The 133,377-nt window shown below is 50.6% G+C and overlaps 1 protein-coding gene across 1 annotated transcript; it reads left to right on the top strand.

Moving 5' to 3' along the window:
- The first annotated feature begins 13,794 nt into the window (after positions 1 to 13,794).
- Shb (SH2 domain containing adaptor protein B) lies at positions 13,795 to 123,210 on the top strand. Its single transcript, XM_021200330.2, has 6 exons — positions 13,795 to 14,813; positions 54,966 to 55,086; positions 87,836 to 88,051; positions 98,717 to 98,888; positions 101,757 to 101,876; positions 122,428 to 123,210. Exons 1-6 carry the CDS (start codon positions 14,118 to 14,120, stop codon positions 122,609 to 122,611), a joined length of 1,509 nt encoding a protein of 502 aa, XP_021055989.1. The 5' UTR covers positions 13,795 to 14,117; the 3' UTR covers positions 122,612 to 123,210.
- The last annotated feature ends 10,167 nt before the right edge of the window (positions 123,211 to 133,377 follow it).

Here is a 133,377-nt window from a genome sequence, read left to right as displayed (position 1 = left end):
GACCCAGCACAAGGGAAGGCCTGGGCCAAGTAGTGGGAGTGGGTGGGGTATAGGGAACTTTTGGGATAGCATTTGAAATGTAAATAAAGAAAATTAAAAAAAAAAAAAAGAGCACTGGCTGTTCTTCCTGGGGACCAGAGTTTAGTTCTCAGCAACCACATGGCCCTTCATAACTACCTGTCACTCTAGTTCCAAGTCTGACACCTTCTTCTGGAGTCCCTGGGTACTGCGCACACATGGTGCACAGACATATATGCAGACAAAATATATATAATAAAAATGAATCTTTAAAAACGTCATACATACATACATACATATATACTAAAGCCTAATGATTTCAGTGTGATTCTTGGAGCCCTTGTGAAGGTGAAAGGACACAGGTGACCCCACACAGTTGTACTTTAACCTCCTCTTGTACAGCATGGCAGGGACCCAGCACACCAGCAATCTGTCCTTCCTGCATGTGGGTCCTGGGGATTGAACACAGCACTGGTGGCAAACCCCTTCATTTCTGAGTCATCTGTTCTAGTTAGGTTTAGGGAGAGGGTGATAAAACACTAACCAAAAACAACTTGGGGAGGAAGAGGGTTCATTTCATTTTACGAGTCTTAGGTCACAGTTCATCAATTGAGAAGAGTCAGGACAGGAACTCTGGGCAGAGACAGAGAGGCAGGAACTGAAACAGAGGCCATGAAGGAGTGTGTGCTGCTCACTGGCTTGCTCTTCTCTTTTCCTACACAAACCAGATTCAGCTTCCCTGGGCTGGGGCCCTTGCACATCAACCATTAATCAAGAAAACACATCACAGACCTGACTAAAGCCAATCTGATGGAGGTATCTTCTCAAATCAAGAATCCTTTTCACCAAACGATTCTAGTTTGGGTCAAGTTGATAAAAAAATAATCTGCATGCCGTCTCTCGAGGCCTTCATGTTTAGTTTTTGAGGCTGTCTTTCACTGATCTGAAGTTCATTGATACAGATATAGCACGTAGTCAGTGAGCCCCACAGACCTGTCTCTCCTCCAGCATTGGGTTATAGGAACACACAGACTCCTCCCCAGGTTTTGTTTGTTTTATTTTTTTTAAAGATTTATTTATTTTATGTATATGAGTATACTGTAGCTGTCTTTAGACACACCAGAAGAGGGCATCGGATCCCATTACAGATGGTTGTGAGTCACCATGTGGTTGCTGGGACTTGAACTCAGGACCTCTGGAAGAGCAGTCAGCGCTCTTACCCGCTGAGCTGTCTCTGCAGCCCCCAGATGTGCAGTATCTTTGTGTCTCTCTCTGCTCGTTTATGCTTTACCCCTCACCTTCTCTTTCTTTCTCTCTTTCAGAGCTTACGCTGCCTAGGTTTTGCCCAGCTGGCTATGTAGCTCAGGCTAGCTGGCTATGTAGCTCAGGCTAGCTTTGAACTTTTTGATCCCTCTATCTCTATCTCTCATGTGCCAAGATTATAGGTGTGTGCTATCGTGCCTGGGGTCCTTATTCATCTGTTCTGACAGTGTACATGAGGAACCTTGGGTGGGAAGTGGTGAGGGTCTAATATTTGGGCTACTCAGGCAGGAGGATGTGGCAGGGAGGGGAGGGGGAGAAAGTCTGCAGGGCTCTACAAGGATAAAAATACTCTTCCACATGCAGACCATCTGGATTCTTAGTGGTGTGTTTTATTGAGGTCCAAGGTGAGAGCTCCTATTTAGAAGCTGCAAAGTGATGGTTCTCAATGGGATTTAGTCCCACACACCATTGCTTAGGGCCTAGCATCTGCAGGCCCTGAGAGAATCCCTGGGGTGGGTAGAAATGAATCATATGAAGCCCCCACTGTCTATCCTCCAGACGCTCTAGAGGACAGAAGGCACATAGTCTGGGCACCTGGTCTCCCCGACTAATCCATCTGTGGCTGAGACCCCATACAAGAAAACCTGATGGTGCCACTCTCTAGAGTTGTGGATATCTGTCTCAGCTGCAGAAGAAAGCTGTTCCGTTCCTGATTGCCACTTACTTCGTAAAACACATGTAGCGAGCACAGTCCTCATACCCTTCGTCTCTCGCTCTGACGACTGGTTGCTGCCAGCCTCCACTGGGCTTACTCTGAAACAGGACAGAAGCAATGTCTGCCCCTGCCTCCTCAGCCCTGGGACTTCCTGGGATGATATTCTCTCTACCTCTATCAGGTCTGGTTCTTTTCTGGACATGATTACTTCTTGGTCCATGGGCTCCACGGCTCCTTGTGCCAGGCCTCTAAGTTGTCTGACCCACATCCATGAACCCATCCTTGCTGGCCTACTCCTGCTTCTTCCTGGCCTAACTAAACTTATTGCTTATCATTTTTCTCTCCTTTCTTCCTTCCTTCCTTCTTTCCTTCCTTCCTTCCCTCCCTCCCTCCCTCCATCCCGTCCTCCTTCCTTCCTTCTCCCATCCTTCTTTCCTTTCTACCTTCTTTTCTTTCTCTTTCTTTCTTTCTTTCTTTCTTTCTTTCTTTCTTTCTTTCTTTCTTTCTTTTTCTTCTTCTTCTTCTTCTTCTTCTTCTTCTTCTTCTTCTTCTTCTTCTTCTTCTTCTTCTTCTTNTTCTTCTTCTTCTTCTTCTTCTTCTTCTTCTTCTTCTTCTTCTTCTTCTTCTTCTTCTTCTTCTTCTTCTTCTTCTTCTTCTTTTTGGTGTGTTTTGGGTTTTGGTTTTTCAAGACAGGGTTTCTCTGTGTGGTCCTGTCTGTCCTAGAGCTCATTCCATAGACTAGGCTGGCCTAGAACTCAGAGATCTACCTGCCTCTGCCTTCTAAATGCTGGTATTACAGGCCTGTGCCACCACTGTCTGTCTCAATAAGTCTCGGATGCCCATGGTAGCCTTCAAGATTACCATCAGACTGACGTTGATGACTGAAAACCCGAAGTTGTACCGTCCTGACTGGTCTGGAACTCACTACACAGATTGGGCTGGCCTCGAACTCACAGATATATTCTGCCTACCTCTGTCTCCCAAGTGCTGGGATTACAAGTATGTGCCTTGCCAGGCCAACTGGCAATCTCACAGATCCTGCTATCGTCATCAGTTGCAAGCAGTTTGCTCATAAAGATGCCTCCCGCCCCTACCAGTCTCTGCCAGTCATTTGCTTCTCCAGCTCTTCTGGGATCTAGCCTTAAGTAAAGAATCCCATTTTGTACAAGGGACCTCCAAGATATTTTGGCCCCACTGACTCTTTGGCATACATCAGAATGACCTACAGGACCATAAGACTCCAGATTCTACTTCAGAGGATCTGAAGGGCTTCCACTGCAAGAGTTTGCTTTTCTAATCTGTCTCAGGTTGGGGAAGGTGCTGGTCCAAGGTCCTCAGTTGGAAGTCACCATGCATTCTGATCTGTTTGTTTCAAACTTGACTGTATACTATATACACTTAGGAAGTACAAAACAAAGACAGACATACACACACACACACACACACACACACACACACACACACACAGAGGGAGGGAGGAGGGAGGGAAAGAGGGAGGAAGGGGGAACCCCCACACACTCAAAGACAGGCAGGCATGGTGATGCCGGCTTGTAATTGCAATGCTCAAGAGATAGAACATAAAAAAGTGTAAGGTCAGCTGGGTGTGGTGTCGCAAGCCTTTAATCCCATCACTTGGGAGGCAAAGGCAGGTGGATTTCTGAGTTCAAGGCCAGCCTGGTCTACAAGGTGAGTTCCAGGACAGCCAGGGCTACACAGAGAAACCCTGTCTCAAAAAACCAAAAACCAAACCAAAACAAAAAAAGTGTAAGGTCATCCTTGACTATGTAGTAATTTTGAGGGTAGTCTTGACTACATGAGACCTTATCTGACACAAGCAAACCACACCTAAAGCAGCCCATATAAATTCTGACCCAATGGTCTGGATTAAAACTAATTCTTGATGCTTCACAAGTTCTCTGGGTGATTGTAAGCCAGCACTGAACATCTCTGCTTTTGTCTGCATCCTCAGTAGAGTCTGGCAAGGGGGACTGAGTCTTCTCAAAGCGGACTTGGAGTTAGGTCAGAAGAAAAAAAATAAAAAAAAAACACCCAGTAAAACATGATGTTTAGACAAACCACAAATGCTTGACACCCCTAAGCGTGCCCCAGCTAGCTGATGGCAGTCCTTCATTGTTTGCTTTTCTAGATTATCTTCCCCTTACTCTGTGACTTCTCTGAACTACTGCATAAAAAAACCTGGACTGGAGAGATGGCACAGCTCTTAAAGGTGCATACTGCTCTTGCAGGGGACCCATGTTTGGTTCCTAGCACCCATGTTGGGTGGCTCACAACTGCCTGTAACTCCGGCTCCAGGGGATCTGCTGCCCGCTTTGGGGCTGTGAACACCTGCACAAGCACATACACATAAATAAAAGTAAGTCGAAAATGGCCTGTCAGTTTCCATTTTATAGATGGGAAAACTAAGGTCCAGTAGTCCCATAGGGAATCAGACTATGGATCAAGGTAAGGGATAGGGAGTCTTAGGCCCAGCCTGGAGTGCTTTCCTTCATTACACTTAGCAGCGCTGGGCTGCATAGTCTTCTTCAATGGAGGGTTGCTGTCATTTAGCTGCCAGGAGGTGACTTCAAAGGGGTCAGTGTGATTTAGGTCTTTTCTGCTGCACCCCAGTCTTCACTTCTACTACCCCCTTTTATGCTGTTTTGAGGCATGATCCTATGGAGGGCTGTATCATTAATGGTCATCTCAGGGAGGGAGTTGGCTGGAAGTGGCACTGGCCAGAGACAGCTACAAGCCAGAGCCCATAATTAGGTAACACAAGGACAAGTGGGATTTGGCACAAGCAAGCAACAGGCAAAGCATGTTGGGAGAGGCCCACTTAATTCACAGAGACACTTGGAATTAGTTGTAAATTCTCTGGGAAGAGATCAAGGCAGCGGCATAAACAGCTCAATTAAGCTGTCGGTTCAATGCTCGATGCACAGTAATGGTCAAAACACAGCCTTTAATCTAGATATAGAGGATTATCTTCGGACTCATAATGAGATTCCTAAGATTAGCTGTACCTGATGTGGAAGAAGTGGCTGGCTCAGTAATATCACAAGGGACAGGCTTGCAAATCAGCAGGACTGGGACTTCTGGGGAAGGGGCTACTTGGAAGCCACAACCTTCCTAGAGCCCCCTCCTGATGCTGGGGAGGTAGGAATGAGTCACAGTCAGCTTCCTCTGAGAGACAGGGTCTGGGAACAGGACCCCAGATGCATCTGCTTCAAAAACACAGCAAGTGAAAACAGTGTGGTACTGGCAGAAAAACAGACATATCCGACCAGGGAACAGGATGGAGAGCCCAGAAATAAACCCAAGCGTCTACAGTGGCTTTCAACAAGGACAGCAAGAATACAGAACGGAGAAAGGACGATGTCTTCTATAAATGGTGTTAGGAAAATTGGATATCTATGTGCAAAAGAATGGAATTAGACTCTTGTCTTATACCAGACACACACACACACACACACACACACACACACACACACACCACACACACACCAAACTCAAAATAGATTAAAGGCCTAAATGTAAGAAACTATAAAAGCTTAATAGAGAAGGTCATTGGTATTGACCTTGGTAATGAGGTTTTTGGATGCCGCTCTAAAACAGCATTTCTCAACCTATGGGTCATGACCCCTCTGGCAACCCTCAATCTCCCAAAACGTTTGCATTATGACTCACAACAGTAGCAGAATTACAGTAATGAAGTAATGAAGTAGCAACAAAAATAATTTTATGGTTGGGGGTCACCACAGCATGAGGAACTGTATTAAAGGGTCGAAGCACTAGGAAGGCTGAGAGGCGCTGCTCTAAAAGCTCCAACCATAAAAGCAAACATAAACCAAAGAGATGACATCAGACTGAAAATTCAGCTGCTGCGCAGTGAAGGAAAGACTATGAAAAGGCAGTGCGGGAGAGATGGCTCCACCAGCAGTTCTCACTTCCAGAGCAGGAGGACCTGAGTTCAAATCCCCAGAGTAGAAGCCAGGTGCCTGTTTAGATTGCATCTGTAATTCCTGGGCTAGAGAGGCGGGGCAGGGAAAAGACAGGTGGATCTCCACAGCTCACAGGCCAGCCACCTAACTAGTCAGTGAGCTCCAGGCTTAATGAGAGACCTTGAGGCTGGACATGGTGGCAAAGGCCCTTAACCTGGTAGGTCTCCGAGGTTAGCTTTATCTACTCGGTGAGAGTCTGTTTAAAAAAAAAAAAAAAAGAAAAAGAAAAAGGTGGGGAATTGCTGAGGAAATGGCTCAGCTGTAGGAGCCCTGTTGCCCTTGTAGAGAACCTGGGTTTGGTTCCCAGCACGTAGGTAGCCGCTCATAACAGTTTCAACTCCAGGTTCAGAGATCTGATGACCGCTCTGGTTTCCAAGTGTACCAGGCATGCATGTGGTGTTCAGAGTTAACAGGCAGGGCAATACTCAGACACATAAAAATTAAAAAAAAAAATCACTTAATCATAAATAAATAGATAAATAAATAAACAGAGGCCATTTGTGAAAGATACCCACTGTCAACCTCTGCTTCTACATATACATGTACCTGAACACACACCAAATACACGCACGTACACATACATACACACACACAGTCAAAATGTTTGCAAACCATATGCCTGAAAAGGGATTAGTATCCCAAACAGACACAACTTGGTAGCAAAAACAAGTAACCCAATTAAAAAGGAGCGAAAGGCTCAAATTGCTTTGTTTTCAAAGACAGGGGTGGGGTGGGGTGAGGTGGGGTAGGGGAGGCCATTGTAAGTAGAAAAAGGTGTTTAAAATCAGTAATCAACAAGAAAATGAAAATTAAAACCAAAGTGAGCTGTCACTTCATACCGGTTTGGATGGCCATGATCAGAAAGGTCAGAAGTCGTAAGTATAGGAGAAGCTGTAAAGAAAAGGGATTCTGCAGACAGGATTGAAATTGGTACAATCATCATGGAAAAACACACAGGGGTTCTTCCAAATTTATTAAAATTAGTGCCATTACATAGTCAAGCAATTCCTCTGCCGGTATAGATACAAATAAAACGAAACTGCCTCCCTGTAAAGATGTCTGCACTCCAGTGCCCATTTGCAGTATTGCTCACAAGAAGCGGTGGTACGGACGTAGCCCGGGTAAGATGGTAATGAGCTGGGACACAGGGTGAGATGCTCTGCCCAGGAGCTCTCAGGGGTTCAAGGCCAACCTTGGCTCCAGAGCAAGGTTTGAGGCTGAGCTGGGATACATGAGATGCTGTCTCCAAAACAAAACAAAAGTTAGATGTGATAACATGTGCCTATAACCTAAGCACCCAACAGACAGAGGCAGGAGGATTGTCTGGGAGTTGGAAGCCTGCCTGCTCTACATAGTAAGAGCCAGACCAGCCACTGGTTCATACGGTACATATGAGACCCTGTCTCAGAGAGGTGTGGGGACAGGAAGCTCAGTCGGTGACATGCTTAGGATGGAGACCCTGAGGACTTGAGCCGTGGGTTCTCACAATCCACATCATTAGCCAGGCATTAGCAGTACATCCCTGAAACCTCAGTATAAGGAGGCAGATGATCTCTGGGACTTGCTGGCCAGACACTGGAGTTGGATTGGCTCCAGGCTCAATGAGATACCCTGTCTCAAAAAAATAAAATGGAGAGTGATTGAACAAGATGCTCTATATGGACTTCCTGCCTTCAAATGCACCACACACATATCCCACATACATGTGCACACACAGGAACACAAATGCAGAGAAATACATGCAGAGATCGTGCCAGCTGTTAACACAACACAGATGAATCTGGAAAACATAGAAATGCAAATATTACAAGATCTCACGTTTATGTGAAATCTTTTTTTTTTTTTTTTTTTTTTTTTAAAGTAAAATCCATGGAAACAGGAATCAGAATGAAGGCAGGGGCAGGAGAATGTTGTAAGTCCAGGAGATCTAATGTCCAGGACAAGCATTAAAGCTAATATTGGAAGGTCACTAATAATCTAGGCTGTAAATGCTGTATGGTGCAGACCCATAACCCCAGTTACTTGGGAGGTTGTTGTGTGAAAAGACGTTCCCCAGGGAAGTGTAACACACGTGTCTACTCATTCCAGATAAGGGAACTCAAGACAGACCAAAGTCTAGATAACTCCAAAGCCCAATTTGGTGAACCAGTGAGTTTTATTGGCATTATTTACAGGGCCATGGCTGAGATAGGAGCAGAAAAGACTCAAAGACAGCGGCATCACCAAAGCCCACCCCAGCATGGGTGACAGTCCACAAAGACTGGATGGTGGAGCCTGAAGACTGCACAACAGGCTGGAGAGTGCCCTTTCCAAGTGGCCTTGGTCTAAACCTCTGTCAAGCAGCTTAGCTGGTTTCTCCTTCTCCCAGACGCTGATCTGGTCTCAGGGTCTTCTTTGCAGCTCCGCTTGCTCCCTTCAATGTCTCAGTTGGTCTAAGCCTCCACCAGGCAGCTTGGCTAGTCTCTGGATCTTCGAAACTGTTTTTGCTAAGAGTCTTCTTCCCAGCTCAGTTTCACTTCCTCTGTGGGAGACTCCCAGCTTTTATTGCTTACTCTGGCAGGGAGGGGCTAGTGAATCTGGTCAGTTTCAGGGACTTCCTGAAGCTAGTTTGAGCTGCTTACTTTCCTGCTTAAGGAACTTCCTTGAAGGAGGAAATGTTTCACAAGAGGCAGGAGGATTACAAGTCCAACCCCTGCCTTGTCTTAAAATATAAAGTAAAAATAGGAGTAGGCAGATAGCTCAGTAGTAGAGGGAAAATAGAGATGGCATGTCATGTATCTGAAATATATCTCTGTATCACCCTGAGTTTGACATGTTCCCACCTCCAGACCAAGAACAGCCACTAGAAGACAGATGCAGACAGGAATACCAAACTATAGCTCTTCTGCACAATTCGCCCATTCATCCAAAAGACAGGAATTTTTTGTGTACCTACGGTGCCAGACACTATTCTGGATACTGGAAAGGCAGTGAACAGAAGGGCAAAGATCCTCTAACCATAGCGGGGCAAGATAAAAAGTAAATAAGAAAACTAAGTAAATATGCAGTGGGTAAGATGGAGTGGATGAGTGGGTGAGATGGATTTATTTACTCAAATAAATCGAGGAAGGGGCGACATCCAGTTCTGTGACTGCACTTGTAGACAATGCTCTCAAGGGAGGCCTCACTGAGCATATGACATTTAAATAAAAACCTGAAGGACACCAGGGGTGAGCATGGTGTGGGTATGGGGGTGGTGCTGGGAACACAGTATAAGCAGAGGAAGGGTCCAGGCAGCAGAGTAGCATCCTGGTACTGTAGAGAGGAGAGGCTATGATAAGGGCAGGAACTCGGGCATGTGAGAGCTCATGGGCCACTGTAAAGATTTTTGGCATTTACTATTAGGGGGTGGGATTCAGTCTCCAGGATTTGAGCAGAGGAGGGACATAAGCAAACTTAGGTTAATGTTATAGGCTGGCAGCTTCTGTGTTGAGACAGAAGTAGAAAAACTATGCAGTAATCCAGGCCAGAGACTCCTAACTGATGGGATGTCTAAGTAGGAAGGAAAGGGTCAAGGAGGCTGGACAGTTGCCACAGATCCGTGCAGCTAACCAGACTCCAGCCCTAAACGTGTGTCTGTTATGCAGGTTGTGTATACGAGCCTCTGTAGTCTTAGGCATTTGAACACTTAGCCTCCAGTTGGTAGTGCTTGCTGGGGAGGTGGAGGTGAGGAGCCCTTGCTGGAGGAAGTAATTCACGGGTGGTAGGCTTGAGGGTAAAAGGCCTCCTGTCACTTTGCTCTCTGCTTCGTGCTTGTGGCTCAAGATGTGAGCTCTCAGCTGCCCATTCTGGCTGCCATGCCTGCTTCTTGCTGCCGGGCCTCCTCGCCTCCTCAGGGACTCATCCCTCTGGGATCATAAGACAAAATAATCCACTCCTCTGTAAGTAGCCTTGGTCATGGTGCTTTAGCCCAGCAATAGAAGAAAAACGAGTTCATTTGTGCCTTAGCCACGTATTTCCTTTAAACAACTCCTCTGTTTCTCCTACAACATTTCTATCACCAGGCAAGGACTGCTCAGTTTAACAAGTGGCCCAAGCCAGCGGTCTGGGAGTCCTGTAGAGTCTATTACCTAGCATTCTTCCATTACTGCAGTGTTCGTTATTCATTCAACCAGAGCGAGGGAGCACTTTCTGTGTACTAGATGTCAGCCTGGTGACATTTTTTTTTTTAATATTTAAAAGCATGCATAGGCAAATGCAATAATGGGGTAAGAAAAGCTAAGTGACTGCTCTGCCTACCTTATGGCTTATCCCACCAGTGCATCCTGCATGGGGCTCCCCCAAATGATGTTCATAAAATGCAGGAAAAAAATAGGGAATTTCCTTATTTTAGCAAAGATCACAAATGATCCCTCCCCCCCCCACTATGTAAAGATGAAATTCCATTTTTTCTAGTCTGGAAGCAGAGCTCTTTCTAACGGACAGTCCATCTTTGCCCTGTTACGCACCATTTCCCATCCCTCACAAATCCTTAGATGCTCACACTACACTGCCCACTAGTTGTTCCAGGGGCTTCCCCCGTGTCCTGTCCTGAATCTCTGCTTTGGCTAATGCTGAGACCTCTGCCTAAATCCCCCTGCCTCTTCCTGGTTTGGGGTGTTGTTTTGTTTTGTTTGAGATGAAGTTCCAATAGGCCTTAAAGTCACTCTGCAGCCCGGTATGCCTTTGAGCTTTCAATCTTCCTGCCTTCACCATCCAAGAGCCATTGCAAAAGGCCTAAGCGAGCTAAACAGGGGGAAAGACCATAGGCTCCACATTAAACAAGTGAAGGGTGAGGTCCTTGAGGCCCATTCATAGAAACAATGGTCACCTATAGCGGCACCCTTGTAATATTAGTACTTGAGAAATGGAGGCAGGGAGAACAATTCAATGTCGGCCTCAAGATAGCGAGTTTGAGGCCAGCCTGAACTACATGAGGCCCTGTCTTTAAGAAAAAAAAATCGAAATGCTACTCATTCTTCAATGTAATCCCAGGTATCTTGTCAAAGGAGGTGTCAATGTCAAACCAAGGGTTAGCAGTAGAACTCGGCAGTAGAGCAGATCTCTGACAGGGTGGGGGAGACTTTATTTACAGCATGACATAGGGTGGGGTTTGTGACACCCAGAAAAGGGTTAGCAATCGTAGCTGTTCCTCTTGACTCTGTTTCTCTGTCACCAGTCCCAGTTTCTCCTCTGTGAACCCCAGAAGCTGTGGCTGGAGAGAGAGAGAGCCCATCTTCTGGCTACTCTGATGATTTACAAGCATTGGCTCCCTGAAACACTGGGAGGGCAGGATGTTAGGACAGGCGTCTCCACTATCTTCCTGAAGATTTTCTGTTTCTCCTCAGAATTACTATTTCTGACTCCATCTCTGAAGGTGTGTCTCTATATGTTCGCAAAGGAAGACACCCACAGACATCTTGCTTGTATCGAGTAAACACCACTTTAGGCCAGCCAGCCCATCGGGAACCCAGGAATAAGATCAGATTTCAGGGGTACTGACTGGGGTTAATTATATACAGTGTTTAGGGGCCAGGCAGTTACACAGGGACTCTGGAAGTTCTTGGCATAATACTATAGCATTACAATAATTCTGGCTTGCAAATTATAGCCCAGAAGAAGCCTTACAGGAGAGATGACTCTGACTCCATGGCCAGCTGAAAGCAGAATGTGAAAAATACGTTGTGAAATACAACTTCTCTTCCTAAACCTTCAGAAAAGCAAGATCCTGTTTCCATGTGCAGCACACATGCAGGGAGCAGGGAGCAGGCCTCCAGACCCTGGGGAGGACTTTCTTGGCCCAGGTGGCCTGGCCTGCTGCCAGGATCTGGCCTCCTTTCCTTCCTGAGTCTAGAAGCCTAAGGGAGGGGGGGCGGGATGGGGGTGGGGCTGAAAACGAGGATGTCCTGGCCAGTCAGGTTTTTTTCCCCTTAATTGGGGCCTCCCTCCATGCAGGATGATTAAGTGCTTATGCAGCAGAGCAAGGATTTAAAGGGTAATTTGAGACATTTAAGTCTAGGGATACCCAAAATAAACATCTTAGCATCAACTTCTGGGGCCTCTCCCTATGCTCCAGACAGCCTTGTCCTGTGTGCACAGTTGAAGACTATTTCCTAAGGATGCTAAATGAATAGGTCTCAGGTAAGAAACAAGTGGAATGTTATCTGAGATTGTTGGGGTTCAGGTAGCAGTGGGGTTTGGAAAACTCAAGTGGCCTTAGGGAACGAGAGAGGCAAGTAGTCTGACTACGTGTGGCTGAGCAGAGAGAGCAGAACCTTCAGAGTCCTGGGTCTGCCTTTCTCTAGCGTGGTGTCTCTGGGGCCTGAGTCCGGTAGGTCACTGGGAGAACTTGGAAGAGGTAACACTGTGGCTCACCAGGACCCGAAGTCTCAGGATGAGAGTCTGACCTCCAGCTCTAGCAGTTCCTGGACTTGCTGTCTACTTCAATAGGTTACTGCTCCTACAGAACACAGGAAAAACAGTGCGCCCAACTCAACTAATGTACAGGTGATAGGTGAAATTATGGACACAGGGTCACAGTGTGCTATTTTGGCAAATCAGCACTCTGAAGGAAGGTTTCAGCTCCGAGGTACTCAGGGGGGTTGGAGTGGGGGTGGGGTGTGCCCAAATCGAACTTTCAAACAGAACTAAGGTCTAGAAGGCAGATACCTCATTCCCAGGCAGTATTTTGGTCTTGACAAGGCTCCTGCTACCCCCTCTGAGAGCAGACTCGTATGGCCTGGGTTTCCTCAAGTTTGGATAATAACTACATTGTCTTAAGTTACATCATCACAGTGCCACCAGATCTTAGGACTGGTATCCAAGTCCATCCATGTAATCTACCTCGGGGCCTCAGTTTCTCCATCTGGAAAACTGTCTCTAGATTAAATAGAGCCTCGCCAGCTCCGGCAACCTTAAGCGTTAAATGTTTACATAGCTGGTTCCACTAGGTTGGCAGTGAACAGGGTTAAAGCCCCACTTCCTAGAAGGTGAAAATGTAAGCAAACAGTCCGACCTCCCCTTAGCCTTGCTCGGGGATTGGTGCCCCGCCTGGTTCCAGCCGCCTATCCCGTCCGGATCCGTCATCTGGATTGCTAATATACTCATTAGCATAAAGAGTTTTTCGAAGACCCGGCGCAGGAAAAGCTGAACCGGAGTCTCTATCCCTTTAAAGAGAAGAGGGGCAGCCACTCTCATTTAGGGCATCTCCTCTGCACGGTCCTCTCGGTCAACTAGAGGTCGTGCGTTAGTCCTGCCCGCCTACCACCTCGATGGTGGGCATCCATTCCTAGAGTGCACGGCGCGCTGTGCTGACTGCTTTGGCCTCAAAGAGCCGCAGCTCCTGCTGGAGGGAGGCAGGGCCTGCCAAGCCGCAGGACGCGGGCGCCCTAGGGCAGGACCCGGGGGCTGGCGCCTAGGCGGCCGCAGGAGGTGACTCGTGGAGGTTCCTGGCTGCACGCGGGGGCGTGGCCTATGAGGAGGCGGGGCATTGGTGGGGGTGGGGCCCGCGGGAAAGGGCGGGGCCGCGGCGCAGGGCGGGTTCTGGCGGCGGAGTGTCACACACGCGGCGGCTCGGGAGGCGGCAGCAGAGGCAGCGGCAGAGCCAGGCGCCGCCGGGACGGGCAGGGGCGCGCGGGCTCCGCCAGGCGCCGGCCGCCTCCCTCATTCGTTCGCTTGTTTTCCGACCCGCGGCGGGACCGGGCTCGCCCGGGTGCCCTCGAGAAGCCCGCAGCTGACCGCGGCTCGCACGGGGCAGGGGCGCGCTCCGCGAGGGTGGGGGCGCTGGGTGCGGGCGTGCGCGGCGGGGGGCGCCTGGCCTTCCGCTCTAGGCGGCCCGGGGCCCTATGAGACACGTCTGTGCGGGGCGCGAGATCCGAAGCTCGGTCGGCGCGCGGCAGGGGCGGAGGGCTGTGCAGCAGCGGCCGAAGCCAAGCGGCGGCCGGCAGGAGGCGGCGGCTGCGAGAACTTGAACTTGGCGACGGGTGCCCCGCACGCCCCCCACAGGGGCAGGGGCGTTGCGGGACTGGGCGACAGCGTTGTCCTGCGAATGGCCGCGGCGGCGGACCGGGCTCGCGCGCCGCGGCCCTAGGCGGCCCTTCGCCATGGCCAAGTGGCTGAACAAGTACTTCAGCTTGGGCAACAGCAAGACTAAGAGTCCGCCGCAGCCGCCGAGGCCCGACTACAGGGAGCAGCGGCGCCGGGGCGAGCGGCGCGAGCAGCCCCCGCAGGCCGTGCCGCAGGCCTGCTCGGCGTCCTCGGCGTCCTGTGGGTCGGCCGCCGCCTGCTTCTCGGCCTCGTCGGGCTCTCTGCCCGACGACAGCGGCAGCACGAGTGACCTCATCCGCGCCTACCGCGCGCAGAAGGAGCGCGACTTCGAGGACCCGTACAACGGGCCGGGTTCGTCGTTGCGCAAACTGCGAGCTATGTGCCGCCTGGACTACTGCGGTGGCGGCGGCGGGGACCCTGGCGGGGGCCAGCGCACCTTCACGGCGGCAGCGGGTGCTGCGGGCTGCTGTTGCGCGGCGGCGGGAGCGGGCGCCGCCGCGTCGTCGTCCTCATCCTCCGGCTCCCCGCACCTCTACCGCAGCAGCAGCGAGCGGCGGCCGGCCACGCCGGCGGAGGTGCGCTACATCTCCCCTAAGCATAGACTCATCAAAGTGGAGAGCGCGGGTGCTGCGGGGGACCCTCCGGGAGGCGTGTGCTCTGGCGGCCGCACCTGGAGCCCGACGACCTGCGGAGGCAAAAAACTGCTCAACAAGTGCGCCGCCGAGGAGACCGGAGCTGGTCAGAAAGATAAGGTAAGCTCCAAAGCTATTGGTGCGCTTGGGGAACTGAGGCACTGCCACGTTTCCCATCCCTGCGTCAACTTTGCTCTGGCATCCTGGGGTCTAGGCTACAGCGCACATTCTGCCAGATGGTTGATCAGACTCCGAACTCTTTGGTTTCTGCTCCCCAACGCACCCTTACCGATCCCAGAGCCAGAGCTAGAGCACCCCGCCTAACTACCCAGAGGACAGACCCAGCCAGCCCCCCAGTAAAGTTAGCAGCGGCTGGCCTAAAATAGCATTTACTCTCGTTTACCTCGGGGTCCCTGTAGTGGTCCCCCTCCCAGATGCAGACGGGAATTGAGGTCTAGAGTGGGAAAGGGGATCTCCGGGTCGTAGTTTTGCTTATTGGCTGTCCCTGAATATGTGTGTAAATGCTTCTAAACGTCCCACTCTGCGTGCCAGGTTTCCGAAGCCAAGCGGCCTTTTGTACTGGAGCGATACTGGGAACCCCCACGCAGGCTTTTCCGGTGTAAAGGTTCGTCCTCCCAGAGAATTTACCCATCTGGCCGTTCACACCCGCTCTCCCCAGCTCCGCAGGCAGTCTGCTAAATAGAGACCCTTCTCTGCCTACTTCATCCTCTTTCCTGATTCCATCCCTGTAGTACTGTCTCGGGAAAGAGACGCCTTTGTGGCAATCCCCTGCTCAATCTATCAGGCCATCTTGTTCCCTGCTTCATAACAAGGGAGTTAATTACAGGCAGGCCCCTCTACCCTTCCTTTCCCTCACACTCCTGAGTTAACCTCCCTTCCCCCCATAAAATACTTGTTCTGCCTACTTCTCTCTGAGGCAGTGTTTTGATTAAATCTGAGGCCCAGTGAGAGATCTTCACGGCAGGGTTGCCTGGCTGTCCAGCCCCTGCTCTGCCTGCATTCTCCCCCACACTCTCCTTGCGAGCTCAGACTTTTGCCTGGACTGATAGAGATTGGCTATGCTAGCAGGGAGACATTTTCTACTTGTCAGCCGGTGCTTGGCAAGGCTTCTTTTTGTTTTATGGGAGAGATGAGGAAGGATATGCCCTCCTGAAAAAGTTGCCTGTCTGGTCTTCTCCCTGGGGTCATCCTGCATTGTCTGCCCAGGATGGATGGTATTCGCAGCCTGAAGGAGCCTATGTCCCCTGGGAGCCTATGTCCCCTGGAACTGTGTGGGCACACACCTTGGAAGCTCATACTCTGCGAGCTTCCCAAGTACCCAAGATGCCACACTGAGGACAGTGAGCTGGAAGCCCTGGTGACTCATACAGTCCCCAAGGGGGCGAGAGGAGAGATGTCCCTGAGAAGAGCTGAGCTGTTGGGCTTGTGGTTGATGGTGTCTGGAAGTCAAGCATCCTGCAGCTTCATCTGTGGCTCAGACTCAGTTTGGTGGTCTCACTGGGAGAGCCTGGAGCTTTTACATATGAAAGTGAGGAGAGCGCTTTCCAGAGATTTTGCAGTCCACCTCACCTGACTCAGCATCCCCTACTTGCCCAAGACCACTGCCCCCCAGGGGGCAGACTTTCTTTGTTTACTACTATGGTTCAGCCTGCTCTCTGAAGTCTTTGTGTGGCTTTCAAATTTGTTGTAAACATTTTTTTCCCCCAGTTAGAGTTAAGACTTACAGATGCTTAGTAATCATACCTTGTAGCTGGAATGTCAAGTGTGCCTAAGACTTGGCTACATTGTCACAATATTTCCCATGGGTCTTTGCTCTCCTCTACCAGGTGCTAGAAGGGGGATCCTGAGCAGGGTATGTCTGTGTTAAGTGCTGTGACAGAGGCCACCCTGTGATGGGGCCTGGTGTTAAATGGGGTCTCCATTGTTGACCTGGAGCCAGTAGTGATCAGGGGATGGCTGGAGAAGTGTCTGGTGCTTTAGAGAGCTATAGGTATGAAGTCTTATGTGATTGGACAGGACCGGAGAGGGGCTGCAGGGCCTAGGCCAAGGAAGGTAAACTGAGTTGAACTGTGGTAGGGGATACAGTTTTAAAGAAACACTCTCTCTGGGCTGGTTTTCCTTTCTCATGTTGAAGCTTTGATCTTTTAAAAGTTGTCTCTCCTGGGAGACAAGGGAATAGGTTACCACATGTTCCTTCTGTCATGAGAAAGGGAGGCAGCAAGGGGGAGTGGTTGCAAGACAGCAGACTAGCTAGTAGAGGGACACGGAGTGTCCTGGAAGTCTGGCTGGCTTGGACACTACTTTATTTACTTTCTGAGATAAGACTGAAACAATGCTGACCTTGAAGTCACTAGGTAGCCAAGGATGGGCTTCAGTCCCCTTTCCCTTCCTCCCTCTTTCTTCCTTCCTTTCTGTTTTTAGAGACAGGGTTTGTGTGTGTGTGTGTGTGTGTGTGTGTGTGTGTGTGTGTGTGTGTGTGTGTGTGTGTGTGTGTGTGTGTGTGTGTGTGTGTGTGTGTGTGTGTGTGTGTAGCCCTGGCTGTCCTGGAACTCATTTTGTAGACCAGGTTGGCCTCTGCCTCCCAAGAGCTGGGATGAAAGGCATGTGTCACCACCTCTCAGTGGGGATTACAGGTATGAACCACATCTAGTTTTGTGCAGTTCTTGAGATTGAACCCAGTGCTTTGTACCTGCTAAGCAAGCAGTTCTACCAAGGGACCTCCATCCCCACCCCTCCTCTGCAACTTCTTAAAACAAAACAAAACAAAACAAAACAAACGCCTGCACACATTTGTTTTTATAGACTTTTTGACAGCTTTCTAAATAGATGCAAATGTATCTTGATCATGCCCACTCTTTGCTCCCCACTCCCTTTCTACCCCACCCCCACACACTTGCTGTTCCTACCTTAATCTCCCTTTTAAAAAAAGAAAAATCACCTACTAAGTCAAATTAGTGCTGCCTGTGTGGGCATGGGCAAAGTACCAGCTGTACCCCCCACTCTACCCCCTACTCCCCCAACTCCCCTAAAAGCTGCCAGTAGCTCCCCAGTGACCTCTGACCCATGCTGGAATGATTATCGACTTGCTTTATCTTGTATGGGTCTTGTGTGGTGACCATAGTTGCCTTGAGTTTGTGAGTGTGATGGCAGTCCATGGTTGGAAGACAGTGCGTCACGGCACCTCTCCCATTCTTACTGTTCCAACTCTAATGCATTCATTCCCCAAAATTCAGTTCTGGTGGGAGCCTTGAGAATTAGCCTTTTGGTAAGTGTCTGGGTGATTGCTCCTTCTGGTCTTGGGTCCCACCTTGGTAACCCTGTTGCCACGATAGCTCTTCTACAACTAATTCCCCAGTCTTCTGGCCAGGACCATTTTGGATACAGGCTGCAGGTGCCGATCGCCAGCTCGGTATGTGGCCAGTACCTCCCCATCTGGCAGTCAGATGGCAGTCTGGTTTTCACATTATTTCTAGCAGACAGCATTTGGGAGGCCAGACCTACTGTGATCCAGCACTGAATATCCCAACCTGTCTTCAGTCTCTACCAATAGTCTCAGGAAAATCCCACTTAGCCTGGGGCAGCCTAGCCTCTTGTTGTTGCCCTTTGAGAATTGGCCAGCACCAGTGTCAGCTTTAACCCCAGACCCAAGTTGAGAGTTCTTATGGCATGCAGTGTTGCTACTGGCTAGTGCACCCATCTTCTAGTGCTGTTAAAACATGATTCAGCTTTGGGGTCCCATTCCTGACATGCACACTTGAACCCTTTTCTCTTTTGCATGAGTAAGTTGTCCATCTCTTCTCCCAGGTGAGTGAGACCTGGGGCACATCACCTGGCCACATCCTACTCCTCCACCGCAACATCTTCAATGGGGGGTGTTTTTGTTTTTTTCCCCTTTACAGTCAGTCATTCTTGGAAAAGAGTCTTTTCACTGTTCCGAATTACCCCTAACATAGTAACATCTCTTGCTCAGATATGAGACGTGAGCAAATGGAGTGGGGAAGGGGTGGAGGTTAAGGGTGCAGTTATCTTTGGTCTGAGCTTCTGCAGGAAGTGGATGGGAGTTTTCATTCCCCACAGTGATTTTTGTCCTGGGAACTTGAGGAGGTCTTTTTCTAGGAAGTAGGCGTTTAAGGTGAACCTAGAGGCGGTGGAAGTGGGACTTAAGTGGGATGGGTGCTTGCCTGCAGGCTGTGAGGGAGCTTGTGTGTGTACATATGCTCATGCTGGTAAAACCTCATTGTAGGATGTCTTCTTGGAAGCCAGAGCTCATATGCGGTGGGTCTTGCTTGGGAAATAAGAGGTGGCAGTATAGGAGAGGTGGGGTAGGGGCTTCAGCCGGTCTCATCCAGTTTTGTTTTCTGCAGGTCTTGTTTCTTATATCATAATTAAGTGGTGTTTCCAGTACACCTGAGAAAGTCAAGAATGCATCATGATGTCAGTTTTCCCAGGTTTTAAATACATGCTAATGTGCACCAACACTTGGTATAGTATTGGCATCTACAGAGTTGTGTTAAATAACATGTTTTCCACATCAAACAAATAAATAATAATTTTTAACAAAAAACACAAAACAAAACAAAAATGGTACCACAATAAAGCACCTAGCAGTTTCTGAGCTCTTAGCTAGGCACCGGGAATTCAGAGGAAAGTAGGTGTGGCCATAGAGGTTTGCATCAGGGTACAGCAGGGTATGTGCCCTGTTTCTGCCCCTGTCTGTGGCCTTAGCCATAACTACCTGCCACTCAAATGGGGACAGAGAAAGCCAGCTCTGTGTTCCTAGCTACTCTGGAAGTTGAGTCAGAAGAGTTATAAATTGAAAGCCTACCTGAGCTACAGAGTGTTGTTCAAGGCCAGTTTGGGCAACTTAGACCTTGTCTCAAAGTCAAATATAAAAGACTGGGTCTGGAGGAATGGCTCAGTGATTTAAAATATTCCCTGCTCTTCAGAGGACCTGGGTTCAATTCTCTACACCCATGTGGAGCTCATGAGTACAGCTCACAAACACCTGCAACTCCAGTTTCAAGAGGTCCAAAGTTTTTTGGCCTCTATGGGGACCAGGCACATACATACACAGTTAGCATGCAGACAAAACACAAAAAATAAAAAGTAAAAAAAAGAAAAAAAAAAAAAGAGAGCGTTGAGGTGTTGCTTAGTGGTAGAGTATTCGTCCAGTATATGTATGCAAAATTGTGAGAGAAAACTTTTCCTGGGTATAATATAAGCAACACTTAAGTCTTTGCAGCTAGCTTCCTTCTGAGGTGGGGCTCTTAGCTTACTCTGGCAGGGAGGGAACCTAATGAATTTGGTCAGTTTCAGGGACTTCCTGAAGCTATTTCTAATTGTTTACCTTTCTGCTGAAGGAACATTCCTGAAGTATGGAATGCTTCAATCTTAGAGGAAGATTTTACACACACAGCAGCCAGGCCTTGGATTCAATTCCTAGTACTTTGCCCCCAAATTGAAACAAAATTATTGGCCCATACATAGACTTATATTTTCTTGTTATTTCCTAACCCAGAAACAATTGTGTAACTATGTAGTATTACTTTTTATCAGGTCTTATAAGTCAGCTAGACGGGACTTAAGGTATGTGAAAGGCAAACAACCTTGTGTCTTTTCCCTTTTTATTTAGTTTGAGTCAGGCACTCACTGTATAGACCAGCCTGGCCTTGAACTCATAGAGATCCTTCTGTCTTTGTCTTCTAAGGTCTGGGTTAAAGATGTGTGCCACCATGCCCAGTCTACTATGTTATTTATATAGGAGACATAAACATCCTTGGTTTGTGGTATTCAAGGAAATTTCTGGAAACTACATCCTTTGGGTATCAATAAGTGAACAAGCCCACTAGGTTCTGAAGCCTGAGACAGTATCAGAACCTAAGGAAAGGCTGAAGTGCATTCAGAAGGCTGGAGCAGCCCGAATGCTGGCAGGTGAAGGAGGCCTGCCAAAGGAGTCACTTGAGCTGCCTGTTGAGGAACAGTGGGACTGCCTGAGCAGGGACTGGGGAGCAAGGCTCCCTGCTGAGCGCTGGGCCCAACAGACAGGTGCAGGGAAAGAGCCATTGACAGAATGGGTTCAGGGGAGCTGACCTGTCATTTGATCTTTTTCACATAAAATCACTAGTCCAAATCAATGGAAGCCAGGATCAAAATGTCAGCCATTTCTATTCGATTAATAGCCATCTTCTCCAGCCCTTAAAAATGTCCTTTTAGCACAAATTTGATGGCCAAGGACAGGTTCCCCATTCATGTCCCAACCCTTGATAGGAGAGTGAGAGAAATTTTGTCAAAGTTGTTCTCAGTGTTAATTCCCCAGAAGGCTTCATTGTAACACTTCCTTGGTCACAAAGTTCTCACAGCCAGTCTAGGTTCTAGGTCCAGATACTGTATCAGCTATTGCTCCATCCCATGTCACTCCAGCCTCAGAAGTCAGCCAACTTTTTTTTTTTTAAAGGGCCAGAGCCAGGCAGTAAATGTCTTCAGGTTTGAGCTGGTCTCTATCACAGCGGGTTAGCTCTGTCATTGCATCTAAAGACAACCTTAGAGAATATATTAGTAGGGATACGTGTGTTCTGATAAACCTTTATTTCCAAAGCCAGGCGGCTGGCCTGTGGGCTGTAGTTTCTATGCAGGCGCTGGGCACCGAGCGTCATTTTCAGTCTTGATAGGGCTCACTCTGGTTAGGGTGCTCTCAAGCTGTGCCATGCACCTGTGGCAGGCAGGACAGGGTTCCAAGAAAGAAGCCCTTGAGGTTTCTTGAGGTTTGAATCTGACACTGTTCTTTTGAGTGCTGTTGACCAAAGCAAGTCACAACACAGGCCAAGATTCAGGAAGAGAGGTGTGGGGCAAGGGGCAGGGATGGAGGCAAGACATTCTAGGCTTTCAGGGCTGTTCATCTGCTGTGGGTACTGTCAGCCTGTCCTGAGGTTTAGAGACATCAGTGATGGACCTAATGTCGTAGCTTTTAAGGATGACAATAAGATGCACACTGTGCATTCTGAGTCCACTACCCATGTGCTTTCTACTAAACTGTTTCATGCTTTCCCAGCCTAACCGGCCATGAGAAAGAGGGCCCTGCTGTTGACTGATGGCTGTCATGTTTCCCCTCCCTTCTACCAAATATTCCCCTTAGCCCTTTCCTTGTTTTGACCCACAGCTGGACTCTCTCAAATCTGCTGCTGAGTTCCATAAAGAACATGTTAATGCTGCACTTGAGTTATTTTATAGAGAAATTCTGCACGCAGAGTAGGCGCATCCCAGAGGACAGCTGCACAAAAATGTGTGTCTTGTAACTGTCATGTCTTCTCATTCTAACACCAGACCTTCCCTCCCCCTAGGATCGGCTAAGCTGTGTGTGCTCTGCTTTAAGATGAAAGCTGGTGGTACCTCTACCCATATCTAGAAAGAATATAAGTTTCCTAAAAGGAGGTCAGGTGACTGCCTCCTCTAATTAGACACTCTGGGGAACAAGCTGTAGCCTTGGCCTTAGGGCTTCACCCCAGGACTTGATGATCCCCATCCTCTCTCTGCTCCTAAAGCATTGCTGGACTGTACCTTGGCTTTAAAAGGCAACTCTGAAGCAGGTGTGGTTTCCTCTGGCCTCACAGCCAAACCCTCCCCTGCTGAGTTTAACTTGTGTTGCAGAACCATTGAAGCAAAGGTCAGCTTTGGTCAAAAACCAACCAACCAAACCAAGCCAACCAAACCAAAACAATGTAACCCTGGACTTGGGGACCAGGAGATGGCTCAGCAACCTGATTTTGATCCCTGGAAAAAAAAAACAGCTTTTTTCAGGTTGTTCTGTGACTTCCACATGGATGTACACACATGTGTGTGCGCACACACACAAAAGACTGAGACTTAATGGCTTTATAGCTGAAAACTGGGCTGCTGTCTGGTTGATGGCACCCACTGGTTGGGGTTGCTTTGATGAAAACAGGTTGCAGAGGTCTGTAGCTTCTCAACTCCAGTTGGGCCTGTATTATCTGAGGAACCTGAGGAACCTTTATATGCAGACCATTGTCCAAAGCTCGGGGATACAAGAATGGCGCAAGAACTGACCGGTGCCTGCACATAAGGAACTTCTGGTTGGGGACACAGGAACCAAGGTTGGAACACAGCTAGCTCTTCTCTACATGACAGAATAGATATGTAAACGGGTTTTGGGTGAGCTGAGCTCATGAGACTGGTCTGGGCAGCACCTTGGTTCCTGGAGCAGAGAGGGGGGAATGCCCTTCAGCTGAGGGAAGCCAGGAAGGCTCCTGTGAGGAGGAGCTGCTTGGGCACACAGGGCAGTTAACTGTAGCTAAGGGGATTTGCACTCCATGCTAGCTGCTTATAGTATTGCGGGCGTATATTCTGAGCCAGACGCTGTGCAGTGTGCTTGGGTTCTTCCTCCCCACTGCCTCCTTGATGTGTACAGTACTTTCGTTCCCACCTTACTACTTACTTATTTTGCTAGTGCAAGGCAGAGATGAGATTTGAAACTGGCACTGACCTCATGTTGCATCACAGCGAATTTTTTCCGCGTTTCAGTTTGTTCTGCTCTTCACCATCTCCCCATACCCCACATGAGTGGTCTACATCCTTGTAGTTATTCCACAGTCAGATCTGCTTTGGTGAAGGTGCTGGAGTCCCTGTCAGCACTGGAAGGAGCTGGGCCTACCCTGCCTCGCTGAGTCCAGTGCCCTCTGAGCCAGGGTGGGGAAGCAGCTTGGCCAGAATCTGAGCTGTTGGGAAGCGCGACGAGCCTGATTGAGTCCGTTTCTTCTATGTTTTGATTCTGAAACACTTCGCCGAGACTATTGAGGTGCATGGACAGAGGGCCTTACTTCCACAATGGAATTTTCCTTTGCTTCCTGTTTGGTATTTTCCAGTAATATTTCTATTAATGTTTCACTTTCAGAGTCAGAGGTGCTGACTTCCTGAGAAGCGCAAACTTTCTCAATGCCGAGCCAGGAAGGACTGACTTTTCCTCCTGGTCATTCAGTTCCTTTCTCTTCTCTCCAAGGGGAGCTCTGGACTTCCCATCCTGCTGGAAAGGAAAAGCTTAGGGAGTGGGTTTCGGAGATGATGGGTTATTCCGGACCCTGGGGAGGTGCTTACAATAACTAATGGTCAGATATTGGCTTCCCCTGGCCCAGAAGGAAGTAGCTTGATGGGTGTGTGTGGTGGAGAGGTCCTCTGGGCCGCATTTGCTGCCTGAACCCAAAGTCTCCAACTGGAATGAGGATGGCCTCATTTATGTAGTCTCTCTTATTTATTCAGCATCTCTTGCTTAGAGGTGCTACATGCTGGGCACTGCTCTGTGTAGGTGATAAAAACAGAGCTGCACACCAAACATGAAACCCTCACTCCCCCTTGGGGGGGGGTATGTAGGGTAGGGAGCCTAAGGTGGCTGTGTTTGGGTTGGATGCCCTTTTAAAGAGGTTCGTCGAAGGGACTTGACTATAGGGCCAGATGGTGTGAGCTGTATCTCTTCCAAAGAAAACTGCATACAAGAGAAGGGCCAAGCAAGAAGGGAGAGGCAGGAGCTGGCAGGGTTGCTCCAAGGACAGTGCAGAGGGCCACATGTTTGGGCAGGGCAGGTGGAGACTGAGGGATGTGGCACAGGCAGAGAAGTTAAGCCTTGTGGGTATAGGAAAGATCTTTTACTAGAACTCGAAGTGATGTGGGAAGCCAGCAGAAAGTTCTGAACGGAGCTGGTGCATGGACGGATGCAGGTTTTAGAGAAGATTGCTTCGGGGTTGGCGTGTAGCCTAGTGGTGGAGCACTTGGTCTACTGAGAGGTCTGTTAGAATTTTGCTGTAAGCTCACCTTCCAACCCCATGGCAGGGCATGGATCACTCAGTCTGGGGCCATCTTACCCTGTTTTTGTACCTATCCCTCATCTGGCAGTCTTGTTCCAGTATTCTCAGTGTTTTGAGCAGTTCCAGACAGAGGTCATCCCTGTCTCCTGTGTCCTTAGGAACCCTAACAGAGCTTCCCTATAGAAGCCAGTGACCACTCAGGTCAAAACCTACCAGACATGTTGGCCTCTTTTCTTGCCATGGGTCTTACTCCAGAACATGCCAGACTGGATGTCTTCTCATCAGCTGCCTATGGGCACCCAATTTCCAATGACTTCCGGTCCGTTCCCTCCACTCTGTTCTCTTGAGTTAGTCAAAGCAATCTTTTGGAAGTACTGAGGATCAAACCCAAACATAAAAATGATCAGAAAGTTCCCAAGGGTGCTCAGTGGCCATGGGCTCTCAGAAAGCCCCACAGCCCCATAACCTTCTGGTACATTCTAAGCCACAGCATGGGATTTAGGGAATGCATGCCATTCAAGGGATGGTGCAGCCCCTACCTGCCTGCTATTGTGTGCTAGCTGTGCCCAGAGCCAGTTCTCAGAAAGAGGCAGGAACTGGGAAGTGTATTATGTCTCAGTCTCAGTGGTAACTTTACCTGTTACAACAGGATTAAAGTTTGCTACAGAAAATATAAAGAAAACTAACCCAGAAGACAACCCCAACTACACAATTCAGAGAAAAATCTCGATTATTAACCTGTTAGTGTTCTTATGTCTTAGCATCTTCAGTATACATATCTATTTCCCCACATAAAAATTGTTTCTTTCTGTCCAAAGACAGAATGGTGCCTACGTTGTCTCAAACACGCAGCAGCAGGGATTAATGTTGGTGTTGCATTAGTTTACTGGTTTTCACCAACTTAGCAGTATTCTGAGAGCACCTTTGTAACTAAATTCTTAGCCGAGGTTCCTGTGATTTCCCTGGCTTAAGAGGAGGAGATCTGTTGGGTATGAAGGTAAAGCGTTTTGATATTTGCTTTCAGAGTGTGTCCTAGAAAGGCACATTCGTTTTAAGGCCTGCTCACTTTTCTCGAGAACTGGGATTTTGGTTTAGTTTGTGGTTTCTTGGATTTACTGGTGTATATGAGCTTTAGCTGTTTGTTGCCTTCCTAAAAATGTTTACCACTGTCTTCTTCCATACAACCTGTGGATGTGTGATGGTGTCTCCTCAAAGTAAGCTATAACACTGTCTGACAGGACCAGGTTCCCAGTCAGGCACCACAAGCTAAGGACAGGGACCCTTTGGGATCCCAGCAGAGGGCTTTGATGAAGCTCAAACTCAAGAGCTTGCTATAAAGAGGAGCCTGGCAGCCGGGCGTGGTGGCACATGCCTTTAATCCCAGCACTCGGGAGGTAGAGGCAGGCGGATTTCTGAGTTCGAGGCCAGCCTGGTCTACAAAGTGAGTTCCAGGACAGCCAGGACTACACAGAGAAACCCTGTCTCGAAAAACCAAAAAAAAAAAAAAGAGGAGCCTGGCCAGAGCAAGTTCTGAGTAGGTGGGCCACGGTAAGTGCTCAGAAGTTCTCAGAAAAGACAATGGTTGCGTGGTGCAGGGTCTTATTCGTGAGTGAACTGGAGAGGATTCAAAGATAGAAAGGAGAGGCAGGACTAGATTTCAGAGGAACCACTTAGCAGACTTAGTGTGAGGCAGAAGTTGCCTGGCTGAGTAACACAGTTGCCTGGGAGCTGGGCATGCTCTTGCCTTGTCCTTGGGGCTAGTCATCAAGGCCATTCCTCAGGGTTCAAAACTGGTGATCTGAACACTGTAGGACCCTGGTGGCAGGCAGTCCACTGGTTGTGGCCAGCATTGGTATTGGGAACAGAAGGCCTAATCTTCCATGCTGTTCCTGGACTTGGAAACTTTGTAATTTGGAATAAGTAATTAGTTTTCCTGGACTTGGAATGTCCTGTCTGTCACATGGGGTTAATGGCAATGGTGTTTCCTGACCACTCACTGTGTAGGTTACTTTTGCCATGTTTGAGCTTCATGGTGAGTCTTGGAGGGGTACCATGAGGGTCCTCACTTTAGAGATGACAAATGAGATGCTGTTCAGGGGAAGTCACTGTAACCCTGTAATCACTGTAAGGGTAAGGAAAGCGCTGCTTTCTGGCAAAGCACAGAGCCTGTGGGAAGAGCCTTAGGACTTTTGTATTACTTTGACCCTGCCTATCCTGGTCCTCAGCCCAGCTTTAGATGCAAGGCTTGGCTTTCAGGCTTCTGCCAGGGAAGAGCAGAAGGAAACACTTTCCCTGGGACCAGCCTGAGTTCAAACGCTGTGTGTGCTCCTTACAAGGCCCCACACATTCCTTAGGAGGCACATTTTGAGAGCCCCCCTACCCCTACCCTCATCCCCATTTTAAGGAGGAAACTGAAGCATACAGATGGTGTAGCTACTGATAGGCAGATGTGGACCTGGGCCTTGAGTCCAGTCTGGTCTGCCCTTCACCTCCTGTCAGCACAGATACAGGGGTGTGGAGAGGAAAGTTCTGTATCACCTGGTAGTCTCAGAGCTGTGAGGCCATCAGGGCACTTTAGTCCTTATGTGGTGGGAGACAAAAGTGAGACCCTGGAATAAGGAAGTGATGGGATCAGATCTGGTTGCTCTCAGAAAACTTGTGCAGCCTAAGGGGACAGCTAAAGTAGGGAGGCTTCAGTTGAATGTCTCCAGAGGTGGGGACCTCAGTTAAGCAAATGTCATGTCTGTAGGCAGAGGCAGCAAGGATCAGACCCGAATCTGCATCCTTAAGCCATGAAGCGCATGGCTGGCCATTCAGGCAGCTCTTAGAACAACACTGGTCAGTGAAGGGAAATTGATCAAACACTTGTCAAGGTATAGGTTTTTCAAGGTCGCTGTTGTCAATAGCCCAAATCCCCTCTGTGGATGTCTGTAAATTCCTTCAGCTTCCACAACAGCTGTCCACATTCTTTCAGGGTCCCATGGCCTGGGTAGAGGTGGGAGTGTATCACATCTTGAAACTGCTGGTGGTGAGCAGATGGAGGAAGCCCAGCAGATTTAACTGTTCACCTCTACAGGAACATAAAGTAAAGGTCTTACTTCTCTGAGGCAAGAAGGGGCAGAGCAGCTGACTGATTGGCTCATCTGCATGGGGCTCAGGAGCCTGGTGGAGACGGCCACGTGTGTTTGGAAGATGGACGGAGCTGGCCATTGAGGCCTGGATTGAGGCTCTGCTGTCTCATCTGGTATCACACAGAGTTGTAGGCATCCCCAGGTGTCGGGACTAACCGTGGCTGCGAGGAAGCACTCACAGTGAGGCAGGGTGGACCTCATGGCCCGTAATATCCTCTCAACATGGAGCATGGGGTTCTGAGCTCATACTGACCTGTGGCCTGTCAACAGTGTCCTCCCAGGGAACATGATCTTTGACAAAAAGTAAGTGCTCAGAACACTCTGGGTTACCAGAGCGAAGCAGCAGCCTGTGGAGGTGCCTGCTGGTCCGGGGGACCCCAAGGAGTCCCCAGCCAGGTCTTTCTGCCTGTGTAGTTCTGTGGCTGGCTACTCTGTCCAGCAAGGAGCCAGAAGGAAGACTTCACAGATCGAGGTGTCATACTGCTTCTCAGTAGGCTTCCACGGGGCCTGGATCCATTTGAAACCCATCTGTGGTGTGACTGTGAAGTGACAGGATGGTGGCAGTGAGTGTCATCACTTGCTAGTCACCTGCAGGACAGCTGGGAATGCCCAAATGGCTTGGATCACATTGCCAGAACTTGAGCCTGGACGTTGTTCCAAGTACAGACACTGAACTTGGGTGTGTGTGTTGGGGGGTGGGGGCTGAGTCCTGTCAACTCGCCCTAACCTCTTGGCAGGATCCCTGTGGGGGTGAGGTGGCCGTGGGCCTGATTCTGAAACAGGAAACTTAAGTTCAGGCAGGCTTCTTGTTTGGAGGCATCATCACTAAAAGGTTTTAGTCCCGATGCCTCTGGTGGCAGCGGAAACTGCTGACATTGTCTGCTTTCCATGGGCTGCTGATGAAGTAGTTTGGTGGTCAGTTTGTTGTCTGTGGGCGGAACCTTTTCGTCTTTTGAGTACTTTGCATCTCCTTCCCCCCCCCCCAACTCTGCCCCCCTGCCCCCGTCTCCTCTGGATTGCTTTAAAGTTCATCAAATTGAGGTTCCCTCAGTATTCCAGCATTTGGTACCATGAAGGTAAATTTCAGCGGTATGATGTCTCTCCTTTTTAGTTATTTTATACTTTGTGGTAAAAAGACACCGAAAGAGAACACCAGGTTCATACATTCTTGTGTCTTCCCAGACTCCTCAAATTCAAATAGGAATCAGCACTTCCTTGGTAGAGAGCCCTGCTGTCCTGTGAAGAGTTATATATTTGAATTTCAAAGGTTTGTGTGAATGGGGCATGGCTAGTAACCTGGAATTCAATCTAGAAGTTGGTCAGCCCCCCCGCCCCCCCAGTAAGATTGTCATCCTTAGTCTTCCTCTGTGACTGTGGTGTGACATTACCTGTTCTTTAATGAAAGACCACGGTTCTGTAAGGACTTNCCTGTGAAGAGTTATATATTTGAATTTCAAAGGTTTGTGTGAATGGGGCATGGCTAGTAACCTGGAATTCAATCTAGAAGTTGGTCAGCCCCCCCCCCCCCCCAGTAAGATTGTCATCCTTAGTCTTCCTCTGTGACTGTGGTGTGACATTACCTGTTCTTTAATGAAAGACCACGGTTCTGTAAGGACTTCTGGCATTTACCAATCTCGGTCCAGAGATGTTCAATCCTTGACTGGCATATGTGGGTAGACTCAAAATCATGAGTTTGACTTAGAGGTTAAACTGTAGCAGTCTGTGTTGTAAAGTGTCAAGTGTCATGGACTTGATTTTAAAATGCTCCTGCAGGGCGGTACTGGATTTGATCCCAGAACCTGTGTGGTATAGCCGTATGTGCTTGTAATCCCAGCACTAAGGAGGCAGAGATGGGCACACCCCTGGGGCTCCCTGGCCAGCCAGCCTAGTTTACCTCACAAGATCCTGTCTCAAAAACAAGGTAGGCAGCAGTGGGAGAAGACACCAAGAATTGACCTTTGGCCTTCACCCATGTTCCTGCACACACAGGAACAACGTATACACATAAAGCCCTGGGCTCCCTCTCCAGCAGGCACAGCAGGGTGTGCTGGTGTATGAGGGCATTGACTTGTAGGCAAGGCCTGTCTGAAACAGAGTTAGTTGTTGGCTTGCTTCAGGTCAAAAGAGTGACCAGTGAGGGAACATGGCGACACAGTTGAGAGGCGCCTCAAGAGTCTGAGGAATTTATTTAAGAATAGAATGAAGAACGTTATGGTGATTTAGTTACTTTTAAAGCATTGGAAAAAAACAAAACACCGGTAATTCCCTAAGCATCCCACCACGGGAAATGGCTAATGTGAGAGGCAGGCCTGTAGTGAAAAGGAGCAGCTGACAGAAGTGGAGTTCAGCGACTGTGGGGCTGGAGAGGGAGAAGCTGTGGGCGAGATGCCTAGGATAGGAAAAGCCTGTGTGTGCATTCCCCGAACCTCACCCCACCCCACCCTACACCCCACTTGTAGAAAAGGGCAGGGGAGGAAATAGACCCTAACTGTTAACAGTGCTTGTCACAGGAAGGTTGGATTATTTTACAGTTTCATGAACAAAGGCAGATTATTTAATCACAAAAGCAAATTAGAAAATGAACTTAAACAAGACTAAAAAGCACTGTCAACAACAGTGCCGCCCCAAGCTCCCTGTGAGGGGTGTGGGAAGGTAAGGAAGTTAGGCAGCGACCAGCTGAGGTTTGTGTTGGGGCCATCTGAATGAGTTGCTAACTTCAAAGCCAGGGCGGGTGTCTCATTGTGTTGGAATGCTGGTGATCCAAGGAAATGGTGACAAGCCCTTTGTTATATAAGCCTACCGGGCTTGCTCATCAGTGCTAGCCTTCTGAGCTGGATGCGACCTACATCTGTCTGTATCAGTGGCCACAGCCTGTGCTTAACACTGTATAGGAAATGCACTGTCAGGCCTGGGAAGGTGAAGTTCACACCCTCTCTTCCTTAACTCCCTCAGGCACTGTGCGGCGGCGAGGGAGGAGGGGACTGCAGCAGAAGGCCTGACTGGCTGTATTCCTGACCCAGGAAGGGGTGGGTATTGTTTCTTGGCTACCTGCCAAAGCGAGAGCCTGCATTTTGATCTCTTCTGTTTCTCTAGTCCTGTCTGTCTGTCTGTCTGTCTTACTGTGACATCTGTGAACATGCTGTGGAATGTTGTTGCTCTGGAGAAGGGACAGTTTTCCTCTCTGAACTTCTCAGCAGGAGGCAGACAGAAGCACTGGACAGGTGCCTAATGAAGTTTCAGAGCCTCTGTGTTTGGGCTGCAGGTGTGTCTCCACTGGTAGATGAGGAGCCCTGAGTCTCACAGTTTTTGTCTCAGGGCTTTGTTGGTGGTGGTTTTGTTTGTTTTTGTTTTGTTTTGGCTGCTTTCTATGTTCTCCAGGGCATGCTGTACTCTGTCCTATGAGCTATGAGTTAGGTCCCTGTATTGCCCCATTGTGGTCCATATGGATGTGAAAGGAATGTACCAACCATTTTTCTTCTAAGGGAGGTGTCCTGGAGGTCAAGGGCCACCCCCGAGGCCTGCCAAGCTTGCCTGTTTTTATTGACATCCCTGTGTTATCTGAACACCGGGGATCGGGCTCCTTGAGCACACATACTTATTTTTCATTGACCCCTCACAGCTGGCACAGAACCCGGAACATTGGGTGAGTTGAACTTTAAAATGTCCAGGGCCAGGTGCCTTGGCAGGTCCCATCCTGTCTGAGCTACTGGGTCTGCGTTTGTAAAATGGCCAGGTGTTAGTCTTGTTCAGAAGTCTTTCCCCAAAGGCTTCAGCCATCTCCAGACCGCAGGTTTCCATGGAATGCAGTAAGAGAGACAGTAAGAGGCTCAGAAACCTCACGAAGTGAGGGGTTCTTACTGTCAGGCCAAGGCCCCGTCATCAGACGACTGTTGTTTGCAGTTAAGGAGACACAGGAAGTAAAGTCCCACAGCTTCGTAAGGAAACCACGGTTCTCACTGTAGTTTCCAGTCCTCCAGTGTGGACGGCACTTGGCCTGCTCTTGGAAGGCCTGTGTGCTCATTCTCTGGTCGATCACTCACCTTTTTACCTGAATGGCGTTGGAAAAGCCTCAGGCACTTAATATCTAAAACTGCAGAGGGTGGAAAATTTACCAAGCCAAGAGCTTCAAAGAAATGTGAGGCCTCCCTCAGACAAGAGTGACCAACAGGGTGTTTAGGCATGAGTCTGTTGCACCAAGGGTGACAATATGTTGTTGGCCTGTGTTGTGTTTGATTTGTACAGCACAGGGGTCAGCAGGCTTTCTGTACAAAGCACTAAGGACAGAGAGTTTTAGGCTTTTAGGATTTTGGCAATAGCAACCCAGGTTTTATTGTAGCTCCTCAGCTCTGCCCTAGTCACGCAGCAGGGACTGTGGACAGTGAGCAAATGAATAGGTGGGGCTGGGCTCCAGTTCCCACTGTGGACACAAACAGAGGAGTTGCTCCTCTTCATAATCAAGGCCTATATTGACTTGTTCTTGGTGGGTTTTATCCAAGCCCCTTTTGACCTTCTGAGTTCATGGAGAACCCTATCCACTCCACTCCCTTAGCTCCCTGCAAGCCACCTCTGGCCCAGGCATGCAGAAGGCCTTTGATCTCTCCTGAGTTGCACCTAAGTTACCCACATTCTCATGTCAAAAATATATTTTTATTTTTATTTTTTTCTAAAACCTGCCATCTTTTGGTCTTCTAGCAACTCTGTTGTCCAGGGTAAGATCTCTCATCATATAGTCTGATGCATTGTAAAGGGTTAAGAAATTGACATATTAACAGATGGTATATATATATATATATATATATATATATACACACACACACACACACACACATTTGTTTTTTCGAGACAGGGTTTCTCTGTGTAGCCTTGGCTGTCCTGAAACTCACTTTATAGACCAGGCTGGCCTCAAACTCAGAAATCTGCCTGCCTCTGCCTCCCAAGTGCTGGGATTAAAGGCGTGCACCACCATGCCCAGCAACAGATGGTTTATTGCTATGGTTTTGTTAAATGAGTATCAGAAGAAAAGTCCTATACCTGATAGCCCTTGTTGCTTTCATAAAAGAAAAAAAAATTCACTATTAGCTGGGCAGTTGGTGGTGCATGACTCTAATCCCAGCCCTCGGGAGGCAGAGGCAGGTGGATGTTTTGCGTTTGAGGACAGCCAGGGCTACACAGAGAAACCCTATCTTGAAAACCAACCCAACCCAACCCAATCAAATCCTCTTGTTATGCACAAGTGTACGTGTGTGTGTTCATGCATGCAGGTGCATGCTGCATGCCATGTCACACATATGGGAGTCAAAGGACAATTTTCAGGTATTGGTTCTCCTTCCATTGCCCAGCCAAGCGCCTGAACCATTGAGCTGTCTTGTTGATGTTTCGGGTAAGACCATGTGTCTTCTGAATGTGGCTGTAGATAATGTCAGTGCTTAAACTTCTTCATGACTTCTGTTCTGGTCAGCCTCCTAGTTTGACATCTAATGCCCTCTGCCTCTTAGAAAGGTTTCCTGTTGCCTCATTGCCTCTGGGCCAGCCAGCTAGAAACCTCTTGCCTTGCTTAGAGTTGCAGTGCTCACCTGCGTGCCTCCGAATCACAGACCCCCTTAGCCTACCGTGGCCTCTCAGTTGCCATGCCTCCCACCCTCAGTCTCCTTGCCTTTCTCTGTGCACACATCTGCAGCCCTGGTAAGAGAGGTCACAGCATGTCTGTTGTCACTGCTGGGTTTCTGGAAAGAGACAGTGAGAGCTCCCTCACTGTTGACCTCATACAAGTTGACCCTCAAAGCAGACCTAGGGTTGCTTGTCAGTTAAATGTCTTCAGACTCAGTGTGCTCTGTAATTTTGTCAGTGCTCAGGGATTCCCGTAACTCCAGCATGGGAAAACACCTAAAAACCCAGGGTCCTGTGGAGGAGCCAAGACACGCCCTGTTGTGAGCATCTGTGGCTTAACAGGCTGAGTAGTCGGCTTGAGCTGCCTGCTTTTCTGGTATGGCAGAGACTTTTGGGTGAGTGTGTCAGGTAGCCATCGAGGGAAAGCAGCTCTCTTCAGTGGCGAGTGGGAGAGAGAGAAGATTACAGCTGCCAATCCCTGAGTAGCCCCACTTGGGGGGAAAGGCATTTTCAAGGGACTTGGCTATGGTCTGCTCAGAGTTCCAAGTGGGTGGGACGGACAGACCCTTCAGTTGGTCTAGTGTAGTGCCCAACACATCAGAGGTATTCAACAAATATTTTGTGAATGGACTAAGCTAAATAGAGATTCCCCCTCCCCCCCTTTGGAGATAGGGGAAGCTTTGTTGTGGTCAAATTGAAGGGCTGCAAATATCACAGTAAGGAGTTAATTGAGCCTTTGCCATGCAGGCAGTGGGGACTCAAGGACAGGTTTGTGCAGGGAGGGACTTCATAATGCAACATGTGTTGCTCTTAGCCCATTATTTGCCCTTTCCGGTGTGACTGAGATGCCAGATAATGAGGCGTTGGACTACATAAAGTGCTTCCTTGTGCTGGAGAGAGGCTGGGCCAGTCTTAGAGCCAGTTGGCCACCACCAGTCTCCTCCCTGTAATTTATGTGCAGTGGCAGGTTAGAGTGGGCCGCCCTGGCAGAGCCAGGCCCCGCCTCTGCTGAGTACCAGTCAGCTTGCTGGCTCTGGCCCTGGGGATGTGGCCCTGACTCGAGGCCTGTGCGTCTGAGTTTTCCTGAAGGGTTGAAGGCAGGGCTGGCTCTTCCCAGGACTGGCCTACACAGTTGGTAGTTTCTGTGGCATGTGGAGGGACAGGTACAGATCCTTGGTTTCTTTTCCTCCAGAAACCTGCTTGGGCCAGCTTGGGCGCAGGCTCGGTGACCTCAGGCTTTGCCCAACTAAAGATACTGGTTTTCTGTTTTCAGTCCCGGGATCTAAGTCTGAGGGGAAGTCACTGTGGGAGGAGGCAAGCAGCTCACCTGCTCTGGTGCTGACAGGGACAGACCCTGTGACCAGGCAGGGAGAAGATGGAGGCAGGCGGTGGGGTGGGGCCAAGGAAAATGGAGTGTTAGATGGAAATCCAGGCTGGGAATTGGGGTGGGGTGGGGCACCCCTTGGAAGAAGTAGGATAGTTTTAGTCCCTGGAAAGAGACTGAGGGGAGAATATGTCAGACACAGGGCGCAACCTGCCACAATCATGGAAGTTGGCAAAAACAGGGTGAGCCTGGGGCCTGGCTGAGAGGAGCATATGAGTGCTTTCTCGAGCTGTCAGCCTTGCGGTAAGAAGTGGGCGTGAGTGGTCATCTCTGCAGGGACTCAAGGAAAACCCAGGGTTGGGGGCATTTGGCCAGAGCTAACAGGAATTCAGCTACTGAGGTAGGCCCAGCAGAACTAGTGTGCTTGGCCAGGCTGGAATTGGGCCCCTGTTGTTCCTGCTGCTGCCCTGCTGTCTTTCTGGCTTGGCCTTCCAAGAGCCCTCTGAGTGAAATCTGAGGGAAGCTGACATGTGGGCAGAATGGAGATGGCTCTCCTGTGGAGGCAGGGAATCGCTGGCTCCAGGTGGGCACTTTACACTTGTCCTGAGCCACAGTTCCACATCGCCTCAGAAGGCAGAGAGAGGGGGATCGCCTCCCTCCAGAGAAGTCATGGTTCAAGTCACCCCAAAGTCAGGAAGGCTCTGAGCAAGGCTGTGGCTCCCCCCCCCCCCAGTATGTTACTCATACAGCACTGCCCCTCCGTAATTAAGAGGGTGTGCGTACACTTTGGAGGTAAGGTTTGTAATTAAAGGACAACTGAAGACAGTGACTGATATCTGGATTCTACTCCCTCTCCTTGTAATATAAGGTCTCATGTAACACAGGTCTGCCTGCAGCTCCATGTGTAGCTAAGAGTGACCTTGAACACCGACCCTTCTGTCTCCACCACTGGATCACAGTTACGCATCTCTAGGCCCAGTTTTTGCAAAACCTAGGGCTAGACGTCAACATTCTAGATGTACACTCTACCACTGAACCACATCTCTAGCCCCACGGCTGGATTTTCTAACCCATCCTAAGCCTGCCTGGCACTGTGCTAAGAGGGTCTCTTCATTCTTGCGATAACCTTTGTAGGCAGGAAATTGTGTTTTCCTCATGAGACCCAAGCACGAAGGTTTAAGGAACTTGGGCAGAAATCTTGCTCAGGGCCAGAGCCATCTCTGGTTCTTCCCCGATGCTCCGGTGTCTGAGAGCCCGGTGCCTGCACCGCCTCTGGGCAGTCTTGCTGCGCCCGTGTGCTTTATAATTAGAACAGACTGCAGCTCTGCTTGTGACATCACTGTGAGATTAATATTCAGAAACCCAGGGGGAAACGGAAGAAGGAAAGGCAGAGACTGAGGTGGTGTGCTCCAGAGCTTAAGGCCTAGTTAGGAGGAGCCCATGGATGCTGACTTTGACTGACTTTGGTCATTTCAAGGCTCCCTCCCTCTAGGTCTCTCTGCCTCGACTTGTGCTCTGTGAGTTTGGTCCTGCCCGTGCCATGGAGTTGTATCAAGGACAGCACAGATCACATCCCTCTGTAAAAGCCCAACACTGTAGCAGTCACCTGGCTTTCCAGTGGCTTCCTTTGCCTTGGACTGTCAGGGAGTTCCTTTAATCTGGCTTTCAAGACCCATGCCTCCCAACACGATGGCCTCTTTTCTCCTTTTCCGCTGAATGAGTGGATTCTGGACTGAAACAGGCCAGTCCTCCAGCTGCCCTTTGGCAACACTGGCTCCCCTTACCCTCTCACATCTGTGGCCTGTGCCTTGGAGCCTTGCTGCTGACTCCAGACCTGTGCTGTGCCTGTGCCTTAACAGGTTTACAGTGCCTCCTGTACAGCTAGTTCCTAGCTGCTGGACTCGGGGTGCGCTGGTTCTGGGCATAGTACCTAGAGCAAACCGACTGGCAAGATGTCCAAGAAAGGTTCTCTGCGAGGAAAAAGGGCCGTGTGAGTCGTAGGCCAGAGGACTTGTTTCAGTTTCTGCAAAGAGCAAACAAAGGCTGGCTGGTTGTATTTTTTCATTTAAAGAAAAGTGACCTCAGGCAAAAATAGACGCCCTCCCCTGGACGTCACGCCCCTGAAGCTACCCACCTCCTTGCTGGGAACCCCAGGACAGTATTTTCTACCTGCCTGTTTCCTCGCCACAGATTGTGGGCTCTCACTTTAGCTCTTGCCACTGTATCTGTCTAAAACCCTAGAAAGAAAAGCCAGACATGGTGGCATGAACATTTGAAATCCCAGTGCTAGGAGGGGGAGACCCAAAGGATGCCTAGAGCTCAGTGGCTTACCTAATCAGTGAGCTAAAAATAAGCCCTAAAAGCCCGGTATGCAGGGTCCTAGAACCTATAGTAAACTCCCAGGCACCACAGATTGGTCTCTTCCATCCAGAAGACGGGGCTGCCTGCCAGAGGGAGCAGCATGAGCCATCTCCTCCATGGCGGCCTTGGACCACTCCAGTACAGCCCGGCATTTGGTGTTTGGAGTCAGGTCTACCAGTGGCTCTTGACCTCCATTAGCATGGCCTGTAGATTGGTCCCACATCCCCTCTGCATCCCATCCTGTGCCTGGACGAGCAGGCGAGGGGCCTGGCTTTATTGGTTCCAGCTGACCCCTGTAAGATTACACACATGGTCTCAATTCTTCCTCCCGGTGTCCTCAGTGGGCGTCACCTGTTTTACCACGAGGCAGCTGAGACTCGCCTAGATTAGACACATTCCAGCTGGTGGCTCAGGCGGGACCATAAGTGGCCTTACCTCATCTAGGCTTGTGTCTTTGTACCTCTTTCAGCCTGATTGCCCCTCCCCCCCAGCCAGGTGGGGGTGGTCGCTCTGAGGAAGTGGCTTTTCCCTGCAGCCAGGGTCTGTGCACCCCATGGTGGGGCGGCCTGTGCATTTCTGAGAAGTGTAACAAGGCTTGTCCTTTGAGGATAGCCATGCTGTGAGAATTGGGCCTCTGAAAACTCCCCAGCTCTGAAATGTGGCTGGGTCCCAAGCAGTGATCCTATCTCAGATAAAGCTGTGGCCCAGGGATTTGTGGAGCAGAACCTGGGCTGCCAGACTCCCATCAGGGCTGCTCAGAGGAGTCTCCCCCTCACTCCTCAGTGCTGACTTCTCCCGAGGCCTTGTTGCCCTTGGGGTCGTGTGCAGCCACTCCCCCCAAGAAGTCAAGTGCAGCAGGGCCAGGAATGACACTTGGTGGCCAGAAGTGGGAGGGAGCTGAGCGTCCAGGAGGAGGTCTTGCTTAAATCTGAGCTGCATCTGGGTCACCCATTTGCTCTATTTTTAAACTGGTTGTATGGTTAGGAGGGTCCTTCAGAAAGCTAGCCTGGCGTCACTAGGAAATAGGATGGCAGGGGAAACTTGCAGGGGCTCTGTGGCCTCTGTTCTGTAGTTGGTGGGCAGGGTCAGCTAGTGGAAGGAGAGGATAGTAAAACCCAGGAATCATGGGATCCATCCCCACAGGAGGTGAAGGTGTGTCATCAAGTGTACCCCCCCCCCCTTCCTTTCCATTCTTCGTTCCTTGTGAGCTGAAGCAGGCCAGGCCAGCTGAGGACAGCAGTGCCCACCCTGCTCCTGCCCTTAGAGCTTCCCAAAGCCCTGGCTTATGAAAACCTGTTTTATCTGCTTTCTTCCGATGGAGCTGCGGTGGTGAATCAGGAAAGGGTTGGGATTGTTCCAGGTTTCAGTCTGTCTCGGGGCAGTGTTGGAGGCTGGAAGGCTCGACAGCAGTATCTGACAGAGGACTGAAGAATGCTTGTTGTCATCCCAGCAGCATGCGGCCCGCCCGTCCACTGTTCTCAAGGAAAGAGAAGTCTGGGATGATGTCCCGGGTGCCGGCAGTCCCGCCACTCAACGTCCGACGAGCTCCGTGCGCTCCGGTTGCCAGTCTAGTGCAGAAGCTTCCATCCCTCACTTCCTCAGCCTCCCATCCTGCCCGTCCCTGCCTTTGTTCTGACTCTAAGTCCTATCTGTCCTTTCCTACCCCTCCTTGTCACTTTCTAGCTACTTCCCTGCTGGGTAGCCTTGGTCTCTGGCCTTCCCATGCCCAGGTCGGTCACAGGTTGGCAGGGGCTGGCTAATAAATGACTGGGTAACGGTGGGGACAGAGTCCCCCGTGTCAGGAGACAGGCAGTAGACTGAGGCAAGAAGGGATCTATCTTAGGGTCAGGTGGGCCTACTGCTTTTCTTTGTGACCCTGGGTCTGATTCTTAGCCTCTCTGAGCCCATTTTCTTTCTTATAGAACTCAGTTTTCCATATTCTCTATCAGGCCCCGCATTAGATACAGGCAGAGATCATAAAGATGAATGGACTCTGCCCTGGAGTAATCACTTTAAGGACTCTTTTGTTGTTGTTGTTGTTGTTTGTTTGTTTGTTTGTTTTTTGTTTTTGTTTTTGTTTTTTTGAGACAGGGTTTCTCCGTGTAGCCCTGGATATCCTAGAACTCACTCTGTAGACCAGGCTGGCCTCAAACTCAGAAATCCACCTGCCTCTGCCTCCCAAGTGCTGGGATTAAAGGCGTGTGCCACCACTGCCCGACCACGTTAAGGACTCTTACTGTGCATGGTAAGGTGAGTCAGTGGGGGTTGGGAAAGAGCACATAACATTTAGACATAGAAATTACTTCAGTACTCAGTGTTATACACATGAGAAGCGTTCAATCCTGGGTCTTGCTGGACCATTGTTTTCTGGTATAACAAGGTCTGCTTGTTGGCACTCAAGCCTGGAGGTCCCCTCAAGTATTGTGCCCATGTGCACACCCTGACATGTGGCATTGGCCTCTGGCAAGTAGAACAGCCAGGCCAAGGCCTTGCATCTCTGAGCCTGGAGTTGGGCAACACAAGGCAAACAGCCTGGCTTAAAGGAAGAGGGCGCTGGGAGCTGTACAGAGTTTTCTAAACGTAGTTTATTTGGTTCTTTAAAAACAGATACAGCTTGTTGGGAGTTAGTGACAGTAGAGCCAGACTTTAAAAAAAAAAAAAATCCTGTTAACAGAAGACAGTATGGAAGATCACTTTGGAGACACATTGTGTCACTGCTGCTTGTGAGCCCTTGTCTGTCCCCTGGCTAACCTGTGATCTCCTGCGGGCCCAGAGTTGTGCCTCATTCTGCTCTGTGTCTAGAGCCCAGCCTGGGCCCTGCCTAGGGAGGCCTGTGGAGCAGCACATGGAACTCTGGGCTCACTTCTGTGTGTGCTGGGGGGTGCCTTGGAAAACAGGATGAAGTGGGTCATGGACTCAGTGATGGCAGCCCCAGCCAAGCCCTGGCTGTTGCCTAGCACTGAAGCTGGGCACTCTCCTCATCCACCACTAGGGTAAAGAAGTGAGGCCCCAAGAGGTTAAGTGATCTTCTCAAGGTGGTGCAGCAAGGATTTGAACTTAGAGACCGGGCCCTCAGTGCTCTGCTATGGGGATGCAGCACATGTAGTAAGTCAGTCTGACATGAACAGAAAGCCACGGAAGCTGGGGGCTGGGAGTGAGTGGGATGGGGTAGCAAGAGGGCCCCAGGAAGAAGACACTTCCAAGTGTCACTGGTCCCTTGGCAGTTGGTACATAATGCAACCTACCAGAGTTCTGGGAGCTGGCTTTCTCCTGTTCAGCAGACTCTTGGCCTCTTGTTTGAGCCCATTGGCAGATGCCATGGGGATTTGAGATTTGTTTACAGGATAGAATTTGGCCTGACTGGGACAGTGGGCAGTGCCGGTTTTCCTGTCCCTGAGCTGTGGGTTTACATGACCCTCTCTAAGTCTGTTCTCCATCCTGGAATCAGGCCCTTTGGCCATGATAAGAGTCCCCTCAAGAGGAGGACATCAGGATTTTCCTGTCTGCTGGAACTCCTTGCTCTGCAGCCATTGAGGTCATCACTCTTAAGAGACCGCCTGGCCAAGCTGTTGCAACATTTCCAAGGCCCTGGGGGTTCCTTGTGCTGAGTCCTGTGTGGGCAGAGCTCTGGGCAGGCAGCACGTTTTGGCAGGTCTCTGGTGGTGTCATTGGAGAAAAGCTTCCTATGGCTGTGTGCTCATTAGAACTGAAGAGTCCCAGCTTTTACAGCCTCCTTTTGTTCCTCCCAGATGCTAATAAACAGTCACAGACTTTGGTTAAATGCTGCTTCTGGGAAGAAAGAGAGATGTTTGGGAGAATTCTGTTCCCATGGTATTTCTAGGTCATCAAGGTTTTAGTCTGGGACAGGGGAGTGTTTCCTTTATTGGGGTGGAGTGGATCAAACATGGCTGGTGTTTTTCTGGGGTCCTCAGCTCCAGGAAGGCTCTTGTTTCAAGCTCCACACAGCTGAATCTGCCCTGTACAAGGTGAAGGCTTGGGCTGCCATTCTGCATGCTCAGATTCCCTGCCTCTTGACTCACCATGGGACCTTGAGGAAATCACTTCCCCTGGGTTTGTGAAACCATGGGATTAATAGTGAGGTATTGGCACACATGTGTTGCTACTGAGGATTCGCAGTCTTGGGGGTTTGTTCCAGAGCTCCCAGAGAGCTTTTGGAAAACACGGGCCCCAGGTCCTTCCTGGTAGCAGTTAAATCAGAATATCTCGTGGAAGCCCAAAACTTTACCTTTCTCCAGAGAACAGGTCCATCCCTCTTGAAGGGAGACATGGAGCTGTCTGGTTTCTCTGTGTACCATGGACATCATAAAATTCCAGATTTGAGTGCGATTATGCCTCTTCCACATCACCCAACCTTTCTGATGCTGCTGGGACCCTCCCTGGAGCTACCTTAGAGACACTGGGCCTGGTCCCATGCCCTTCATCTCTTCTTAACTTGGAACAGTCATCTTGTCCCCAGTACCATGCTCTGCAGAGCCGTGGAGATCTCAGGAAGGGCATAGAGCTTCCATTGACAAAAGATAGCAGTTTAGGTGTTCCTGTGAGCTAGTCCTGGCCACTCTCTGTGGCAGAGAGCCCACTGCCTCTCAGAGCATCCTGTTCTGTGTGGAACAGATGTCAGGTCATTCTGAAATTGAGTCAGAATATTTTTCATAACTTCTGCTTATTGGTGCTCATACCACCCTTTCTGACCCCACAGAACATTTTTGAGTCCTGTTGTTGGGATTAGCCACTCATCCGGCAACCCCAACACATCAAGTCCTCTCAGAACACATTCCTTGGTTCCTCCTCCACCGATGCCTGTGAGACAGAATCCAGATGCCATATTACTATGATGGCTCCCAAAGGAGGGGGGTCCAGAGTGGAGAGTGCTTCTTCCAAGGGACCACCCCCAGCCAATTCTGTACACAGAATTGAGGGGGATACTTCCTTGTGGGTAGAAGTCCCCAAGCGAACCCAGCTTGAGATTAGGTCAGCTTTGGGGCACATAAGTCTGTTAGACCACGCGTGCGCAGTCTCTGGTAGCCAGGATACCGGATGTGTCACACATGTGCAGGCTCTTGTCCACCGAAGGGCCCTAGGTCCTCCTGGCTTGCTATCAGGGAAGGGGTGAGTATTTGACTCCTTCTGGTAGCAGATGGGGAGTGTGGCCATGAGAGAGCTTCCTGGGCCTTGGTTTTATGACATCACTGGGAACAAGGTTAATATTTAATGGTGAAGGGCGAGCCCTGTTATTACTGGAGCTCATTCAGCAGCAGCAGCAGAGCTTGTTCTGCCTGTTAGTGTCTTGGTGTCCTGAATGGAAATGGTGAATGGGAATCCAGTTTTCTCTTCAAACCCGATCCCCTGGTCCCTAAGTGCAGGAGGGGTCGTTTGGACTTACGGTGATTTTTCCTGTTTCACTCAGCAAGCAAGCCCACCCAAGCCGGTCCATAGGCTCGGGGCCTTGGCTGCGATTGGGCATTTGGAGCTGTCTGTCGGTCTCACTGCTTGGAGGGTGGCTGACAGAGGTGGTGCAGAGAGATTTGTCTCTGAGCTGCTCTGCTTGGTGCTCCAAAATGGCTGATGTGTCTAAAAGAAGACCTGTGGGTTTTCCAAGTCACTCGCTTCATTTCTAGTAAATGGGCAAGCAGGCCACCCATCAGGATGTTGGGGCTCATTCAGCTCTTTGGAGGGTGCTGGTTTGAGTTATAGCCTGGCCCTCACAGGCCCACTCCCCCTCCTAACTCCCAAGGGTCTGGCACCTTTTGTCTCTACTGCAAATATGGTGACTTGGCTTTTTAACCCAGCTGGGTTCAACTCGTAGCTCCAGGAAAAGTGAGTTGACGCTACCTTACTGCTGTTCCCTTTTCTTGGTAGCTCTGCCTAGAAAATGTAGCATCTAACCCCCTTTTATCAAAAACACGGAATACCAAAAAGGAGTGTGTTCACTGGGTACCGACCACTTCGTAACCTTTTCTGCAAGCTGGGCGGAGGATGCCCTAGGTGACTGTGTAAGGAGTAGATGACATCTGTTCAGAGCAGCTCACCTTGTCACGTGCCTGGGACTTGACGTGACTTGGCAGCCAGGGAATGAAGGAAGAGTAGACACATGTAGACAAACTGCGATCAGCTGGCCATGCTGGCTCTGGGCGAGTAGCACCAACTCCACAACGACCAGGAGCCTCAGTGCTTTCATTTTGTGTAGCACTAGGGAGGGCTTCGCTCCTCTCTGTTGGAGGTCCTTATCGGGGAGCAGCCTAGGGGGAGAAAGCTAAGGTTATTAATTTTTGTCCAACCCACCAATATTAGTGCTTGAACCAGTGGAGGGCTTTGTCACTCTGCTTCACCCGGCCTGTACAGGGACAGCTTGGCCATTTCCATGGGTCTGAAGCATTGGGTGTGGATGTGTGTCTCAAACATACATATCCACTCAGGACTTAATCCTCTGTACTCAGCTCACTCGGGGAGGGAGACAAGTCCCCGCTGCCTTTTGGCTTTTATTCTCCCCCTGTTCAGAGGACATTTTTTGTGGGAAAGGTTTGGGGATCAGGAGAGAAGGTCCAGTGGCCTCCTTCACAGGATCCTGTGAGTGGCATCATATCATTTACTGCCTCTAAGGATGAGGACCGTGTCAGTGTACTGCTTTGGAAGGGGCCATGGGGTTCCTAGGCAGGATGAGCCCAGTGTAGAGATGGAGGGAGGTGAGAGCTAGGAGCCAGCACCCTGTTAGCACAGGCTACAGGAGGAAGCCCTGCTTCCCAGGTGTGGCCCCGGCAGGTGGCAGGTGTGTGAAGTAAGTCACAAGGGCTGCTGTCTGGGGAAGAGAGACTTCCAGTACTGGCTGACTAGGGAGTGTTAGGGCCGTCCTTGCCTAGGGTTGGCACATCTGAGCCAAATGGGCAAAGCCGCCTCCTCCTCTTCCTGTCAAACCTTCCTTTGGAGATTTCCTGTTGCTGGGGAAAAGTGGGTGTCATGGGAGAGCCAGCACTGGGGATGACGCATCGGCTCAGAGGTTAGGTTGGTGAACTAAGATATCGGAAACCCAGAGCCAAGAGCCCGGCCCTCGGGAGGTGCTCCCTCAGCAATACCCCTATGACTGCTTCCCACACTCTTTGTGCCTTCAGGGTCTGCTCTGAGGTTCTGGTGTCCTTGCACAACTAGACTAGAACCCCGTGAGCCAAGCTTGGTCTCAGCAGAGAGGAAGCAGTTGTTGGATAGTTGCTTTATCAACAAGTCCCCATCCCTTCCTTAACTCCCAGTTTACCTAACAAGACCACTGTAAAATTTAGACTGCACTTTTTTTTTTTTTAAATTGATAAGTTGGTATTCAGCTCAGCATACCTCTGTCTCTCTTTAAGGATGAGATGTTTCCTGTGGCTGGTGAATTATGGCCTGTTTGGAAGGAGATTTTACGATGTGCATTAATAAATACGAGCTGTTCTGGGCCTGACCCATGGAGCTCCTCTCTGAACATTGTGACGGTGTTTTCTAGAGACAGTTCAGGGGGAGGCCAGGACCTTAGACACACACCATCCCTGTGGAACCCATATGGGTGATTCCTCTGCTTTGAAGCTTCCCAAAGGCTTGGAGGTGTTAGTAGAGCCACAGAAATGAAAAGTTGGGGAGGCTTAGCTTTGATTTGTGTGTTGGTTTTGTTCATTTTTAAATGACATCTGTCCCCCACTGATGGGGAAACAGAGGCAGTGGATGTGTAATTTAGCAAATGCTGTCAAGTTGGGGAGAAGGGGTCATTCAGGATTGGAGCCTCGGTGGTGGCAGCATACACACACATTTAATCCCAGCACTTGGGAGGCAGGTGGATCTCTGTAAGTTTGAGGCCAGCCTGGTCTACACAGTTAAGTTCCAGGACAGCAAGGGCTACACAAGAGAAAGAGAAACAAACAACAAAAAGCCCCAAGTGCTCCATGGGAACTTCTGGGTGTGGAAGCCAATCAGAATCAGCAGCATCGTTTGCAGGGCCGCCCTTTCCCAAAGTAATGTAAATCACATTATTAAAGAATTATTGAGAGCTGGGAGTGTAGCTGAGAGATGTAGCCCCTGCTTAACACTTTGGAGGCCCTGAGTTCAATCCTTTATGCTAAAGGGAAAGAATTTTCAAATCAGTGACAGAAAGACATTAATTCAAGCCCTGGCCTATGTGACTGCACAAGCCACATGTCTTGAAGTTGGCCCTGGGGACCATAAACGTCAAAATCCCTGATAAATAAAACTCTATAGTACTTAACCCAAGAAACGAAGTATGCTGAGCCAGGCCTTTTAGATGCCCACAATCCCAAGAGAGTATTTTCTCTGCCTCCTGTAGCTCTTCCATGGTGCTTGAAGTCTGGAAGAAACCAAAGCAGGAAAGCTGTAGAGGTGAGGCCTCTGGGAGCCCTGTGAGGAGGAGGAGATGAAGTTCTCTCCATGTTTATGTGGCCTTCAGTGCTTGCCCTTCTGTCTCTACCTCCCTGGGAACAACTGTCACTCGAGGCCCACCAGGTCCCTGTGATTTTTGTCCAGGCACCTATTTTGAGGATGAAGGGACAGGAAGTATTGTTGGAGAAGCTTCCTGCTCTAGAGCAGGTGGCTTCTGAGACCCCGGCAGTACCTCTAGAATTTGCTCAGCATCCCAGAGGGAGAGCTTCATCATGGAAGATTGATCTCCTCTTTCACAGTGAAGAAATAGAAATGACGAGGTCAAATGTGTGGGCAGAAGTGTGCTTGGCGCTCTTTTGGTTCAGCTGGGATGAACTGAGCAGAAAGGCCTCCTGTGGGTCCAGTCAGTCTCTCTCCAGGCGCCCTTCCTGCCTCCCCTCTGGTGATTTCCACCTCTGCTTGAGGGTTCTTACTGTTGCTTTCTTAGAACAACATATCCACACAGCTGACCCTGTAGCCCAGTTTTTCTAGCTATCTTCCCTTCTCAGGCTCTCCTTCCCTGTCTTCTCATAAGTGTCCTCTGCTAAATAAGCCACTTGAAAGGGAGTCTGGATGAAAGGTCCATATCTGGGGAAGTTCACACAGGCCTGTGGACTGGAAGGGAAGATGGTGGCATCCTCTATGCATCCCCCAGGGCCCTTGCTGTGCTAGTATGGTGTGCTGAGCATTGTGCCGTCCATCCTCTGGTTCCTCCATACACAGTAGGAAGGTGGCTTCCTAGAGAGTTAGGAGGCAGGCTGAGAGAAAGGATGCCGCTTGCCCGGAGCCCAGAGCTGGCAGAGACCTGGAAACAGCAGCAGTTGGGCTCAGACCAGCACCACTTGCCATCTCTGCCATACCCTTGCCTCTTGCCTGCCATACCTTGCTGGAACCCTGCTGTCCACCAGGGGCTGTGCTAAGGTTAAATAAGGGGCACTCTTGAGAACCTCCCTCCTATGGGAAGTAGGAAAAGACAAGCCTATTAAAGGTTATGGACCATAGCCTGCGTGCGTTGGGCAGAGGGACAATTGAACAGCAGGCAGCCCAGGTCTTTGTGAGGTACCCGAATTATGCTACCAAGTGCCAAGGGCATGTGAGATGGCATTTTGGGTGTTAGGACAGTTTGTTAACCTACATGAAAAAGTCTGTTGAGGACTGGCCACTGGGCATGACAAGCAGATAGCATTACTTTAAAGTAAATCAACGGTTCCTGAGCATTCACTATGAAGCTGAACATAAGCTGAATCTCTTGGTAGTGGTAGTTGTGGCTGATGCTGTGTGTCAATAAATGGAAGTGTCTGTTGGGGGAGGGCAGCTCTTTACTGCTCGTGTGCCTAACGATGCCCTGGTCTGCCTCTGGGCTCGCCCTGAGAGGAGCTGTTCATGAATCATTCTAATGGGCCCCATTCTGAGAGAAATGACCCTTCGCTCAGTACTGTTGGCTGCTACTTATTGAAATGCACCGTGTGCCCAGAGCTGCACCAGGCCAGCAGCCTCCCCTTGTCCTGGTAGCTTCAGCACAGAGAGAGGGCCTCTGGAGGGGTGGGCTCTGCTTGGTGATGGATGCCTGGTTTCTGAAGGTCCCACCTTGCACTGCGCAGGCCTTAGGCTCCCAGGCACTGCTGCTTTGCCTGCGGACCATCCCCGTGAGCTCAGTGGAGATACCACACCCTAGGGCCCTTTCTTGCCGCAGTCCTGGTTTTTCCTTTGAGGGGAGTGGTAGTAGATGGACCACGCCTATCAAAAACAGGGAAATGCCCTGAAAGTTGGGAAGTGTCAACTGCGATTTAGAAGTATAGACAGTCTATAGGTACCCACACTAACAGATGATGTTAGCCATACCTCTTGTCCTTCAGGGGTAGGAGGAGCTCTGCTTTTGTCTACCTCTGGCTACGTGGAAGCCTCTCATTGGTCCTGGTCAGTACAGAGAGGGCCTGCTCTGGTGTTCAGGTGACCTTGGCAAAGCTGTTAGTTCTACCCATTGTCTTTTTACAAAATGTGGCAGAAGGTCCTTAGTTCCTGCAGCCTTCTTGTCCCCCTATCCCTCCCTCCCTTCCCAGCCTTAGCTCTGACATCGCAACTTTTGATTTTGTGAACCAGGTATAATGCTGTGTCTGCTCCCCTGTCCAACACCCCATACCCCACTCACCCCTGCAAGAAGCCTGGGAGGAAGGATTGTCTGGTGTGTAGGTTGGCCCAGCATGATGGAGGCTGCTATGGAGAAAAGGGGAGCAGTAGTCAGACAACGCAGCCCCAGCCCAGCCTGGCTCAGCGCAGCCTGGTGTCCACCTCCCACAGAGAGCTGTTTGTGAGTGGCGCTCCTTGCAGGAGAAGCAGAGGTGGAGGGACGCAGGTGGACTATGGTGGTGGGCTTCAAAAGGTGGCTACGGGGCCGGGCGTGGTGGCGCATGCCTTTAATCCCAGCNAGGTGGATTTCTGAGTTTGAGGCCAGCCTGGTCTACAAAGTGAGTTCCAGGACAGCCAGGGCTACACAGAGAAACCCTGTCTCAAAAAACCAAAAACAAAACAAAAAAAAACAAAAACAAAAACAAAAAAAACAAAAGGTGGCTACGGTGAGATTTCTTTGAAATATTTATTGGTGGTTTTAAAAGAACAACTTTGAACTATAGGAATTGCAGAAATGGAGTGGTGTAGACTCAAAAGTTAGGAAAGGGGTGTGGCTCCTGTCTCTGGCATTGACTTGGTTTGCTCATCCCTTCCCCCATGCTCAGTGGGTTCCTGGACAACCACCTTCTTTCTTCAGGTGGTGGCATATGTAAACACTGCAAGGTTTCCCGTGCACAAATCTTGCACGTTAGTGGAGAGCCAACAGACTGACTAGGTCACCTCTTCGCGTCCTCTAGGTAGTGTGGAACACCGCTGGGTGTTGGCTGAGCCTGAACTGAGAGAGAGATACTCAATTTTCTGTCCAGAGATCATGGCAGAGAGTAGTTGAAGCTCTAGGACTGAGTTCAAATAGAAGCTCTCACTATTAGAGAGATGCGGACAGACCTGTCCTTAACATTTGACAGTAAGTTTCTGGGTAAACAGGGTTGGGCCAGGCCATGCTCCAGCTTCCTACCCAGATTAACAGCCTGGTTGGAGGGTGCTCAGCAGAAAGAGTTGGGTGGGTGTGTGAGAAAGAAGAGGAGGGCTGTGAGTGGGCCTGGCTTGAGCCAGCAGAGGCTGGTTTGGAATGTCTTTTTTCTGACAAGCTGGAACCTGCAAGTATTTAGGCAGGCAGCTGTGGCTATCCCAGAGGAGGGACTAGAAGGGGTGGGGGTGGTGGTGGTGGTGGTGGTGGTGGTGGTGGTGCATTTATTCCTCTGGTCTCCTCATGTGGAACAGGTATGGACAGTCAGTAAAGAGACATCTTGGTAGAATGCCAACTAAAAGGTCACACACAGGCCCTGGTGGAGGCAGAGCTCAGTGCAAATGGTAGGTCTCTTCCTAACATCCTGCATACCAGAATCACCAAGTCCTGAACTCCTTTTGCTTGAGTCTTGGGGCCAAGCATTCAGCAGGTGAGGAAAGAGGATCCTCAAGTTTGGAGCGCTCAAGACTGAGTCAGATCTTGAGAGGGAAAGAAGGGAGCCTGTTCTGAGTCCTCCCACCCTCTCATTTCCAGAAGCTGAGGCTGATTGCGTGGATGCAGCTAATTAATCTCTCCCAAATTAATTTCCTTACCATGTCGGAGATGATTTATTGGCGTGCCTTTACTGGGGGTTGGTCTGTGCTGGTCAAAACCCCAGAGGACAGGGAGAGACAAGTAAGGGCACTCGCTTGTATATCTCTGTAGGGTGTCAACAACTGGGTCTGTGGACTCCTCTGAGCCTGGTACACTGGCTGGATGTGGGATGTGCACTGCACAGACGAGGGTGGGCTTGCACCTCTGGGTGTTTGCCGTGGCTGTAGGGAGGTGCGGAGGTGGGAAGGAAGGGCTCTTCCTCTGGGGACTGAGAACTATGATAGCTGGTGTCTTGTTTAATTGTGGTTGTTTCCTGTGTGTCATTACTGGGGTTTTGAGGGAGGGGTTGAGGGGTCCCTGAGTCTGTTTCACCTTTAGGTTTTGGCTTCTCTTAGGCCGAGGTCAGTCATATTTGAGGTTTTTTGCACCACAGTGTTTATGGGTGCTGAGTACACAGAAGGTGCCTCCTGCTTTGAAATAAGAACTCAGTGTTCTTCATAAATACTTACACAACCCAGAACCATCTCACTTGCTCCTTACAACCACTCTCTCTGTCCCAGATCCCAGGAGAACTCTGAGCACAGAGAAATAAAGCAGGTTGCCTGGAGCTACCCAGAGCTGGTTAGCAGAGGCTGTTCCAGAGTCCTGCTTGTCTGAACTGTCACTGCCCAGCCACGGCCTTTGAGCATTGCCCTCCCTTCTCGGTGCATCTGTCTGGATGGCCCCACGCAGGTGCTTTTCAGCCCCAATGCCCCGGTTGGGGGCTCTAAGGACAGCCCACCCATTTGATCAGCTCTTAAAGCCTGGCTGCCTGTGTCAAGAGCTGCACGTCCAGGTCAAGAGACACACCAGAAGCAGTGTGGCCTGTGACCTCCAGTTAGCTGACCTTCCACCCAGAGCCTCCGACTGGACAGCATCACTGCAGGCACTTCCTTTCCTGGTGAGCTTGCCCCTTTACTGATGCACAGCCTCTCGACCACAGCTGCTTCCCCACAGTCCTCCTATGCACTTCCCACACCCCTGTTCCTATGTTGGAATGGTAACAGAGCCGCCATCCAGTGGATGCCAGACCGCCAGGTCCTGTGTCACAGTGGGTCCTAAGTGGGTCTGGGACTAAGGACAGTCACAGAGCCCTTTCACTGCAGCAAGAATGTAATGTTGTTTGTACCTGTCAGGGAGCCCTTCTGGGCCCCAAGTGACAGAAGGGATCATGGCCCCTGAACTTAAAGCTAGCAAGCAAGATAAAGAGCCCAAGGCCAAAATGCTTGTGATGCCTCACCCCCACCATCCATCAGTGAATGACAGGCCCTGTCACACTGTACTGTGCCTCTGTAGCCAGGTGGCTGTTCACCTGACACCTCATTACAGCAGAAAGCCAGACTGTTTTCACTCTTGCTTAAAGTGGTCCTAATGGGAGAAGGAAGGCTGGGCATGGATGAATCTAGACTTCACCTGGACCTATCATATACTGTGCGAATGTGTAAAATGGTTGGGGGTGTGGCCTCACACTGTTACTGAAACTAAGATCAGCTTTAGTGGTGAGTCCATGGGAAATGGCCTGGCTGGGACTTGGCAGGCAGACCCAGGGGTCTCCACCTGGAGTAAACAAACAAACAAACAAACTGGCATGGCACGGCAAGTCTGGGCCCTCATGGGCTCCCATCCCCTCAATTCCCAGAGACGAATGGGAAAGCAGCATAGAGACCCCACCCCCACAACCCCACAGCTGAACTGGACCCTCTGTGTCACCACTTCCCAGAAGCAGCAGGTACCTCAGTGTGACTGGCAGGTGGGAGGTGACAGTGGAGGAATGGGTGTGGGCTGGTTGCATGCGTCCCATCTTTAGAACATGACAGCTGCCCTCCCCTTCTGTCTTTGGTGGTAGAAGGGACCTAGGATGTACGCATCTGTGTGTTGAGAGCTTGGTAGGCAAGGCCCAAAAGTGCCAGGACTGTGAGCCTTGTGATCTCCTGGAGTGGGAACCCCGGCGAGTGGGAGGGGCCGGGCAGGGGGCTTACCTGTGGATCCTCTGTTCCTGCACAGACCTTGTTGCTCAGTTGGAACCAGCTCTCCGGATTGCAGAGGATGCCCTGCCTCCTGCATCTAAAGTAGATTCTCAGCGATAGACCAAAGGCAAGTTAGGTCAGCTCTCGCTCCTATGACTGACCCTCGGGCTGGCAGGGGCCCCACAGTTGCTTAACTTCACGAGCAGGGCTTAGAAACCCCTGGGAAAAAGTGAAATTCCAGACTAGTGACTGGAGGTTTGCCCTCAGAGCAGTGGCGGAGGGGCTGGCTCCTGCTTTCGATCCCTGATAAGAATCTCCTGGGTTGCTTGTTAAGTACACAGACAGTTGAGGCAAGGAGGCTGCTGTCTTAACAGTCATTCCAGGCCATTTCTGTCTGAGACAGGTTTGGGAAGCAGTCTGTCTGCTGTTCTAAAAATAGCCCGTGGTAGAGTTTGCGGCACTTCTTGGGCTTGCATGTCGCACAGTAAGTAATAGGGCCTCCTTGTTTGCAGTTCTCCCACACCTGTCAGTCTAGGGACTCGCTCTGTGCCGACTTTTTCTCCAGCTGATCAACTCAGGGTCCTGTCTGATTTCTCATAAATAGGCATGTTGTGTTTAGCGTCTCACAATGACCCTTTCCTTTCATGGAGAAGGCTGTTGTTAACCTCCATCGATTAACACCCCAGGGTGGGATGACATGCATGCTTGACAGTTCTCCTGTTGACGGGTATAGAGGTTGTGTGGGACTTGAAACATACTTAAGTGGACATTTTGCCCATGTTTCCATGTGCACATTTACTGAGATGTAAAATCACTATGTCAGACTGTGTGCATTTGGGGATTTCCATTGGTTCTGGTGAAAGTTACCGCACTTTCTGGGAGAGGACTTCATACAGGGGCAGCTATCTTACAAGAGCAATGAAAACACTCATCCAGGCTTATGGAGGGTCAGCCCCACACCCACCCTCCTCAGCACCTCCCTTGAGATGGATGGACAGGAAGACTGCCTACTGTCTCACAGCTAATCCCCAGGGTAAACACCACAAGCTTTGGCTGCTCGACCCCACAGCTTGTGCTCTATGGGGTTGTCTGTAGGGCCAGCTCCTGACCTGTAGGCAGCCCACAGAACCACGGTGAAGAAGAGTGTTGGGGAATGGTGGAGTCTAAATCCCAGAGTAGGGGACCTCCTGATGGATGCTCGGTGACTTGACCTGGCCCTGCCTCAGGGCTGCTCCGTGGCTGATTTATAAGCCAGTGAAAATCCTTTAGTCATAGGGGAGAGAGCAAGGAAGGGGTGGCCTGGACCCCTGCCCTTTTGCTATCTCAGACCCCCTTTAATGTGCGGACCAGGGGTCTTGCTTCCCACAGAAGGCTGCCTGTGCTGTCACACAAGTCTTGGCTGGTTCCCACGGTTGAACAGTTTGTTTAGACTTACAGGACTTACCTGCCAACCAGGGCATCCTAAAGCAAGCAACTCCAGCAGGCCCACATTTGTGGAAAGCCACTGGTTTTATCTGAAGGCATAGCTCCTGCCTATGAGCCTGAGGTAACCAGGGTAGTTACAGTAGGTCACACCACCCAGTCTCTGTGGCCAGTGGACTCGACTGTTCACAAGGGGGTCTGCCTCCCTGCCCCGGTCCCAAACTGGTTAAATTTTACTTCCAACTAGGACATGATTTGCGTAAGGTTGGACCGTTCAGTGCAGTGTTTGCCAAGTTTCAGGTTGCTTAAACTCATTGCCCTCCCCTCCACCAGCCTCACTTTGAAGTTCAAAAGCAAATTGATTAAATATACATTTTAGGAACTTTCCGATTTGCTTCTTAAACTAACAGAATTCTAAACTTTTTTTTTTTTTTTTTTAATGGAAGGATTTTCAGCTGTCAGCAGATATAACTGCAACCACATGTCATCAGAGGCCAGGGGTTTTCCTGGTTTTAGGGTTTGTGAGTTTTTATTGAAAAGGAAATAAAGCAGGGCAGGCAGCCGGGGGCCCATGACAGCCTGAGCTCAGATCTCATTTTAATTAGAAAATACAGACAACGCCTGCTTTATCGCAGCCCTCCCAGTGCTCCCATCTGAAGGTGAACAAAGATTTGGTTTGTCTTGCAAATTACAGAGCTCTTCCGAGATGGGGCAGGAGTGCTTTTTGCTGAGTTTCCTTGGAGACTGCAGCTAGGCTAGGCACCACCTTACCGGCAGCCCGCAGGCTCCAGAAGAAACACCAAATAATTTTGTTTTCTTCTCCTTTTCACTGAAGACTACAAGATTTTCACATTGCTAAGACAGTGAATGTGGGGCAGGAGCAGCTTGTTAGCTGTCACCTGCAGCAGCTATGTACTTCATGATCTCCCTTGGGATGTCTGGTCCCTTGAACTCACAGCTCTGCCCACAAGACCCACATCTGAACTGTTCTGACCCACGGTGCTTCCCATACATGACTTTTCATGTATTCTGCAGATGGTAGAGTGCAAATATCAAATGAAAGACAAAGCGGCCCAGCTCTCCCCAGCCCTCTTCCTTCCTGGCCTGGCGTCATTTGAGCTCACTGAAAGGCACTGATTACCATGTCATCGTGTGGAGGAGCCCCTTGGGACCAGAGCCTAACCTGGCTTTGTCTGCTCAATTACTGGGTGCTCTAGACCTGGGTCTTCCCTGATCATGTGCTCCAGTTTAGTGACCAGGGACGACTGCCTGCTCTCCCTTTTCGGGCATTACATTCTAGGTAGCTGTCGATTTCTTGAGCCGCCCTGCCAGCGGGGCTGCCGCTTGCTGCCACTCAACCAGGCAGAGGCTGGGGTCTTCTCCAGTTCCTGAGTTTACCCGCCTTGCAAATGCCTTAAATTCCAGGAGCCCAAAGAGAAGAGCGGCTCCTGTGGTTTCTAATTAAAACTACAATTTAAATAACAATCCAGCAAGGGGGGTGCTAACCGCTGCCCTCCCTGGGGCAGCAGCTGGGAGACTGGGGACTTATTTGCTCTTTGTTAGACACCTGACCTGAAGTGGGGGGGGGAGGTTGATGGGCTTTGGGGTGAGGCTGGTCTGTAATAAAGGTTTGGGTTGAGAAAGCTCAAGTCCCTTCCTTCTCTGTGAGGACTAGGGAGACTAGAGAGAGGAGGTGCTGCGCTCTCCTGAAGCTTTGGGCTGGAAATGGCCATCCTTTACCAGGAAATGTGGTACTTCTCCCATAGAGCAGTAGAATTCCAGATATGCACACTCCTCACCAAGTCTGAGACCTGCCCCACTGACTCATTCTCCCTCTGCTGTTAGTCCATGGGCTGGCAGGGCTCTGGCCAACTGCCAAGTGAAAGCGCCAGAATAGGCTTTGTGAGTGAGGATGTGCCCCCAATGCCCACCCTGGACCTCAGTTGCCGTCCATTACAGAAGGGTCTGCTGGCCCTCAGACCCCTGGCATGCTCTGTTTCTACCCTGGCATCTGTGCATTGCTGAGTCTGGTGTTTTCATCAGGCTTGTTTAGGGCCACACTCATCTTTTATATGTGTTGATCTCACCAAATTGTTGTGCGATGACCCACAACATGATTGTGTTCCAGATTTGGAGAAACACGAGATGCTGAACGAGACTCTCCTTGTCTGCGATCTTGGGCCTCAGCCAGCACCAAGGGCCTGCCAACATTTCTCTATTTTCTGTGATCTCCCGACTTTCTCCTCATTGTTCCATCCACTTAAACCTAGTAACACGTTCCCCATGTCTCCAGGTCCTCATCTCTGCACTCTGTGTGCCTCTGACCTCAGCTGCTCCTCTGGCTCCCCCAGGGTGGGCTCATGTTTCCCAGCTCCCCTTCCCCTCCTTGCTAGCCCAGGAGCAGCTTCTGTTGGCAGGACCAACGCCCAGAGATGCACAGTGGTGAGACAAAGCCACAGATGGCCTCACATTCTCTCCCTCCCTGCAGGTGACCATAGCTGATGACTACTCTGATCCCTTTGATGCCAAGAACGACGTCAAGAGCAAAGCAGGAAAGGGCGAGAGCGCCGGCTACATGGAACCTTATGAAGCCCAGAGGATCATGACAGGTGAGGGGTTTCAGTTTGTTTTCTGTTGTTGTGACAGAAACAGCCTGAGAGTGGGCAATTTATAATATGTATACTAGAAAGAGGTGCTTTTGTGATTCCAAGGCTTTGTGCTACATCACAGTGTGGCAGAAAACAGCAAACATGCTCTGAAGAGAGAGGGAGGACCTTGCTTTCCCACACAGTAAGAACTCACCCACTTCCACAGGGTGGCATGGCTCTGTTTATGAAGATTCCATTCCCTTGCTCAGACTCCTCCCATTAAATCCCACCTCCCAACACTGCTGTGTGGAGCAGCTAGTGAGCACCATACTAGATCTAGGGGTACAGAGCACAGTCAAGTCATAACACTGGGCTTACAGCTTAACAAGGAGGGTCTGCTGGGCATCCTGCCACCTTCTTTTGGAATAGTGCTTTGTTTACAGTGATAGCTGAGGGTCAGGGGCTATTTTACCCCCCCCCCCGCATTCCCACATTGGTGGTTTTGTGTGTGTGTGTGTGTGTGTATGTATGTATGTATGTATGTATATATGTATAACCTGCATGCAAAACATACGCCACATGCACATGTGGAGGATAGAGGACAGATTGGCAATAATGGATTATTTTACCATATGAGTTTTGTGTTTTGAACTCAGGTCATTAGGCTTTGTGGCAAATGACCTGTGGAGTCACTTTGCTTGCCCGTTCCCCACATTTTATTGGTTTGTGTTTCACCAACATCGGAAAAAATAACTTTTAGGTTAGAACACAGTTATAGTTAACCATAAATACCAAGAGCTAGAGGAGAGTTTGCTCAGAAACTCCTGAATACAGAGAGAGGATCTTGCCAAGGCTTCTTATGACTCTTGACTTCTTTGTGTGTACTGTCACCATGGCGATTGATAGTGTGGGCATGGCCCAGGGTGAGCTGTCAGTGTAAGCACTCTAAGAAGGGACTTAGATCCCTGGACAGATGCAGAACTTGTTAGTGCTGAAGGCAGCCGTGGAACAGGGTGGCATAGGAAGTTGGACTGTTTACACTGGGCCACCAGCCCAGAGTGGCCCTGAACTTTGTAGATAAGGATGGTCTTGAACTTCTAGTCCTCCTGACTTTAACTTGAGTCATCACATTCCGTGTCTGTGGTGCTGGGAACCAGCTCTTGGGCTAGGCAAGCGCTCCACAGCCTAGCCACATTCCCCGCCCATCAAGTTAAGCCTTGAGAGGGATCCCTCCAAGGGAATTGTTTGAAGTTCTATGCTGTGTACAGAACCTCTTACCAGGGCAGTGTCTGGTGCCTGGAAGGGGCCCAGGCTGGAGTCAAGCACATCCAGACTGGGCACATGCCACCCAATCAGTCTCTGAGATTCAGTTTCCCCTGGGTAGCAAGAACCTTAAATCAGGCAGTTAACACGGGCTGCAAGGCTGCTTTGCCCACATTCTGTGCCCCTGCTTTTCCCTGTGTCAGTGACAATAAGGTCACAGTGACAATAAGGTCACAGTGGAGGTTGCCGGTTCTCTGGTCCTCATTTGCAGTAGTTGATGTGGGATTCCAGTGGAAGGCTTGTTTTTACCAATAGAGAGCTGAAGCCCCAGGGAACCCAGCTGCTTGGTTGTGAGGCAGCTTCCTGTGTCAGGACCAGCTAGCACTTTCTCCCCAGCACTGCATGCCAACTCATCATTGTTGGTGTTCGCCCCTCTGCAACCCTAGCTCCAGGTGATGGGGAGCTTTTGTGAGCCACTGGTTCCACCCTGTGGAGAACTGAGCACTTGTGGCATCCTCTGACTCCCTCAGCTCACTGTCACAGCTCACACCACACTTATGTCACCTGTAAGAACCTGTCTGGACCCAAGATAGGTGCTCAACCCCATGGGCTCTGTGTTCCAGTGCCTTCTGGACGTGTGAGCCTTGTTTATACCCTACCCAAGCCAATTCTAGAACTGCCTCCTTAAAACCTTACATTGAGTCAGAAGTTGCAGCTCGGTGGGGAGAACTCTAGCCTGCTTCACTCCCTGGTTCCACAAAACAGAGGACTCAGCTGGAGAGCCAGAGACCAGTCCAACTGTTCTTTGAATTGGGAAATTAGGGCTAGAAAAACAAAAACAAGCTAGTCCTTTTGAGACTTACTTTTAACCTACTCATTAAATGGGAAGATACTTGACAAATCTGCCCATGCCTCAGTGGTACATTGGGAGTCAGTGCGAAGGGTTTTACAGTCAGACGTGTGCTTGGTTCAGATGGCCTGAGGTTTATGCTAACCCTGAACTCTGAAGCCTTAGGAGGCCATGATTCATTGTGACTGCCCAACCCCACTCTCTTTTACACGCACGCACGCACGCACGCACGCACGCACGCACGCACGAATACTCTGTTCATACTCTTTAGGACTGACTCAAAGAAGGGAACAGGCAAGGACAGATCTCCCTTGGCTCATCTTCCAGACTCTCTCATATTGACTCCTTCTGTTCACTGCTGCCTGTCCGGGCCTCAGTTTCAAAAAGAAAGACTAGAATATTTCTGGGTTTCCTTCCTACCTCCACATGCATATTTGATGTTCTTAGACCAAATCTCCTATTGGTCAGACAGCTTCAGAGCCTAAAGTACTTTCTCGGTGTCTTTGTTTTTTGCCCCAGTGCTGGGCACTGAGCCTAGGCCCTCATAGGTCTAGACAAGCAGTCTAAGTGAGCCACTATATCCCAGGCCCTCTTTTTACATTTTATTTGATGGCGGTCTTGTTAAGTTGCCCAGGCTGGCTTTGAACTCACCCTGGGGCTCAGGTAGGTTTCAGTTTCCTGAGTATTGAGGAATATAGGCAGGTGCCACCAGGCCAGCTACAGCTCAGTCTTTTCCTTTCCCCAAGTCTCTGTCCCAGGCTGCAAGGCCCTGGCTCCCAACTGTCTGTAACTACAGCTCCATAGGATCTGATACCCTCTTCTGGCCTCTGTGGACACACACACTCACATGCACTGTGCCCCTGGCTCTCCATACATATGTACTTACCTAATAAAAATGGGAAAAGTAAAATATTTTTAAAAATAAAAGAAAGCCGGGCGTGGTGGCGCATGCCTTTAATCCCAGCACTCGGGAGGCAGAGGCAGGCGGATTTCTGAGTTCGAGGCCAGCCTGGTCTACCAAGTGAGTTCCAGGACAGCCAGAGCTACACAGAGAAACCCTGTCTCGAAAAACCAAATAAATAAATAAATAAAATAAAATAAAATAAAATAAAAATAAAAGAGTGCCAAAAGGCTGGACTGTAGCTCAGTGTAGATCAGGTATGGGGGAGCCCTGATGGGGGCCTGTTGGCAGGAGGGAAGACTTGGGATGGGTGGCAGTTGAGAGGACTTACTGCACTCACCCAGTCTTGGGGGAATTTGCAGAGAACACTGAAGCTCGGGCCTGTGAAGGAAGCAGCAGATCCAGGATCCTGCCCTGAATTCTGAATGTCTGCAAACAGCACCTGACTCAGAACCCCAGCTCATAACTCTTCCCAGAGGGTCTGAGGGAGCAAGGGAAGATCACTGTGGCCTGGGCCCCTCGCTGTTGCTTGTTAGGGTTTATGTGAAAGTGCCCTGGAGGCCAAGAAAGGCCGCAGAAATCCCATCATGCAACAGATCTCACACAAGAGAGGGGGAGAGAGAGACAGACAGACAGACAGTGGTCATGATGGAGGGTATGTGTGTCGCACTTGGCAGCTGGTGATGATGTGGCTGCTGGCACTGAGTCACTGAAGACAGCCTGTTTTCTAGAACCCATGTGAAGAGCACCTGATTTCTGACGTTTCTAACCTTTGCCTTCAGAATCCTTTACAGAAGCTCTCAGTGTCAGCTCCTGAGATGACTCATGCCAGTTTTAATTGAAAGTTTTTTCACGTACTTTTTAATATGTAAGCAATTACACATTAAAAACTCCTTAGCAGGTTGTTACTAAATCAGCTTTATAGCATAATAAGAGAGATTAAGAGAGGTCCTTCCACCCAGCCCGGCTGCTCTGATGTGACTGGCTTCATTACACTCATCTTCCCTTTGAAACTCTTCCTGGTAGTTGTGCTGTCCACAGGCCAGAAAGGATGCCTGCATGTTGTCTCCTCTTGTGTAGCCTCTAGTGGCAGTATACTTTCCAGAAACAGTAGCAAATGTATTGAAAACAGTATTCGTCAGTCATGAGGAAAGAGGAAACAGTGGGGCTTCTAGTGTTGGCTCTTTCCCTGATTCACTGCGCTGCCCTAGACAGGTTGCTCCCCCTCTGGGCTTCATCCCCTCATCTGTAAAGCTAGAGTCTGCTTTTCATGACCAGATGTGAGAAGGATCCAAATGAGGTAACAGATCTGGCTTGACTAAATCTTTAGGGTACTGTTTCTGGAGTCATCTCTACGGACAGCTCCTAAAAGTCCTGAATCTCCTGACCTTCCCTGTGCGACACCCCTGAATCTCAGTGGGTGGGAGACAGAACACTCTGTGTCCCTGCTATTCTGTTCTCTGCTTCTAGTCTAGAGTCCAGTAAATATTTCTGAGAAAAGGGCCCTAGGCATTGCCTGAGATTCCTGTCTCTGAGTTCATTGACATCTTGGGCAGCTGGTCTGGTTTCTGGAGAGCACAGAGTCTTTCCTGTGCAGGGGACAGGCTTCCCCCTTCTCCAAGCTCCCCACATGTCCTTATATTTGCCTCTCATCCTCACCCACTCTGCCCTATATAGCTCTACTTCCCAAAATATTCCTTATATCCCTCTGTCTCCAGCTGCCCCAGGGTGGGGTCATGCTTTAGCCTGCTCTGGTGGTCACAGTGTTCCCTCCATAGTGACAGGATGAAGAGCGGTCCTTTTGGCTCAGCATTCTTTCTGCCCGAGGCCCACATGGGCGGACATGGGCCAAGGTCACACTGTCACAAGCATCATCAGAACAGAGCCCTGCAACCCAGCGTTCCTGGGCCGTGTGTTGAAATGTTCTGGAGCCTCTCCTGGCCTCCTCCCATCTGGCAGGGATGGTGCAGAGTTCCCTGGTTGGTCTATGGTTTACTGGAATAACTTACCTACTGGACAGGAAGGAGATAATCAAGTGTAAATAGATTCTGTATTAGTCAGCAATGACATCCCTGGTCTTGAGAAAGAGTGGAGCTTAGCACACCCAGCTTGTACTGCTTATCCACCCTGCTACAGACAGGGTGGGTAGCTAGGTTGCCATGGTGATGGGGCCCTCCAGAGTTGTTTGTTCCCTCCCACACCTGCCTCTCCCCTAGAACCCCTGACTCTGAAAACATCCAGGTGTTTTAGGACAGATGCAACAAAACCTGAGTAGAGCCAGATGTGTATGCCTGTGACCCCAGTATCTGGTAGTCTAGAGAGAAGAGTCACAAGTTTGAGCCCAGCCTGGGTCATATAACAAGATCCTATTTTTCTGTGGGCAGTATCTATGCTACAAGCACATGATTGTCTTTAGTATGAAAAAGACCTAAAATGGAATTGGAGAGTTAATGTAGTCTTGGAAGGACCCAGGGGTGGCTGATAATGGGCCCCTGAAAGAAAGGATGTGGGCTGAGCCACACAGTGTAGTGCTGGGGAAAGCTATGGTCTCAGCAAGGGTGGGCTTCGTCTAATATTTCACCCATCTTTTTCTCTCTCTGCTTGAGCTTGTCTCAACACTTAGCATTATTGGGCATTCTCTGACTTTTTACCTACATATTCTCTGTGTTCCCTGCAGGGGGCCTCTGTACCAATACAGTGGATGACTTGAAGTCGATGCTTGTCTCATTGGTTGAATGAGTGAACGTGCTAACTTAACCTGAGAGGCCCAGGGCTGTTGTACCAAGTGCTGGGTGTTGCTCAGGCACTGTGAGACCAATCTTGCCAGCTCTACCAAGTCTGAGTTTCAGACCTTGCTAAATGGAGGGCTAGGAGTGACTACAACTTGTAGATGGGTCCCCCCTGGCCAGTTCTGTCTCTGTCTCTGGCAGGTTGTGGAGAAGGTCTGATTATCCCTCTGCTCCCTCACTCTCTCCCCGAGCTGAAAGCCCCTGGGAGGAAGATGCTGGGGCTGGTCTGAACCCATCTTCGTTTCTCATATGGATTTGGTAAATAGTCACTGATTAAACGAGTGATGTATGGAGAATAAATGAAAGAACATGAAACAAACACAAACTTTCCCCATTTGGTAAGGACTTGCTTGTCCTTAACCACGGAGCATCAGTTTAGCAGCTGGGGGTTTCAAATACTGCTGTGTGCTGGCACTTGTGAGTCCTAGGGCTTGGTGATCGAAGCTCCTGTACTCATGGAGCTGGGAGTCAGCTCAGGACCAAGGAAGGGCACTGTCACCTGGCCATGGTTCCTGAGGCCTGATACTCAGGGTATTTTTTTATCAAAAGCAGAGGGAGACTTGTCCTGTTCTCAAATAGGCTCAGGAAGTTGGGCGCATTGCAACCCAGTTTTCCTGCTTTCCTGGACATGCCCCGAAAAGGTGAGACACCTTTCGGAAGTTGTTTAGCATAATGTGTCTGCCTGGATATGGGACGGGTTAGAACAGTGGCTGGCAGACTGGTTCTGTGGCTGTCCGGCCAGGACAGTCAGTTATCTAGGTCAGAGAGTTGAGGCAGAAGCCTGGCAGTGGCAGTGCAGATGCTGCTAGAGGATGGCTTGGGAGAGCTTGCCAGCCGTGGCAGCAGTGTCTAAGGGACAGGAGGAGTCTGATGGCCTTCGGTGGGGTTCTAAGTAACTCTCAGTCCCTGACAAGACACTTCTGGGGCTAGAGATACCAGATTATGTTGGTGTATTAGAGAAGGAAGGAGCTGGAGTCTCTTGTCCCAATGTACCCCAGAGGCCTAGGCCAACAGAGAGCATGGTGCTCCTGGTTTGAGGAGAGAAGGGGGCTCACAGAGCTCTCTAAGAACAACACTCTCTGCCTCTGCCCCTCTGAAGGCCGGGGAAGGGGGTTAATGCCTGCTCTGAACCCTGTTTTGACTAATTATTACCCCCCACTTCCAAAGTAGGGGCTCAAGTAGTCTTTCTGAAAACTTAAAGAGGTGACAGTTTAAAGGGTGCATTTTATAGATTTAGCCAAGAACCTCCCTAGGCCTTTGGGAGGAAGCTGGGAGGATTATTTCTACCTTATGGATGAGAAGGCCAGGTCACTGGGACTCTTCTGCCTCCCCGCTAGGCCCCTTCCACGGAGGGCCCCTTTGTCTGGTGGCACTTGTGGAATGGATACCGAGGGTGGTAAGTTTGGCTATTTTGATATACTGGCACCACATGTGCCTCTGGCTCTGGCTTTCCTCCTCGGTGTGTTTCACCCAGGCACACTGCCTCAGATTCTCTCTGAGGCCTGCAGCCTGGGCATGGACACATAAGTAGTATGATGTCATCATGCCTTTTTTTTTTTTTTTTTTTTTTGGACTTCTCCAACTACTTGTCACCCTCCGGGATTTGGATGCTAAGAAGGAGCCTCCTCTCCGCCCAGTTGCGTTGCAAGTGTTTTTTTTTTTTTTTTTTTTTGGCGGCGGGGGTGGTGGTGGTGGTGGTATTGGTGTTGTTTGTTTGAAATATGTGTGCATGACACTGTAAGGTGGGCATGTTTGTGCCACACACATAGGGGTCAGAGGACATCCTTGGAGTCCTTCTACTTTTATGTGGGTCCTGAGGATTGAACTCAAGTTGAATTGACTAGCAAGAGCTTTATCTGCTGAGTCACCGCTCCCCGCCCCACTGCAGGTTTAATGGCACTTAAATGTCACCTACCTACCCCTTTCCATTTTCATGTGCTCATGCACATACGTGAATGCATGCAGAGGCCAGGGATTGATGCTGTCCGCAAACTGGTATTTACGCTTCATTCAGTGAGGCGGGGTCTCAGTCAGACCCAGGGTTGGCTGCTATCTTGGCTAGACTCAATATGGCCATTTTTGCTGGCCAGCTTGCTCTATGTAATACCATCTCCCCCTACTGAGGCTAAAATTACAAGCCAGACACCCAGGCCCATTCACCATGTACGGGAGTTCCGGGGATCTGAACTTTAGCCCTCATTCTTGACACAGCATGCACTTTAACTAGTTCCCAAACCCAGTATCCCATTTCCTTGGCAGACTGGCAGCACCAGGGTTTGAGACACTGGCTGGACTTCCTGTGACAAGTGTCTTCTGGTCAAAACCTGCTGGTGTAGGTGGAATGTCTGGGAATGATGGGAAGAGGCCTCGGGGCTCCCTGCCTCCTGGCCCCTCCACTAGTGTCCACTGGGCTTCCCTGAAGCTGGCGTGTGTCTTTAGTGGGTCCTCTATTCTACCCGGCCTTAAGTGTATGTGTACACACACACACACACACACACACACACACACACACACACACACACACACACATCTTCCTGTCACCTAGTTATGTGTTCCCTAGTATTTCAGCCCTTGGTGAGCCCCACCTGTTCTTCCTGGGTCCTGACCTTCTGCACATGACAGTCTTAGGCCACCTGACCTTCCCAAGTACCTTCTGTTTGCAGCCACCCCTGGGGTCTGGGTAGAATTTGCTGTCTCAGCAGACCTGCAAATACTCGCTTTGCTGGGCCTTCACTCTGGTCGTGGGTTTGGGGTGGCATTCCTGGTTCAGCTAGTTGAGGCTTGCTTGAAACCTTCCACCTGCCAAACTGCAGCTTCCCCTAGACTCCCTCAGTGTTTCAGCTCTGATGGCAGCTGCTGCTCTAGTTCCTGTCCTGAGGTGCTCCCTGAGTGAACCTTCCAACTGCCTTCCTTTGTCTCCCAGAGAGTTCAGGGAGCTGCAAGATGGAGCCTACCTGGGCCCCCTGCCTGAAGGGAACCAGTCCATTGATTGGATGACTGACCCAGAGTTGTACTGAGTGTTCACATAGGCATCTCCCTCATCTGAATGGGGCCTGCAGGGCCAGATATGATCCATTCTGCTCCCTGGTGGATACTGGTCGACTCCTCTGGTGACAGATGAGAAATGTTGGGCTCAGAGCAGGTGATAATGCTGACTAGAGTTGAAGGGTCGCCAGAGGGGCCATCCTGCAAAGCAACCCCAGAAGCCCTCATGTTTTGCTACAGGACTTCAGTCTTGTACAGTGTCTGTCTCCCCAAGACAGTTACCTAGGCCTCACCCTCATCCCATTGCCTCACCCTCATCCCAGCACCTCACCTTCATCTCAGAGCCTCACCCTCATCCCAGTGCCTCACCCTCTTCCCAGTGCTTCACCCTCTTCCCAGTGCTTCACCCTCATCCCAGCGCCTCACCCTCATCCCCAGCATACCCCAGGCTGTTGAACCTGAGCAAACTAAGTGGTGTGGTTTTTTTATTCTCATAATTTATGCCCAGATGTTAAGAGAGGGATGTTTGTTAATAGAGTCAGCCTGTTTGCTCCCTCAGTTCCGTTTCATCTAGATTAAGACTTACTGTGGTCCTGAGCCTCCAGTGCTCTGGGAAGCCTCTGGCTGCCTTGCAGCCCCCAGGCCCATGCTCTGGGCCCCGTTGGAGGAAGTATGTGATGTCTCGGGGCAGAAACTCACTTTTAAAACCTGGAGCCCTTGTAATATCTGCTGTGGGGGACTTGGCCTAGTGCCGTGGAGTCACGAGGGCCTGGCGCTGGGCTACAGTGCAGTTTGGCAGACTTGGCCCTGAGCTGCTTGAGTTACTGGCAGCTGCAGCTCACCTTCTCTGGAGGTCTTCCTTCCCAGAGTGAGCGTGCCAGAGCTGACTAGCCTGGGACACTTGTTGGCTGGTCCCTGCTTCCAGGTAAAGACGGAAGGCAGGAGTGTCCCACTCATCCTTCAGGTGTGGTCTAGGCTTGGCTCCAGGACCTCCCTGTGCATTTTGATAATTGTAACTCAAGGCCTTCGGCAACTCCTGTCTCCTGGTGTCTGGGAATTTGTTACCTGTTAATGATGGATGACTGCTATGGTACATACCTCAGTCTTTTATTGCTACCCTTGGGGTTGTCACCTCTGTCCTTGTGTGTTGTAGGGCCCTCCAGAGCCCTACCTAGTCCCCAATTTTGTATCCAGTGATTCCTTTTCCTCTCATAGATTAAGGGTATGAGGGGAAACTGCTTGTTTCAGGAGGTCTGTGGATTTGGGGAACCCCCTCAACTTGACCTTTCTCTAATTTACTCCTGCCCCTCAGCACACAGTTCTTTTGGGGGTGGGAGGTCATTATTTTCCTTTTCCTGACAACTAAACACTTTTAAGACATGTCTCGTTGGTCCTTAGAACCACCCTGAGGGCAGCCCTTGCTAGTCTCCTTTCTCAGAGAGGAATTGAGAGTGCGTCCAGATGAGAAGAGGGGACTCTGTGCTGTAACCCCAATCCCTGTGGCTTCCCCTCGGACAATTGAGAAGAGCCTATACTCAGGCAGGTTCTGTGCTGAGGGGCGGCTTGTCACCACTTCTGTCCTCCAGGCTTCCGGGAGACAGATGGCTTTTTCTATCCTTCCTCCCCTCCCATGTCTTCTCTGCAAGGCCACAGTAAGCAAGGGCAGGTGATGCTCTGGAATCAGCAGGCTGGGCCCAGCGTGTAGGCCCAGGAATGTGTAGCCACCTTCCCACTATCAGGGCTGCCTGTTGACCTGTCAGGCAGGACTGCCAAGGACCCAGTTCTAGAGCCTGCTGCCCAGCCCACCTGGATGAGTTACTGAGAGGACCAAAGAACAGAAGCCATAGCACAGAGCGGCCTGGCTCCCCAACCCCTAGAGCCTACATGCTTGTGCACTTGGACAGGAGAGGCATAGTCTGTCTGGATAGAGCCCTGGCTTTGACACTAGGCACAGGGCTGTAATTACAGTCTTTAATTACTCGGCGTGGCTGTGCCAGGCTTGGCAGTCACTTCTCCTGACAGGGTGGCTCCTGCTTCTGTGTAAGCACTGATACAAACACATGCTCACTTGAGGTTCCGCTGTTATCAAAAGGGCCATTCAGAGCTGCCCTCCCCAGGGTTCCTGCCTTCTCTGCTAAGAGAAAGGGTGAGCCGCAGAGCCAGGCAAGTGCTTTCTTATTGCTGCTGCTGCTGCTGCTGCTGCTGCTGCTGCTGCTGCACCACCTCTGAGCTGACTCAGTCTAAGTTAAAGTGTAGAGAAAAGGACAAACTTCTTCCTGATACTTAAAAAAGAAAGAAATAGGTAGGGGAGCAGAAAGTCTCTGCATGATGAGAACATCCCTGTAGCGGTGATGTCTCCTCTGTAAAGGTGAGGAGGGCCTGAAGGGTCTCAGAAAATAAAGGTCTTTCTGGTAGTCACATAAGGAAGAAGAAGAAGAAGAAGAAAAAAAACCCCAAAATAAAAAACAAACAAAAAGAGACTGGAGCCCAGCCCCAGGCTATAACCAAGGCCTCTGTAGTCTGGGCTGGGTTTGGTTAGTCGTAGCTTTCTGAGCTCTGGCTTTCTGGTGGAAAATAAAGCCCCTGGGCCCAAGCCACTGAGGGCTGGGTGCCGGTGGTAGGGAGCACAGGGACTTTGTAGGCTTAGGAACATTGTTCCATCTGAGGAGTCTGCACATTACAAAGGGATGCTCTGCCCATCAGCATCATATTGAGGAGCAAGCTGCCTTAAAGTGCTGTCCTTGGAAGACCCCTATAGGTGCCCAAGCTTCTACATGGTAGTGTCTGACTCTGGTTCTGAGACCAGGAGTCCATGTCTAGCGGGTCTGGAGCTCTGCTGTGGTTGCCAGCAACTTCAGAGTTCTTCTCCCTGACTTCCTCCTTGCCTACCTTTCTGGTTTTCTGTCTGATGCTGGTGAGAGTGTGTGTCTGTTTTGATGTCTCCCCAAGCAAGTCCCAAAGACATAGTTGGGCTGAAAGGACAATAGAAGCCACTTGCTGTAGTGTGGTGGTCCAGCCATGCATGGCCTTGCAGGGTTGTGGTTCTGACAAGGAGAACCTTACCTGTCTTGGAAGAGAGCAGGACTTGAGTCGATTGAGGGTTGAGTTAAGAGTGGAGGATGGGAGTGCCAGTCCCTCCCCCTTCTCCTGACTTGGACAGCCTTCCCTGTCTCCAGTCAAAGCTCTTATCTGGCCCTGAGGAGACCTCAGTATTAGGAGGCTCTGGGTGGTGTTAGTAGCAGTAAATATACTAGGCACATGCAGGTCCTACCAAACTCAGAAACACCATCTCCCCAAGTCAGATACCTTCTTCCTTGTGCTAGCTTTTGGTCTCCAGGGTGTCTGGCTGCTGTCAGACCTCCATGTAACATGCGATGCTTGGTGTCAGCAGCTTCCCTCAACACCTAAGAAGCCAGTTTCTGAACAAAAGACATGCTTGCTTCCCTGGGGGATACTTTTCTATGGAAGTAGGCACGGCCTAGTTTGATCATGCCTACTTTTTGTTTGTTTGTTTGTTTTTGTTTTTGTTTTTGTTTTTGTTTTTGTTTTTGTTTTTGTTTTTTCGAGACAGGGTTTCTCTGTGTAGCCTTGGCTGTCCTGGAACTCACTTTGTAGACCAGGTTGGCCTCGAACTCAGAAATCCGCCTGCCTCTNACAGGGTTTCTCTGTGTAGCCTTGGCTGTCCTGGAACTCACTTTGTAGACCAGGTTGGCCTCGAACTCAGAAATCCGCCTGCCTCTGCCTCCCGAGTGCTGGGATTAAAGGCCTGTGCCACCACGCCCAGCGACCATGCCTACTTAAAAAAAAAAAAATTGATATTTTTCTCCCTTTTGAGACTGAGTTTCATTACTTAGCCACGGGCTAGCCTGGAACTCAGAGATCTCTCCGTCTCCGCCTCCGCCTCCGCCTCCCCACTGTTGGAATGAAGACATGTGCCATGCCCAGCTGCTTTAAAAAAAATCCCCTAACTGTTCTTAATTATACTTAATCACACACACATACACACACAGCATCTGAGGAGGTGAAGGGTGACGGCGCTTGAGTTTGACTGCCCTGTGCTGTCTCCTACCCCTGTGGTCAGGAGAGATTTTGGGAAGGAGGCAGTGAGGGCTGGACTCACACTGCTAGCTTGGGCTTCTAGGCTCTTCTCACTGTCCTCTGGTGAGTTGGTTTTCCAGGTCTGGCTGATTGGATCCTGTTACTCACTTGCTCCAAAGCTGTCGCTGTGTCCTGTGGATACCCAGACTTCAGGTCTTCCCCAGGTGCCCTCCCATCCAGAGCTCTTACAGCAGCACAGCACAGGGTCTAGCATTCACCGATTCAGGGTGAATGTGGGACTTTTGTCTCTGCAGTCCAGACCGTGCTATTAAGATCACTTAACAGAGTAACTGGTTGACCTGTGTCATCTCTTTCTCTGCCCTGAAAAATTCAGCATCCCCAAACTGTTGTTTGCGGACGGTCCAGGCATATGCTCATCTGAGTTTGAGAACAGGCTCTGCTGAGACCATCCCTCTGGCTCTGAGGGCTGTCCTGAGTCTCGGGCGTCTATGGTTCTGGGGAGTTTACAGTGGCGGAGCAGGCTGTGGTGAGAAACCCCAGGCCAGCAGAATCATGGTCTGGCCGTCAGGGCCCCTGGTTTCCTCCCATCGCCTCTCCCACAGAGCTGCCTTGCTGCTGGTGGTCATTATTGCTCCCGTTCCCTTGAAATTGTAAGAGCTCTGATCTCCACTGTGCTCCCTGTTAGTGGGGCACATGAGCCAGATAACCACTTCATAGGCCAAGTAGCTCCACTACAGCAGAGACGTCACCCGGGCCCCACTTGCTTCATCGTTCCCAGTGGTGCTACGAGCCTGGCCCCCTCTGTCTCCATCCTGTTCCAAAGCCTCTTCTCTAGAAGGATTTCTCTGTGGGACTTAGACCCCAAGGTACATTGTTCCCCCCACCACCTTACTTTTGTCTGGCTGTTGGGTGCTGCTGTCTGATTGCCTGGCTATCTGCTGCCTGTCCTTAGAGTGGAGGGGTGGACTGCAGGGGGCCACAGAGTGGAGCTGGACTGTTCAGTTAAAAGCCACAGAGAGGATTTGGAGTGGAGTTGGCAGCTCTTAAAACTGGGTGTTACTCATTCAGCAGTCATATTGCACTTGGTTCTAGGCAACCAGAGACTGGTATATATCAGACTCAGGCCACTGTATAAGGAGAAGGTGGGCAAGCTTGGCTCTTGGTTTGGTTTCCTGGACATGGAGGTCAGCAAGAATGTTGTATGGTCACCAACATTCCAGGAAACAGGGAACATGAAAGACTTTTGAGTGGTCAGAATTTGGGTTAAACCCCAGAAGGTGAATAGGTCAAAGGGAAAGGGTCTTTTGGGTAACAGAGGGGTGGACATGATGTCCCTTAGGACTTATCATAGGCACTGAACTGATATCAGAGTTGGGTCTTAGAGGTCATGTGGGTATGGGAAGTTGTATTAAGAATGATAGGCTGGGCGTGGTGGCGTACGCCTTTAATCCCAGCACTCAGGAGGCAGAGGCAGGCGGATTTCTGAGTTCGAGGCCAGCCTGGTCTACAAAGTGAGTTCCAAGACAGCCAGGGCTACACAGAGAAACCCTGTNTTAAAAAAAAAAAAAAAAAAAAAAAAAAAAAAAAAAAAAAAAGAAGAAGAAGAAGAAGAAGAAGAATGATAGATGTATAGGAGTGACCACAGTCTAGCATAGCCAAAGGTGGAGTAAACCACCCACCCCAGGAGCCCGTGTGGCCACAGCCACAGGCCACGTGGCTGCCAGCACGCCCTGCGGCCAGGACTGTCTAATCTCTCTTACAAGAGAGCTTTACCCTCAGGTAGCATCAGGTAGCATGGAACTGCTGAACCTTCACCTTCCTGCACTCCACCCCCAAACTCATCCAACCAATCTTTTCCCTGGATTGTGTGATTAAGCTCAGTGCAATCCTGCTGATAGCAGGTGGGCACCAGGCTTGATCATTACAGAGCCTCATCTCCCCAGAACAGTTAGCCCAGGCCTGGAAGTTGCATCCACAGATAGTCACATGACAGTTTTTAAAGCCAGCACCTCAAACATCCTAGAACCTTAGGTGACAAGTGATGCCAGAATGGAGCAGTGCTCAGTGCTAGTTTTGGAACCACGGGGACAGTTGGCTTCCCAAGAGGGTCAGGGATGGCGTTTGCAGGAGGTGAGGTCTAAGCTAGACTTGGAAGCTTGCTGTATTGAAGAGAAGAACTGAGAGGCAAAGTCATGGTGGTGGGTGGGAGCAGGTGCTGACCTTGACTTAGAGCCGGTCCATCAGTGACCACCCTGAGGTGGTCACTCTGAGCCTGTCCAGTGTTCAAGGGCTGGGGAAGCCAGCCAGTGGCCTGGAGTTAAGGGTTTTAAATCACATACAAGTTTTACTGACTTAACGTTTATTTTCAGCCAGCCACCACTTTATGTAAGTACTGCCCTCGAAGTTACACAGGCCCATGTGGTCTGATCATGGATTCTGCACGATTTGAGGTTTGGAATCTGGGACTCTCCATGTATGAATCAGGCAAGCTTCAAGGCCACTGTCCACAGGAACTGATTTTCCCCCATGAACATGCTTCAGCACGAGCCTGTAAAACTCAGAAAGCTTCACTGGGGGATCAAGGGAAGCTCAGTCCCCTGGGAGCACAAATGTTCACTCAAGCCCTGTGCACAGGTGAACCTCAGCTGCAGCGGGTGACTGCTCCCCTTGCTCCCACCTGTGTCCCCTAACTAGCATAGGCCACACAACATGGCAGCTTAGACACTTTTCAAAACCACTATTTGAGCTTGTCTGACTTGTCTAGGGTCTCCAAGCAGCTGGAGGGAAGGGTGTTTTAAACAGCAGGCGCTTCCTGCTAAACCTAGAAGAGGAATTGGTTGCAAATGAAAGCCCCCGGAACCAGAATGGTTTGACCCATTAGGTGGAACTGTTGGATGGGAACCAACTGAATGTTGAAAGACATCTGTCTGAGATGAAGATTTGGGTCTTGGAGTAATCTGTCCTACTCTGGAAGGTAGAGTGTAGCACACTCAAGGACCCCTGGTGGCAGTGACCCTGTGGGTCGGGTAGGATTGGCGCAGCACTTGCAGGGGTTTGCGAGGTTTTTAAATGCCTTCCCCCCTTTTCCTTGGCGCCCCAGCTGCGCATGTGATGCTTTCTTTTATTAATGTATTTGACATTGTCTGTGATAAAAGTAGACTAGACAAGAGCCTCCCCCACTGGAGGAAGGGTAGTAGGAGACCCCCAGAAAGATCTCTGAGTCTCTGTCCGTCCTCAAAGCTTGGCACAGGATGTGACCACTGCCTTTACGTCAGCCTACAGATGCCCAGCCAGCTCTGACAGGGCTGGTGGAGGTAAGCTTTGGAAAAGCAGAGGTACTTCTTAGTCAGGGGCAGATGGTTGAGCTGTTCGGTCTGGTGACAGTAGACATCCATGAGAAAAGGCAGTCTGCACCCAGGAATTTAAAAGTTCTTGGTGACCGAGGTGGGGGTGGGGGTGGGGGCGGGAGGTTTCCCTCACCTCTTTGTCTCTGCAGCAGGAGGAAGATGAGCCGGAGTCTTTGGTCATGTGGCCTGTGGTCATGGTGCCTCCTTGTCAGGGGGACATGAGTGAAATCCGAAGTGAGCCTGAGGTGGCAGCTGTACAGTGACAGCTGCCGCCCTCCCCTCGGGCTCCGGCCAGCCCCAGCCTCCCCCAGTGCCAGGTGAGGAAGCTTGTCTGGCAGCAGCACTCAGCTGTCATAGCACATCAGTGGTTGCAGTTCCCAGCTCAGGGAACCATGCCAAACGCCAGCAGATGATGTACTTAACGCAGCGCTGAGGAAGGGAGGCTTGGCTCCAGACAGCGGGTTTGAGAGTCAACGCCAAGGTGTTCCTTTCCCGTGCGCTCGGGGGCTTCTTTGGTGCAGAACTGTCAAACTTTTGAACCTGGGGAACCAGATTGTGTCTTCCCAAAACTTTGGTAGGATCAAGCAGAATTGCCTTTTGGGGGGAGGCAGATATGGAATAAAACGAGTTGTGGGGTTGATGTTGACTTTATCAAAAAAGCTCTGTTCAGTGTAAAATGGCATGCATTCTCCTGTGGACTCAAACCAAGCCGACTGACTGTGTGAGTCATGTGTACCAGATGTCAGTTAGGAACAAGGCTGTGGGACTCTGCCCGTGTGTGTCTATCCCTCCCTAATGTATAACATCTGCACGGGGTTTTATGGTTTACAAGCCTCTTTTATATCTTTTGTCTGGTTTTACTTTATAACAGCCCCATGAAGTCGATATTAATTTTCTCCCCACTCCACAACTGAGCGTACAGGACTCCACTGGGGCAGGCCCCTCAAGTCAGGAGCTGGTAGACTGCAGAGCCAGGGGTTGAATCCAGCTCCAGAGTGTACCCACAGATATGTAGAGTTACCTCCATAGTCCATTGCTGAAAGAACTTAGTTGTTTGATTGGTACTTGAATCTGGTCTGTCATGCAAGGCTGGAGGCTGGGTGAGAGGCAAGATGGAGCGGAGTACTTGCTTAGCACACACAGGCCATCCTTGGGTCAGATCCTCACAGCAGTACATACCCAATCAGGACACAGGGGCAGAAGAGACTAATGCCTCCGTGCCTCTTGCACCTTACTTCTTACTCACTGAGGCCTGCTGATGTCATCCACCTGTGAGCTACTTGGAAGCCCAGAAAGGCTGGAGGACTTGCCAAGGTCACCAGCTAGAAGTGAGCTGGCCAAGCGGTCACTCCATGTGCCCAGCGTTCCTTCTGCTTGCTTGTGTTGTCATGTTGCTGCAGTCACATGTAAACGTAGACATAAAGAGTTTTTAAGAGGATCATTCAGTGTCCGAGTGAGCCATGGGGTTAGCAGGCCTAAGTTTGGTCACTGTGGAGATAAGGACATTGCCAGAGGGGACGGGGCTGTCTGCTGTGCAGTTGGCCAGGCTCCTGACCTCCAGCCTGCAGCCACGCGTCCTTCAGCCCATCTCCACCCACTAGTTCTCAGCCTCAGACAAGCCTCCATGCTGGGAGGTTCCTGTAAGTTTAGGGGTCTGCACTGAGAGTTGACCCCAGTCCTCTGTCATCAGGAAGCTGGAAGAGAACCTGAGTACAGCGCTCCCTTTTGCCAGCACGACTTCCACCCCAGGCTCATAGCTCAAATGCCTTGTTTCTCAGTGTTGAGTCCACATCCAGCCACCCGGTTATTTTTAGGTGGGAACTTCCTATTCTGTGTTTTATCCCAGGCTGCCCCCTCCTCAAGCTGAGCGTATGTTTTCTGTCTGGCAATGGTGTTGGAGCTGCCTTATTTTTAGCATAGCTTGTTTTTCTTCCTGACTTTCTAGCTGACTTTTCTTCCTGACTTTCCTTTTCACGCGCGCGCGCGCGCACACACACACCAACCCCACACATTCTCTCAAATAGGCATCTCTCCCCACCCCGCCCTTCGTTCTTATTCACTAGGTCACCCAACTCAATCCATGAGGCAAATGCTAAGCTCCATCCAACTCCAGAAGAAAGGACGAGGCAGTGGCTTCAGAAAATCCTGAGCGCCTGCGTGTAGCGCATACTCCTTGCGGTTTTTACTAAAGTCACTTCACCTGTCACTCACCCTGTCTCTGGTGGTGGTTTGTAACACTCACACTAATATACATACCTGATTAGAAATGCATACAGTGGCTGCTGGAGAGCCTAGTGTGTGCATGTGTGCATTGACGATGCTTCTGGGCCCTAATTCTATCTACGGTGTCCACAACATTTGATTCTGGCATACACTGTCATCCCAGCACTGGGGATGCTGAGGCATAGAGTGTGTATAAAGTAAAATACCCTGTGTTGCTGTAATAAAATGCCCTGGTCAAAAAACAACTTTGGGTAGAAAGTATTTATTTTAGCCTAACTTCAGGTTATAGTCAGTCCTGAGCAAACCAGAGCAACAGGCATTTAAAACAGCTAATTGTCTTATATTTACAATAAAGAACAGAGAAAAATGAACACATGCATGCTTATTGGCTTGCCCTCCTGCTTTTGCTCAGTAATTTCTCTACATTCACAGTACAGGAAACCCTGCCTAAGGAATGGTGCCGCCAACAGTGGACTGGGATTTCCCACATCAATTAACTTACTTAAAACAGTTCCCTACGCACAGACCCAGTATGGGCAATCAGTCCCTCACTGAAACGCTCCTTCTTCCAGGCTTTTCTTCATTATGTCAAGGTGACAGGTAAAGTGAAGTATAGTACAGGGGCAGGGAGATGACTTGGTCTTTAAAATGCCTACTGCTCAGTCATATGCAGCTGAGTTAGAATTCCCTACACTCATGTAGTAACCAGATATGGTGGTATTTGTCTAGAACAGCGCTGAAGTGAGGAAGGGGAGATGGATAGGTGGGGTCCTGGAGTGCGTTGGCCAGGCAGCCAGCCCAGACCAGTTCAGGGCTGCAGGTTCAGGGAGAGACTGTCTCCAAAAACACATCAGGGTTAAGAGCACTTGATGCTCTTCCAGAGGGCCCAAGTCTGATTCCCAGCACCCACATAGCAACTCACAACTGCCTGTAGCTCCCATTCCAGGGGATCTAATGCAATTTTCTGCCATCTGCAAGTACTATACTCACATGGTGCACAGCTACACATTTAGGCAATACATCCATACATATAGAATAACTAAAATGTAAGTAAAACGAAACAGTTTACTTCAGGGTTTGTGGGGTTTGTGTTATCAGGCTCTGAGTGTTTAAACATATGAAATAGGAACTGCTTAGAAATAATACTAGGACAGAAGCTGTTAGCCAGAGCCTGTCCCAGCAGAACATGGCTGGCACCGAGGGATTCCACAGTGCTCTGATGAAAGCAGGTTTGGGAAGCCCCTGCTCCCACATGTAATCCCAGGCATCTTCTCCTGCCTTGGCCTCAGTTTCCCCATCTTCCTGGGGCTGAGGTAAAACTAATGGTATCTGTCTTGGTATAGATAGGAACAGGTGTTGGCAGGATCAAAAATGAATACTCCTGCATCAAGAAGCTGAGGCGGGAATATTGCACATTCTAAGTCAGTTGGACTGCAGAGTGAGATCCAGTCCTTGAGAAGGGTGTGCCAAAGAATGATGTGTGTGCCTAGAGTAAAAATAAATAAATAAAATCAGTGTTCAAACATATAGTGAAAAATGAAAACTGGTTTTTTTTGGGCCAAGGATAGCTAGTGATCATGTGTTCTTTTTGTGCATGGTGTACGTGTGCCTTTGAAAAGGAAGAGGGCAGAGGAGGGTCCCAGTTGTCTTCCCTGGAGACAGGGTCTGCCACCGAAACAGGCTGGAGACCGGGAGGGCTGTCAGCAAGCTTGGACCCACCTTCCTCTGCCCCCTAATGCCAGAGTTACAAGCACAGTTTTCACGTGGGTGCTGAGGGCTCTAAGGTCCTTACACTTGCATAGTGAGTGTTCTTTCTCATCGCCCAGTTCAATGGTATCTTCTCTAAAATATTCTTTTTATTTTTAGAGATTATTTATTTGTATGTGTGCATGACTTTGTGTGCGTGTGTGTGTGTGTGCGTGTGCGTGAGAGAGAGAGAGAGAGAGAGAGAGAGAGAGAGAGAGAGAGAGAGAGAGAGAATGGATGTTCACATTTGCAGGTCAGGGGACGACCTGCAGAAGATTCTCTCCTCCTTCCTGGGCCCTGGGACTCAGACCCAGGTTGTCCATCTTGGAGGCAGTCCTCTTTTGCTGTCTGTCTGTCCTTCTTGGAGGCAGTCCTCTTTTGCTGAACCTCACTTGCCCAGTTCACACATTCTTTTGGCGTTTCCTCACTTGCTTATAACAGGCATCTGCACATATTCACAGGTGCAAACACATTCTTTTCTACAGACATTCTGGCTGGTCACAGATCTTGTCTGGGGTCATTAGCTCCTGTAGATGACTCTATGAGGTGACTGGAGCGCAGTGCTTTTTGTCATTCTGTTCACAGAGAACATCCAAGCCCATTTATTTCTGCCTATGGGTGTCAGTGTTTTTAGAAATAAACTCTAGGCCATGTGGTGTTGAGTACTTGTTAAATCCACCAAGCTCACCTCTGAAAAGGGCCATCTTCCATTTATGTTCCCTCCAGCAGTCTGGTACTTCTATTTCTTTCCTAGACAAGTATCTTAAAAATATCTTTTCTCTGTGCTAAATTCTGAATTTGTAGCAGGCTTGTTTGTTTATGTTGTTTCCTCAGTTTGTATTTCTGGAGCATCTATAGAGCAGGATTTCTGTATTAGGACTCTCAGGGGTGTATCAAGATGGATTAGACTTGAACCCAGCCCTCAGAAGCAGAAGGGGGTAGGTGTCAGCAGTCTCAAGGTCCCCCATGGGTGGAGCAGAGACAACACTGCCTTTGTCCGGTTCATCTTTGAGTCCTTCGGTGTCTGAGGCACACAGGGTTCACTTCTCCATCCAAAACTAAGCAGAAACTTGCCCTTGGCCCCGGGGTCAGGTCATTTCAGGCGGGGTCACTCCAAGCAATGACTCGAAAGTAGGGAACAAGAAGGCTGTCCCTGCTTGCTATCTTCTAGGGCCTCTGCTTTGGGTTCCAGAAATGGATGATACTTCTCAGCGTTAGGTCACTGCAGGACCCCTTGTCAGGGCCCCAAGGTGGGGCCACCATTTGGTTTCTTCTGCTTTATTTCTGCCGAGTGCTTTTCCCCACATAGTCCTCAGGATGGCTGTGCACGGAGTGTCCTGTGTGCGCTGTTGGTGGAAGGGGGCCTAGCCCCCTGGGAACCAAGCTGGTCAGTGGAAGCTTTGAGGTTGCCGGCTCCAGTCATGTCGATTCCCTCTCTCATCACTGGGTCTGTTGTGCTGTGAACTCTGGGAAGAGGTAACCGCAGAGCTGGAAGAGCTGAGGAAGGGGACAATAAAACCCCTCACTCGGGAGCTGCCCTCCCCCACTAAATGCCCATGGCGGGCCATTTTGCAGTTGGTGGCTGTAATAACCCAGCAGTGCTGAGGGCGTTCTGAGTTGAGGAATGTTGGGTACAACAAGCGACTCTCTTCAGCCTGTCATTTTGCTAAGTTTGGCTTGGACTTTGGCCGGCCATCCTTCTTGAGCTAGGTGAGCATTCTGCCTGGGTAGGCTGGTGGCCTTCTGGGCTGAAGCCATAGCTGTAGAACAGAAAGTGCTATGTGAGCTGCCAGGGTACCCTGAGAGACCAGGCTGAGGGACCAAAGGGAGAAAGATCATCATCTTAACCCTCTTCTCTCACCTAAGAGGAATCTCAGCTCCAAAGGACTGGCAAGCAGAGGGCCGAGCCGGTCCTTGGCCAGCAGCCTCATTGCTTCTGTTCAGAAGGTTGGGCTTGTCTGTCAGTCCCAGGAGGAATTAATTCTTCTTTCATGAGGAAGGCTAGGCAGAGTTCTTGCCAGGTCTCACCAGGTTGCTTCCACCGGACAGCTGTACTGAGCATAGGGCACGAAGCCAGCCACTTTCCCACAGCATGGGACAGTGACCCTGTAAGGAGCCCAAGGACAGTTGGGGTTTGACCAGTGTGCCTGGGGAGCCTGGCAGGGTGCCTTGGTTAGGTGACTAGGACCAGCAGCCAGAAGAGGATCTTGGCAGCTCTGGAAGGAGGCCTCTGTGCCTGCTGTCGGTCTGTAGTTGCCAGCTTTGGGCTGCAGGACTGAGGACCAGCACACGTGTTGGGTGCCTTTGCGGCACCTAGAGTGTGCTGAATGGCTCCCTGGTAGACAAGTCTGCCTCATGACACTGTCCTTGCTTCCCTCAAAGGCTGACCCAAATGATGCCTGTAGGCACCCCCACACGGCTTTGCCAGATTGTCCTCAAGGCTTGGGCTTGGCTGGGGCCCATTGGGATATCCTGTCATTCTGATTGACAGACTGTCAGCCAGAGGCAGGAAGCTAGTGTGTCTGGTCATTCCACTGGGCAGGACCTGGTCCTTCCAGGGCTTGTGGTTCCTGCTGACTTCAGTTCATGTTCTTTCTGCCCCTAGTGGAATTGGGGGGGTGGGGTGGGAGGATGACACTGACTTCTGGTACTTAAGACCAAGGGCTGGGAACATGCGCTCTGGAGCCAGGCTGCCTCTACCTACCCTCACTCAGTGGCAATGGTAAAATGGGCAGGTCTGTGAGTTACTACTTCCTAGTTGTAGGAATTAAGAGAAACTGGATGTATTGTGATCAACAGACCTGGCACCCGATAGTGGCGTCACTGTATAATTGTTGTCTTCCACACCCTACCCTACAACAGCGAGCTATAGACTCCTCATCAGCTCAGATGGTCCCGTGGGTCTTCTAAAGCTGGCTCTGAGCCTCTTTGAGGACATGTGAGGACCTGCTTCATAAGGGTGAGGGCTGTAGCTCTGACTGGTCTAGTGTCAAAGCCCATCCCCCCTGGCTTTATCACATTAGAGAGTGGCCTTGGGTCCCTCTGGAAGCCAGACTTGGTGCTCAGTAGATTGGAAGAGTGCCCCAAAGGGGCACAGGCACTTTCCTGATAGACTCATGTCTGCCTCTGCTGGCAGAGACTACTGGGCCCCTGCTGGGCCCCTGCTGGGCCCTGGCCTCCTTCTGCTGCTCAGGAGCCCAGGAATGCCTAGCCTACCCTCTCAGGGTTGGTCTGAGGAGGATGTTTTCTGGATTTGGGGAATATTCCCATGTACTGGGTCCCAAGTATAACCATGAAACTTATATATGTTATACATACCTATTGGCAATAACTTAAAAATAGCTGTATGTGAAACTTCAGTGTGCCTGCATTTTGGCTATATCCTATAATACAGGGCCTGCTCTGGAGACATGTCAGCGCTCAAAAGGTTTTAGACTTTGAGTTTTTGGATTTGGACATGTATTACTCTATCTCAATACATTACAAGATAAGGAACACTCATCCAACTACCAGGATAGTGCCCGGAAGCAAATAATTAAATAAAATCGATGGTAGATTGTTGTAATTAGTCAGGGTTCTCTAGAGTCACATAACTTATGAAATGTCTCTATATATTAAGGGAATTTATTGTAATGACTTACAGTCTGTGGTCTAACAGTGGGCAGCTATGGATAGGAAGTCCAAAAAATCTAGTAGTTCTTCAGTGCCACGAGGCTAATTGTTTCAGCGGGTCTTCTGTAGAAGCGGGTTCCAACAGACTTGCTGGCAGGTAAGTGCAAGCAGTGAAGAAGAGTGAGTCTTCCTACTTGCAGTGTCCTTGTGTAGGTCTCCAGCAAGAAGGTGTGGCCTAGAACTTGCTTTGTTCCAGGTTGGCTTTGAAGTCAGAGATCTGCTTGCCTCAGTCTCCTGGGATTAAAGCCCTGTACTACCTTGGCTTGGGTCTAAGTTTTTCATGACCACTATGCCTCAAGATCCAGGTCAGAAGCCTGTGTCTTCTTCCAGCCTCAAGATCTGGATCACAGCTGTGCCCTCCATTTCTGGATTGTAGTTCATTCCAGATGTAGTCAAGTTGACGACCAGGAATAGCCAATAGGGGTTGTCTTGATTCTCCTACTGATCCATAAGTTCACTAAGGTCTCTAACACCCTCTTTTGGTACAGGTGTTGGAGGGAGTACAAGAGGTGTGTGTACAAGAGGTATTCAACAGCCTCTTGGTACAGGTGCCTTTATATGCACACACACACACACACACACATAAACACATGCACATACACTTATACATGCATGCACACACACAAAAATCTTGAAAAAAAAAAAAAAGAAAGAAAAAAAACCAAAATGCCATTGTTCCCTTTTGAAGGAAACCCGTTCCTGGTGTCCCCTTGCCCCATTGTATCTCTACCATAGGCCTCCACACACAAAGGCAGCCACTAGAAGATGCAGAACAATGCAGGGCTCGAAGACACAGCAGAAGTGATGCAGGACACCTAAGAGCTCTATGGCGAGGCTCGTGTGGACTTGTCATTCCTTCACAGGGGAGGCGTGTTGATGCAGAAGCTCTGGTCCTCCAGGCCCTCTCTAGAAGGGCTCACCAGAAGGCCCTGTCACCGGACAAATAACCAAGGAATGGCAGCACACTGGACCCCCTGCTGGCTTCAGACTGGGCTGTTTTGTCTCCCCTGGGATGAACAGAAAAGAGCAAGTGCAGGCTTGCTGATTGTGGAGATCATTGCGTGGGTTCACGCCCCTGCTTTGCAAAGTCCAGCCTCTGCTGCTCTCGTATTTCTGTGCACACCTATGAAAGAGATGCTAAAAGCAGCCTAACTCATTGTCAGCTTCCTGGTTCTTTGCAGCTCTGGAAATGGAACGCAATAAAGGAGAGGGCAAGGGACCCATGTGCAGGGTTAGATTGTCTCCGGGTTTTGTGTCTGAGCTGGCCTGCCCTATCAGATCTCAACCCAAAAGACTGCAGGCTGCTCACTCACAGCCTTCAAGGAGCACCTGAACTCTAAATGCCTGGGCAAGTGCGGCCTCAGGTAGTGGGGAGGGTCTTTCTCTGACAGGTGTCACACAGTTCAGCCGAGGAAGCCTTCTGTCCCTTTGATGTGGTACCCTGGCACCAGGCCGGGTTTCAGCTGTGTCTGATTAGAAGCTGCCGCCTGCCACTCCCATGGAGTTCACTTGGTTGAGGTGCTCGATGTGCTTTTAGCACCTCAGAGGTCTGCCTGGCTTCCTGGAGATTAGAACAAGACAAGCTGATGAAAGAGATGTCAGAAAGCATCTGGGAGGGGTGGGAAGAACCCTGGTCCAGGAGTTAATTATGGGGTCTTCAGGCCTCTTTCCTGCTTCTCCAGGCCGCAGACTCCCCGTGTGTGCACTGTGATTGGACATACCGGGACCTCATCACGCCACTCACTGCAGTGCCACAGAGCTTGGCTCCCACACGGGTCGGGGGTGGAGTCCTTAGAATGCTAAAGTAGCAGCTAAAATAGGAAGCTTGGAGTCATAAACAGAAACTGATTCAGAGGCTGGTGTTGAGGCTCTTCTTTAAAGGTTCTGTGGTGGGACCGACCTGTCCACTTGTAGCAAGGGGATCACTGAAGCCGTGGGGGTCAAAGGTCAGTCTCAGAGAAGGGGTCTCCGAGTGGGGCTCCAAAGGAGCCTGGTGTAACCGAAACCGTGTTGCTTGTCTTAGTTAGGGTTTTACTGCTGTGAACAGACACCATGACCAAAGCCACACTTAATTGGGGCTGACTTACAGGTTCAGAGGTTTAGTCTATTATCAAGGCAGGAGCGTAGCAGAGTCCAGGCAGGCATGGTGCAGGGGAGTTCTACATCTTCATTTCAAGGCCACTAGGAGAAGACTGATTCCCATGGGATTAGGAGGAGGGTCTTATTACCCACCCCCTGCAGTGACACACTTCCTTCAACAATGCCACACCCACTCCAACAAGGCTACACCTCCTAATAGTGCCATTCCCTGGGCCAAGCATATTCAAACCACACACACTCCTGAAGTGCTTTCTTAGCACCAGACATTTAGTGTGTATAGCTTCATCATGCTCATGACCTCTTTGCAAGTTTGTGAGGTTGTCTCCCACCCAGAGATGAGGAAGTCGAAGCGGCTTGCCTCAAGTCGAGCAAGTGCTGAACCAAGGCCTCTGTAAGACCAAGCAGTCTGACCATGGTTTTGTCTTCCGGCCTAGGTGTTGGCCTTCCTACTCCTGAACGGAAGAGTTGTGCCTCTCTTCAAGAGCTCCATGTGAGGCAGCTTGGTGCACAGCAGCCATACCATTCTAGTGCTGCAGCCTTTCCTAACCTTACCTGAGACTCAGTCTCACCCACCTGCAGCCCTGGCGTCTCAGACATGGTATCCCCATGGCCACACAGCCTGGAAGAGAGGTCGGATGGTGGGGGTACTGGTGACAGGGTCTGGTTGTACCCATCTCTGGCAAAGGGAAGGTTTCTTAGGCTGAGAGTGACAGTAAGAGTTGGGAGTGGAAGCCTCTCAGGACCATGTCCCTACTGAGCTCTGCCATCATGTGACTTAAGAACCGCTGTGGATTCTCGGGAAGGCCTGGGTGGGAAAGCTAGAGGTGAGAGCTATTGCCAGCACTGCTGTTTCCAGGGAGGCTGTGGTCTGTGTTGCTCCATCCAGCCTACCTTGCCCAGAGGCTCTGGGACAATATCTACTCTCAGAGATGCTGAGCCTAGTCCTCAGCCCCACCCCAACCCCAACCCCTACCCCAGAAGCCATTTCTCCTTCCTGCAGCTTCATCTACCCTTGCTTTTTCTGCTGACTCCACTGTCCCCTGGGCTTGTCTCCTCTACCCTGTGTCCATTTTCTCTGCCACACCACTGTGCATGATCTCAGGTTTGAGTTCTTCGAGGCTTCCACAGATTATCCAGCCCAAATCTGCTTCTCTGTTCTTCAGTTGTATGTCAAGCCTTGCTAGGGCCTGTGCTTTGCCTCTGTGGATTAGACCTCTGCCCTCATTGTTGAGGAACACTGTCTGCTCCCATATTGGGGGTCAAAGTGTGACACTGAGGACAGGTGGGTGTTGGAGAAGGTGTATACCTGAGATGGGAGCTCAAAAATGAAGCTACTCAATCTTTTGAAGGGAAAAGACCCCTGAAGGGGTAGGGGAAAAGGTAATGAAAAAGTATGATTTTTCGGCCTGGTGTGATGGTGCACACGCCCTTAATCCCAGCACTAGGGAGGCAGAAGTGTGTGGATCTCTGAGATCCAGGCCTGCCAGAGCTACATAGACCTTTTCCTTCACAAACAAAATTATTTTATTCTAGTCTTCTGATAACTTTTTACGAACTATATTGTATAGAGTTTTTGTTTTGTTTTACTTAGATATGTCTACTTAAGATACACATTGAACGATGCCTGTATTAGAAAGAAAAAAATGTATGTGTCAAGACTACACTCGAAATCAGATCTATATAGAGAAGATGAGGATATTCGCTCATTGCCTAAGGGAACAGAGGCCGAGTTTACACATCAAGATTAACGCTCATTTTCTAGGAAGCTCCTGTCTGCACCTAGCTTGGCCAGTCCTGGTCCCGCCTTCTTCCCTCTTGTCTCCCCCCTCCCATCTTTGGTTGTCTCTTATGGCCTGGGCTTCCTCAGCCCTTCAGATCACCCAAGCAAATAGGAAGAGGTTTGCCCCAGAAGTTTGAAAGTATAGAATGGTCGAGCTGCTTTGGAAGACACTTTGGCAGTTTTCCCCAAAAGTAAGCAGTCTCTTACACAGCCATACTACCCAGGACTTACCCCAAGAAGTAGCACAAGGGTATTTACAACTTTATTTATAATTGCCAGAGTCCAGCGGTGGCAAGATAGCCTTTAGTAGCAACTCTGGATGAGGACTGGAGAGAAGACTCAGCAGCAACGAGCACTTGCTGCTTTTGCAGAGGACCTGAGCTCAGTTCCCAGCTCCCAGCTCCCATGTCAGACAGCTCACAACTGCCTGCAACTCCAGCTCCAGGGGACCTGGGACCTGTGGAACTGACCTCCACAGGCAGCCACACTTATGCGTTCCTTCTCTCAGAATCTTTTTTAACCCACAGTTCTGCCGCCAGGAGGGAACCCTCAGAGTGTGCTCTGTGCCTGATAACCGTGTGCCATCCATGTAGACCCCGTCAGCTGTAGCAAGGGGCGTGCTGATGCTGACGGAGAAGGCTTGTGATTAAGGGCACAGGATACGTGCGACATCCCTCCACCTTCTGTGAAAACCTAAAACTGGTTTAAAACATAATTCTTTGTTTTTTGTTTTTGTTGTCACTTTGTTTACTTTGTTTTTATGAAGGCAGTGTTTTACTATGTAGCCCTGGCTGTCCTGGGGTGCATTCCATTCCGCAGACCAGGCTGGTCTCTGCCTCTCAAATCCCCTACCCACTGGCCTATGTGCTCTTGTTTTAAAGAGGGACTCAGAGTTGCTAAGTGCAGGGCAAGGTGTAGCTTGTTTTTCGTCAGCTCTCAGGTCTGACCCTCAGCACATCCATTCCAAGAGGTTTGCAGCAAGCTCAGCCTGGTTGCCCCTCTTCTTTCCTGTCATGCTTGTCAGCCATGATCTTGGCTTCTCCAGCCCTCTTGGTAAACTCTGCAGGTGAATTATCTTAGTGTCTCTTCCAGGTCTAACATTCTCCGGTTCTATGGAATGTAGGATCTGTTTGGTTCTGTTTCTATTTTGTTTTTTGAGGTCCCCCCCCCCCGGTTCTACTTGAAAACCTTTCTACTCCAGAGGTCAAGAGAAATCCCCACGCTGTCAGTGTAACGTTTCTGCTTGCTCCCGACAAGGCGTGAAATCACAGTCTGCCACCCAGCATTGAAGATCATTTTCTTTGAAGGAGTGGATGTGTTGTCAGATAACTTGTGGCTTAGAACATATGGGCACCGGCTCTCCTACTAGATCTTTCTGGGGACTGTCACCAATGGGCCTGGCTAATAAGGGGGATGTGCCACAATCATTAGGCAGGAAACACAATGTCCTGCCAGGTGGCCTGGTGTGGTGACCCTTGACTTGCACTCTTGGCAGCCTCTCAGAAGAGGGACTACTCCCCACAGGCCCATTCCAGGGGCTGGGCTGGTGGCTGCTTCTGACACAGACAGCCCAGTCTGCTTAACACACACCTTTGCTTTCAAGTGTGTCTTAATTACACTTCATTGTTCACAACAACTTTGAAAACTAATTAAGCGGTGGTCTCTTCCCGGTTGCAGCTCTTTATTCCTGTGTCTGTATTGAGACATTGCTGTCATCTCAGTTTAGGTGTTATGGTCAAAATCCCAAGCAGGGTGTGGAATTCTCTGCGGGTGTTCTGGTTGTCCACCTTGCCGGGAATTGTTTGTTTATTATATGTAAGTACAACTGTAGCTGTCTTCAGACACTCCAGAATAGGGAGTCAGATCTCANTACGGATGGTTGTGAGCCATCATGTGGTTGCTGGGATTTGAACTCAAGAGCCTTTAGAAGAGCAGTCAGTGCTCTTAACGGCGGAGCCATCTCTCCAGCCCCCCAGGAATTGTTTAGGAAGTTCTCCATACACAAACATTTCAGTAGCTCAACACAAGTTCGCTTGTATTTTCCCATGTAGCTGCATTTGCTTCCTATTAATCATTTTAATGATTGCTTAATATTCCATCCAGTTAACACGTGATGATTTACTTAACCACTCCCTATTGTTGAGCCCTAATGAAAATGTGAACCCATCCTGTCATACAGAGGGAACATGGTTTTAATGAACAAAACGGCATCCGGACAGCCTCAGCTGCCATTATGAACCCAGCTTTGGTAAGGAGTAGATGTGCCGCACAAGCCCCTCTGATCGAATAGCCAGTGTGTCCTTGGCACATCTTCCTTTTGACTGGTGTTACATAGTGTGTTTTCTTCTCTAAACTGTATACAGTGGCTTTGCCAGGTACTCCCATCACTGGAGGCTGGGATTTAAACAAGTTGACAGGAATTTGGGGTACAGAGTGGTGTGTGGCTGTGGTTCTTCTTCTCCCGTCCCCCTCCCCGCCCCCAATTTACTTGAATGTCTGCAGTAGTTTCTGGGAGGAGGAGCAAGGTACTTCCTAAGGAGCTGCTTAGCAACGGTTCTCAAACTGTGCATCACGACCCCTTTGGGGTGGAATGACTTGTTCACAGGAGTTGCCAAAGACCAGCATAAACTGAAATTTTATAATATGATTCATTTAACAACAACAACAACAACAACAACAACAACAACAACAACAAAAAAGCAAACTAATAGTTACAAAGCAGCAGTGAAAAGTTTTATGGTGGGGTCACCACAGCATGAAGGGTCAAAGCATTAGGAAGGTTGAGGACCACTGTCCTAGGGTAAGTGATAGTCACATGGGTGGTATAAGCGAAGAAAGGGGCGGTCTTCCCAGGCCATCTTTATCAGCTGCTCCAGAGTGTGCCCAGGCTTCGTTTTCCTGGGAACCAACAGGGAGATGTCAAGGACCCCCGCAGAGCAGGGGCTGCCTAGGTAGTGGATCCCTGAGGTAACTTACAGAGTTGTGTGTGGTGCTCCACAGTTGGAGTCCTCCCTCGCTTTGTGTGTGAGAAAGGAAAGCATAGAGCTCAGATCCTAACAGTCCCATGGAACCCAGTGACAGCCATGCCACGCTTTACCGAATGTGGGGACTTCTCCTGGGAGGTGACTTCACATGGCTTACAAACCACAGGTAGCGGGTCCCTGCTCATTCTCTCCTTTCTTGAGAGTGGACATTTCATCTTTAATACTTTGTGACTACACCTCCTTCACTTACAAACTCCCCCTCCCCCCTAGCCTCGTGCTCGCTCGGCAGGGCACCAGAGTGGCACCAGCCTAGTGGGTTTGGTTCTCACTCAGTCTTGCTATGCTTAGCAGCTATTATTTCGGCAAGCTAATGGCTTGTAGAATATTTACAAAAACTTCCTTTTTTAAAATGAGTTTAACAACAAATACTTAGTGGTACTGGAAAGAGCCAAAGCCAGGAAGTCAGGATGGGACTTGGTGAAGTGCTGGCTGATCAGTACTCAAGAGCAGTCATTGGCCTGTTTCATCGGGGCATCGGACAAGGGGCTTTGTTGTCTGGGTGAGGGGCCTTGGCTTGCAAAGCAGAGATCTGAAGCAGCTCTGCTTGGGAAGGCACCGTCACTCACTTGTGTTCTAGCAGCTGCTCTGAAATACAGCCTCTGGTTTGGCACACGCTTCATACATACCTTAACACATCCCCACCTCTACCCACACCCTTTGTGGGCAGCCTACTGCCACTCCCTCCTTGAACCCAGGACCACAGTACAAGGGGAATGTCTACATCGTAAAACATTACTCAGCCTGAAAACACATGAAGTTCTGCCACGTGATCCCACTTTGGAAACACAACACCACGTGCAGTAAGCCAGCCACAGCAGGACAAATGGTGGCTTACTTATGGGAAGTGCTGGCCAGAGTAGTCAGGCTCAGAGAGAGGGGGAGGAGAGAGAGAAAAGGGTGTGTGGAGGGGAGGGAGCCAGTGTTTAACGGGTACAGGGTTTTAGTTTGAGAAGATGAGAGAGTTTTAGAGATGGATGCTGACTTTGTACAAGAGAATGGACAGTTGTTACATATGTTACCTATGAGTGTGGTGACCCTTGCCTGTAATCCCAGCCCTGGGAAGGTTGAGGCAGAGGAGTCGGGACCCTTTAATACAGTTCATGAGTTCAAGGCTAGTGGGTCACATAGATGCTCCATGGGATACAGTGTGAGACCCTCAAAAAGAAAGGCAAGCAAGCTGTGAGCTTATTGTGTATGTAATGGGGCCTTGGCTCACACTGGTGAGCCACAGGAGAAGCCATTCCCCTTTGCTTCCACTTGCCAGAGTGGTCAGCTCTCTGCTCCCATTCTGCCCCTCCCCAGCCCCTGTGCCTGGCTTCCCTACCCTCAAGTCACTGTCATGGTGATATAGGTGTGTAAACTCCTAGAAATAGCAACTGAAATGTCTGTCTGCTGTCAGGGATGACAGATCAGGTCGCTCCTGTCATCCTTCCTAAAAGAAGCCAACTCCTCTTCCCACAGCTCCGAATCCCTGTCATGTCACTCCCGTGGGTGAGTGGGCTCTGGGGTGTAGGAGTGCCGGGAAGAGCACTCAGCTCCACAGGGTTGAAGACTAGCCTGGCAGGACCGACTCTCCAGGAGAGGCTGGATGTTGGCTCTTTAAGTTAATCTCTGAGCCAGGAGGGAACAGGAGGGTCACTTGGCCCAATGTGGCTCTGTGCAAATGGGATCCAAAGACAGCATCGGTAAGTAAGATGGGTCAGGTACGAGGGCTGTTCAGGACCAGAACACATTTGCCACTTCCTGCTCACAGCTGGCCCAGTCTTTGAAGACAGATACGATGACAGAGAGAGAGAGAGGTTAGTTAGTCTGTTAGGTTGACCGTTACAGTCTCGGGAAGAGTGCTCTCGCGCAGAGAGCTGAGAAAGCACTCAGTGCTGGGCAGCCAGGAGTAGGAAGGGGTCCTCTCTGCTGGCCCCACCTCCCTGGCTGGTAGCTCTGACCTCAGACCTGTTCCCTGGTGGGGACTGCACATCCACAACTTGTCTCCTCCCCTCCTTTTTGCCTGCAGAATTCCAGAGGCAAGAGAGCGTCCGGTCACAACACAAAGGCATCCAGTTGTACGACACCCCGTACGAGCCCGAAGGCCAGAGCGTGGACTCAGACTCCGAGAGCACTGTGAGCCTTCGGCTGCGGGAGAGCAAGCTCCCCCAGGATGACGACAGGCCTGCCGATGAGTACGACCAGCCATGGGAATGGAACCGGGTCACCATCCCCGCCCTGGCAGGTAGGAGCAGTGTCCCTGCTTGGGAGGCAGTTACTGGACAGAAGACAAGTGGGTCCAGCCTGGCCAGGCAACGCCAGTTGAGTTGGCCTGTTCTTTTTCTTAATGGCACCACAAAGATAATCCGGGTTCCCGAGGGAAACGAGGCCAGAGAGAAACTCCAGTCTGGCATAGGGGCTTCCCAGTCCAATCGCACCACCTTCAGAGCTGGTTCCCTTGGGCCTCATGGAGTCGCATTCTGCGGTCTCCTTTAGTCCTGCACAGCCCTCAGGGTCCCTGTGAGGAGGAGACAGTATAAGACTGGGTAAAGCCCAGCACCTGCCTGTGGTGCTGACTCATGCTTGGGCTCATGGTGTCTGGGAGAGCTAGTCTGGCACCTCCTTCCTCAGCTTGGTCTCAGACAGCAGTGTTGGACTGCCTGTGAGCTGCTCAGAAATCTAGCACCATGGGCCAGTGAGTAAAGGTACTGGCCACCTAGCTGCTGACCTCGGCTCAGTTGCGGGGACCCATATGATAGAAGAAGAGAATTCTTGCAAGCTGTCTTCTGATCTCCACACATATGCCTTGGTGTGCACGCGCGCACACACACTGAGAGCATGTTCTGCCTGGTCCTACATGATCTGTGCCGATGTTCCAGTGAGAAGCACTTCAGCAGTAGGACATGATCTCTCAGAAGGCAGGCTGTCTGTCTGGAACCTGCCCACTCATGCCTGGAGACAGGTGTACTACTGTCCGTGTAGTTGGCCTCAGGTAGAGCTAGTTGGCAGGAAGTCTCAGGACCCACAGCTGCCCAGGCTGCTCCTGGTTCTTGTCACTGTTCTGTTACTCTTGGTGTCACTCACACTCTTGCCCTGCCTGTCTCCCAAGGCTCTTGGCTTTCCATGTCTTACTAGAGCAGATCTGTGCCTGTCCCAAGCAGCTTCGGTGCCTTCTCATTTCCTGGGATGAAGGCAGATGCTGTGAGCACCCTTCAGTCTGCCCAGGCAGCAGTGGGTAGAGGCCAGTGGGCCACCACTCAGGATGGTGCTTTGCAGCACCTTGATGGGTGGCCGAGTGTCGTCATGGTTCCAGTTGCTAGCCCCGAAGTGTGGCTGTGTGGAACGCGAAGAGCACAGCTCCCTACTGAGTGTTGTATCAGTGTGCATGCTCATAGTGAGGGCGTGTACAGGTATGCATGCGTGTGCAAGTGTGTGCACTCATTCTTCAGCGAGGCCCTGGAGTGTCGGGGACTGGCAGCTCTGCTAATCCTGTCATTGCTGTGGTATCTTGTAACAACCCGTTTTTCTCAGGTCTCGGAAGCTCACTAGGAAAGAGCTGTGTAAGATGAAGTTTGCTGAAGTTTCCCTCCACTGCTCTGTTTTCGTGATTCTGCATGCTCAACCTGGGAAAACTGACAGGGGACCCTTTTCTGAGTTTTCAAATTCCTAAAAGGTTTAGAAGGGGGAAAGACTGAGACTAGACCCAGAGGGTGGCCAGCATTCTGGAGGAACCTGATGGTAGAACACACTTCCCAGCTTTGGAGACCGCTGTAGCTGCAGTGAGAAGGCGGAGAGCAGGGACTCACTCTCCCACAGGGGCATGGATTGTAGGCAGTTCTGCCCAGGAACCCCAGCAATGCCAATGAGTATAGGCAGGGAGGCTGCTGGTCACACTCTGTGGGACAGAGGTGCTTTATAGCCTGTAGGATGCCACCCCGCTCTAAGCTGGGGACTACAAGCCCTTTCCAGCCAAGTCCTCAGCACACTTTCTCCACGCTTCCCTGCAGTGTGTGTGTGTCTGTCTGTCTGTCTGTCTCCCTCTTGTCCCTGTCTCACTTAAGCCACAGGAGGAGTCCATGGGTCGCTCTGTAGCTGTGTAGACAATATTCTGAGAGAATGAGGTGACCCTAGCTCCCAGGGACTGGGAGTCTTCCTGTCCCTCGGGAGTCTGCAGCACACATCTCATTAAAGATTAGAACTTGGGGAGTTAGACGGGACCCCACCAGTTGTTTAGTGAGCCCTCGGTGCTCCTTCCCGGCCGTGTGTTTTGAGGTAGTGAGGTTGGTGGGACAGCTTGCAGGGTGAGCAGGTTCTGCACAGAAGATGGCCTGCGACTAAGGCCAAGGATGAGGATAAGGAAGCACTCGGGATGGATGCAGACACCTGTGGCTGTCACACCTCTGAAGGGATTGTACCTGCCTGGGGATTTTGACTGCCTTGCTGGTAAATGAGCCCAGCAGCCCTGTGAAGCTTTAGTGAGCTTGCGGAGCCTCCCATCCGGAAAGCATGGTCTCATCACTAGCATCAGTCTTACGTATTCTCATGGCCACCTTCTGCATGGCTCATTTCCTTTGTTTAGGGATGGGGACAGAAGGACCCTGCCTGGTCAGTAGCAAAGCCAAGCCTCACTGCCCAGTCTGTGCCTGAGCCTCCACAATGTCACATAAACTATGTTTGGGGACCTGCACGTGCTGTAGCCCCAGCCTCACATGCCAGGATAAGGGACTGAGGGGCTCCAGGCTAGGTTTCCATCTTTTAATACAATGAGGACCTTGCATGCTGTTTGGTCTCACTATCCTTGTCCTGGAGAAACTGAGGCAAAGGGGAAGAGAACCACAGAAAACCTTGTGACAGAGCCAGTCGGGCCATCTGTGGGTGTGGGAGATGTGTACCCTTTCACTTCCCAGATAGAGAAATCTGCAGTCGGGCATAAGAAATAACCAAAGCACCTATCTGATAGTGTAGAATCTGGCAGCAGCCGGGTGTGGGCATGCCTAAGAAGGGAGCCTGCTGGGCCTCTTGAGACATGGTTACTTCATTTGTGACTCACTGTCTCAGGATTGTCTCCCTTCGAGGTACTTTTCGGTGCCCTGGGCTCTGCCAGAGGCGGAGATGGAAAACATACACATGACTCAGATGGGCTTATACTCAGCAGTTACTTGGGGATCTTGTCTGTACCCCATGCCAGCTCCTTGGTTTGCCTTTGAAAGTTTAGGTCAGTGTGTCTTTTTTATTATTATTATTATTATTATTATTTTCTTTATTTACATTTCAAATGCTATCCCGAAAGTTTCCCATACCCCTCCCCCCACCTCTGTNCCCCTACCCACCCACTCCCACTACTTGGCCCAGGCCTTGCCTTGTGCTAGGTCATATAGAGTTTGGAAGACCAAGGAGCCTCTATTCCCACTGATGGCCGATTAGGTCATCTTCTGCTACATGTGCAGCTAGAAACACAAACCCCGGGGGTACTGGTTAGTTCCTGTTGTTGTTCCACCTACAGGGTTGCAGCCCCCTTCAGGTACTTGGGTACTTTCTTCTAGTTCCTCCATTGGGGACCCTGTGTTCCATCCAGTAGCTGGCTGTGAGCATCCATTTCAGTGTTTACCAGGCACTGGCATAGCCTCACAAGAGGCCGCAATATCAGGGTCCCTTCAGCAGTATCTTGCTGGCATGAGCATTAGTATCTAGGTTTGGTGGCTGATGATGGGATGGACTCCCGAATGGGGTACTCTCTAGGTCAGTGTGTCTTATCTGTCGCTTGCCAGCTCATCAGCTTAGACCTCAGGCAGGTTGCTCACCTTTTCATCTGAAAAGTAGTGATTTTTCTTAAGTCTTGTAGCGTGGGCTTCGAAAAGTCCAGTGAAAACCAATGGATTCTCATGCAGAGATATCTGGATGAAAAGACACTGGGCTGTGCTGTGAGGTTTATTACTGGAGTTCTGGAAGGGCTTGCCAAATTAAATAAAGTTTAATTTAATATAAAAAACGGCACTGCATGAAGCGGTGCTTAGGAGCCCTGGAGGCCTCGTTTACAAAGCTCGTTCCTGATGATGCCTGGCAGTGGGAAACAGGGACGGGAGGTCTGGAAAGTAGCCCTGCTGTCCCTGTCCCTGTCCCTGTCCCAGCCCCCGTCCTCCCCTGTTACCCAGCCCTCACTCCTGCTCATCCTGCCCGAGGCTCAGGCCAGCAGTCTGAGTGAAAGCAGCCTCTGCCCTTCCCTCTGTTCATTCAGATGGGCCCAAGTTCACTGCTAAGGGACTGCAGGTGAGCCGCTTACTGTCTGAGCTTCAGTACGATCATCTGTGTTACCATTGTGTTAGAAGCAATCTGTTTGGTCTTCCTAACTTGAGCTGCAAATAAGCCACTGCAGAAGGTGTTACTGCACCAGGCACCACCTGAGTACTGACTGTGTGTGTCAAGGTGTGAGAAGTCACAGTTCTCTGGAGGACTCCACGTGGAGCACCTCCAGTTCACTCATAACATAGTGTGCATCAGGTGAGGGGATGAGGGAGCCAGGGAGGGTGTCACAGCTCATCTCAGGTGACACAGGTGTTAGCCCTTCCAGAAAACCTCCCCTAACAAGACAGTCCCCTCTCCACCTCCGGATTGGGCTGAGCCTCCTGTCACAGTCTGTGGGTGGTCTGTTCCAGAACAGATGCACAGTTGTCATGGTAATCTCATGGGGTGCTAGTGCTGTGCCCCATGGGTAGCCCCTCTGGAGTTTTGACTCCTTCTTGAAAGGACAGAGAAAGGGAAAGTGAAGTCTTATGTGCGGCTGCTTCCCAACAGTTGAGAGTCAGCTGAGCCAGCTCATTCGCTGAGTTATTTAAAGGAACACCAGTATGGTAAGAGGGGAAGAAGGAATGGACAGGAAGCCAACTTTTATTGAGCAGCAGTTGCGAACCTGGTTTGAATTAACCCTATCAAGTCCTGCTGTGTAGGTGTTGTTTCACTGTGGTAACATAGATGATCTACTGAAGCTCAGACAGTAAGCGGCTCACCTGCAGTCCTTTAGCAGTGAACTTGGGCCCATCTGAATGAACAGTGCCTTCACCACCCACCACTGTTGCATTGGCCTCATTTAAACCTGGTGCAGGGTAGCTTAGGAGATTCCTGAGGTGGAAGCAATTGCTCCACTTGCTCTTTGGCCTTAGTATTGGTCTGGTCATTGCCCCCACAGGTACAGATACCTTGAAGTTAGTGCCGTGGTGCTGTGTGCTCTGGGCATGGCTCACACTTCCTGCTCCTTGTGCCTCCTTGGGGACCCAGAGTCTACAGAGGGTCCCACAGGGAGTCTCAGACCTGGCCAAGGCTCTCTCCACACTCCAGCCGCGTGCTGCCTCATAACAGGCTCCCTTGAGTTCCAGAATGCCTCCTGTCTCCTTCATGGTCTCCCAGAATGCCTTGGGCCTGTGAGGAAATTAACAATTGTGTTTGTATGGGAAGCTCTTTGCTGTGTAATGAGTAACAGCCATAATTAATGTTTAACATGCAGATCTACCAAAGGAAGTGTGGGGGCAGGGTTAGAGCTGTAGGGACCTCTCCTTTTGCTAAATATTATTGAGGGACAGGATTCTCTGGTTGGTTTTTCTATCTGACATATTAATGAGTTCATTTATTAATCTTAAGAAAAAGAAACCGAAAGCATCAGCTCGATTTCGTGCTGTGAGAAGGGTTTCTGCAAATGTCTTCTTTTCCTGTGTGGCATTAAGTGAGTGGCTTTGCCCTTCTGCCTGGCAGGTCAGAGATCGCCATGAGGATGGAGACTATAAGCATCATGAGGTCAAAGCTCTGCCTGCCCTGTGCACACATGGGTCCTTACCCAACGCCAAGTCTGGTGCCCAGTGAGTGCTGGGAAGTTTGTAGTTACTGAGTCAGGCCTGGCCACACAAGTCCCACCCACGAACTCTCCTAGGCTAGGCCCTGCCAGTGGCCGTGTGGCGGCAGGTACATGGTGCTCGTGTGCTGGACATCTGTCTCCTGGCCACGTGAGGCCAGAGGAGTCCGCAGTGGGAGGTCACTTTTTCGTGTGGCCACTGGCCTGACCTCCTCCCTTCCTGCCTATGCCTGAATTCCCTCTAAGAAAGTGTGTCCTTCCTGTCTGCGGAGGAAGCCACTGCCCAGAGCCTTGTGAGAGCTGTTTGTGGCCAGCACTGGCTTGTCTCTCCCTTCCTCATTGTCTACAGTGGGCAGCGCATAGACACCCATGGTGGGTGGGAGCTTCCTCCAGTGCCCTGCCCGGGAGGCTGCTCTTTGGACCTGCAGATGAAGGAGTAATCACTTTCTCCAGGCTCCAGGAGGCTCGTGGGTGTCTGCAGGTGAAAGGTTACAGATCACACAGGGCCTCAGCCTTGAGCGAGTCCCAGTAACAGGTGACAGGGAGCCCAGTCCTGAGCCCTGGAAGAAGTCAGGTGCTGGGGCCATGGGTCTGCATTCAAAGCTGCCATTTGCTGTCAGTGATAAATTGTGTCTTCTCACCTGCATGATGAGGGTGACACTAGGCACTAAAGTTGGGGCTGTGAGTGCCTGGTAGGTGGTGGCTGTTGTTACCCTGTAGTTACTGCTGTGGGCTCTGCTATCTGCTGCCCTGTAAGGAGATCTGTGCTGAGCTTGACTCAGCCTGAGGAGACCCCGGTTCTAGCTCCATGGTTCTCAGCTGGGGAATGAATGAGCTGTGGTAGAAAAGATGGCTGCTCTCGGGTGTGGAACCCTTGGTGCTTCGTAGGTCTTCTGCGGTCAGCACTCAGCTCTGCTTTCCATGTTTTCTCTAGGGGCACAGTCACAAATGAAAGGACAGAGGTGAGCACCTCCTGCTACCCTGTATTCACCGTCCCGGGCTCAGCGTAGCCATGTAATTGGTGTTCTGGAACCACTGAGACTCAAGGCCTGCCTCTGAGCCTTTCAGAGTCACCAGCCCCACTCTTACCTTATTGTCTTCACACATCCTGTGAGGCAGCAGAAGTGCCCCAGGCTCAGAGGCCTCTTCATGATCCTGCAATTATAAACCGGTGTGAGGCTATTTCCTAAAAGTCCTGCAAAAGAAGGAGGGGCGCGCTAGATAGTAGAGGGGCCTTTCCTCTGTGGGCTCCATCTCGGCATCTGTGGGATGCGGGTTCTCGGGGTCAGTGGTGTCGTGTATATGCAGGTTTGGAACACTGCAGCTGAGGGTGTGCCACTACAGAAGGGAGGTTTTAGACACACACACACACACACACACACATACACACACACACACACACACACACACACACACGCTAACTGCCTGAGGTAGATAGTCCACCCCACTTCCAGAACCAGTGTACAGTCTTCCCCCCTCAGCATGCTGACGCCCACCTGGCTCTGGGTCGCATCGGGCATTGTATGCAGAGCCCTGCACGAAAGGCACCTGCACAGGTTGGCTCACCCTCTGTCTCTTTCAGAGTAGCAGGACATCAGTGAACAAGCCACAGGCCCATAACAGCCGCAGCCCCTCCTGTGCCTCCCATACTGTTTCCTGAGAGGGCTGGTCCTCACTCCTGGTTTATCACTGAGAGGCTGAAGGGATCTGTGGCAGCTTAGAGTCCCCTGTCAGTCCCTCACCTCACTGCCTCTGCTAGCGGCTGCTCAATCCTGTGCTGGACAGCAAATAGGCAGAGGCTGCAGGTTGCCCAGAAATATGAAGCAGGATTGCCAGAGCAGTGCCAACCCCACCTGGGAAGCCCTAGGTTTGAGGTGGCCCCAAGGCTACCCAGCCTGCATCATTAGCTGAGCCAGGTTCTCAGCTACACAGGCCTGGTTTGTAAAACCATGGAGAGCAGTACCATCTCACAGATGAGAGGAAAATGTGCTCCCCAGATCTTCTGTAGTGTCCACCCACCTGTGGGAAGTACAAACTGTAAGAATGAATAAAACCATTTCCAAGAGGATTCTAAAGTAACTTGATTGGGACTGGCAAAGTGGTTTGGTTCATAAGGGTGTTCACTGCCACCGAGCCTGAAGACCTGACCTGAGCCCCTAGAAGCCCAGCACAGAGCTGGCAGAGGAAGTCCAGCTTGGGTGTCATTTCTCAAGGAGTGAATGGAGGCAGAGCCCTGCGGAGCTCTGCAGAGACTTACTCAGTCAGCAGGCTTTGATCGTCACCTGTAGGGACACCAGGGACACCAGGACACCTTGTTCAGGACACCAGTACAGAATCAGATAGCCGTCTTCTTGAAACTTGTTGAGAGTCTGAAGTCAGTTCTGATACAGGTTACCTTATCTTGGTGACTACATGAAAAGGCACATCTCCCTCACTAATGCGACAGTGGAGAGGGGTCTGCCACAGACGGAGATCCCGCCTGAAGCATTTCTACAGCTCTCTTCACTGTGGTTATTAGTGGATGAGGCCTCTGAGCTCAGCGAAGTTTAAAAATATTCTGGTATCACAATGAGTAACAACGCAGTAGGATGTCAGCAGCCAGGTGTCCGACTGTCACCTTGGGCTGCAGAGCTGCTGTTCCTCCCTGGCCGGGCTACAGCCTGTGGGCGGTTCCTTGGATCCAGAAGATGCACAGCCAAAAGGGACTGGGCTGAGACCATCTGGTTGTGTGGAAATTGCTGCATTCTTTCCAGCACAGGCAGATGCTGGGATGGTAGACAAAGCACTTGAGGGCTGGAGGAGGCAAAGGAATTCTACCTGGGGGCCTAGGGCAAAGCAACTCCAGGAGGTGCATTCCAGAGGCTAGGCAGAGACAAAGCTGGGCCCAAAGGCAGGTAGCAGGTGATGGATTCAGGGACCAGCCAGCCTCAGTGAGTAGAGCATAAGGTGACAAAGGAGGTCAAGCTGCCTCCAACTTCCTGAGGACTGTAAAGGAGGTTTTGCCTTTGAACCCAGGCCTCTGGGGCAGTGGTCAAGGGCTGTGCTGTAGAGACTGCCGTTTGTGGCCTGCTCTAAACAGAAAGGAAATTACACTGAAGGAGCATATTGGTTTTATGCGAGCTGCAACAGCCTATGACATTTTGTAAGCATCCTCTCTAGGGTAGACAGGCTATAGAGTAAATTGAGCAGATGAGGCAGGAGAGGGCAGAAGGAAAACCTTCCCAGGATCTGCTCCATGGGACTCTGGAAGGCTCCTGGAGCAGCAGACACACTACCAAGGACGAGAGCCATAGAGAGAGGCCAGCTCCTATAGGGAGTTGTGGGCCGCGTTCATGCTATCCTGGGAGGCCTGTATATGCAACACCATTCAGATGGAGCATCTGGCCAGGTGAGGGAGACCACAACTTCTGCCTACTCAGACCTCAGCTTATGAAATGGAAGACAAATTGGGGTGAGCCTGACCCTGCTGTCTCAGAGTCCTGGGCTCAACCTCGCCTTGCCCCTGTGCTTCCTCATACCTAACAGGTACACCATGGCAGGTATTGTGGAGTTCAGTGCTCATGAGGCACCTTAGATACGTCTTCTGTTATTAGAAGGGCCCAAACTTCAGTATTTAGGAGTATCAGGTTTCTAATACTGGGGGGGGGGGGGGTGTGCACAAATTTCCAAGACAATCCAGGAGAAAGGCTAATAAAATAAGTGGGGCACTTGAGCAATGAGCCCTGTCCCCTGGCTTCAACTCTTGAGTAGACATTTAGCGCCAAGCTAATGTGCAGACTTGCTGACCCTGAAGACACTGTTGTGCTACTAGCCGGGCTAGTCTCCATCCTGGGAACGGAAGTAGATGCTCCCTCCCTGCCCTGTTATGCACAGCAGAGTCGCTCTCCCTCCCTCAGTATCCCAACTTGCTCTTTAATTGCCTATCAGTGGGACTCATTACGTTCTGTTCTTCAAACAACTCACGGGGGCAGCATCTTTTCCTCTGAATGCAGATATTCTTTTGAGGAATTGTGTCTTTATCTCTTGCAGGAAAATCACTAAATTAAAAGAATTGCCATTTTAAATTGCAGATTAAAGAGAAACTTAATTAGAAGGGATGGAAGCAGTTGTATTGGGAGCTTTTGTTCTGAGTCCCCCCTCCCCCCTCGGTTGTTGAATAGCGGTACTTGGAGTTTGTATATTTGTGTTTTAGGTGAAATGATTTGCCTAATTAAGCTTGTCATTCATCACCACCTGCTCTTCCTGAAATATATGGCTGCAGTATTAAGCATGCCAGAGGATGTGTCAATTAATTCAGTAAGGAATTACAGTGTTGCCAGGACATTCTTAGGTTTTATCTGATAGAAAAACCAATATTTTTCTCCCATTACTTTTTCATTTAGTGACACATTGGGCACTTGTTGCCTTGCAGGTACTGTTTAGGTGTGGGTCAAGTGGTATCTGAGCTGTGGCCCATGGGAGCCAGGCAAGGATACTGGTGATTTGGGTGGCCTAGGGAGTTCTGAGAAGGCATCCTGAAGAGGCAGCTTCTGAAGGGTAGTGGAGCCGGCTGAGCCCTGAGCCTCAGCAGGCAGCCAGGTGTTACAGGGTGTCTGTATTTGAGAGGTTGAGTTCCAGGGCTGGGGAGGTGGCTCAGTGGTTAAGAACACTTGGCTGTTCTTCTAGAGGACTGGAGCTCGGTTCTAACACCCATGCTGGGTGGCTCAGTAGGGTTTGCCAAGGAAGAAGGGCCTGAGACAGGAAGAAAGAGTGACCTGGCAGCTATGGAAGAGAAAAACTGGGGGCTCTAGGGGCTTTCCTCTTGCTCATGGTAGCTGATCTAGTTTGAGAATTTAACATTCATTCTTGAGGTGCCCACAATACAAATAATTCTCCTCCATCCTGCTACCCAACATTGACTCATCCAGCATAGGAACTTTGGGAGACACACTTAAGCCATAGCAAAATCAGCATTTTGGGAGCCCCTCTGGCTACTGCATGGTGTCAAATGCCAAGCAGAAAATTGCACTGTGTGCTACCCAAGGTGGGACTGGGCCCCAGGTAACAGAGCCTCCTCTCCTCTGTTCTCAGCCCAGTTCAACGGCAATGAGAAGCGGCAGTCCTCCCCATCACCTTCTCGGGACCGACGGCGCCAGCTCCGTGCTCCGGGAGGAGGCTTCAAGCCCATCAAGCATGGGAGCCCCGAGTTCTGTGGGATTCTGGGGGAGAGAGTGGATCCTACCATCCCACTGGAGAAACAGATGTAAGTTCACTGATGCTTCCTCCAGCTGCTGCGCCCTCTCCCGTTCTTTCTTTCGCAAGAACACAGTTAATCACTGCTCCCTCGTGACAGGCTCTCTTGGGAGGTCAGGTTTCCGACTCCTGGCCAGGCCTGGTCTGTTCACACCAGGCTGCCACTCGTCAGTAGCTGGCCATAGGAACTGCAAAGTGTTGGGTCACCTCTCACTTTTCATCCTGGTTGCTGAGTCTAAACTAAACCTGCCTTCAGTTAGATTTCTTCTCTAGCTGTTGTGTGGCTTCTATGCTACACATGCTGCTGCTGGTCATCAGCTCAGGCCTTGCACTCTTGATTCAGGTTTCCCCGTCTCTCTCCAGTCCGAGCCCACACTTGCTGCCCTACCCCTCTTCCAAGGTTGTGCCAGGCCTAGCCCTTTGGTTGCCTTTGCTCTTGACCGTGGTACTGGCTCCCCGCCTGCTCAGCCAGGTCTGTGTCCTGCTCAGAAACCTCCTGTGACTCCATTACCCCCAGTGAAGCCTTAGCTCCCTTAGTTTCTTAACACATCAGTTCTTGGACAAGAGTGAGGCTCTCTAGGTGTATCATCAGCTTAGCAAGTGATGTACAGTAAAAGGCACCCTTGCTGCCCAGACGGGAACACTGAGGCCCAGCCTCACACCCTAGACCCCACTCTGTCTTCTGTCACCTCCTCTTGGACTTCTCTTATGCCCAGCCAGAGCCCGTACCTGGTGCAGAGTGGGTCTTTATAAAATGAGAGATGGCTGATGTTAGTGCAGAGTAGGTCTTCATAAGGAGAGCGATAGCGAATGCTGGTGCGGTTACCAGGAACATTCCCTCTGTGTGTGGTGAGTTCTTCCCAGCTCTCACCAGTTCTTACAGGTTCACAGACGGTGTCCTTCTCCAGGGCTTCCCTGACCACTCATGCCCCAGAAGTAGCTCTCGTGACTCTACATAGCTCTTGTATTCCTATGGAGCACGTGTGCTGTCAGGAATGGCTTTCTGTAGCTCTTTGCTGACCTCCCCTTCCCATCAGCCCCATGAGATCAAGGGTGCAGTGAGTGAAGACTGGAGAAAGCAGTTGCTGCTGGATGGGAGGAGTGGCAGTGACTGAATCTCCCTGATCCTGAAGTCTGACCTGGCTGACTGTCTCCGCATGCTCCCAGGGTGACCCCCTGCTCAGACTCGGCAACAGTGGGCCCAGCCTCCCCCCCCCCCCCCAAGGACCATTCAGGATAGCCTGTGCTCTACAGATTCCCTACAGGCAGGCTGCCTGCTGGTCTCCCGGCTCCTGATCTGGTACCCTTTGCCCCTCTTTTTTGACCCTCCACTCCAGTTTCTCCTTTTCTTTCAATATGAAGTAGCCAGGAAAAGACCTGGCAGGCCTGTCCTGTGTGCCACCAGGGATGGCCCTTAACGAGGCCCCTGGAGGGCTTCTCTCTCTCTCTGTTCCAGCGCCTGTGTTCAGGGAGGGCAGACATTGGGCAGCACTTCCTAGAGACCCTTTCCTACCTTCTCTGAGGACCATTCAGTGTCAACTGGCTGGAAATTGTGTTCTTAATAAAATGCTTTTGTCAGCTTGCGGGTGTGTTACTCAGGCCACCCCTCCTGGGATCTCACCGGATCTGTTATTGCCAACTTTGTGCCACTTTGCTTATTTGCCCCCATGGCTGCCTTGGGCCCTGGCCTCTCTGGCAATGTTCTCGCTATGGCAGCCTAAGCATCCCCACTCCATGGTTCTGTGTCTGTGTAACCATAGAAAGAGAGGCGGCTGGCAGTCATGGAGTCCGTGCCCCTGTATCCCCACATCCCACCCCCAGACACACACCTGGCATCCTATATACAACACTTCTGCTGCAGTGTCCTTTCATGGGCCCAGCGTAGATATAAAGGAGTGTTTTGACTCCCTGCTCTTGTCAGTGAAGGCCTTTGCTGTCCACTGAGACTTCGTCTCCAGCTTTCCCAGCCAGGGAAACACGGTTTTCATCTCGTCCCATGGCCAGTGGTGCTGTATGCCCTCTGCACCACCTGTCCCTCCTCCCCCTCTCTGGCTCACGCAGTGCCCAGAAATGGGATGCTGTGATTCTCATGTGCCCGGCTAGTGCCAGGACCATTTGGCAGGAGCAGGTTCCAGCCACTCTGTTTCGGATTAGAGCTGCCCTGTGCCCCGCCCATGTTAGGCTTCCTGTCAGCATACTCTAAGAGCCCATTTCATTGAGAGGAACGCTCAGGAGCCCCTGCGCTGTGCTGCCTGCTCCTGTCCCCCCATGCCTCCCCCATCTCTGTCTTGCTTTCCAACCTATGACCGTTCACACTTAGACTTTCTAGCTGCTGTTTTTCATGCATCTTTTCCCCTCCTCCTCAGGTCTGCACTGATAAATCCCTGTCCCCACAGGCTTTCCTGGTCACCATGCCTAAAATAGTCCCAGCCGTGTGGCCTGGCTTCACTTTCCTTTCCCTCAGCACCTGTCACCACAGGGCCAACTTGATGAGCACAGAGTATCTGGTGCTGGACTGCATGGATCGTGAGCCTTCCGTGGGAAGGGACCCAGGGGTTTCCATCAGGGTCTGACATGTGGCAGACGCTGGCTGAGCAGCTGTTGAACCTCCTCACAGGAGGCTGGAGCCAACAGCTGCCCCAGGAGGGCACTGAGCGAGGCTCCTCAGAGGTCATTCTGGAGCCCTGTCCCCCTCCTCTCTGACTACACTTTTTTTTTTTTTTTTTTTAAATTAGATATTTTCTTTATTTACATTTCAAATGCTATCCCGAAAGTTCCCTATACCCTCCCCGCCCCTGCTCCCCTACCCACCCATTCCCACTTCTTGGCCCTGGTATTCCCCTGTGCTGGTCTGACTACACTCTTGTTCTCTCCCCAGATGGTATCACGGGGCCATCAGCAGAAGTGATGCTGAGAACCTGCTGCGGCTCTGTAAGGAGTGTAGCTACCTTGTCCGGAACAGCCAGACCAGCAGACATGACTACTCCCTCTCCCTGAAGTGAGTGCCGTGTACCCTCCGCCTGCCCTCGGCACAGTGCGGCATGCCCGTGTGAGTCTTCACAGAAAGGCCACACTCAGTTCCCCCATGAAGCTTGTCCCTACCAGTTAGTTCAAGCCTTGGCTTTTAATTTGGTCTCATTCTGGGAACACAGAGAAGTGGTGTGGTTTCCACCTCTGCTCTCCCAAGGAGGAGAGCCTTATCCTCACAAGCCCAGGCTTGTGCCCGGCTCTTAGCACATCCTGCCCAGCATTAGCCTCACACCAGTCCTTTGGTGAGGAATGTGTTGTCCCATTCTGTAGACGGGGAAACTGAGGCTCCCAGAGAGCAGGTGATGCTGACCTTCATAGTGCTGTGTAACTGCTTGTGAGAACCCTTTCCTATTCCCCAGGCTGTCTTCTGGACTGACCTTCTTTTTATATACCCCACAGAGTTTGGGAGGGAATGCTGTGAACTGGAAAGACCCCCCCACACACACACACTGATGTGGCTGCCCTGCAGCTGCTCGGGGCCTTCTGACCCATGAGCTGTTAAAATGAACGGGTTGAGAAATAAGAGGTTCGAACTTTTCCCCTCCTGCTGGAGTGTTCCATTGTTCAATGCTGTTGCTACATAGGATCCAAGGAACCTTCCAGAGTCCATTGTGGAGATGGGAGATTTGAGCCTCAGAGGAAAGAGGAATTCTCCAAGGGCACAGAATTAGTGATACAATGGGGTGTGAACCCAGGTCCTACATCCACACGTACTGGGTAGGAGTGGAACCCTCTGCCTTGCTTCCCCTTGCCCTCGTCACTGCCAGCAGCTCACAATGAGAGTAGGCTTGGCTGCACTTCTTCCAGGGAACCTTGCACTCATGCTGGCAGAATAGACTTCCTGTCACATGGCCAGCCTTCCCCTGCCCCCAAGTCCCAGACAGCCTGCTGCCAGTCAGGGGCACGGGGGAGGGGGGGTGTCTCCTTGGTTCTCCTCCCTTCATCTCTCTGAGTTCTTCACGGATTGTACTGCTTCTAGAATCTCCATTATTTGGGGACTATGGTGAGGCCACTACAAAAGACCTGGTTAGATGTTCAATAGAAGAAGGAACGGAAGCTGCGTGCACCACCAGGACAGGGCCTTGTCAGGGACCAGCCTACAGGCTTGTTGCATGGAGACAGGCCTCCAAGCAATCTCCTGAGTGCTGGGACCCTTGGGAACTTCAGCACAGCTGTGCCTGTGGAAAACTGTCTGCTGAGAACCTGTGATGTGCCAGGACTGAAGGAGTCTGCAGCCAGTTGCTGAGCTGACCCCAGTGAGTCTAGGGTCAGCCATATTTCTACCCTTTGTTTCCTCATTACCTCATATGCATTGAAATCAAGTCATAGGTGGGTGCCAGAGGCTGGAAGCTTGGCACCTCTAGTGCTGCCTTGCATATTTGTTGGGTTGGGCCCCCTAGGGAGGTAGTACCTTGGTTCTGCTTTTATGGTGATAGCCTTACCATTCAGGTGGCCTGGGTGCTGTGGTAGCCAGTAGGAGCCCACCTCCCTCCCTGGCTTGTGGCTTTCACAACTCTGAGCCTCCCTGTCTTTATCTGTGCACTGGGATGATGATCTGTTCCTAAGCAACATGCATCCAGTCCAGTCAGATCCTTGCCCACGTGACCTAATGTAGTTCCCACCCTGTCCCTGTTTCCTGCCCCAGCCTTGACAATCGCTTGTGTACTGGTTAAGAAACCTGTTGTCCTAGCCAGGCACGGGGCACGGTCCTTTAAATCTCTACACCTGGGAGGTAGAAGCAAGTGCATCTCTTGAGTTTGAGGCCGACCTGGTCTCTGCAGCAGTCTGTAGGCCAGCGGGGTATATCATGAGACTTTGTAGTCCAAGACTGTAGAAACTGTCCTGCCCCTCCACACACTGCTCACTGTACAAACTAACTTAGCCAGTCTCTTCCATTTTCTGGGTCCATCAGCATGTGTCCCTGGCTGGCTGGCTACTTCCCCAGCCAGTGGCATCCAGAATGCTGGACAAGAGCACTGTGCCCAGCCAGAGGTCTGGTTTGTTGTACCTGTCCTATCTGACCCAGTCATACAGGACTACTGTGTATGGACCACTCTCCTAGCACAAGGAATTGGAGCTGAAGGGTTGGGTTTGTGCTTGTTCAGAGCCATTAGAGTACCACCTGTGATAGTCAGGGCTGCGATGGTCAGGGCTGTGCTCAGCTCGGCAGCCTTTCCTTGAAGGAAGGAGAACTGGGGAGAGGTGCCTTCCAGAACAGCCGTGGTACTGTGAGTACTGCTTGCTGCCTGCTGGGGAAAGCACCACCTTTGCCAGCCTGTGTGCAGTATGTGGTTTCTCACTTCCTCAGGCCTGCTGCCAGTGGCCGGATGGGGGAATGGCAGCCCCACACATACACAGGGTGCAAGCTGACATCGGAATTCCAGTTGTGCTGCTTCTCAGCCTCTGGCCGTTTTCATGTTGGCCTTGGGTGAGACAAGTCTTTGGGGTCGAATGTGCTTGGGGAAGCCCATCTATGCCCCAAGACAGGGCCCTCTACCTGCTCGGTCCTTCCCGTGGAAGAGTTTTGTGGGAACCCTCTGTACCTGGCACTGGGCTCTCTAGAGAGTGAGCCAAGGCAGACATCAGGCCTGGCTGAAGGGGCTCATACCCTGCTTGTTCTGACAGTCTTGCTGCTTGCAGGATAGCACAAAGGGCTTTGGATGCCCAGAGGTGACCTGTAGAGGGAGGTCACCGCCACCAAGGGCCAGTAGCTGCAAGGCAGAAGCAGCACATGACTCTTTTTTCTTTTTTTTTTTTTAAAGATTTATTTTATTTATATGAGTATACTGTAGCTGTTTCCAGACACACCAGAGGGCATCAGATCCCTTTAGAGATGGTTGTGAGTCACCATGTGGTTGCTGGGAATTGAACTCAAAATCTTTGGAAGGGCAGACAGTGCTCTTAATCACTGAGCCACCTCTCCAGCCCAGCACATGAACACTAGCTCAGAGAACCTAGGGTGTGTGGGTAGGCGCACGCCCCCCCCCCCCACGCATGCATGCACATACTCCCTCTCCCTTATATTTGATTAGAGGACTTAGGGTGTCAGCTGTGGGAGTGATGTTACAGATTTACCTAAGAGAGGAAGCAGCCCCGGCTCACTGTACAACCTAACTTAGCCAGTCTCTTCCATTTTCTGATACTGAGACTCATAGTGGACATAAACCTGGGAGGCAGTGACATACTTGGTCTGGCCATACTGCCCCTTCCTGTACCTTTGGTGACCCAAGAGGGTGTCTATATTGTATCCTCTTGTCACATTCACATGTGTTGTCACTCCCCTCCCATGGTTGACACCTACCCTTGACACTAGTCAGAGAGCCTGCAAGTGGCTTTATCATTCACAGCATCTTGCTGCAGATGCCTCTCTTGCCACAGTCAGCATGGCACATGGACTAGCCGGCCTCACACCTACCACTGGTCCTGGGTGTGCAGGGTACATCTCCAGCCAGGCAGTCAAAGGTTGAGCCTTTGGCACTGGTGAGAAAATGCCAAAAGCTGACGTCCTCTGCTTTCCCTGGAAAGGCAGTCGGCCCTGGGGAAAGGGGCGAGGGTGAGGAGCAGTCTCCGTCCTAGGATTCTTCAGGCACTTTGGACTGTCGGGGCTCTCCGAGTTTTAGCTCTAAGAGATTTTGCAAAAGAATCTGGAGAAGATAGGGGAAAGAGGACTTAAAAGACAGCAAAGTTTGGTCCTGGGGATGGGGTGAGTCCTACTGGGGGCGTGAGTGGGGACCATTTCTGTGTGACCTGGGATGGGTTACACACACACAGTCACACTTCTGAAGCCTTAGCAGGAAGGTGACAAGAACCCAGCCCCACCTCTTCCCACTGCACTGGGACAAGCGACCTCTTAGAGCCCTCCCAAGATAAGCTTTTGGTTTTCAAGTCCCCAGAGATGGATTGCCTACTCTCAGGGACTGGCCAGTTTCCACCCGCCCCCAACTCCGCCCAAGCATTAGATGGCTCCCTCCTCCTGCATGCTTTGTTCTGTTTGGGAACACTACTTCTCAAGCTCCATCCCTGCAGGGCCTCACAGCCTGGCAAGGAAGAGAAGACACTGGGGGTGTTAAAGCTTACAGGTTGGAAATGCCCTGGGCTGCACCGCAGGGAAGGGACCAGAGAGGGATTTGAAGGACAATAAGCCTTAAAGGGTGGGCACTAAAGGAGGAATAGGCACAAAGCATGCTCAGAAGAACAAATCCCACAATGAACGGGACCCAGACATGGCTCATCCCTGGTCACCTGGCTAAAGGATGTGACTTTATCTCAGAGAATTGAGGAGTCCCTGCAGGGTGGGCACACAGTAAGTACAGTGATGATCTCTGAGGCTCATTCTGGAGTCATCAGTGAACTAGAGACATGAGTGTTGCCAAAGGAAAAGGCCACAGCTTTGGCCTCCCGTGCCCCACATGCCACCTGTGTCATCTGAGTCTGTGCTGGCAGGGGGCCTGCTGTGAAAGGGTCGAAGGTAGCATAAGAACACCCTGGGGTTAAAGGTCAAATCAGAGGTTCCTTGGGTGGAATTCTGGTTCCAAATCTTTCACCAGCCATCTGGTGCCAGGCAAGTGGTTGTCTCCCCTGGGCCTCCCTTGACAGGAGGCCTGTGGGTAAGAATTAGGCTGGGTGGGTGAGGCCCACTGTGGCACTGGCACACAGTAGGCATTTAGGATGTGAGCTGAGCTCTGTTCCACCCTGTTCTTGCAGAGCCTTTTAAAGATACCCTGAAAGCAGCAAACCCCCCCACTAGAGCTCGTGTCATCCACATCCATATCATTAAGACTGGGGGCAGGGTGGGCACGGCGCTGGGTGGCAGACACCAAGGTCTAGGTTCAAGTCCCACACTGCAAACAAATGATAGTAAGGTCTAAGGTTTGGTCATTACACTTGCTTCCAGCCTTGTGTGCCTACAGTGGACCACAACGGCTTTCTTTGGATCTGAGGACAGAGGAGGGCCCCTTGCATCCTGCGGTGTGGGGTGGGCAGTTTATGAAGAAAGGCCTCCGATTGCTTAGGGACTTGTATTTGCATTGCCTGGAACAGTGGATTGTGTCAGCTGCTAGATGCCCAGTACGGGCCAGTAAGTCTCCCCTAGGCTGTAGAGAGGGTAGGTTGGCCTTCCAGGCCAGGAAGAGCTTAGGAGATGTATTTCAGTTAGGGTTTTTTTGTTGTTGTTGTTGTTGTTTTGTTTTTTTTCCTTCTCTCCCCTCATTGATTTGTATAGTGAAGGAGAGAGTTTTCAAACAGTAGGCATGTCTGGAACCAGCCAGGCGGGCGAGTGATTAATCTTAGTTTGTTGCTGCTGACAGCCAGGAGCAAGAAATAATAAATGTTTGCAGGGAAGGGAGGGGGTCAGTGAGAAGAAGCGGAGCCCTGCATCCAGCAGTGGGGAGCACAGATTTCACTGCCTTCTGTGGAGTCGACATCAGAGTTCAGTTGCTGGGGCTCCAGTGGCGTAGGGAGGGCCTACCTAGTTTATACAAAGCCCAGGCTCCGTCCCCTGGCCCCTAAAACAAAACCAAATAAGAACTCGGGGAGGCTCCAGAAGTTTCACTGCTCTGACTGAGACCCCCACCCACCCAAGTCAGATCAGGGCTCCTCGGAGCTGTTGAACTCCCTTCGTAGACCCCTAGAGTAACTTCATCCTGGCTCTCTCTCTCTCTAGCCCCCAACAGGTCTCTGAGAGTATGATGAGCCCTGGTAAGGGCAGACCTTCTAAGGAAGGCAGTTTGTGTGCAGCGTCCACCCCAAACACTACTTGTCCGGAGACCCCACACTACCCAGCTCTGATCAAAGGACCTTGGGCTTTGTCTCTGTATGCCTTGTGGTCTTGTGAGCTGCTAAGCTGGGTGTGAGCTGGAAGACAGGGGGTGCAGGAGACAGCAGCAGTAGCCCTGTCTGGGGAGGGAGAGAAACTCTGTCCTAAGGAGGGTTAGAACAGTTGAGGGTGGAAAGGAGGGAGGGGCAGCAGGCAGAAGCCTGGGGGAGAGGGGAGGAAGTACCATCCTCCATGCACAGTGCAGGCCAGGAGTCTTGCCCCAGCTCCCCAGGCACCTACAGCAGACTGCCTGAGCTTCTGTTTTCTCTCATCAATGTTCTCTCTCAATGTCTCTGGGCATTTTAATGAAGAGACAGTGAGTAGAAGTGTCTCACACATGTATATCTTGAGCCAGAGTCCTGCTGTGTATTTCATGGCTGCCTCTGTAATCTTCAGAAAGCCGTAGATCATAGAGAAAGCTGACTCTGCCCGTATCCACGCTCTATCACAGTGGAGGCATAGATGTGTGGAGGCTGGAGAGAAGACTCGGCGGTTAAGAGTTCGATTCCAAGTATCCATGTGGCAGCTTATAATCTTCTGTAGCTCCGGTCCCAGTGGGTCTAGTGCTTTCTTCTGACCTCTCTGGGCACCAGACACGCACATGGCCCACAGGTTGGGCATGCAGGCAAACCAGCCATACACATAAAAATAGGTAAACCGTAAAAAAGGTTTATGTGGCTGTAACCAGAGCAAACCCCGTACCCCATAACTGAGAACTTGAATCTCACAGCACTAGGGTCAAGCTCAGGCCGCCCTCTTCTGGATTGTGCCAGCTTGGAGCTGTCATTTGACCCCTCTGGCCTGTGCGCCTCTGTGGCTATGGTGATAACTGTCCTGGGAGGCTCTTTGCTGTCCTCCTCATTGCCCTGCTTCCTCTTCCGCTCTCCCACCACACCCTTACACTTTGGGAATCCAAGGTTCCTTCCTCTCAAAATCTCATTCTGGTCCCTCATGCAGCATGCCAGGCAAGGATGCTGAAGATCCCTCCCATGAGCAGGTATCTTGGGATGTATACAACAGAAGGAGACCCTATGGATGAAAACAAGGCCCAGAGACAGGAAGTCATTCCCCACCCTCACCCAAACCTCAGGCAGCATTTGAGACAGGTGAGCTTGGGCCAGGGTAGACAATGTGACTCTCAATACGTGAAGGATCCCTGTCCTTTCGGGACCACTAAAGGGAAAGATGACATTCTGTTCAATTAGTGTTCTGTGTGTTTTCTCCCTCTGGAAGGTTAAAGGAAGCATGGTAATTAAGAAGTGCAGCTTTAGGCAAAGGCACCCTAGCACTCTTCCGCAGGGACTTGGGGGAGAATGAAGTGTGCAGATGTCCTCCAGAGTGGAAGGATGCAGGAGATGTGCCTGCCAGCCAGCAGATGTTTGCCTGCCACTGCCCTCAGCGTTCAGCCAGCCACCCTCCAGACCCCAGAGCCTGTATGTCAACAGTGTGGGTAGTGTGGCGGGTAGAAAAGGTCCAGGCAGGTTCGGCACAGTGGGCTCACATCTTGCACTATCCCTGGGTAGATGGGCGTAGCAGTGCTGGCTCTTTCTTTGGGACGGGATTCAGACAGACCTCAATTTGCATCCCCCAGCAAAGCAGGTGGGATGTGTCCAGCATTGAATAGCTCTGGATTACTGAAATCCCACCATGAGGTGGGACAAGGGGGACACTAGAAAGGGGGTGGGCATGTAAAGTGTAGCTCTCTCTCTCTGTGACAGTGACACCAGAAAGCTTTCATTCTTGCAGCTAGCAGGGGTCATGTGACGCCACAGCTGTGAGTGAAGCTCAGATTTTAATGCATCCTGACATTCTTTCTGCCCTGTGGGGTTCACCTGAGCAGAAGACACCCCCCCCCCCCTGCTTCCTTACCACCACAGGTGTTCCTGGCAGGACCCAGGTCAGGCATCCTCTGGCAGCTTTTCCAGGCAGTCGTGACATGTCAAAGTCTGAAGACATAAAGAGTCTGGGACCTAAGGTGGGGCCTAAAAACAGGGCTCCTCTGTCCCTCTCTTAACCCGGGGTGGGAGTGTGGGGGGGAGTTCTGCTTCCTTCTCTGAGTCCAGTCTTGGTACCAGCGGGGAAATGCAACCCTTGTTCCCTCTTTACGGCGGAGGAAGCCAAGCTTAGCTAGGAACCTGCTCTGCTAGGCTGTGTAACCAGGGGCAGGCGAGGCATTCTGCCTGACCCTGGTCTCTGTTTTCTCTCTCTCTCTCTCTCTCTCTCTCTCTCTCTCTCTCTCTCTCACACACACACACACACACACACACACACAGTTAATCACTTCAACTAAATGTGGAGGTGTGTCTCGGAAACTGGTGGTGTCTGGTAGCAGACAGAAGCTCAAGGCAGCTCACAGGGTGGAGTGTCTGCATAGCTCTTCAGATGGGCTTCTGCCTGTGGTTATCAGCTAGGTCAGGAGGGAAGCAGTTGCACCTGCTCAGGGAAGGACAAGGACAGTTGGTGGATGGGTGACAAACAGTAAGGGGAAGGAAGGGTAAAGTTGAGGGCTATGGCCAAGTTTCTGAGCAGCTAGGGGATCAGGTACAGTTGGCTTTAAAAATGCTACACACACACACACACACACACACACACACACACACACACACACACACACACGTACGTGCATCGTGCAGACCCCGAGGCGGTGTGTGCTATGCTGATTCTGCCTCACACTGCCCGTCTGCAAGATCTGTGCCAGGAGGTGATGGTTGTCTCCCCCCAGCCTGCTACATCCTCCCTTTGTTCCTCCCAAGTCCTCTCCGGCATCTGACCCACCCCGATTACATTTCCAGCAGGCTTTTAATTATCTCCTATCAGCCTGCTTCATCTGCCTGTGTGGCTCAGCCACCAAGGGAGGCATTCCAACTGCCCATTTGTCACCAGGAAGGTTCCATGTCCTGGACACTTCCCTTTGGAGGCTGGCTGATCTCTCCAACCCAGAACATTTCTTTCTAATCACCCTCCTACCAGTTTGTTAACATAATGTATTTAATGCAGTTTTGCCAGAGCCATCCAGGAAGTGGTTGCCCAGAGACTTCAGGGACATCCCCTGGGATGTTATAGGGCGGGAAGCCACGAGGACAGCTGCAGAGTGTGCCTGCAAGAGAAAGAGGAGCCTTGGAGCCAGAAGATCAGGCACCCCACCTGGCGGCCTCCCACCTTTGCATAAGGGCATGGGAACTTTATGGAATTGTGCTCATCTGTGACATGGAGATGCTGCACAGATGCAGGGGGTCACAGCAGCCTGGGTGCTGGCCTCAGCGAAGGGTGTATGGGAGAAGTTGGACCGTGTAAACAGTTCAAAGCTCCCACAGCAAACCCCATCAGCCATAGCTGAAGCGCCTGGTGGCTCTCAGAGTAAGACCCCAGGTTACAGACAGGGGTTAACTGTTCCCTAGGCCCCTGTCAGCTAGAGCAGAGTCGGGAGGTGACATGGAGACTCTGCCAGCAGCCTGTCATCGTCTTGTCCCACCTCCAGAGTCTGCAAGGTTATGACCCTTCTGAGCCTCACCAGCGCTGTGTTTCCTTCTCTTGTTTTCCTCATAAATGTTCTTGGTATTGGAGGCAGATTTATAAAAATCATGCGGCAGGTTTTACAGCCCTGTCTTTGCTGCCATAGCTCAAAGCTGTAATAGCTCCATTCGACTTTGTGTGGCTGTGAGTGAGGTGGGGGTCCCTGGCATGCATGCACATCCTGGCCCTTCCCCTCAAACCTGCTCATGTCCCTTCCCCCAGCGGCCAGACCTCCCTCCCACCTGCAACCTGGAAAAAGCCTTTGCCACTTTTAATCAGGCTTGGGCTTCCCCTGTTTCTCTCTAAGATTACCTCACCCAGGAGGAGTGAGTTGGGTTTGGCAAAGCTGACTTATTAACAATGCTTTAGAGTATCTTTTCTCCCCAACCCCTTCTGAAAGTTTTCCTTTTGAAAATCCACATGTGGCTGATGGCCTCCAAGTGTGGGGTTCATGCCACGTTCTCAGCCCATATGCTTAGGGTAGAGGGTGCAAACAAGCAGACAGAAGAGAAGGATTCTGGTGTGACCACAGTGTCAGGAAGAAACAACTGTGGGACAGATGGCTTATTTTGTTGCTGTGCTTTCAGTCCCCTGCAGAGAGCAGGACAGCTTAGCTTGTGATGGCAGGAGAGTGTGGAGGCTGCTCTTACCCTCGAGGGTTAGGAACAGAGCCAGGTAGAGCTAAGGTCAGTGCAGTCTTCAAAGACTGACTTCCAGTGACCTCCCTCTCAAGCTCAGCCTCCTCCCCACCCCAAACACACAAGGTTTTCATAGCATCCCAACACAGCTGGGGAACAAGTGTTCAAAACATGTGCCTGTAGGAGAGACAAATTTCAGACTGAAACTGTAACAGATTTGAAAGGAGAAACTGGGAAAGTTGGTGCTCCTGCCCAGTGGGAGCAGTTCCCTGGATCAACCCCACTTTGCCTTTCAAGATCAGCGGCTCATGAGAGTCAGGGGTTATTCACCTGCAGTAGTGCCGACCACCAGCACTCATAGCCCTGCATCCTTTGTGCAGTCACCACATCTCAGCTTGCCAAAAAGCAAGCAGTGTACTGGACATAACCTTCCATGAGGTGACGCGCCTGCCGTGTACCTTGGAGTCTTGTGCAGTACCTGGTCACTGGTGTTGGGAACCAACTCAAACAGGCTGTGAACAGTGTCCTCTGAGGGAGGTGGAATGGTGCCAGCGACCATGATTACAAGCTGAATGGTGCATGAGTTCTGACTTGACACTCAGACATAGGCTGTGATCTGGGCTTCTAGTGTGTTCTGCCCCCACAGAGCAGCATACCCCTTCTGAGTTCCCTTTTTTTTGGCTGGTGGAGGTAATCTTTTCTGTCCTGAATGGTTCCAAACCCAAAACACCATCCAGGGTTGACTCTTTGTGGGAATGGCAGTTCTAACAGTCAGTTCTGATGGTGAGCAACTATAACTAATTACTTGCAGCCACGCTGAAGAAAAGAAAAAACAAAAACATAATTAATGTGGCCAATCCCTGGCCAAATAATAAAATGGAGGCTTTGTTGTGTATCAAGGCAGAAATCATTTCCATTAGGGAGCAGAGAGCTAGAGATTTAATTTTGAGGAAATTCTCTACCTTGTGGAAAGAGGCTGTCAGACGGCAGCCAGAATGAATGTCCAACAGGAGCGATTTTGCACTCCAAAGCCAAGATAACTGAGAAGTGATTGTAGCCGTCTGGAATAGTTTGTCAATCTTTAGAGTGTGAGCTAAGCTGTGGCTTTTGCTTGTTAGCAATCTTGAACATGTGTCCTTTGGTTTGGGTTGAGAGGCAAGAACTTTCTGCACCTAATGGTCGTGGGGGTCAGTCGAATCCTGTCATTTGAGACTGAGAGGAGGGAGAGGAGGGAGGTGCCCTCAGGAGGTCAGCAGGCACCCACCATTAATGATGGAGTTTATGTGCAGATGTCAGGAGCAGTGGCCTAGCTAGGCAAACCCACCAAGAACACCAGGCAGGCCAACTGGGTCTTAAACATGGTGTGACAACTGTGAGAGGGGAGGCCATTGTTCCTGTAAGGACAGCTGGAGAGGAGTCACCTCCTGTGCTTCCTTCCCAGGGCAGGTAGAATGTCCAAGGCCTGCTAGAACCAGAGCCTGGAGCTGCCACCAGCCAGGTGTAATAGGAATATTGAGTGGGGATAGACTGTGGTGTAGAGCAATGGAAGGTGGAGCATTCGGCTGGAAACTGAGCTTCCCAGGCTGCAGGCAGGCATCAGGAGCGCTCACACTGCAAGCTTGGGTGTCACAAAGGCATTTTCCTCCTCAGATGGAACCAGGAAGGTGGGGCTTGAGCCTGAGTGGCTCAGAGTCCCCTGAGAAACATACTGAAGGCAATTTCTGGCTCCAAGGAGGTCCGGGGAGCTGCAAGCCTAGGAAGTATCTTCAGGGGCCCACCCTAAGAAACAACCCTGGGGCTCTGGGCACCTGTGAGCCTTTAGAAGGTGGGGCTTCTAAATTTGCATATGTAGGACCTCTATAGTCAAATGGTCCCCTGTCCTGTTGTATAGATTGGGAAACTGAGGCTTGGGAGGATGGAGCCGTCCAGGGGTCAGAGGGACTGCCACCTGGGTCCACAAAACAACTGGGTTTTTTTTCCCCACTGGGAATCACTATTGTTCACTGTGTCTGATCTTTTGGCAGTCCACCATGTGCCTTTGGACTTCCAGACAGGAGAAAGCCATCTCCTGGTGGTGGTGAGGGCTGTTGAGGCCAATCTAACCCAGATTCGAGACAGTGTGGGAAAGTGGCTGCTTCCTCTCCTTACCCCCGCTGCTTACTTGATCTCACAGGACTAGGTCATAGGTCATAAGTCATAGGTCTTTACCACTGATGGTACTCGGTTTAAGGCCAACCCAGGTAGCCTCAAACTCCTGAGCCTTCTGCCTCTGGCTCCCAGGTGTTGAGATTCCAGGATTCCCCAGCACTCCCTGCTTTTCCTGCTGCTGTTCTCACATGGATCCTTCACACCATGGTGGGCCTCGGGCCTCAAGTATGCTAGACACATGTTCCACCTCTGCCTCAGGCCTCAAGCATGCTAGACACATGTTCCACCTCTGAACAGTATCCTTCTATTTACTTTTTATTTTCAAACAGGCTCTTGTCTCGACCTGCCAAACAGCTCCAGTTACAGGTTTGCACCACCAGACAGGTACAAACAGTGCTTTCCCAGTGTCCCAGGACTTGATGTGGAGAAGTGATTCTCAGGCCACTCAACACACTGCTCTGCCCGGTGATACTCAGCAACAGAGCTGGGGCCAGCACCCAGCCTAACTAGGAAGCCTGTAGCCAGAGGGCAATTTGGCCATCATGGGCTTGAGGTTGCCAAGTTGTCGATGAACAACAGACCCAGCAGGCTTGGGGATACATGCTGGTTCTGGGCCTATAGAGACTGGAGCCAGCAGACAGACCAGATGGACAGCAGTTGGGTGGCAGTTTCTGCCCAGCAGGGGAAGTGAGACGCATATTGGGGGCCCAGCCCTTGGCCCTGCATTTGCACCAGAAGAGAGCCTGCCTCTGCTGTTCATCGCCAGCTCAGATCTCAAGAGCTCAGGACAGCCTTTACAACAGGTAGAGAGAACCCTTGGCTTGGGTGAGAGTGAATGTAAAGGGTGTTATGCCCTCAGAGGGGCAGCATGGGCCTCACACCCAGGGCTAGCTGCCTAGGGCCTGGATTGTGTCTATCCTGTTTCCCACCTATGTAGGTCCCAGACCCAAGAATGTCCCCCTCCTGTGAATAGAGTTCCTGAAATGTGGTTATGGAATAGGGATAGGTGCCAGGAGTGGGTCTTGACAGTGGCCTAGAAGCCTTGGGAAGCAAGCTGTTTGGCAGGTCCTCTGTCATGTCTTGAGCCTTGCCTTAGCCAGATAGTCACATTTGTTTAGCTTGAAAGTGTCTGGGAAGGCAGCTTGGCGTGGTCCCTGTACTGGTGACTAAGGAGTGTGGCTTTGCCCTGACACTATCAACATTCCGGGCTAAGGGGTTGTTTTGTGTGTTGCTGTCCACTTAGAATCATCCTTGGCTCCTCACTAGATGCTAAGCCGTGGACTCTCCAGACATTACCAGATCCTTCTCAGGGAAGGTAGGGTGATGGGCCCAGTCGAGAACCTCCATCTCCTAAGGACATTGTGGGCTGGGAGAGACCTGTCCTTTTGTCTTGGATGGATTCTGTCCATCTGGTTTGGCCCAGGCTTAGGTTGCGTCTGTCTCTCCAAGCCCAGAGAGGCACGTGGATGGCGCTTGACAGAGGAATCCCCATTCTTCTCTGCCCATCCCTTGCAGCGGTGTCTCTCTCTGAGAACATCTGTGAGAAGTGGACACTTAAGGGTTCTTTGGAAAGTCTGTTGGATGGTGTTTTGCTGGGACAAACACGTGAAGGGATATTTCATTAAAATGGACACAGGTGTGAAAGGCTAAGCAGACTCAAAAGGTTTTGCTGAAGCAGACACAGGAGAGAGGATGTTCTGCTAAAGCAAGCACATGAAAGGACACAAGATAAAAGATTCTTTGCTAATGAAACACATGCGTTGGTCTGCCTTACATTGCAGAGTTGAGTTGCATTTGTCGAAACAACATAGAGAGAAACACACCAAAAATCTTTTGTACACATGTTTAGAGGGTAGAAATAGGACTCCATGGAGTGACAGGGGCAGAGCTTGGCTTGCTGGTACAGCTAGTTGTGAAATGCTTTTGGATCTTGAGTCTTTGCTGATCTTCGCTTCCCTGAGAGAGGCACGGCTGAGAACTTCTCCTGGTGTCCTGTTGGTCCCTCCTGCTGACTGGAGCTGAGGCTGAGGCCTGGCTGTCTCTGTCAGGTTGTGTCACTGCTGTTGCTAACCTGACTCTACTGAACTGGACTGCTGGTGTATCTGTGAGGTGTTTGCAAGTGGATTGAGCTGCTGCTGCCTGCTAACCTGTAAACTGCTGATTTCCAGATGGGAACACAGATGGGAATTGCTCCAAAGAACCTTTCTGCACAGGTCCACCCCCCCACCCCCACCCCACCTTTTCTTTCCCACTACCTCTGGTAGATAGTGGGCTACAAGGGAGGTAAAAGTGGTTAAGAACCATCATTAAAAATAGGATTTGAAAAAATTGGAGTTGCATCAGTGGAAGGATCTGCACCTTTACAGAGGGAACCTTGAAGCCCAGGGACAGAGGGAGGCTGTCTTGTGGCATCAGCAGGATCAGAGACTGAACCAACATTTCTGACTTGGGTCAGCACTTGGACAGTCACAGCCACCACCACCGCCACTGCCGCCCCCCCCCCCCACTTCTCTTGCAGGTTTCATGTTCACCTTTGAATCAGGATGCATTGTAACGTTGAGCCGAGGGGGAGTCACCACCAAGACGTATTACTGCTATGTGCGTGTCTCAGCCAGTGAGGGGTGCGTTGCTGCCTGAGTCTTGTCATTAACAGCTTCTAGGATAACACTTCATAAAAGTTCTGTCCCTAAGAAAACCGCCGTTCGTGCTCTCATCTTGCCCTTCTTCCTCTTGGTCTGTGAGAGCAAGCCTTTTACTCTGTGCCCTCCGGCCTGTTTGCCTCCGGGAAGATGGCAGGCACTACGTCAATGCCTCGTGATTCACAGAAGGCCTTCACCCTGGGCTGTCACTCAGAGCCTGAGGAACACTAGGCACCTCCTTAAGCCTGGTCCCTGCTGGTGTCTACTGAAAGTGTAATTATTCGGCTGTGAACCAAGCTGTTTGGCTCAGCGGGCTTACATTTAGACATTGTTAACCACATGGGCAAGCTTCAGCTTATCCTTGGAGGTGGTGGGGTGCAGGTATTCCCCCTGTGGCTCCGTCAACCTTTTCTGTCCACCCACCTCTTTGGACTCTTGGGACATTTCTGCTGGAAGGGGCCCTTAGGGTCCCCGACTGCATACTTGGAGAGCACAGTCTACAGTGAAGAATGCTGTTCTGTCCACATCGCTTGGGAAGCTCAGGGTCCTTGCCCTGGGACCCAGCAAATTGCTTCTCCCTCACGTCGACACTCGCTTTCACATCCGTGTAGTGAGCATCTGTATCTACTGCCAGTCTCCTGTGTTCGTCATGAATCAAAGAGAAAAGTCACGACCTTCCCAGGCATCTCAGGTGATCAGGCTGTTCCCCCCTCCTCCTCCCAAACCCTGAGGCCTTATCTACTGAGTGCTGTCAGATTATCTTGTCACAGAGGCCACGTTAGTCTAAGGTGTCACAGGAGAGAGGACGCCCTCCTTCAGTCTCACTTGGGCAGTAGCTTGAACTGACTAGGGAGGTTGCTATGAGGGTATATAGAGCCCTACAGGGGAGCCATACTGGTGGTACTGCTGGAGCACCTCCTGGTCCCCAGGTGTGAGGAAGGTTTCCCTAAAAGGATGCAGTCCTAGTGGGATGCTCCTCAAAGTCAGAGTAGGTGGGAATATCTGGGTTTGCTCCCATAGGATCCAAGCACTTTGAGAGGCAGGGGGGATTGTGAGTTCAAAGCCAGCCTGGGCCACATAGCAAGCCCTTGTGGAGAGTTGAGAGGGGAACAGAGGTCTGAGTCATAAAGTAGACTGCTTTCAGAGGCAGGATGGCTCCCCATCAAGTTGGCACAAATGTCCCTGTCTGTCCTGCATGCTGAACATAGAGCCTGTCCTCTCAGCCTTGAAGCAGTCTTTGCTCTATTGTGCGCCCTCCACCTCCCTCGGTTGTTGCGTTCATTTAAAATGCATAGCCTTATTCTTTTTGTTCCTTTAATAATCTGCCCCTGCATCTGGGTTCCATGGTCAGAATCACATGCTTAAAAATGGCCTAACAAGAATCGCAGCCCTTGGGACCCCAGCATAGGAGTGCTCTGACTGAGGCTTAACCCTTTAGGAAGACCGGGGCAAACACTGGTCTTATATTTGTGGTTCATGCATGTGAGCCCATGCAGAGGGCAGTGTCTAGCCCAGGGATCCCACACATGAATTCTGAACTCCCAGGACGGAGTAGAAAATCTCATGGTTGGAAAGACATGGGTCTTTATACCCAGCCTGCAGGACTTTTCCTCTCAGAGGTCCCTCCTCCCCGCAGGCACCGGTCTGGGCTCACTCTCCAGCTTCCCTACCCTTTAGAGCTTACAGTTGGGGAGGAGTCAGAGGACCTCAGTTCCCTGCTCTAGGCAGCCTGTGGGAAAGGATGGCAAACCTGGAGCTCCCTGGATCCAGGCTAGGCAGGCACCGGGAGCCCGGAGCAGGGAACTGGTGCATCACAAAGCAGGGGAGTTCCCTCTCATGACTCAAGGCAAGTTCTAAGACCTGCCTACATTCATTCAGTTGGGTGACGGATCAGAGAAGATGAGGTCACAGTGGTAGCTGCAGGCCTGTGTGAGGGCTGAGGAGGGAGCTCAGGCTGCTGAGTCAAAGAGACATAGGTTTGAAGACACCTAGTACCAACACTTGAGAAGGGGCAGGAGGTTCAGGAGCCCAAGGTCACCATCCTTGACTACACAGCAGATGTGAGGCCAGACTAGGCTATGTCCCTGAAGGAAGAGAGAAGGGTCCAAATCCTGGCCCCATCTTTCCCCGTGAAATAAGGTACATGGTTTTCTGAGCCTCAGTTTCCCCATCTGCAAGCGATACTAGTCATGTCAACTTAGCTCTGCCTGGTGGGGTTTAAATGCTAGTATTCTGAATTCTGAATTGCCGCTGGGGATCACGGGTGTCTGGAGCTGAAGGATGTGAAACATTTGGCTCAAGAAAGCATCTGCCCATCACTTTCCAGTCAAGGCAAAGCAGAAATTCCACATATGCAGACTCCTGTGACTGGTCCCTCTATGCTAGTCCCGTAGGGCTATTTCCTCCTTCATCCCACATAAATATTATATGCTAGTGTTTTTAAGTCATTTCATCATGAAAAGAAACGATTTAACATAACTATTACCCGGGATTCTTCATGAAATATGCATCAAGCAATTAGGTCTAAAAGCGAGAGGTGAGGCCAAGCACCCCAGCAGTAGGCGGGCAGCTGTGGGCTGAGTGATGTTTTATTAAAGCTCATGATTAGGAACCGAGGTGGGGCCTGTTATTAGGCCAGCACACGCCAGGCATGCTTGCTGATGGGGGGGGGGGAGTGACAAGGAGGCGCTTTTTGTGATGGTAATGAGCGATCTAAGTGCCCTGACAGCCCCAGCACCCTGCCTCCCTGGGCCTTACAAGACTCATTAGACAGGTCACCCGCCAGAGACACCCCAATTGTGACTTCGCTCTCACAAGATGTCCTATCAAAGGAGATGGAGCCAACAAAGAACCAGTTGGCAGGAGCCTGTCAGAGTTCCCTGGGAAGGGTGCTGACCCAGAACCACTGTGGCATCCTTGCCTTGAGGAGCCTGGGAGCAGGCTCTGCCTGGCGCCCACCCAGGAGCACAGAGCTCTGGGAGTCTCTGCGCCCTCCTGCTGGCTGCCTCTCTGACCTCTCTCCTCCAGTGTATCAAAGCGGGTGAACGCTATTTCTCACTGCAAAACCATCTTGTTATGAGCAGCCACAGCCGCCCTGTGCACGCCCTTGCCTGATGTGTCTGTCTGTTGCCCTCGGAGATTTGAATACCCGCCCTTGTATTCTAGTTTGATTTCAGTTGCTGCGATAATACCCTGCCCAGGCTGGGTATTTTGGCACACACCCTTGATCCCACCACTAGGAAGACAAAGGCAGGCAGATCTCTGTGAGTTCAAGGCCACCCTGACTGAACCTCTTGGGATAGGTTACCACCCTGTCTTCATGACTGGGAGGTTTCAGTGGTTGGAACCAGCCATTCTCAGTGCCTGGGATGGTCTTGTGTTTGGCCTCCCTGGTCTCTGACCAGACTTGGTCAGGGGTGTGGAGGCTCTGCACAGAGGACATCTGCTTAGTCCCTCCTGCTGCCCCTGCTAACCTGCCTGGCTTCCTGTGGAGCACTGCTGCTCTGGAGAGTATCCTGGGAGAGCACTAGGCCTTGCTACCTATTGTTGTGGTGTCTTCAAGTCACCTGGGGCTGTCAGAGCCATTCCCACCCTTGCTGCCTACTGGGTGGCACAGAAATCTAGTGTGGAAATCTCATGTTAACCCCTAACCTTGTGAGTGCCTTGCCCAGGCCCCCTTGAGATGTAATGGGAGCCATTATGTCAGCCCCTTAAGAGTTATAGTGCCCTCTCTGTCTTACAAATCCTCTGCTCCCTCTGATGTGACTGTGGACCCCTCACAGAGCTAAGGTGCTTGGTGTCCAACTTCGCTGCAAGGTCTGCGCTGCAGTGAAGGGAGAAAGGTGCGTCATGGTCACACCTGGTATCTATCCCCGTATGCCTGCTCAACATCCCAGATAGGCTGAGCAAGCTTCCCGGACACCTTCCGGATGTCTGTCACTGCGCTCCAGGCCCTTTTCCAACTCACTGGTATCTGTGGGCCCTACATCATGCTGAGGTGAGCTCCCCGGCCTCACTGAGGTTTGTTTTCTGTGTGGCATGCTGGCTCTTGCATGTGCCTTGAGTAAGCGCTCCTCCCCCATCACAGAGCTGATCCGGGGTGCAGTGACCCTTTGCTGCAGAGCCGAGCTTGCTGTGGGCTCTGTAATTCGAACAGCACAGCCTTAAAACTCTTGATTTAAATTTTAGTTCTTCACAAGAATAATTCTCTCTTGAAATGTAATTGCTGATATCTTTGAAGCCCGGGGTAACATCTCTGAGTACGCCATTGTGCGCAGATACATTGCTCTGCTCCCACATGTCCATAAGCATTTTTTTCTATCCATTTGGAGAGCATAACAGGTTAGGGGGCATTATACCCAAAGGACAGGTAAAGTTTAAGAACCCCATTGGAACATAGAGACCAGAAAGGGAATTGGGGCTCAGGAAGACCATGCCCCTCAGAGTCCATGCAGGCCTCTTGGCCTCCCTAGGTAGCCCTGGCTGCTGGGTCCCTAGAGCTGTCCACAAGTTACCAAGGATGGGCTCTGAGACAGTGGCACAGTCTCAGTCAGAAACCCGAGGTTTGGGTGAATGAATGAGAAGACACAGTCTGCACAAAGACAGGTGATGGAGGCATGCTCAGGTGAGCCAGGGTGTGGCTGCAGCTTAGGGCCGCAAATGGGAGAGGCCCTCTGGGGTACGCAGTTGAGATGCTGGCCTTTATCATCCGTGACTGTGGCCCACCTGGCATGCTGATAATGAACTATGCTGACCGGGACACATCGGCTCCCAGCAGTTGGGACCTGCTGCCTTTCCTTCAGGTTTCACCAAAGTTGTTCTCCCTGGACAGATCTGAAACCAGGCTGAGTGGACACTGAGACCTGGCCCTGCTCTTCTTCCATAGGCTCTTGGGGAAACTGAAAGTGAGGGGTGGGGTTGGCATATGCTATCACAGCTTAAAAAGTTGAATGTTCAGTCCTGGAGAGATGGCTCAGTGGTTAAGAGCATTGACTGCTCTTCCAAAGGTCCTGAGTTCAAATCCCAGCAACCCAGCTCACAACCATCTGTAATGAGATCTGACACCCTCTTCTGGTGTGTCTGAAGACAGCTACAGTGTACTTATATAATAATAAATACATCTTTTAAAAAAAAAAATTAAGTTGAGTGTAGATAGAGTTGACAGCAGTCATGTGAAGGAAGGAACTCTGCCTTGGGGTTCCTGGGAGACTGCGGCTAAGTGCACCTACCTAAGCCATGCTTGGTGGGGAGCAAGCATAACTACCACATTCCATTGACTCCTTTCCATTGACTACAGCATTGCCATGCGGCTCACTGTACCCAAAGAAAGCTGGGAAATGTTCCTGGCTAGGCTGCCCCTTCCCTATCTTAAGAGAATATCTTGCCTGCCACATACTGTACTGGCCCAAGGCCACCTGTCAGATTGGAGCATCTTGGATACCTGCAAGGTGTAAACAGGTCCCTGCTTTGTTTCAGGGCTGGATTTTACCACTACCCCTGAAATTCCCAGAAGCTTTTGGGTGGAAAGTTCTTACACTACCAGTGGTTTGCCCCTGGACCTCAGGCAGGTGCAGAAATGGGCGGTGCTCCCAGGTATGGCTAGGACCCATGTCCTAGACAGCCAACCCTGGCCCCAGTGGCCAGGGCGAGCTCCTGGGGAGTACATGTGCTTATGGGAGCAGAAGCAAGTGCAAGCAGTGCCCTGACAGTGCCTCCTCTCTCCTTGAGCACGGTGCACAGCCTCTGACCTCTGTGTTTTGTTCACAGGAGCAACCAGGGCTTCATGCACATGAAACTGGCCAAGACCAAAGAGAAGTATGTTCTGGGTCAGAACAGCCCCCCTTTTGACAGCGTCCCGGAAGTCATCCACTACTACACCACCAGGAAGCTGCCCATCAAAGGGGCCGAGCACTTATCTCTCCTCTACCCAGTGGCCGTGCGGACTCTGTGAAAAGACCAGCCTCACCCTGCTCTGAGACCAAGCCTGTGCCAGCAGTGTCCAGTGTGTGTTGTGTGTATGGTACTAGCACACCACTGCATGTCTTAGAATGCTGTCGCCACTTACAGGGTTGGAGAAGGCCTGGATGAAGAGGGCAGCCAGCGGCCACACCACCCCAACCCCTACCCCACCCCCTTCTCGAGTTTCTGTGAATTAAAGTCTTTGCAATCCAAAGAGATGCCTTCCAGGGTGAACAAAGGTGAAGCTGCTCCAGTGGTAGATGGAGCCCAGCAGTGGGTGGGGCCCAGCGGTAGGTAGGGTGGAGCCCTGGCCTGTATCTCTTTGTTTTCCAGTTGTCAGGAACTCACCTGTGTATGGGCAAGGTTTTCCCATTGGTGCTGGGAGCCCAGGAGGCCCTGGGAGCCACCCCATCTGGTCTATGTCTGTGTCACTGGGTGTGCATATTGAGTGTACACAAAAAAGACCATGTGATAAGCCAGAGTAAGCCCCCATCTCCTTTTAGATGTACACTCTGTAACTGTTAGATGTCAAGGAACAATTGTGCAGACAAAGAGGATGCAATTATTTATGAATATGATAGGGTGTGTAAATAAAATAGTCATTTAATATATATTATTAGCTGGGTTTTTTTTAAATTTTATATATACATACATACATATATATATATGAATGAGACATTCTCTACAGAGAGAAATGCCAGCCTGCTGGTTTGATTCCCAATCAAGATGTGTTTCCTGGGCTTATTGGCTGGTATAGCAAGCCCTGTGAAGGAGAATGGAGAACTTCAATCAGGCCTTGGCAACTTTCTGGGCTCCTGAGGGGTCACTATGGACTAGGTAGGAGGGGCCGTGTGGTCACAGAAGTGAGTCAGTGCGAGAATGCAGCCAGACCTGTATTCAGACTCCAGCCACGTGGCTGCAAAGTTGGCAGAGCTTCCAGACTCCCCTCCTACTCCTGGCAGCTAATGACAAACCTGGTGCATAGTGCCCAGGGAGTCCGCAAAGGGTTTTCTCCCCATTATCAGTTACATTGCCTTGAAAGGTGTCTCTGGTGGGGAGAGCCTCCCAAGGTTGCATAGGTGAGAACAGCCCAGCAGGCTCATAGCTGGTGATGTCACTGGCTCTGAGTGGCCTCCCCATCACCTCGATTAAGATGGAGTGAGTTCCTGATATGTCAGGGACACAGAACCCTCTTGATCACCACATGGGTGAAAGTTTGTGTGTGCACTCAACATATACAGACCTGGTGTGTCGGTCACCTTTCTGTGACAAGACAGACAACTAAAGGGGAATTAATTTTCTCACAGTTGAGGGTTCAGTCCACAGTGGCTGGAGTGTTAGGCCTCCATAGGAAGCAGATGTGTGAATGGTCCTGCTCACCTGATACCTGCATTCATCCTGGGACCTCAGCCCATGAGGTAATGGCACAGTATCCCACCAGCAGCAGCAGCAGCTCTTATTTTTTGAGATTATAATTGTATCATTTCCCCTTGTCTTTCTTCCCTTCAAACCCTCCCATATACCCCACCTTGCTCTGTTTCAAACTCATGGCCATAATCTTAGTGGGTCTTTCCCTGGCCAGTGAACCACTCTGGAAGCACCCTGGAGGTGTGTCTCCTAGGTGATTGTAAATTCAGGCTAGATGGCGATGAAGGTTGACCATCGCATCTGACTCTTGCATCCATGGGCAACAGGAAAGGCTTGGCTGCCCTTGGCTGACCATGGTACAAGGAAACTGGTTCCAACAAGGTTCTACCACCTTTCCCAGATTCCTGTCTTAAGCCACCCAGATGGTCTGAATGGACTGGAACGTTGGTGACCATTGTCCCTAGTCCATGTGGGCAGAGCACAGTAAATGACAGTTTGGCCATCTCCAGCAGTGGCTTCAAGCCCAGTGTTCAGAGGCCTGAGGCAGGTCTAGACTTGACAAAGCTGCCTTTCAGGCTGAGGCAGAACAAAAGTAAAAGCCACCTTTGGGTAGCTGCCACTGATTTCAGCAGCTTGAAGACAAGCCGTTTCCTTTATTTCTTCCTGGTCCGTCCCACCTCATCGTCTTCCCTCTGCTATGTGTGCATCAGTGTCTCCAGCCCCCTAGTGACTGCCATCCTGCCTGGACCTGACTGAAGCCTCTGCAACTGTCCCTGGTTTGCATTTTCCCAAAATGTCCTTCAGGGGAAGTGGTGAGGGAAGCACCTGAAGTGGCCACTGTGTCCCCTCTTGGAGGAGGAAGAGGAAAATGAGCAAGCCTGTGCCCCGGGGGCCTGCTGGTTGGATTTGGGAGGCAGGCCTAGGGTCCCAGTCATAGTTGAACATTGGCAAGCTCAGAGTTGACTCCAGGGTATTTCCTGAAGTGCACTGAGCCACAGGGCCCTCCCTGGAGGCAGTACCAGAACAATCTCAGAAAGGCCCTGTGGGCGGGGCAAGGGGTTCTGCTTCATCTGCCTTTGCTCTGTTAGGTGACTCCCGATGCCCCCCCCCCCCAATTCTCTCTTTGTTTCCCTGAAATTTCCCCAGACCCACCCAGCCTCTTGCTCTCCTTAGGAACTGAGACATACAAAGGAGCCAGCCTACAGGATGGGAGATGCTAAAAGGAATTTTTCCCCTTAATTTTATGAACCCCTCCCTTTTCCTCTTCACTGTGGCCGGCTTCCTCTGTCAGCATGTATTCATGTTTTCTTGGACATCTAACAATTGAAAGGGCTTTTCCATCTCTGAAACCTTCACATTCAGGGTACTAGCGTTGATTTGGTTTTTGTTTTGACTTTTTTTTTTTTTTTTAATCTGCTGCCAATTAATAGGGGGAGGGTGGATGAGCTGGAGTTCCTTGAGGAGGAAAAGAAGCTGCTGCTACACACACAATCTCAGCTTTTTGTCCCAGAGCACAAGTGCCAGCCACCAACAGGCCCCTCAGGGCTGTCTTTCCTTCTTTCCTTTTGCTGGCTTCATTATAGGCCACGATGCCCGGGGCCACCTCAGCAGCTTGTCCTTGAGCACTGTGGAATCAAAGAGCCCTTTTGGTGGACCAACAGAGCAAGATGGCTTCTGCAGAAAGAAAGGCTTTCTTGGGGGTGTGGGGGACTTGCTGGTCTTTCAGCGTATTCCGGAGGGGTTCTCTGAGCAGCCCTTCATAGTAGGGAAGTTGGGAATGGCCCAAGACTTCAGGGTCTGAGCAACTCTGGCTGGTGGCTCTCCGTGACAGGAAGGCCTCACGTCAAAAGCAGAGACACCCTTCCACCCTCAGGCTCTGCAGCCGCAGTCCTCAGAGGACCAAGACATTCAGATGTTTGGTGTCACTTGACCAAGGGTCTAAGAAGGGCAAGTGCTTCAAATGTCCCTAGGGACAGCTCATCAGAAACCCTGGGGTAAGCAGACTTACTTTTGGAGTTGACCCATGGATGCCCCTGAAGGGAGGGGCCTCAGGTGACTCAGTACAATCCAGCAAACTTGTCACTTCCTAAGCAAATCTGTTGAAATCTCAAGGGCATGCACCTTTGAGACCCTAGTGGCTCCCTTATTGCAATGGGCCCTATTGAGTTTTGACTCTGGATGATAAACTACCTTGTGAGGTCCATTGTATGTGACACGTTGAATGTACACGTGCCTTGTTCAAACACCCTGTGTTCCATGTTTTATGTTTAGTTTCTCTCAAATGCAACCAGAGACCGCAGGAATCTTTGCAGATGGCTACCTGCCTGCCAAAGATGAGCTATGTCATCCCTCAAAGGGACACTCTCAGGAGAGAAGGAACCTGGCTCCCTCTAGATGAGGAAGCTGGGTCCTTTATGAGCTTCTTACATGGAAAAAAAATTGACTCAGCTGACATCCATTGAGTGCTCCCTGGTGGATATTGAGGTAAAGGGACCCTGCCTCTGGACTCAGAGGGTTTCCTGGGTGGGAAAAACAAACAAGAGATAACTGAACACAGTACAGGCCATAGCAGGGGTGTGGAGTCAGGGACACGTGAGTGACTGGCTCTGTTTACAACAGTCAGGGCATGGTGGGCCCTGGGGAAGAAGCAAGAGTTCACAAGGGACTTTAGAGGGGTGTGGCTGTTCCAGGTAGAGATATCAGGTGTCAGAGCCAACAGGAGACTTGGACAGGCCGCTGTGGTGCTGTTGTACCATTGTAGAAATACTCTGGGTCTCCTGGGGCATCGTTGGAAGTAAATAACCAGGCCATGACAAAAGGAAGAACCATTTCCTCCATAGAAGGTTGATATTATGAAGTGCTAGGGATGCTGGTGTGTGTGTGTGTGTGTGTGTGTGTGTGTGTGTGTGTATGTGCACACAAGCCTGCATGTGCTGCTGAGCCACTCCTGTTGTTTGCCCTGACACTATGGTCATGCTAGCATCATTCTGCAGCCTAGAATCTTTCTGAAGCAAGAAAACCCCTCCATCACATACAGAGCAGCACTGAGAGACCTAGTGTGACAGGGGCCCTCACCTCCTGGGGGAGAACCCACCTGCTTTTCCTACTCAAGGGTGTAATCTTACCTTCCCTCCCCCCCCCCCCCAAAAAAAAAACCCCGGGGCCCCCCCCCCCCCCCCAAAAAAAAAGACCCTGGGACTCATTCTCCCTCTGCACAATGGTGGGCCTCAGGCATGCACGCATGCGCACACAGAGGACATGCTGGCCTGGATAGGGCTAATCCTAGCACAAGGACCTGGAGACAGGAAATGTTCTTGGGCTTAGCCAGGACTCAGGTGCTACTGATGTGCAGCCAGCCGTCCTAAGGGGAAGAAGGAAAGTGCTTCACCTCCCTGCCTCACTGTTCTTATCTGGAGGGGCTTTTGTTTGTTTGCTTGCTTGCTTTTGTATGTGTATGTGTACATATCTGTGTGTTACAGCCTCTGGGGGAGTTGTTTGTATGTATATACATAGATATACAAACAAACTGTGTGTGTGTGTGTGTGTGTGTGTGTGTGTGTGTGTGTGGCAAACATAAAGCAGATGCAGATCCGTGGGCCCAGCTGGGGAGGGAAAGGCACATCTTATCTACCTCACAGAAGCAGTGGGTGGAGGGGACTAGAGACCAGGGAGGCAGAGGCTTGCCAAAGTGCCAGGAGCTTCGAGGGTCCCGTTGGCCAGTGCCATTCTCGGACCCCGGGTGGGACTGATGGAGTCATGAGTTGTGAGCTGTTCCGGCGGCGGTGGTGGTAGGTGGTTGGGTTTTTTTCCCCTCACTGTCTCCCTCTTGAGTGGGAACCCCTCAGGCTTGTCATGACCCTCCCACCCCCCATTCCTCTGCTTTGGAGGACAGCCTCCATAGAAGGCTAACCGGGTGGCCATTACCAGCATGGCTCTAGTGCCCTCGTGTGCCTTGTGCCTGCATTACAGTCAAGCCTCAGAAAAAGCAAAATGGAGGTGAAACTTAAGCCCCTGGGAGGAAGAGGTGGTGGAGTGAACAAAGGAGTGAGTGGCTGGCAGCGGGAAGAGGTTGGTGACAGGTGTTCTAGCTGGAGAGACAGGAAGAGGCATCTGAAGTGGCTCTTACAGGAGGGAGGACAGCAGGCACCCCAGGTACAGGAAGTCCTGAGCCTGGCTCCCACTGCAGCTCCCAATCTTCAGTACACCCTCACAAAGCTGTGAGTATTCACTGGCTGAGGAAAAAAGTAGGACTGAGGAGGGAGAGCAGGGCTGAGTGGGGCAGGGGTGAGAGGGAGGATCGGGGGTGGGAAGAACAGGGTTGAGGGGGTGGAGCAGAGAGGAGGGGGAGGAGGATGGGGAGAACAGAGGTGAGGGGGAGGGGTAGCAGGGGNGAGGGGGAGGATGGGGAGAGCAGGGAGGAGCAGAGGTAAGGGGGAGGATGGGGGGGAGTAGGGCTGAGGGGAGAGAGCAGGGGGAGGGGAGTGGGGGGAGGGGGAGGATGGGGAGAGCAGGGCTAAGGGGGGAAAGCAGGGGGAGGGAAAACAGGGCGGAGGGAGCAGGGTTGAGATGGAGAGAGCAGGGCTGAGGGAGAAGAGCAGGACTGAAGGGAAACAGGGCTGGCGGGAGAGAGCAAGCAGCCTGAGAAACAGCTCAGCTCATAGCATCCTTGTGTGGCACTTCTCCCAATTTCTCAATCTTCTGATTATAAAACTCAAATGTTCTCACCAAACTAAAATTGTATTTCAGAAAAATGTAAAGAAGTCAACAGTTACCATCAGTGATGCAATTTCCTGTTCTGAAGACGCTCCCCTGTCTTCCAGGCACAAGTATAATTGTTTTACTTGAAGCAAAATGGAGCTCTTCTGAACTTATGGCTTTGTCTTAGGGTTTATTGCTGTGAACAGACACCATGGCCAAGGCAACTCTTACAAGGACAACATTTAATTGGGGCTGGCTTACAGGTTCAGAGGATCAGGGCATTATCATCAAGGTGGGAGCATGGCAGCATCCAGGCAGTCATGGTGCAGGAGGAGCTGAGAGTTCTACGTCTTCATCTGAAGGCTACTTAGTGGGAGACAGGCTCCCAGGCAGCTAGGATGAGAGTCTGAAGCCCGTGCCCACAGTGACACATCCACTCCAACAAGACCACACCTCCTAATAGTGCCACTCCCTGGGCCAAGTGTATACAAACCACCACAGGCTTCATCCTTCACTTTCCACTTAAGAGAGTTCTGTCCTTTTTCTTTCTATTATTAAATCCCTGAAAGCATGGGTTTCTTTCCCATAGGCTTGTGATACACTGTTTTAATTTATTTAACTTATATGCAAGTTTTTGTATAGCCAGCCCTGTGAGGAAATATCTTCATTCAGAAATTTTCTGCTTGGTTTTTTTTTGTTTTTCAGGTTTTGATAATTTTTGTTATTTTTTTTTTCATTCCAAGAAAAATGTTCAGAAGGGCATTATGGGTCAGAGAGTAGACCCATCTCCAGGTGTTTCTCTTCCTCCTGGGAAGCATCAGCTGGCTTTCCACTGAATGTTTGAAGATGCCCCTAAACATCTGAAGCTGAAGACCTTTTCCATAAAAACTCAGGTTTGCTTAAAATGTGAGACAACAGGCTTAGCAGTTTCCTCCCAACAAAGAGAACTGAAGTTCCAGCGGGTCCTGAGTGGGAGAGGCCTGGGCTTAGGTTGTGGGGTTGACTAATTGTCCCCAGCTAAGGTGTTGGTAGCATACAGTGCTCAGTACAGGAAGGTACTTGGTGAACCAGAACAATCCCTTTAGCTGCCGGCTCCGCGTGTGTCTCTTGCACTCAACTTCCATCTGGCACTAGCTCCTCTGCCCAGTGACAGTGTGAGCCAGGGCTGGGAGACCTGGAGACACTCAGAAGAGCTATGCCCTCATGGGTGCAGAAGCAGAGGAGGGAAGAGAAGAGTCATTATCCTTGGGGGAAACCCCTGGCTCGCACACTCCCTGTCTCTGCAGCTATGTGAGCCAGTCAGAGATCCCATGGAGTTATCAGGAGTGTTACACATGCAACAATGTCCTCATCAGCTAAGTCATGGCAGCCCTGTAACCTCAATGGCTAGAAGGTCTACAATACACAGAGACTTTCAAAACTATGAGTGTGGGGTCCTTTTTACAGATCAAAGATGCTCTCACCTGAACAATGACTGACAAGCAGAAGCAGGGACAGCTTAGGTCCCCGTAGAGTTGCAGGCTCAGAGCAGCACACCCCCATACCCTGTCTTTGTTGTTTAAATCCACTCTGCCTAGCCAACTTGATGTGGCACACACCTAGTACTTAGGAGGTGAATGCAGGAAGGTGAAGGGTTAAAAGTCATCCTTGGCTACATACTGGGTTTCGTCATCCTGGGCTACTGGAGATTCAACGATTTAAGAAAGGAGGGTGGGCTGGGGAAGTAGTCCAGTTGGTAGAATACTTGCTTAGCATGCATGAAGCGATGGATTCTATCCCCAACACCATGCAAACTCAGGCCTGTAATCCCAGCACTCTATAGGTGGAGGTAAGATCAGGAGTTCATCAAGTATTGCCTCCCCCAGCCTTGAAGCAGGCTGATTCAGACCTTGTTGCCACTAAACACGGAACCACCTGGGGTGGAACCTTCTGACTTACAAAGCAGGTTCTATTGTCTACACCTGCCACTGCTTTCCTCCAAAACATTATTGCTACCTGCTGAGACCCTTGAGACCTTCTGGAAACAGCATCCTGCTGATCACCTTCAGCTGGCAAAGGGCATCAAAAATGAATTGGTGGGGGGGTGGGTCTCCTTCCTCTATATAAGCTCAGAATCTCAATAAACTCGTGGGCTTTGATCAGCTATGTTGTCTTAGCCTCCTTACTTGTTCACAGTCTAATCTCTTTAAGCCCCAGCCCACCTTTCAGGAGTACCCAGTTCGAGTGTGGCTGTGGGTGATCACACATAGATGGCGCCAAATGTGGGGCCCGAACATGGAGGGACAAGACTGAGGGAACTCTGTCTTATGTGGAGCTCCACGAGAAGGGAAGAACAAGAAGATCGTATCAGGCACAGTGAGCAACAGGTATTCATGCTAGCGCTAGCTTTAAACTTCATCTTTTTTAAGATTGCTGCTGTAGGTCCAATACGGGCTAAGTTGGGACAGTGTTGAGCCGACACTGATTCCACTTAGGGGTTGACAGCAGAAAATGGGATTAGAAAATTTTAAACAGGCATTTGTCCGCAGCATTCAAGAGCTGCTTCAGGCAAGAGGACTAGGGTTTGAAGAACAGTTGTTAGAAGATTTTTTTTTTTTAGATCAGATAGATTCTTGCTGCCCATGGTTCAGAAAAGAAAAAACTTTAGATAAGAGAACCTGGGAGAGATATGCACTCACTGATAAGCGGATATTAGCCCAGAAACTTAGAATACACAAGATACATTATGCAAAACAGAAGAAAACCAAGAAGGATGACCATTGNGTGGATACTTCATTCCTCCTTAGAATAAGGAACAAAATACTCATGAAAGGATATAGGTACAGAGNCAAANTTTAGAGCTAAGATGAAAGGATGGACTATCCAGAGACTACCCCATTCGGGAGTCCATCCCATCATCAGCCACCAAACCTAGATACTAATGCTCATGCCAGCAAGATTCTGCTGAAGGGACCCTGATATTGCGGACTCTTGTGAGGCTATGCCAGTGCCTGGCAAACACAGAAGTGGATGCTCACAGCCAGCTATTGGATGGAACACAGGGTCCCCAATGGAGGAGCTAGATAAAGTACCCAAGGACCTGAAGGGGGCTGCAACCCTGTAGGTGGAACAACAATATGAACTAACCAGTACCCCCTGAGTTTGTGTCTCTAGCTGCATATGTAGCAGAAGATGGCCTAATCGGCCATCACTGGGAATAGAGGCCCCTTGGTCTTGCAAACTTTATATGACCCAGCACAAGGCAAGGCCTGGGCCAAGTAGTGGGAGTGGGTGGGTAGGGGAGCAGAGGTGGGGGGAGGGGTATAGGAAACTTTCGGGATAGCATTTGAAATGTAAATAAAGAAAATAATAATAAAAAAAGAGAGAGAGAGAGAGAGAGAGAGAGAGAGAGAGAGAGAGAGAGAGAGAACGAGAACCTGGGAGAGAATTGGAGAAGCTCTGAGAAACACCCAGGCAGATAATTTCACCCTCTGCCTCTGGGTGGTCCCACTCAATCAAGGTCAGCTTCAGCTGCATAGTAGATTTGAGGTTAATCTGGCCTATGAGAGACCCTGCTGTCTCAAAACAAAACAAAAACAAGACAAAACAAGGCTAGCAAGATGGCCCAGTGGGTAAGGGTGCTTGCCACCAACCATGACAACCTAAATTCAATCCCCAGAATATACATGGTGGAAATTGAGGAATAACTCCTTAAGCCGTCCTCTGACCTCTACACACACTATGGCACACATATGCTTAGCTATTATCTAAGTAGTAAGCACTTGTGTTTACAATTTAAATAATTCCCAGGAGTTACTATTTTATTTCTCACTGCTTTATTTATTGTCCTGTTATATAAATAGGAACTCCCTGCATCTTTATTGTATGACTATTAAAATCATATTCATTGATTTCATCATATTCTTTATGTGTTTATCTTCCCCTACACACACACACACACACACACACACACACAGGGGCCAGGAGAATGCATGGATTGTCAGTGACAGAGAATCAGGGTTCCGTGGATGGCACACTTGCCATGTATGCACTTAAGTTCAGAAGTCATGGTAGTCTGGTGGGAACTGAAGGGCCCCACTGTTCCACAAGAGGAAGAAGGAAATCTGGCTCCTTGAACTCGGGGGTGGGGGTGGGGGTAGGTGGTGGGGGGAGTCTGCCTCTAGGAGAGTCTCCCCAAGTGTCCCAAACCCGAGCACCAGGAAATGTTAGGTCTCAAACCTGGGACACCCTACAGTGCTATTACATACCAAAGCTGGCATAAGGCCAGCCATTTCCAGCATCCTCAAGACCTGTTACAGAGTCGTCCTGTCTGCCCAGCCATCCCTAGGCTCTGTAGCCCAGGGCCTGAGCTACCCTTCCCTGAGCCACCCTTCCCTATACAATAACCTCAGTCATTTTGGCTACCAGTCCTTTGCTCTCTTGGGTTCCTGGTTTTCTGGTCTCACGGTCTTCTGGCTCCCTCCTGGCTCCAGGTTCCTCTCTCCTCCTCTCACTCCCCCAACCCTGCCCCACCCCACATCCTCACATGACCCAGTTCAGTCTGCTGGTCACGTTTGCTTTGAATTTCCCAGATGCTTCTGTCTCTCCTTTGTAGCTATAATAAAAACCTAAACCCCTAGGAGCAGTCATGGCTTCCTTTTCTTTCTTTTTCTTTCTTTCATTCTCCCTCCCTCCCTCCCTCCCTCCCTCCCC

The sequence above is a fragment of the Mus pahari genome, chromosome 6 (assembly GCF_900095145.1).
Source record: "Mus pahari chromosome 6, PAHARI_EIJ_v1.1, whole genome shotgun sequence".
NCBI lineage: Eukaryota > Metazoa > Chordata > Mammalia > Rodentia > Muridae > Mus > Mus pahari.
Note: the sequence above shows the minus strand (reverse complement) of the source record. Positions and strands in the feature narration are given on the sequence as shown.

Excerpts from the sequence above, each read along its gene's own strand:
- Shb (XM_021200330.2), top strand. The coding sequence starts at position 14,118 with ATGGCCAAGTGGCTGAACAAGTACTTCAGCTTGGGCAACAGCAAGACT. Across the intron at positions 98,889-101,756 it reads ATCCCACTGGAGAAACAGAT|ATGGTATCACGGGGCCATCA; the intron begins GTAAGTTCACTG and ends TTCTCTCCCCAG. Across the intron at positions 101,877-122,427 it reads GACTACTCCCTCTCCCTGAA|GAGCAACCAGGGCTTCATGC; the intron begins GTGAGTGCCGTG and ends TTTTGTTCACAG.